A 144,179-nucleotide genomic window follows, 5' to 3' on the forward strand; every position below is an offset into this window, starting at 1 on the left:
CGTGGACCAAAGGGCCTATTCTTTCCTTTACTTTTCTATGTTCTATGTTCTACCAAGAGTCACTCATCTGCAGCAAATTGTAAAGGCTGGATGAATTCTGAAGTACATGCCTGCAGCAGGTGAAGAGGGAACCAACATGAGGGATAAACATAATCAACCTCATCTTGGATGACCTACCTGTCACAAACTGCCCATGATAGTACTGTTAGGAGTAACCTTTACACAGATTGCCTTCATACTGAGGATTCCGGTTTCATATTGTTTAATACTACAAATGTGTGGATTCAGAACAGGTCTAACAACAAAAATAGAGTATTCGCGAGGCAGTGTAGATCATCAGCAGCTGCAAAATTGTAATCAAACACAAACTGTACTCTCATGGACCAGCATCTTTTTCAATCATTAAATTAAGTTGATCATCTAACTTGATGGCAATGAAGATTCTTTATAAACATGCCAGGAGCAACATCAAGTAAACCCAAAATGAGATGCTAAATTGTGAAGCTACAATGGAGGACTGCAGACAAGCTGAAGGACAACCCTAGCAGGCTACAGACATACCTAATGATCATTCTTCTAATGATCAATTGATTAGGTGGAATTTCCAACAATCCTGCCAGATTCTGCTATGAATGGTGGCAGACAATTAAATAACTAACGAATGGAGGAAGGTACACAAACATCTCCATCCTCAATAATTGTGAAATCCACTGCAAACAAATGCAAAAACAAAATTTTGAAGTATTTACAACTTCAGACAGAAGTGCTGAATGTATGATCCATCATGTTCTTCCCTATTCCCACCATCATACATACCAATCACCAATGAATTCACTCCAGATGTTAAACAAATCACTGAGTGCATTCGACACTTGTTCAAGAAAGGATCAAGACAAAAGATGGAAAATTATAGGCCAATTATCTTAACCTCGGTTGTTGGTAAAATTCTAGAATCCATCATTAAGGATGACGTTTCTAAATTCTTGGAAGAGCAGAGTCTGATTAGAACAAGTCAACATGGATTTAGTAAGGGGAGGTCATGCCTGACAAACCTGTTGGAATTTTTTGAAGAGGTGACAAGTAGGTTAGACCAGGGAAACCCAGTGGATGTGGTCTATCTAGACTTTTAAAAGGCCTTTGATAAAGTGCCACACGGGAGGCTGCTGAGCAAGATGAGGGCCCATGGTGTTCGAGGTGAGCTGCTGGGATGGATTGAGGATTGGCTGTCTAACAGAAGGCAGGGAGTTGGGATAAAAGGTTCTTTTTCAGAATGGCAGCCGGTGACGAGCGGTGTCCCTCAGGGTTCAGTGTTGGGGCCACAGCTATTCACATTATATATTAATGATTTGGATGAGGGGACTGGGTGCATTCTAGCGAAGTTTGTTGATGATACGAAGTTAGGTGGACAGGCAGGTAGTACTGAGGAAGTGGGGAGGCTACAGAAGGATCTAGACAGGTTGGGAGAGTGGTCCAGGAAATGGCTGATGGAATTTAACGTGAGCAAGTGTGAGGTCTTGCACTTTTGCAAAAAGAAAAAAAGCATAGACTACTTTCTAAATGGTGAGAAAATTAGTAAAGCCAAAGTACAAAGGCACCTGGGAGTGCTAGTCGAGGATTCTCTAAAGGTAAACATGCAGGTTGAGTCCGTGATTAAGAAAGCGAATGCAATGTTGTCTCTTATCTCAAGAGGGTTGGAATATAAAAGCAGAGATGTGCTAATGAGACTTTATAAAGCTCTGGTTAGGCCCCATTTGGAGTACTGTGTCCAGTTTTGGTCCCCACACCTCAGGAAGGACATACTGGCACTGGAACGTGTCCAGCAGAGATTCACACGGATGATCCCTGGAATGGCAGGTCTAACATATGAGGAACGGCTGAGGATCCTGGGATTATATTCATTGGAGTTTAGAAGATTAAGGGGAGACTTAATAGAGACGTACAAGATAATACATGGCTCGGAAAGGGTGGACGCTAGGAAATTGTTTCCATTAGGCGAGGAGACTAGTACCCATGGACACAGCCTTAGAATTAGAGGGGGTCAATTCAGAACAGAAATGCGGAGACATTTCTTCAGCCAGAAGGTGGTGGGCCTGTGGAATTCATTGCCACGGAGTGCAGTGGAGGCCGGGACGCTAAATGTCTTCAAGGCCGAGATTGATAGATTCTTGTTGTCTCGAGGAATTAAGGGCTATGGGGAGAACGCTAGTAAGTGGAGTTGAAATGCCCATCAGCCATGATTGAATGGCGGAGTGGACTCGATGGGCCGAATGGCCTTACTTCTACTCCTATGTCTTGTGGTCTTATGGACACAACAAACGCTATGGACCCAGGCAAGCTGTTCTACCACAACTACAGCATTCCATCCACTTTACAGTAAAATTGCACAGCTATAATCTGTGCACAAAAAGCAGGACAAATCCAAAATGGCCAATTACTGCCTTATCAAGTCTACTCTCAAACACCTGTCAAGTTGTAAGGGAGTGTTGGCAACTATGTCAAGCCTTGTTACAGCCCTGGATCAAATACAGATAAAAGTGCCGAATTCCAGAGGTGAGAGTGTCTGCCCAAAGGACCGTTTGTCCAAATGAACCATCAAACATCCATTGTAAAAATCCAAGTCAGTAAAATTCTTCACTAGTTGGAGTTATATCTGACACATCAGAAGATGGCTGTGGTAGTTGGAGGCCATTTATCAGAGCTACTGGATATTCTGCTCGGGTTCCTCAGTGTGGTGCCTCAATCACTTCAGCTACTCTATCAATGACATTCCCTCCATCATGAGACCAGGAGTACGGATATTCACTGATAACTGCACAATGTTTAGCTTTACTTATACCTCTTCAGGTATTGAACCAGCCCATGTCCATATGATGCAAAACCTGGAAGCTTCGATTGATAAGTGGGAAGTAACATTCATGACAAGGTGCCAGGCAATGACCATCTCCAAAGGCAGAGAATTCAACCACCAATATCTGAAGGTCACCATTGGCTAAAAAGTAACAGAATCGGGTAAATATGTATTATTGATAAAAGGGCAGCTCTGCATTACAACTTATATGCAGATTTCCCAAGGTTTTGCCATCACTTCTGAGGAACAAGTCAGGATTGTGATGGAAGACTCTGGTTCTTTGAACTTCAACACTCAAGAATTGGAATGCAATCCAGGAGAAAACAACTCGCTCGAATAGAACCCCACCAATCACTTTAAGCATTCATTTCCTCTATCTCAAGTGTAACACAGCTGAAGAATGTACAAGATGCACTACAGTAACTCAGCAGTGTTCCTTGGTAGCACTGCCCAAAACCATCATGGCTGTCCTCCAGATGAACAAAAGCAGCAAGAACATGGGAACACTGACATCTCCAAGTTGGACACCATTCAGACTCAAAATTACAAATCTTGAGTCCATTCCTGTTACTGATCAAAATTCTGGGATTTCTCACCTAATGGCACAGTAAGTACCTTCACCACATAAACTATAGCTCTTCAAAGGCAAGTAGGATGGGCAATAAATGTGAGGCATTAAAATACAGACTTGGTCAGAAATTGGAATGAGTTTCGTATGAAGTTTGGGCCTAAAATGAACATACAATGATACATATTGCAGTGTGACAACCCACATCTGATCAATCCATGTGGTTGTTTTAGGATTTTTTTAAACTATGCTTTAAGGCTGCTTGGGGTGAGTGCAGGCTTCATTACAAGCTTAAAATGAAAATCCTCAAAGACTTTTGCTTCCAGCTGTGAACAGAGAGACATGGGAAAAAGGAACAAGAGATAGAGACATGAATGTAAGGTCCCAAGACGGCAGATTAGAATTCATTAATGTAGGCAGAAATTATTTCTAAGTTAGCTGTCAGTTGATGTGGGGGAAGAATAATGAACTCATTATTTTGTATGACTGCATAATGACAAATTACACTCATTGAAACTGTTTGCTAATTGAATCTGCTCACATTTGTTGTTTTGCATATTTACTCACTGTGTCATGAAGTATTTTAATGATTTACTACTGACCTTGTCCGATGAAACGTTTGCTTGGGCTTAAGAAGGATATGTGCAAATAAGAATACACTGTTCAGATCAGAAGGGAACACTCTACTAAAAGTATACTTAAGGGATATGATGTTACCAGAATTATGTACTGGACAGTATGGGGACACCACTCAGGGTGAATTTTGACTGGCAAAGAATTCTGGTTGAAGAGGACCCTGTAATGTTGAGGCTAGAGGCTGAAACATTTTTGTTTCAGCTGCCCAAAAGAAAATAATATTAATCTTTCTTTCAGGGCCTCTCATAGACATGGCTTCTCTTGCCACTCACTTGGCCCATGGGAAAAGCCACAACCTCTTTATTCACACAGGCCTGAAATAAAAATTATGGTCTGGTTTCAATTGCATCATCAGAGCCCAATGTGCATGTTTAAAAAAGAGCAACATGGCATATTAAAAGGTTCCATCACCAGAGGAAAAGGATTTGTTCAATTTGCAACCTGCAGTAAGGCGGAATGATTACTGTGGTAGATTGTGACTGCTAGATCACTTTGTTCCTCATCTATTATATGTAATTCCAAAGCTCATCTATAAAGATTGTGCATGCCTTATTAACTATCTAATATCAAGGAATTTTGATATTGCAAGGTAGAAGGAGGCTGTTCAGCTTGATGTGTCTGTGGTGTCTCTCAGGAGAAATGTCACTCCCACATTGCTCCGCATTCTTCCTGCCATCATCACACACAAGTGGTATATTTCTGATTTTAGTCATTTTAAAAAAACTCTTTCATGGAAAGTAGGTGTTGCTGGCAAAGACCAGTATTTGTTGCCCATCCATAATTGCTTTTGAGATGTGGTAGTGTGCCTTGAAACCATACAGTTCATCTTATGTCAGTGTGTCTTATGTCAGTACATCTATATGGCTGCTAGGTAGTTTCAGGAAATTGATCCAGACACAGGAAACTAACAGCAATATAGTTCAAAATCAAGAATGGTGTATGGCTCGGTGAAAAAGTTACAGGTAGTGTGATTGCTATGTGTCTGCTGCCTGTTAGGTTGAGAAGGACATGTGTTATTGTAGAAGCATTCGCGAAGAGCCATAGAGCATCTTTTATACAATACACGTGCAATGCTGGCACTGTTCATCAGTGGTACAGCATGCCAATGTTTAAATTGGGGGACTAATTAAGTGAACTGTTTTTTTTCTGGACAGTGTCAAATATCAGGTGTGTTGTTGGAAGCATACTCATTCAGACAAGTGGAAAATATTTTGCCTCACTCTTGACTTGTACTCTGTGGTGGTGGACTGGCTTTGGGAAATCAAGACTAAGTTATAATAGAATTAAAGTCTCTTACCTGGCTTTGTAGCCACAGTATTTATATGGCTGGTCAGTTCAGTTTCCCATCAATGGTAAAACCAGGATGTTGATAGTGGAGGAATTGGTTAATGGTAAGAGTAATAAAATGGTCATAGCAATAGAAAAGTAGAAATATTTTAAAGGCATGAATCTTTCAAGTTTGTTATTCAATGAGACTTGGATGCACTTGTAAAGGAAAGATTTCTGATGAAGGGTTTATGCCTGAAACATCGATTCTCCTGCTCCTCGGATGCTGCCTGACCGGCTGTGCTTTTCCAGCACCACACTCTTCAACTCTGATCTCCAGTATCTGGAGTCCTCAGTTTCTACTAAAGGAAACTTAAGTCAGCATGCAGATACACAAGCAATTGTGAAGAGGAAATAGCATTTTGGCCTTAATTGCAAAGTGATTTAAGTACAGGAATAAATAAGTCTTGCTAAAATTGTATGGGGTTTTGGTGCAACTACTTCTGGCAATTTTACCTTCCATTTATAAAAAGATATATTTGCCTTGGAGGTGATACAGTAAATGTTCATTAAATTGGTTCCTGGAATGGAAGGGCTATCCTAAATGTTTCCATATTATACTCCATTTACCATATTGTTGCGGTATTTGTCATGATAGCTGGTAAATTGGGCCTATATCCTCTGGAGTTTAGAAGAATGAAAAGCAATCTCAGAGAGACTTAAGATTTTGTAAGGGTTTGATAAGCTGAAAGATTGTTTTCTGCTGGACAGTAAATGAAAAACTCAGGCACAGTCTTAGGATAAGAGGCCAATCATAGGATAGAAAACAAAACAATTACAAGACTGACTGGCTTGCAAATCTACTGAATTTTCTATTCCAAATGGTTATGGTTGCTCCAATGTTGAATACATTTAAGAATAGACAGACTTTTGGTCTCTCAGGGATTAGGAGGAGGTAGCTGGAAGGTAGAGCTGAACCCTAAATCAACCAAACTTGTAATAAATGATGAAGCAAGCTTGATGCACTATATATCTATGTCTGCTTCTATTATGTTCTTTGGAAATATATCAACATAGAAAGTTCGCCAGAAATTCCTCTCTCATACTGAGCTTTGCACTAATGCTATTTACCACAGTTTCTAACAGGATTATTAAGATTTCCCATTATAACTACACTTTAATTGTGCAGCTGTGTCCATATAGTTTTTGCATAATAACTAGGTAGTTTTTCAATCCCAAAGTTTGTGTGGCAAATAAAAGACTAGATCTTTCTTCTTTCTAAAGGCAAAATCTAACAATGCATCAAATATGCATTTCTTTTATTACAAGTGCGTGGTTTTACTTGCTAATAGAATTACTGTGTACATTTACATGCACAAAAATATTCTGATGCAATACCAAAGTGATAGCAGAGCCAGGGATGTCACTGATGCTCAGTTTCACTGTGGCTTGATCTGAGCCTTATAGCTGGACTTCTAAATACCTTGAAATAAAAATTAGCAGGCAGTAGCACTTTTGCAGGTACATGGCAGTCTGATCTTTGGTCTTAACATAGCCATAAGCAGACATTTGAACAGACACAAAGATGTCAGCAGGAGACATGTCAGAATTATCAAGATGGATCGCTCTGATCAGTGAGAAAGCAAAAATTCAATTAAATCCTGCAGAAAGACTACGTTCAACTATTACTCCGTAGTGATCAAAGTATCCATTGTGGCCAGGTTACCTCCAACTATACAGGACCCCTTCAGTACTGGACTGTAGAAACAGCCTGGATTAGAGTCACAGAGTCATAGAGATGTACAGCATGGAAACAGACCCTTCAGTCCAACCCGTCCATGCCGACCAGATATCCCAACCCAATCAATTCCCACTTACCAGCACCCGGCCCATATCCCTCCAAACCCTTCCTATTCATATACCCATCCAAATGCCTCTTAAATATTGCAATTGTACGAGCCTCCACCACATCCTCTGGCAGCTCATTCCATACACGTACCACCCTCTGCGTGAAAAAGTTGCCACTTAGGTCTCTTTTATATCTTTCCCCTCTCACCCTAAACCTATGCCCTCTAGTTCTGGACTCCCCAACCCCAGGGAAAAGACTTTGTCTATCTATCCTACCCATGCCCCTCATAATTTTGTAAACCTCTATAAGGTCATCCCTCAGCCTCCGGCTTCTGGGAAAACAGCCCCAGCCTGTTCAGCCTCTCCCTGTAGCTCAGATCCTCCAATCCTGGCAACATCCTTGTAAATCTTTTCTGAACCCTTTCAAGTTTCACAACATCTTTCCAAAAGGAAGGAGACCAGAATTGCGTGAAATATTCCAACAGTGGCCTAACCAATGTCCTGTACAGCCGCAACATGACCTCCCAACTCCTGTACTCAATACTCTGACCAATAAAGGAAAGCATACCAAATGCCTTCTTCACTATCCCATCTACCTGCTACTCCATTTTCAAGGAGCTATGAACCTGCACTCCAAGGTCTCTTTGTTCAGCAATACTCCCTAGGACCTTACCATTAAGTGTATAAGTCCTGCTAAGATTTGCTTTCCCAAAATGCAGCACCTCACATTTATCTGAATTAAACTCTATCTGCCACTTCTCAGCACATTGGCCCATCTGGTCCAGATCCTGTTGTAATCTGAGGTAACCCTCTTTGCTGTCCACTACATCTCCAATTTTGGTGTCATCTGCAAACTTACTAACTGTACCTCTTATGCTCACATCCAAATCATTTATGTAAATGAACAAAAAGTAGAGGACCCAGCACCGATCCTTGTGGCACTCCACTGGTCACAGGCCTCCAGTCTGAAAAACAACCCTCCACCACCACCCTCTGTCTTCTACCTTTGAGCCAGTTCTGTGTCCAAATGGCTAGTTCTCCCTGTATTCCATGAGATCTAACCTTGCTAATCTGTCTCCCATGGGGAACCTTGTCGTATGCCTTACTGAAGTCCATATAGATCACCTCTACTGCTCTGTCCTCATCAATCTTCTTTGTTACTTCATCAAAAAACTCAATCAAGTTTGTGAGACATGATTTCCCATGCACAAAGACATGTTGACTATCCCGAATCAGTCCTTGCCTTTCCAAATACATGAACATCCTGTCCCTCAGGATTTCCTCCAACAACTTCCCACCACCGAGGTCAGGCTCACTGGTCTATAGTTCCCTGGCTTGTCCTTACCACCCTTCTTAAACAGTGGCACCACATTTACCAACCTCCAGTCTTCCGGCGCCTCACCTGTGACTATCGATGATACAAATATCTCAGCAATAGGCCCAGCAATCACTTCTCTAGCTTCCCACAGAGTTCTCGGGTTCACCTGATCAGGTCCTGGAGATTTATCCACCTTTAACCGTTTCAAGACATCCAGCACTTCCTTCTCTGTATTCTGGACATTTTGCAAGATGTCACCATCTATTTCCCTACAGTCTATATCTTCTATGTCCTTTTCCACAGTAAATACGGATGCAAAATATTCATTTAGTATCTCCCCCATTTTCTGTGGCTCCACACATAGGCTGCCTTGCTGATCCTTGAGGGGCCCTGTTCTCTCCCTTGTTACCCTTTTGTCCTTAATATATTTGTAAAACCCCTTTGGATTCTCCTTAATTCTATTTGCCAAAACTATCTCATGTCCTTGTTTGGCCCTCCTGATTTCCCTTTTATGTATACTCCTACTTTCTTTATACTCTTCTAAGGATTCACTCGATCTATCCTGACTGTACCTGACATATGCTTCCTTCTTTTTCTTAACCAAACCCTCAATTTCTTTAGTCATCCAGCATTCCCTATACTTACCAGCCTTCCCTTTCACCCTGACAGGAATATACTTTCTCTGGATTCTTGTTATCTCATTTCTGAAGGCTTCCCATTTTCCAGCCGTCCCTTTATCTGCAAACATTTGCCTCCAATCGGCTTTCGAACGTTCTTGCCTAATACCGTCAAAATTGGCAATTCTCCAATGTAGAACTTCAACTTTTAGATCTGGTCTATCCTTTTCCATCACTATTTTAAAACTAATAGAATTATGGTCACTGGCCCCAAAGTGCTCCCCCACTGACACCTCTGTCACCTGACCTGCCTTATTTCCCAAGAGTAGGTCAAGTTTTGCATCTTCTCTAGTAGGTACATCCACATACTGAATCAGAAAATTGTCTTGTACACACTTAACAAATTCCTCTCCATCTAAACCTTTAACACTATGGCAGTCCCAGTTGATATTTGGAAAGTTAAAATCCCCTACCATAACTACCCTATTATTCTTACAGATAGCTGAGATCTCCTTACAAGTTTGTTTCTCAATTTCCCTCTGACTATTGGGGGGTCTATAATACAATCCCAATAAGGTGATCATCCCTTTCTTATTTCTTAGTTCCACCCAAATAACTTCCCTGGATGTATCTCCGGGAATATCCTCCCTTAGCACAGCTGTAATGCTATCCCTTATCAAAAATGCCACTCCCCCTTCTCTTTTGCCTCCCTTTCGATCCTTCCTGTAGCATTTGTATCCTGGAACATTCAGCTGCCAGTCCTGCCCATCCCTGAGCCATGTTTCTGTAATTGCTATGATATCCCAGTCCCATGTTCCTAACCATGCCCTGAGTTCATCTGCCTTCCCTGTTAGGCCCCTTGCATTGAAATAAATGCAGTTTAATTTATTAGTCCTATCTTGTCCCTGCCTGCCCTGACTGTTTGACTCATTTCTGTTCTCAGCTGTACCCTTCTCAGATCGATCTCTTTCCTCACTGTCTCCCTGGGTCACCTCCCCACCCCCACCACCACCTTACTAGTTTAAATCCTCCCAAGCAGTTCTAGCAAATTTAGGTGCAATCCGTCCTTCTTGTACAGGTCACTTCTACCCCAAAAGAGATTCCAATGATCCAAAAATGTGAATCCTTCTCCCATACACCAGCTCCTCAGCTATGCATTCATCTGTTCTATCCTCCTATTCCTGCCCTCACTAGCTCGTAGCACTGGGAGTAATCCAGATATTACTACCCTTGAAGACCTCCTTTTTAAAATTCTACCTAACTCTCTGTAATCTCCCTTCAGAGTCTCAACCTTTTCCCTTCCAATGTTGTTGGTTCCAATGTGGACAATGACCTCCTGCTGGCCCCTCTCCCCCATGAGAACATTCTGCATCCTCTCTGAGACATCCTTGATCCTGGCACAAGAGAAACAACACACCATTCTGCTTTTTCTCTGCTGGCCACAGAAACGTCTGTCTGTACCTTGGCCTACAGAGTCCCCTAACACAATTGATCTCTTGGAAGCCGACGTATCCCTCGTTGCATTAGAGCCAGTCTCAATACCAGAAACTTGGCTGTTTGTGCTACGTTCCCCTGAGAATCCATCACCCCTACATTTTCCAGCATGACATACCTGTTTGAAATGGGCATATCCACACAAGACTCCTGCTCCAGCTGCCTACCTCTCTTACCCTTCCTGGAGCTAACCCATCTATGTGACTGTATCTGAGACTTTCCCCCCCTTCCTATAACTGCCATCCATCACATACTGTTGCTGTTGCAGTTGCAAATTCCTCATCGCTTCTATTTGTCCTTCCAACCGATCCGCTCGATCTGGCATTTATGGCAGATATAACCCGCGGTAACCTTTAAACTCTCTTTAAACTCCCACATCTGACAAGAAGTACATATCACTGCAAAGGCCATTTTTGCTCCTTCACAATCTACAGGCCCAGAAAATAACACAGTCTTATTCCTCTACAAACACTGCCCCAGGTTAAATTAATAGCTATAGCTTATATTTTAAGTTTAATCAAGAGGCTTATCTCCAAAAACATAATCAAGAAAGAATCCACTGTACCCACTACTGCAGCCTTTCTATTGGACAGACTTAAAACAACAATGAATTTATCTGATTCTGTGCTGTGAACTTCACCCAACAGTTCCCTCCAGGATTAGTTGTGAATTTCACTGTTTGTTAATTTTCCCAAATGCACTCCGATGTCCAGCGATACACGAATTCAAACAGCAAAGGTGGTAACTGTGCAGGTTTTCTCTCTGTCTCCTGCACTGTCCTCACCATGTGCTTCCTTTGTCTGCCCTTCTCCCTGCTGTTGTTTTGACTTTTTTTTTCCAAAGTTCCAAAACAATGCAACAGTATATAAAACAGTAATTGCTGCTCCTGGAATTCGAGGAAATCACCTCCAACACCTAAAATTCCACAAAAAAAAGGAGCAGCTCTAACAGCCAGAAATTTTTCCCGTCCTCCGTCTTGGAATACCCAGAATCCTATATCTTCAAGTTTTAACAATGAGAAATTGCACATGGTCAGATAATTGATATATTCAGTATTACCGATTGAGACATCAGCCAGAATATCTGTAGCACTGTAGAATTTGAATAGTGCCTTGGAGATCTTGTGTGCAGTCAAGAGTGCAGGTTTGTCAGCGTGGAGTATATGGAGTTTGAACTCTAAATCTATTGAATTGAGTAAGGAGAGACACAAATGAATTAAGATTGACATATGAATGCACAATTGAAATATATGTTTAACAAATCACTAAATGTTTATTTGGTATTATATACCCTTTTAGCTGCTTAAAAAACAAGTTTTCTTTACATTGTTCTACTCAGACTTGAATTTAAGTGTTTGTTTTAGTGACAAGCATTTTAAATCCAGTTTTGATTTTTGAACTGCAATATAATCCGGAAGGGAATCAAGAGTTATTGGAAAAAGCAGGGAAGTGGAGTTGAAGATTATTACATCTCATTAAATGGTGGAGCAGACTTGATGGGCTGAATGTATGCTTCTGCTTCTATGCCTTACGGTCTTCTGAATGAAAATAGTTTTCATGCTGTTTTCAGATACAAATCTGTTGATTTATTTCAGATCATATAAATCCAATTTTGATAATGTTTAACAGCATGATATGAAATTGAGCTGAAACTTTTAATTTGTAAACCAAGCAATTCCATTAAGAATGACAACAGTTTCAAATGATTTCACATGTTCATTATAGTTTTTACTAATAGCAGCATTAGCATCATAAATGAAGGGAATTATGCACCAAACTTTTGATTCTCATTCTGTAGCACATGCAACTATCTGTTTTCAATTTGGTGTGCCGTGTGCAAAAAGTAGTAGTGCTGCAGCTGATTTGTTGAACAGAGAAAAGAGTGCAAAGAAGTTGTTAGCCAATGTTTAAGTGGGCGTGTGCAGATCTCAGTATTTGTTTAACCACTAAGAACTCAACCAGACTTCTGTTTACCTGGGTTTCAGTGTCATTCAACCTTGTCAAATAGCACAGTGGTACTGAATATTTTATGTGCCAGGATATTTTTTGTTTTCCTGGACTAACATACTATGATCTGATTTGAAAGAGAAACTTCATGGAGTGAAGCTCAAGATAAAATGGAGGCAGACAAAGCAGAATCAGATCCGAATGGTGATGGTGTTTTATCTGTGGTTTCTGGAAAATCAAGTCACTCACTTGTCAATGTGTGCGCTCCATGGACTGTCAGTAACAATACAAAGCATGAGAGCAATATGAACTTCCTTCAGTGCGAAGAAAGCAAAGTTTCACAGAAATGTAACTCTAGCAAGAAGGAAACAAAGGCAGATCAGGTTAGTACAAGAGAGAATTTCAGTTGGAATATTCACTTAATTAGAATTCACCCACATCAAAAAGTTCAGAAATTATAAATATCAGAGCAGCTCATCAATGTGATCTGAACGCAATATGCCTGAAATCATCTTCTGTCCAGATTGATCTTTATCCAGAAATAAAGAACAGAACAGTTCCAATTCCAATGAATGACAAGATTCTGCAATGATAATGTGTTTCAGTTGATGGTACCCTAAAAAGCTGAAGCTTCAGTAGTAACACTGGATCCCCTAAATTTTATTGTAAAAAGAATCAGTAAGATTATTGTAGTAGTCTGTCAAATATGCTCAATACTAAATAGATTTTTAAAATTTACTTTATTTCAAATGTGTTTTTATCAACTACATTTAAAATGTTTTAAGTCATCCTTTCAGTAAAGCAAAATATTCTGTGATAAATTTGCTGTTACTTATTAATATCATTGTTTCCTTTCCAAGGGGATGAAGTGGTCAAAGGTTCACTGATACCAACGTGAGTTAATGAAGGTCAGAACAGTTGAGAATATAAATAACAATTCCCTCAGTTACTCTGTTGGGGCGAATGCTTGTGCCACTGCTCCCAAACCCAAATTAAAGTGGTTAGTGGGAATGTTAGAGAACGGTGTTATTTTGAAGGTCAGTATTCAGATATTGTTCCCTGTACTGGCCATTTTGCAGAAGGTGGATCCAAGACCAGGAAGGCCATTTTCCCCAGAGTGGCAGGCAAGCAATTAAACTAATCAAGAACCTTTCAAAAATTAGGTGATGGAGACTGATTTGGATTTTCTAGTCAGACTTCAATTCCTTAAGGAGATGGGCATTGGGGTGGGGAGGGGCATTAGGTTTTAGAGGCAGACAACCTGCAGGCTAAGGTGACACTTCCTGGCTGGACATGTTCTGGAAGCCAAAGGTGAAAACAGCATCACAGAAAGATAGTGACATGATGTCAAGGAGGGAAACTAGAAGATAGCAAAATATGTAGAAAGGTTAATCCTGACATAAGACAGAAAGGGAATAAAATCTACTCAGAGTAGTTGAGCTAAATTATTTAATATGACATTGAGAGAAGAGGATGAACAATTCCTTCCTATGCCAGCTTTGCTCAGGGACACAAGCTCATAGCATGCCAGTCCATCTGGTTCAATCTGAGACTAATTAATACATTTATTAATTACTAATCTTGGAATTCCCTTCTTATGGCACTGCGTAGGTACATCTGCACCCCAGGATCACAGCAGTCCAAAACAGCTGATCACCACCTCCTTCTCAAGGATTATTAGAAATAGGAACAATATGCTGGCCTAGCCAGCAACACCCACATTCTGTGAATTAAAGTTTTAAAAAAACATTCAGTCAGTCTCAGCCAAGTCTAAGCCTGGCCGATATCAATATCTTTTCCTCCAGCTCCTGCAGCTTGAGTGAACGCTGCCTTACCTGATTGCAGCACTACTTGTTTAACTTGTATACTTCCGCTTGTATACTTCCATCAAATTAATTCCACCAACTCAGAGCCAGGCTTTTCTTAGGTGGGAGAGTGGGTTCCTGGCATCGATAATGGTGGTCCCAAAGTGTATTAGCTACGGGCTGGTCCTGGCCATCATCATTGGGAGTTGGCGTATTCATGGAGTCCTTTATGTCACTTCTGTGAGATTGAGGTTGATTCCAGAAGATTGTGGTGCTGGAAAAGCACCACACTTTTCAACTCTGGTCTCCAGCATCTGCAGTCCTCACATTCTCCTGATTCCAGAAAATGTCCAATTATTCTAGGAAGATTGGCAACGCCCAGGCATGCCCTTGGTCCTCTCTGTATGGTTGATACACACCAAAGACCAGCCTGTAGCTGGTTTCTCCCCAGTATTTTGTATTTTATTTTTATGATACTGGCTGAAAAGGCATCTATTTGTTGAGAGCCCTCCTGGTTACCTATCTCACGGCTGGATGTTTTTCTGACCCTTCAAGCATAGGCAGCCCACCTACTGCCCTCAACTGGGCAGGGAATCCATCTCCATGCCAACTAAGCACTCACCCATGGAGGCAGATTTTTGACCCAAAAAAACTCCGCCTTCAGGGCTGAAAATTCAAGTATATGTTTTTGTGAACACTTAACGTTGTCAGAAATGTAATAAACATTCTCTTCCTTTAAGCACTAAATTATGACAGCAGCTTGTTAGGACCCATTATTTGGTAATTGGTGTTGAATACGTCAAAACCTAAATAGCATTGCTTCTTTGAAAGGATTACAGTGAAAATGTGGTCAAAAGAAGACCTTTTAAAATTAAATCATAACAAGAATCATGTTCGCTTCATAATTGTTTTCATCTTCATTTGATTTCAAAGTAATGCTTGCTGATTCACAATAAATGGTTGGCTTGCAACTGGATGCAGACTGAATTAAACTACATTATTCAATGTTTAAGCTAATGACAGCAATAAGTGAACTTGCATTTCCCAAATTTTTGTTTTTGTTTTGCACTCAATCTTTTACCTACAAACAAATTTTACTACAGATTAAAATTACTTAAATAAATACAATCAGAACACGTGAACATAAAAAAGGAGTGGAGTAGGCCATTTGACCTTTCAAGCAGACTTCCCTATTCAACAAAATTGTGGCTGATTTCCTGTTTAAATCCCATACCATCCTATACCTCGTAATTACTTTAGTATCAAAAAATCTGTCAACGTATGTCTTGAATATCCACAGTTTATTGGATTATAAAATTCCAAAGACCTTACAAGCCTCTAAGTTTCTCCCCATCTTAGTTTTAAATGGTTTTATTACAGTAATAGATTAAATTTACAAATTATCAATAAATTAAACACAACCTTACAAAAAATTAAACTTTTTATTTGCGTGAGACCCTTTTATCTGTTTTCCCTTCTTCTGTACTTTTTACTTCTACATGGAATTTGCAAAATGGATATAGAATGTTTGACCCACTTCTTCCATTCTGACTATCCTCTCAAATTAATGGTCATAATCTCTAGTATGCACTCCTCTCCCATATCCCTTTCTCTCAAACACCAACCTAACCTTTCTAACATATTTTCTTCAAATGCTGACATGCTGATTTTCGAACAATGTATTTTTAATTAATGTATTCCAAATTTCACTACTTTGTTTGTTGAGAAAAGTCTATCAAATCATTTCTGCACACAGCAAACACACAGTCTCAGAACAGAACCATGTAGTACACTGACGTCAACATCTAACCATTTTGAAAAACTGGAGCATTACCCCACTTAATAATATTTCTTTTGTTTATCTTTGATTTTTGACTACATTTACTCTAACTTTCATTTTGTGTACATAAGTTCTTTTGGCACCACGTATTTCCAATCGTAAGTCTTTTTATCAATTAATGAATTCTATTCTTTTTTCATTTTATAATGGCTCCGGACCCCAAACCAACTTTAAATGGGTAAGTAGATATAATAACTGAGCTGGATTAAATGCTCACAGGGAATCTAAACTATCCCGTTTCTATCCAAGAGTGATCATAGCCTACTGTAGCAGTCTTAATGTTGATCTGCTGAAATTTGCTGATACAATACCAGTTTAAATCGAAATATAAAATCTTTACCCAAAAAATTCACTGAATGAATTTTACTGTTTCCTAAATGATTACAGTATTATATTCTTCTGTCTTCCGGAATATAATCAAATATATCAACCATCAACAAGTCACACTGACAGCCAAACTTTCTTGAGGTCTGTCAAGGTGTTTACAAGTCAACTGAAAAGATTCAATCTGAGCTGTTTTGGTTCAAATCATCCCACAATATATTAAAAAATGATGCCAAGACAGGATGTGAATTTTGAATAAGCTAACACTATGATATGATAATTGCTAAAAGAACAACTTTAGATAAATTAAGTTGGAAAGGAAAAATACCAGCATCTAATAGGATACCTCCAAGAATCCTGAAGGCACACAAGGAGGAAATTGCTAAGGCTCCAGAATTTCAGGGCTTTATTCCGTGAGAATTGGAGAGCAGCTCATATAGTATTCAGTTTTGAAGAAAGGTGAAAGAGATCATCTGGATTATTACAGATGACAATTTGTTCGTTCATGCAGGGAAAAATTTTAGTGCCACCGCTTAAGGATAAAATGACCTTTTAGAAAACAGAAGCATCTAAACCATGTATTTCAGGAATGACAGAGGTCAACAGTTTTTGAGGATATATTTCTAGATAAAGAGAAGTACTGTGGTGTCCACATTAAAGATTATTCTGGATGGGTGGTTGAAGACAAAATGTAATTCAGTGTGATTGAGATTATTTGCTTGACGAAGGATAAATGCTGACACAAACAGCTTGGGCTAAATGACTCATTTCTGAATTGTGCTTCCATGAGTATTGAATATTTATCATACGCACATGAAAACCAATGGAAGTTCCATGCTTTATGAATACCAGCAATTTAAGGATATGTGCAAAATACCACACATGCTCACAAAGACATTATCAGCCATTACATATCTGCGGAACACTATTGATTTACACATGCAAATCAACAAAATTGTGCAGTTGCAAAATTAGCAAACATGAATCTTTTGTTGGCTCAGCAACAAACATGGTACTTGAAGATTTTAATCAAGAATTCAAAGTGAGTGGTAATTGCTTGCCTAGCATTTTTGGAACATAGTTAACAAATACACGTGTTGGCAAACCTTGTCAAAATGTCCTATAATGTAATATGTGGATAAAGATGTTGCTAAAAACATCCTGTTTTCAGAAACCTCCGCCAGTTTCATTTGAACGTTTTTCCCACTGGACCTATTAAAAATTAGTATATTTTCATGGAACAATTTACCTGATTCTGACTCAGTAGTCTTAGATAAAGAAGACTTCTCAAAGGAACAGATTTTTAAAACTCAGTTTCAGTATATTTAGTGCTGAAATGGACAAGTCAATAATCACAAGTCGAGTTAGTGTTAAAATGCCATTCAGCAGTAAAGGTATGCATGTTAAGAAACATTCTTACGAAATGCAAGGGTGAAGTGATATATGGTGAGAATGAATTAGTTTAGAAACTCCCTTTAGAAATGTTTGAAAGACATTTAAAAAACAGTAGTGTAATTCTCATGCATTAGAAAAGTTTGTGTATTCCTAAAATTCCATATTGAACATATTCCAATAACTGCTAATTTTTTTTTCTCTTACAAATAGATGTCATCCATTCAAATGCTATTAAATTTAAATGTGAATACTGCACGCTTTTCAGTATACAATCAAGTTTAAGATCTTGTAATAGCAGTAGGTCATATTGAATAACATAAAATTAAAGTATTAAGTAGCTTTGCATGTTGAGATTTCATATTAGTCTCCTCAGTAATAAGCCTCATTGTTCTTCACACGATAAAATCTCAGGAAGGTGGTCCCTCCAGTAGTCCATATTTTAAGCCGACTAGCTGTTCATGCAATCTTCACAGTCACCCTTAATCTCTGTTGTTTGGTTTTGCTTTTTCTCTTTTTGGCCCAGTGTCGATTCTATTTTTTTACTTTGCCACCATCGACCTTTTTTATGTATCACTGTCATGACTCTATAGCAGCTCTCCATATGTTTAGACTGTGGGTACTTTGCTAAGCATACAGTAATTCAGCTATCCTGAGTAGCTTTAATCAGTATATCATGGTTGTGCTACCTGGGATTCCAGTATGTCCTGGAGCTAGACAAAGCCCAAATATATTTACATGAATATTAGGGAAATGTATACCTAATCAGAAAGAGTTTGCTGCATGTGGGAAGTTGTCTGTTCCCTTTCAACATCATCCCTTATTTTTGTTGTAAGCATGCTCAGAGATGGACTTGGTGCAGGTTTTGGCATATAATTCAATAAACAGTGCTGGTTAAATTATATACAAAGCAGAACAAGTCCTTCTGCAAATTTGAGTATTGAGGTGGAGGCAATGTCTAAGTGATGTTATCACTAGACTAATACTTCAGAAAGCCCTCTAATATACTGGGGATCCTGATTTGACCCCAAGAATCTAATGATGATCATGAAGCCATTGCCGATTGTTGCTTCACTAATGTCCTGTATGGAAGGAAATCTTCTGTCCTCATCTGGTCTGGCCTATATGTGACTCCAGACCTAAGGCAATGTGGTTGACTCTCATCTGCCCTCTGAAATGGCCTAGCAAGCTACTCAGTTGCATCAATTGCTAGAAAATCTCAACAAAGGAATCAAACCAGGTGGAACACTTGCCATTGTTGTTTTGGGTGCCTAGGTCAATGGCAAAAACAGCCATTTTGACCCCATAAAGTCCTCCTTACTAACATCTGGGGACTAGTGCAAAAATTGGGAGAGCTGTCTCACAGACTAATCAAGCAACCAGATTATACATTTGTTGAATTATACATTACAGACAAGATCCCAGTCGCCACCATTACCTATCCCTGGGTATATCCTGTCCAACCCATCACAGATGATGGCACAATGGTATACAGATGGGAAGGAGTTGCCCGAAAGCCCTAAATAGTGACTCCAGACCCTATGATTTCTCATAGCATCAGGTCAAACATGGGCAAGTAAACCTCCTACTGGTTATCAGATACTGTCCTTCCTTTTCTGATGAAACAGTGCTCCTTTGGGTTGAACAATACTTGGAGGAAGCACTGAGAACAGCAAGGTTGCAAAATGTTCACCATCAAGAGTAGGTTGGCAGAGTACTAGCAATTAAGTAGATCAGGGCCTGAAGGGCACAGCTGTTAGACTAGGTCTTGGCATGTGTCAAGAGAACCAATAATAAGGAAAGACATAATTGACCTCATCTTTACCAATCTGCCTACTGCATTTGCATCCATCTATGACAGCAATGGTAAGAGTCTATGTGGAAATGAAGAACCAATTTCACATCCAGAATACCCTCCATCGCGTTGTGTGGCACTATCATTTACTTGTCCTTCCTCCTCACTGTCAGCATAAATACACCAACATTTTCCTAGCTACAATCAGTTCTGAAGAAGGGTCACTGGACCTGAAATGTTAACTGTTTTTTTGCTCCACTTATGCTGCTAGACTAGCTGAGTTTTTCCAGCAATTTTTTGTTTATTTCTGACTTCCAGTATCCACAGTTCTTTTTGGGGCGTGGGGTTCATAAATTGAGATTTTCTCTCCATAAATGTGTTCCTCTAGCAACAGTGAAGGAATGATTTTATAGTTCCAACTCAGGGTGGTGTGGGGCTTAAGGGAACTTGCAGGTGGCAGAGTTCCCATGCACCTGTTTTAATAACCTTCTAGGTGGTAGAAGTCACATATTTGAAAGGTGATCTCAAAGGAGTTTTGGTATGTTGAAGTGTATCTTGCAGATGGTATACACTGCGACCACCATACATAAGTGGTGGAGGGAGTGAATGTTTAAATTAGTAAACAGATTGCCAAACAAGTGGACTGCTTTGTTCTGGACAGTGTAGAGCTTGAGTGTTGTTGCAGCTGCCTTATCCAGACAAGTGGATGAGTGAATGGTATTCCACAATTCAACAGTCATAGAGAAGTACAGCATAGAAACAGACCCTTCAGTCCAACCTGTCCATGCCAACCTGTTATCCCAACCCAATATAGTCCCACCTGCCAACACCCGGTCCATATCCCTCCAAACCCTTCCTATTCATATACCCATCCAAATGCCTCTTAAATGTTGCAATTGTACCAACCTCCATCACTTCCTCTGGCAGCTCATTCCATACCCGTATCACCCTCTGCGTGAAAAAGTTGCCCCTTAGGTCTCTTTTATATCTTTCCCCTCTCACTCTAAACCTATGCCTTCTAGTTCTGGACTCCACGACCCCAGAGAAAAAAAAATTTGTCTATTTACCCTATCCATGTCCCTCAATTTTGTAAACCTCTATAAGGTCACCCCTCAGCCTCCGACATTTCAGGGAAAACAGCCCCAGCTGTTCAGGTGAGTTATTCAGTTCTGAAATTTCCAGCCTCTGACCTGTTCTTTTGACTTTATGTGGCTGGACCAGTTCAGTTTCTGGTCAACGGTAACTGCCAAGATGTTACCATTGACCAGCAATGGGGGACTCAGCAAAGATAATGCCGTTGGACATTTAGGCAAGATGGTTAGATTCTCTGGTTGGAGATGTTCATTGCTTGACACTTACGTGGCATGAATGAGGGAGCTTACAGATGGTGTAGATGTTACCATGCAGCTGATGCTCTTGTCCTTGTAGATAGTAATAGTCATGGTTTGGAAGATGCTGTCTCAGGACCCTGGTGAATTTCTGCAGTTCATTTTATAGATGATGTACCTTGCTACCATATATCAATAGTGGAGGGGATGAATGTTTGTAAATAAGATGCCAAAGAACCAACTCTTTTCTTTAGTTGTGCTGCATCCATCCAGGCAATGGAGAGTAATCCATCACACTCCTGGCCAGGGGTAGATAGGTGGTGGACAGACCTTATGGAATCAGGAATGTAGTCACTTGCTGCAGGATTCCTAGTCTCTGATCTGCACTTGTAGTCACAATATTTACATGGCTAGTCCATTTTAGGGGTAACCCCCAGGATCATGATAGCAATGGCAATGCTATTAAATGTCACAGGGAGATTGGTTAAATTCTCTATGGTTGAGGGTGCTCATTGCCTGGCACTTGTGTAACATGAATGTAAATTTAACATACTAACCCAAATCTGAATATTGTCCAGGTCTAAATATACAGACATGGCTATTCCTGTGAAATGATGAACAGTTTGCTATCATTAGTGATTAGGGATCAGGGCCAAGAAAGCTGAAGACAGAAGCACCAACAAACAATTAAAATTGGATGCTTAACAGGCCATACTTGAATTGGTACAAATATTTTGGAAGTTTGTGAAGCTGGTTGTGATTACTGACACTGGCAGGAATGAGGTCATGTAATGATAAGAAAACAGCATGAAAATTGTATCAAGACACCAATTAATCAGGACCCAATGTAGGTCAGTGAGCTTAGGTCAGGAATGACAGCAATGCCTGGATGGTGTCAAGTATATGGAGGGTAGAATGTCAATGCAGAGTTGAGTGATGTGCTGTAGAGTTGGACTCATGCACATGTGAAACTATTGTTCATTTCTTTTAAGACAATGTTAGTTTCACTGACCAGATGAATATTTATTGCCTGTCCCTAACCGCCCTGAAGATGGTAGTGGTGAGGTGCTTTTTGAACTATTTCAATTGTTAGGGTGTAGGAACATCCACATTGCTTTTAGCAAGGGAGACCCAGGAACAGTGATGGAACAGCAATGTCGTTCCAAGTCAGGATGGTGTGTATTTTGGAGGGTAACTTGTAGTGGTGGAAATCCTATGCATCTATGCACAATGGATTGTGTTGCGTGTTTTTGATTATGCTGCTAAGGGGCATCATGCAGATTAGAAAAAGCTGATGGCCAAGTATAAAGCTTGGAGGGAATACGAGTAATAGTAGCAGAGCAGGAAGAGAAACCTTTGAGTAATATTCTCAGTTAATTAAATAGGCGAGAATGGAACTAATTAACGTGCTGCTGCAGGAACAACCCAAACTGGACAACAAGCATCAGAGGCTCAACTGAGTCAAAGGCTGCAGACAGGTTGAGGAAGGACAGTTTCTCTTTTTGCATTCAGAGTTGAGCTTGCACAGGTTTGACATTCAGATTATCAGTCATAATAATTCTGTTAAATTGTCAAGAACCAGATCCAAAAGGTAGGAATGCAGTAGATATCAATTATGACACCCAACTTGACTCCAATTTACACTTGTGCAGTTTTAGTCAGCATTGTTTAGTCACTGCAATGTTTTATGGACATGTTTTCTTCATGATAAACAACCTTAAGTCTGTACCTCATTGCTCATAATCACCAGCCCCTACAATTTTAAACCCAACCTTCAGTTCTCCATCTGCTTCTCAGCTGTTGGTCACTGGAAGTGGAAAAACAAGACAGCATGTTGTATTATATGTTTTACATTACAACAAAGACAAGATATACCCCATTGTACATACAAAACAATGCCCTTGTTATGTGAATTAGCTCTAACCGCAGCAAAACAAATTTAGTAATATTATCAAATGAGGTTTACAACCAACAGCAATAATGCCACGATTTGTGATTTTCACCAGAAAATGAAAGTGTGGAAACTGTCTTGAAAATGCTGTTGAAAACTTTGAAATCTCAATAAAAATTGCACTTATGACAACCGAACAGAATCACTGAATGCAATACTTAAATATCCTGAAAGTCTTGTAATACTATACAATTCAAATTGAAGCTTTTCAAGTCACTATAAACCAGCTGACCAGACATTCAATAATGTCATTGCACATGAAGCTTGGAAAAAAACAGCTTAAATCCTTTATGTAAAAAAAATGTAAACCAACAGAAGAATGAGTATTGTTAGAGTAATTTTGGAAGCATTTGATAGATCTGAATGACAAATCACTTGGTACACTATAGTTTAGCTTTTGAATGTAAGTTAAAGGCACAAACTCCAGGGGATCTGCCATTATTGAGAATGAGTAGATTCTAATCATATGCACAAAATTTAATGAATTAAATACTGATTTTCTCATCCAACTAGCATAACCATTCAAGAACTATTGTATTGCTTGCTTTTAGTAATAAATTAAAAAGCAAACAACTGTGATCGTTTTCATTCTATGATTTGAATATTAGGTATTTGTTGCTTAACTTTAGGGAGAGGCTGAATAAGCTGGGACTGTTTTCCCTGAAGTGTCGGAGGTTGACGGGTGACCTTATAGAGGTTCATATAATCATGAGGGGCATGGATAGAGTAAATAGAAAAGGTCTTTTCCCTGGGGGAGTCTGAACTAGAGGGCATAGGTTTATGGTGAGAGGGGACAGACTTAAAAGGGACCTAAAGGGCAACTTTTTAATGCAGAGGGTGGTGCATGTATGGAATGAGCTGCCAGAGGAAGTGGTGAAGGCTATTACAATTACAATATTTAAAGGGCATCGGCATGGGTATATGAATAGGAAGGGTTTACAGGGATATGGGCCATGTGCTGGCAAAAGGGACTAGATTAGTTTAGTATATCTGGTCGGCCATGGATGAGTTGGACCGAAGGGTTGATTTCTGTGCTTAACATCTCGATGACTCTATAACTCAAATTTACCTGCAAAGGTGCTTAGGTGTCTCTTTTCACCACTGCACTATAGCATTTTGGTTGCTTTGTTGGCCCTTTAGACAGAAGTTAAGAGTCAACTATATTAGTGGGAAACTCGAGTCAGATAAATACCACACTGGGTGAGGACAAGTTTCTTTCTCTAAAGGATATTGCGAAACAACAATGTGACAACTTCATTTCACTTCTAGCAGAATGTTTTTAAAATTTCCAAGTTTTGTGCAGCTCCATTCAGCACTACAATGGTGAACATGTGAGCTCATGTTTTTTCGGTGTTACATTACTGGACCAACAATATAAAAAAACAATGTTGTGGTTACAGGCATTTAATCAAATCTGACTTATAATAGTCAGTTACCAAGTACTCATTTGTAGAAAATCACAGAGTGATTCATATGGATGCAGATGTAGTGAGTGACATCAGTTCTGAATGCATCAGGTCTCATAAGAAGTTAAGAGGCCAATATTTTGTGTAACTACTGTCACTTATTACACTATAACTATTATTGCACTGATATTGCTTGAATTGGACCATGTGAAGTGTGTATAGGAAAAACAAAAAAGTTATTTATGTTTTTAAACTGTCAATATTTCCAGAATAACAATACAATCACGGCTCTTCTTAAGCTCTCTCGTTGTTTTAATGTATCATGATGTGGCAGTAACAACACTGAGGAATTATTACATTGGAAGGAAAGTACAGTGGTAATTAAATAAACCAGAATATATCTATTATTCTACTACTAGTGTTAGTTTTAAGTAGAAATCTGGTAGCGGTGAATCAGTAGGCCATGGGCTTAAGTTCCTTTCTAGCACATGAGACACAAAAAAGACCCACATGTCAGTGCAATGCATAGGTATTTAACTTTTTAAAAATGTTACTTGTAGACAAGGAGGAAGAGAAGTTTTATACTGTTCCTGCCAATCACAGATTTTCCACAATTCTCCCTTCAATGTTGTGGGGGATCATATACATGCATCATTGGCCTGACTGCAGCACCTATACCAGCAGTGATGTCATTACCATCTGCTATAGGCAGGAGTTAATCTCTTGGGAGTGTCTTTCTTCAAAACAAGATGGTTCACCACCCCCTTCTTCAATTTGAAAACAAATTACTTTGAGATTATAAAAATAACCTTGAATCATTTTGTTTTCAGGTGCCTTTGGAGAAATATAATGGCACTCTGGTGTACAGTCCTGCTAACCGAAGCTCTGAATCATTGCGATATGCCTTTGATAATGTTGGATTTGAAGCCAGCCTGAGTGAACTATTCCCTCTACCAGTTGATATCAGCACCTCACATACCAGCATTACCCATATCAGTATTGCGGGCATGACTTGCCAATCATGTGTACAGTCAATAGAGAGCCAAATTTCCAAAGAGAAAGGTGTTGTTAGCATTAAAGTGTCTCTTGAACATAAGAATGCAATGGTAAAGTACATTCCGACAATAATCAGCTCTCAGCAGATATGTGAGGCAATTGATGACATGGGCTTTGAAGCATCGCTCACTAATCAAAATGGACCTTTACTTGAGAGGAAAATTCCCTTACTGGTTGAAGCTATGGTGAAGATGAAAGTGGAAGGCATGACATGTTATTCATGTGTTAGCACAATTGAAGGCAAAATGAGTAAATTGCAAGGTGTAAACCGAATTCAGGTCTCCCTAAACAAACAAGAAGCCATTATTGTGTACCAGCCACATGTGATTCAAGCAGAACAGCTCAGAAACCAAATTAATGAGTTGGGTTTTCAAGCCAGAATCAAGGCCAGACCAGCTTCTCTGAAACTTGATATGATCAAATCTACTGATTCACAGGATAAGGAAAGTAAAAACGGGATATCCAATGACAAACTGCCAAGTGTTATCCATAACTTTGCGACTGTAGTGTTTCGGGTAGAAGGAATGCATTGCAAATCTTGTGTTGCAAATATTGAAGGAAATATCAGAGAACTCCCAGGTGTACAGAGCATCAAGGTATCCTTCGAGAAAAAAAATGCTATTGTGAAGTATGATTCGATCTTGACTGATCCAGCATCATTAAAATTAGAGATTGAAGCTCTCCCACCAGGAAACTTTAAAGTTTATCTTCCAACTGACTTGGAAATAGAAAACGAGACTTTATCAATTCCAGTTACACACTTACCACATCAACCGAACTGTGATACTGAAAAGCACTTTCAAATCCCTACCGGCATTACAGTGATTAGTATTGAAGGAATGACATGCCATTCTTGTGTACAGTCTATTGAGAAGATGATCTCTGAACGGAAAGGTGTAAAATTGATCAAAGTATCCTTAGCAAAAAAGAAGGGGACAATCTACTTCGATCCAACACTAACAAATTCTGAGGACTTGAGAGCTGCCATTGAGGAGATGGGATTTTTTGCCTCTGTATCTGGTAGGAGCACAACATTTTTATTCCTTAACATTTGAACAGTCTTCTCATTGAGTAATAGAAATGTAAATTGGCCCATTGTGATTGCACTGACAAAAAAAAGCTATCTTGTCTATTACCATCTTCCAGCTCTTGTAGTTATTACCGTGTAGGTTACAGCATCTTGAGTGCATATCAAACTGCTTAATTTGAAATGTAATAAGGATTTCACCCTTTCTGACAGTAAATTACAAAGCCCACTATCTTTACTCCTTGGCTACTGATCTCTGCTAACAGAAATAGGTGATTCCTATCCATTCTGTGGTGGAAATAAGTTCTGTCCTCCAGTTTTCTGACCACTGGTGCAGGCTCACAGGCCTGTAGTTCCCTGGTTTGTCTCTACCATGCTTTTTGAATAATGGCACAGATTAACTGTCTCCCAATCCTCTGGCAGTTTTCTTGCATCATGTTGGATTGGGGATTTATCCAAATTTAAGGCAGCTAAAACCAGTCTAACCTCCTCTCTCTCTATGATAATTTATTTAAGTTTATACAGGATCCACCACCTCCCCGATTTCTATACTTACATCGTTCTTCTCTATTGTGAATACAGATACAAAACAATCGTTTAATATGTCAAGTCCATCTTTTAGCTCCACACATGTTGCTACTTTGGTCTCTAATGGGCCCTATTCTTTCCTTGGTTACCATCTTGTCTCTAATACACTTAGAAAATACCTTTCACCCACCAGTGTTTTCTCATGCCCCTCTTCACTCTCCTAATCTTCCTGAGGCTTCTACCAACAGTTTCCCTTTTCTTCCGTATTGATTACTGAAATGTTAATAGACATTTAAGGTTCCCAGGCTTATTTTCTCCTCCTTATCGCTATTACAAAACATGTTGGCCATGCACTCTCAATTAGGAGAAAGTGAGGACTGCAGATGCTGGAGACCAGAGTTGAAAAATGTGATGCTGGAAAAATGCAGCAGGCCCGGCAGCATCTGAGGAGCAGGAGAATTGATGTTTTGGGCATAAGCCCTTTCTGAAGAAGGGTTTACGCCTGAAACGTCGATTCTCCTGCTCCTCGGATGCTGCCTGGCCTGCTGTGTTTTTCCAGCATCACATTTTTCAACCCTGCACTCTCAATTTCCAATTTAAGTAACACCCATACCTCTTATGTTGCTCCAAGTCCATTTTGGCCAGATCCTGAATTTTTTAAAATTTATAGTTAGCTTTCACCCAATTCAGTCCAATGTTATCCTTTCCATGATAATTTTAAATCTTACTGAACTATTGTCACTTTCACTAAAATACTCACCACTGACATTTCTACTTATTGTTCTATTATTTTTACACTTCTGAAATTTGACAGCATATCTGTCCTTCTGTACCAGACTATAATATACAGGAGCAGAACCAGGCCATTCAAACAGAGTCTGCTTCGCCATTCGGCAATAGCTGATATGTCCCTGACTTGGGGTCTTTGGTATATTCTTCTTTGGTTCTCAATTGATATGGTTTCAATTGAAAAGTCTTTTAAAGTATCATCCTTATTGCAGTAATTAGCGTCATAGACATACAGCATGGAAACAGACCCCTTGGTACATTTTGGCCAAGTTTCCTGAAATAAACAATCCCATTTGCCTGCATTTGGCCCATATCCCTCTAAACCTTTGCTTTTCAAGTACCTGTCAAAATGTCTTAAATGTTGTAAGTGTACCTACATCTACCACTTCCACTGGCAATTCATTCCACATACCATTATGGACCAGGCCAGGCACTTTCAAGACATTTTAAGAACAAGTGGCCCAGACCCGAACTTTGCTAGTTGTTTTAAGCAGGTGTAAAGTGGGTATTCCAGGAGAGATGCTGGTGGTCAAACCATGTAGTCTTAAACTAAACAGAATTTATTCAAAAGATTACTTAATCAAACACAAACAAAAGAGAACAGAATACAGAATAATTTAACCTATCCGAAAACCCAACAGACTATACCAATTTAATGATGCTGTTCCAAATACTTGCCACAATCCCTGTAAATACCACTTGGCACAAAAGATAAAATCAAACACAGGGTTTTGCAAGAGGGAAGTCAGAGAGAGTGTACCAGCATGGACCTGTTTCTTTCGGTTCAGCAGCTTTAAAACATCGCTGCTTGCTAACCACCGATGTTCTCCACCGCATCTCCTCCACTTTCCGCTCCTCTGCTCTTGAACCCCGCTCCTCCAATCACCACCAGGACAGAACCCACTTGTCCTCGCCTACCACCCCATCAACCTCCAGATACATCGTATCATCCCTTGTCATTTCCACCACCTCCAAACAGACCCCACCACCAAGGATATATTTCCCTCCCCTCCCCATCAGCATTCCAGAAAAACCACTCCCTCCACGACTCCCTCGTCAGGTCCACACCTCCCACCAATCCAACCTCCGCTCCCGGCACCTTTCCTTGCAACTGCAAGAAATGCAAAACTTGCACTCACACCTCCCCCCTCACTTCCCTCCAATGATCCTTCCATATCCGTCACAAATTCATCTCCACCTCCACACACATCATTTACTGCATCCACTGCACCCTATGTGGCCTCCACTACATTGGGGAGACAGGTCGCCAACTGTTTCAGAGAACACCTCTGGGACACCCGCACCAACCAACCCAACCGCCCCGTGGCTGAACACTTTAACTCCCCCTCCCACTCCGCCAAGGACATGCAGGTCCTTGGCCTCCTCCATCACCAGACAATGGCAACATGACGACTGGACGAAGAGTGCCTCATCTTCCGCCTAGGAACCCTCCAACCACAAGGAATGAATGCAGATTTCTCCAGCTTCCTCATTTCCCCTCCCCTCCCCACCTTATCTCAGTCCCAACCCTCGGACTCAGCACTGCCTTCTTGACCTGCAATCTTCTTCCCGACCTCTCCGCCCCCACCCACCCTCTCCGGCCTATCACCCTCACCTTAACCTCCTTCCACCTATTGCATTCCCAACGCCCCTCCCCCAAGTCCCTCCTCCCTACCTTTTATCTTAGCCTGCTTGGCACACCTTCCTCATTCCTGAAGAAGGACTTATGCCCGAAACGTCGATTCTTCTGCTCCTTGGATGTTGCCTGACCTGCTGCGCTTTTCCAGCAACACATTTTTCAGCTCTGATCTCCAGCATCTGCAGTCCTCACTTTCTCCTGGTTGCTAACCAAACCAAACCAGAGAAAGCAAAGCTGGGAGCACTGGTACTTTCCTTTCATTGTACAAGTGTTTTTTTTAAACTTAAAAGCCTTTTGCCTGAGGCAGTATCTGTTAGCTATAGTCAAACCTGCCCTAAAGCCCTTCAAACTTAAACTTTGCAGAGTCATTGTGTTTTAAACCTCTAAAAGGTCACCCCATAACCTCCTACACTCCAAAAAAATAAATCCCAGACTATCCAGCATCTTTAGAACTCAAACCCCCCAGTCCCAGCAACATCCTTGTAAATCTCTTCTGCACCCTTTCTATATGGAGATTTTTGCTATTATGTCTAGCTCTTTTCAGGATAGCAATAATATCATATCCACATTTGGTAATCAGCACTCTCAACTCATCTTCCTTTGTTGCTTGTGCCTTAAATTGACTGGATATGCACTGGCTTCCACACAGCTTTGATTTTTCTTCTACATTCGTCTGTGCAGCAGCCCTTACTTCATTCCATTCCATGTTTCATTTCCTTGCCAAATTAATTCCCCCACTAAAAGCACCAGCAAACCCTCTGCTGGTGTCATTCCAGTTTAGGTGTAACCTGGCTTGGACAGGTTCTACCATTCCCACAAATGGAACCAGTGAATCAGGAATCTAAACCCTCCCTCCTGCTACAACTCTTCAGCCACAAATTCATTTGCGCTGTCTGTCTATTTCTATATTCACTAGCGTGAAACCAGGAATACTCCAGAGATTATAACTTTTGAGTTCTGCTTGCAATCTGCTATCTAGCTACCTAAAGTTTGCTGCAGCAATACTAACCCTTTTGTGCCAATATGAAGCACAACCTGACTATTTGCCCACCTCTTCAAAATGCCCTGTAGCCAATCAGTGACACCCTTGGCCTAGGCCCCAGGGAGTCAATTTACCATCCTGGGGTTGCATCTGCAAAAATGCCGCTCTGTACACTTCATTATTGAGTTTCCCACCCCTATTGCACTTTGACTTTCACCTCCGCTTGTGCATGCAGACTTTGGCTATAACCTCCAGAGAAGCATCACCCTCAACATTTTTCGACACAGAAAAATTGGTTGAGTGAGATGTGCTCTTATAGGTTTTCTGGCTATATGCCTACCTCCCTTCTTCTGACTGGTGGTCACCTATTCCTTCTCCAACTTCATATTCTTAAGCTACAAGGTATCTATGAGTAAATGTGTTCCTGTCCACATAGCCAAAAAGTAACAAAGAACTTGTAGATGCTGGAAGTCAGAAACAAAATCAAAAATTGCTGGAAACATTTCTGAAGAGTCACTGGACCTGAAACATTAGTTCTGCTTTCTTTCCACAAATGCTGCCTGACATGTTGAATTTTTACAGCAATTTCTAATTTCCAGCATTTGCAGTTTTTTGCACTTCAACATAGCTTTCGGTTTCCAATGCTCAAACTCCAAAGCACAACACTTAAGTCGATCATGTGAATGGCATTTTCTGCAGATATGGCCATGCTAAATTGCCCGTAGTGTTAGGTGAAGGGGTAAACGTAAGGGAATGGGTCTGGGTGGGTTGCGCTTCGGCGGGTCGGTGTGGACTTGTTTGGCTGAAGGGTGTTGTTTTCACACTGTAAGTAATCTAATCTAATAATATGGGTCATCCAGACTGCCACTAGTGTCCAAGACCTCATGCATACCACACAAAACTGAACTTCTCTGCCATATCTTAAATTTAGAAATCACAACACCAGGTTATAGTCCGACAGGTGTACTTTGAAGTCCAAGCTTTCGGAGCACTGCTTCTTCATCAGGTAGCTAGCTGACAAAGGAACAGCACTCCGAAAGCTTGTACTTCTAAATAAACTTGTTGGACTATAACCTAGTGGTGATGTGAGATTTTTAACTTTGTCCACTCCAAGCCAACACCATCATATCTTAAGTTAACTTACTAATTCAAAATTAAAAGGGATCAGTGATTACCTGTCCCAGATTTCATTAGATTAACTCATACTTGTGGCAGTTGTCTCAAACTGTTTTCTGTTAATTTGCAACTTCAGCAGTGCATCCCTGAGGTGAATCAGTTTAATTCAGTTAGCTAGATTGTTGCTTTGCAGAGCAGTGTGATGCCAACAGTGTGAGTTCAATTCCCATCACTGGTTTAAGATTACCTTGAAGGACTCTCCTTCTCAAGCTCTTCCCTAGCCTGAGGGCTGGTGGCCCACAGATTAAATCACCATCAGTCGCTTCTCTCTAACGAGAAGGCAGCCCCTATGGTCTGGCAAGACTATGGTGACACAACAAGTGCATCCTGCTCTTGTATTCTAGCCCTCTTAAAATGAATGCTAATGTTGCAATTGCCTATGTTATTCTCAATAGAATCCTGAACGAGGATGACTAGGTTCCTTTGTGCTTCAGATTTCCAACATCTTTCCCCATTGAAAAAATATACCATCTGCTGCTTCTTTGCTCACTCGAATAGCCTGTTCAAGTCCTTCTACAGCATTCTTACTTCCTCAGCACTACCTGTCTCTTCGCTATCTTTGTCATCTGCGAACTCAGCAACAATGCCCTAAATTCTTTCATCCAGATATATATATATATATATATATGTGAATAGTTGTGTTCCTAACACTGACTCCTGCAGAATTCGACTAGTCCTTGGATGTCACCCTGAAAAATGCCCCTTTATCCCTACTCTCTGCCTGTTGCCAGCCAGCCAATTCTCTATCCATGCCAGTGCCTTGCCCCTAATACCACAGGTTCTTATCTTATTTAGCAGCCTCCTGTGTGGCACCTTGTCAAATGCCTTCTGGATATCTAAATAGATCACATCCCCGGCGTTCTTTTGTCTAACTTGCTTGTTGCCTCCTCAAATAATTCTTAACAGATTTGTCAGGTATGATGTCCCCTTAACAAAGCTACGCTAATTCAGCCCTATTTAACCATGCACTCCTAAGTAATCTCATCTTTAACAAACTGTTAAATCTTACCAAAGATGAGGTCAAGCTAACCAGTCTATCATTTCTTGTCTTCTGCCTCCCTCCCTTCTTAAAAATTTGACAGTCCTCTGAGACCCTGCCTGATTGCAGTGATTCCTGAAAGATCACCACCAATGCCACTATAATCTTCTCAGCTATCTCAGTCAGATCTCTGAAGTGCAGTCCATCGAATCTGGGCAATTTATCCACCAACAGACCTTTCAGCTTCACCAGCACCATCTCCTTAGTGATGACCACTCCACTCGCCTGTGCCCCTGAATCCTCTTGAAGTTCTGGTATGTTACAGGCATCTCCTACGGTGAAGAATAATGCGAAGTACCTATTCAGTTCCTTCGCCACTACTTTGTTACATATTACAACATCTTCATCCTCGTTTTCCAGAAGTCCAGCACTTTCTTTCTGAACTTATTTCAGTTTCCGGCATCCGAGTACTTAGCTTTTGTTTATTCCGCATTTTCCCGCTTCGCTTCTGTTTCCCCCAAAATACCTTCACCTCGTACTTTCAAGTGTCTTTTTACCCAGTCCGTGGACAATACGCCTTCCGTTCTTGCAGTTTCTACCTATGATAATGCGAACAGGACAAATCCATAATAAAAAACAATGGGAATCTACGGCATCGACGATTGCTCCATCGTGCTCCCAAAAGGCGGGATTTTAATTAAATTCGGCCGGCCGCACATTCGCGCAGGCTCATTCCGTGCTTGCCACAGGGCGGTTGCGCAAGTGTCTGCTTGTCCTCCCTCGAGAGAGGGGCTAAAGGGCGGGGTGGTGTTCGGGTTGGTAAGTGCGGAGGGTGGGTTACTGCGCATGTGCAGAAACGCTCGCTCGGGAAACGTCAGTTTGTGCCCGAAACGCGATGACGCGTGCAGGTGTGGGCACGTGGCGATGTGGCACGCGCGCTGTTAACAACTGGTCTTCGAGCAGCTCGGAACGTTCCAGAGAAAGGGCCTCACCGCATGGCGCAGGGCAAAGGAGCCGAGGAAGAGGGACTGGGAATCTCAGGTTCGTACACACCTACAGTGGTGGGCCTTAATGGTGCGGAGAGACGGAGCGAGGTTAACGGGAGGGAAATGCCCTGATACTTTTTGTCTGCCCCCTCCCTTCTTCCCTCCCCTCTTCCACTCAATGACATCCCACCAACCACCTCACTCATACTCCCCAACCGCACACCCCCCATTCTTCATTGACCCCAAACGCTTACAGTCTTCCTCACCCTTTAGGGTGTAGATTTGCTCGCTGAGCTGTAGGTTTGATATCCAGACGTTTCATTACCTGGCTAGGTAACATCATCAGTGACGACCTCCAACTGAAGCGAGCAAACCTACACCCTGAACCTCATGAGCTGCAAACCTTGCTTCCTCACCCTCTAATCTCCCCATCCCCACTCACTGAAATCCTTGCCTGTATTCTAATCCCTTTCCCACTCTCACTCACTGGCTGCCACCTACTGCTCACTGACACCCCCTTCTGCTCCCACTTGCCCTCTACTTACCCCTCACTTAGTGATTTACCTCAGTCCTCACATCTGATTCCTAAGCTCATTGTGCCGTTTAACACATCCTACCCAAATCCTCACCCTGACCATTGACTTGCCCCCAGCTGCTTATTTCACCTTCCCATGCCACACTGTCCCCATCTCCCCACCCTCTGATTTCCTCCAAAATCCCCCAGCAACTGATTCCAACTTCCAACTGCTGACAGCCCTTTCATCATTCTATCCCCTCCCCCATTTCTCACTGATTCTCTCTCCTTTTATTGATTCATCCCTGAGACTCTTAGCCCTCCTTTCACATTTATGAGTTTACATGATTACTATCTATGTCCCATCCCTTCACTCTGTCTGGCGTTTGGCAATTGCCCAGCTACGTCCAGTCCAGTCCACAAAAAACGGTACATATCCATTTTATCCACATCCCTGATCAGACTATTCTTTGCAAAGTGGTAAAAAGGTGTAATTATCAAATTGACCAAGAGGCAGGCTACTGCAGGAACTGTAAAACCTGTGCCCACACCTCCTCCCTCATCTCTATCCAAGGCCCTAAAGGACCCTTCCACATCCATCAAAGTTTTACTTGCACATCCACTAATATCACTTATTGTATCCATTGCTCCCGATGCGGTCTCCTCTACATTGGGGAGACTGGGCACCTACTAGCAGAGCGCTTTAGGGAACATCTCTGGGACACCCGCACCAATCAACCACACTGCCCCGTGGCCCAACATTTCAACTCCCCCTCCCACTCTGCCGAGGACTTGGAGGTCCTGGGCCTCTTTCACTGCCGCTCCCTCACCACCAGACGCCTGGAGGAAGAACGCCTCACCTTCCGCCTTGGAACACTTCAACCCCAGGGCATCAATGTGGACTTCAATAGTTTCCTCATTTCCCCTTCCCCCACCTCACCCTAGCACCAAACTTCCAGCTCAGCACTGTCCCCATGACTTGTCCGGACCTGTCTAGCTCCTTTTCCACCTATCCACTACACCCTCTCCTCCCTGACCTATCACATTCATCCCCTCCCCCACTCACTCATTGTACTCTATGCTACTTTCTCCCCACCCCCACCCTCCTCTAGCTTATCTCTCCACGCTTCAGGCTCACTGCCTTTATTCCTGATGAAGGGCGTTTGCCCGAAACGTCGATTTCGCTGCACTTTGGATGCTGCCTGAACTGCTGTGCTCTTCCAGCACCACTGATCCAGAATCTGGTTTCCAGTATCTGCAGTCATTGTTTTTACTTCCTTTATGTTCAATTTGAGTTCTACAGGTTTCTCTTACTCCAGATTTCATTACAGCCTTGGTTCAGACATGCATAAAAGAGCTGAATTCAAAAAGTGAAATGAGAATGGCTGATCTTGACCTCAAAGCAACATTTGACTAAAAATAGCATCAAGAGACCTAGCATAATTGGAGTCAATGGGAAGTGGGAGGGAAGTTGTACAGTGGTTGGACTTACACAAATATAAAGGTAAAACAATGCAAATTTTGGAGATCTGAAAAAAATGGAAACTTTTGAGGAGAGAATCAATGTTGCAGATTGCTGATCCTTCATCAGAACTAGTTCTGATAAAATTAGATAGTTGTGTTTGTTGCAGTGAACAACCTCAGGCCTAGGACTATCACTGCACAGCTTCTTCAGGATAGCATCCTACCCCCCAGCTACAGCACAAGCGACCACCTTCCATCATAAGGGTGGAGGTGTGAACACTGGAGAGATTCGAACATGATACAGGGAGGATGAGGCAACCATGGCTAACTAAGGAAGCCAGGGATAGAATGGAAGTGTATGATGTGACAAAGGGTAATGGGAAATCAGAGGATTGAAAAGCTTTCAAGACCAACAGAGAGCAACAACAAGAAATAAGGAGTGAGAAGATTAAATCTGAGGGTAAACTAGCCAGTAATATGCAGGAAGATTTTAAGAGGTTTTTTCGATACGTAAAGGGCGAAAGAGAGCCAAAAACGGACATTTGGCCACTGGAAAATGATGTTGGAGAGATAGTAATGGGGAACAAAGAAATGGTTGAGGAACTGAACAATTGCTTCACATCAGTCTTCACATTGGAAGACGTGAGTAATATCATAAACATCTAAGAGAGTGAGGGGGCAGAGGTGAGTATGGTGGCCACCACCAAAGAGAGGATGCTAGAAAAACTGAATGGTCTGAAGGTGTATAAATGATCTGGACCAGATGGACTACACCTCCAGAGTTCTGAGGGAGATAGCTGAAGAGAAACTGAAGGCATTAGTGGTGATCTTTCAGGAATTGCTAGAATCAGGGAGGGTTCCAAAGGACTGGAAAATTGCTAACATGACACCCCTGTTTAAAAAGGAAGTAAAGGCAAAAGATGCTTCGGAGCCTGGACTTTTTGTGACCCCCTCTCAAAAAAAACCAAGGACACAGTATCCTTTGAGAAATGGAATTGCTCTTAGAAAAAAGGACCAGCTTTGTGACAGTACAAAGATAGGTAGAGGGACAGGTAGCATTGACGAGGCAGGGAGGCTGCAGAAGGATTTGACAGGTTAGGAGAGTGGGCAAAGAAGTGGCAGATGGAGTACAACGTGGGAAAGTGTGAGGTTATGCATTTTAGTAGGAAGAGTAGAGACATGGACTGTTTTAAAAACGGGGAGAAAATTCAGAAGTCTGAAGTGCAGAGAGACTTGGGAGTTCTAGTCCAGGATTCTCTCAAGGTAAACTTGCAGGTTGAGTCAGTAGTTAGGAAGGCAAATGCAATGATGCCATTTATTTTGAGAGGATTTGAATATAAAAGCAGACATGTACTTCTGAGGCTCTATAAGGCACTGATCAAATCAAATTTGGAGTATTGTGTGCCGTTTGGGGTCCCATATCTCAGGAAGGATGTGTTGGCCCTGGCGTGTGTTCAGAGGAGGTTCATGAGAATGGTCCCAGGAATGGAAAGCTGAATATACGAGGAACATTTGAGGACTCTAGGTTTATATTCGATGGAGTTTAGATGGATGATGGGGGGGATCTAATTGAAACATACAGAATGCTAAATGGCCTGGGCAGAGTGGAAGTCGGGAAGATGCGTCCATTGGTAGGAGAGTTTAGGACCTGAGGGCAGAGCCTTAGAGTAGAAGGAAGACCTTTTTATAATGAAGAAAAGGAGAAACATCTTCATCCAGAGAGTGGTGAATGTACGGAATTCATTGTCACAAAAGACTGTGGAGGCCAGGTCATTGAGTATATTTAAGACCATGTAGTTCCTTTCCTAGGTCTATGCTGTACTCATCTTCCAGAAGGGGTAACATAACTGAGTTTTCTAAGATCTCGCAGGTAGAGTAGTTGTAGGGGAGATACTGAACTTTCGAGAGTGATCCAGTTGCTGAAAGTGAAATTAATGTCAAGTATTCTAATTTCTCTGCAAAGTCTTAAATCAAGTATTGGGTCGTCTTGGCAGCTATTCCTAATAAATTTCCTAACTTTAGTTGTATTTTGCATTCCGCTTGCTTTGCAGATCCTAAGGCCACAGATTGTTGCTTTTCAAAAACCTGTCTTATCTCCTCCAAATGGGGTACAGAATGAATACTGCTGAATAAAGACGCATATTGCTGAAGCTTTACAGCTTGCATTCAGGACAATGTGCAAGAACTTGAGGGGAACCAACATTTGTGTTTCATGAGAGCAGAATTGGCAAGTGTACTGAGATTGACAGAGGCATTGCCATGGAGAATGTACCAATTCCTGATTATTGCCAATAACATCCAAACTTTGTTTAAATTCTAAACCAGGCAGGTTGACTTTGATTGGTCAAGGTATTCTTGTGAATAGTCCTGATGGGGTGCAAGACAAAAAGCTTTGACAAACTGTCTTGGCAATAAATGAATACAAACATTAGGTGGAGATAAACTTCCTCCTCTAACCAAAACCAAAAAAGGCTCTGTGTGCCAGTTGGTAAGGTGATGGTACTGGTTTCTTTTTTTTTAGTTTTTCAGTAGTGTGGTTGGGAATTTAGAATAGTGGGAATGGAGGTTAGGGCAGTTGAATGTTCCTCCTGCAGAATGTGGGAGATAATGGTCATCAGTAGTGTCCCTGCTGAATTTATCTGTAGGAAGTGCACCCAACTCCAGCTCCTCGAAAACCACGTTAGGGAGCTGGAGCTGGATGAACTTCGGATTGTTCGGGATGTGGAGGGCATTATTGAGAGGAGTTACAAGGTGGTAATCACACCTCTGGTAAAAGAAGAAGGTAAATGGGTTATTGCCAGGGAACGGAAACGGAACCGACAGGCAGTGCAGGGATCCCCTGTGGCTGTTCCGCTCAACAAATAATCTGTTTTGGATACTGTTGGGTGGGATGACTTACCAGGGGTAAGGAATGGGGCACAGGTCTCTGGCACAGAATCTGTCTGTGTTGCTCAGAAGGGAAGGGGAAAGAGTAGCAGAGCATTAGTCATTGGGGACTCCGTAATTGGGGGGATAGATAGGAGGTTCTGTGGGAATGAGAGAGACTGATATTTGGTGTGTTGCCTCCCAGGTACCAGGGTTCATGATGTCTCTGATCGTGTTTTTGTGATCTGTGAGAGGGTGGGGGAGCAGCTCCAAGTAATGGTCCACATAGGTACCAAAGACGTAGATAGGAAGAGAGATGGGGATTTAAAGCAGAGATTCAGGGAGCTAGCGTGGATGCTTAGAGCTAGAACAAACAGAGTTGTTGTCTCTGGTTTGTTGTCCATGCCATGTGCTAGCAAAGTGAGGAATAGGGAAAGAGAGGAGTTGAACACGCGGATGATGCAGGAGGGAGGGTTTTGGATTCCTGGAAAATTGGGGCTCTTTCTGGGGTAGGTTGGACCTTTACAAACAGGATGATCTTCACCTGAACCAATATCCTGAGGTGGGTATTTGCTAATGCTCTTCGGGTGGGTTTAAACTAATTCAGCAGGGGGGTGGGAACCAAAGTTGTAGTTTGTGTATATGGGAGGATGAGAGGAGTGAAGTCAGAACTAAGATTTCAAAATCGCAAGAAGGTATCGGCAGGCAAGAAGTTGGCTTGAAGTATGTCCACTTCAGTGCCAAGAGCATCAGGAATAAGGTGGGTGAACTTGCAGCATGGGTTGGTACTTAGGATTTTGATGTTGTGGCCTTTTCAGAGACATGGGTAGAGCAGAGGCAGGAATAGTTATTGCAGATTCCAGGATTAGATGTTTTAGTAAGACCAGAGAAAATGGTTAAAAAAAAGGGTGGTGTGGCACTGTTAGTCAAGGACAGTGACTTTCCAAATATTGCCTGGGAATACTAGAGTTCAAGTACTTTAGATGGGGCAGTTTTTGTCCAATGTGTGCAGGAGGGTTTCTTGACACAGTATGTAGATAGGTCAGCAAGGGGCAAGGCCACATTAGATTTGGAACTGGGTAATGAACCTGGCCAGGTATTAGATTTAGAAGTAGATGAGCACTTTGGTAGTGACCTAAATTCAGTTATGTTTACTGTAGTGATGGAAAGGGATAGGTATATTCTACAGGGTAAGAGTTATAGCTGCATGAAAGTCTATTACGATGTGATTTGACAAGATTGGGATGCATAGAATGGGGAAGGAAACTGTGGGGAATGGGCACAATTGAAATGAGGAGCTTATTCAAGGGCTACCTGCTGCATGTCCTTAATAAGTGTGTACTAGTCGGGCAGAGAAGAAGTTGTCGAGCGTGGGAGCTCTCATTTACTAAGCAAGTTGAATCGCTTGTCAAGAGGAAGAAGTCGTCTTATGTTAGGTTGAAATATGATGGCTCAGTTAGGGTGCTTGAGAGTTACAAGTTAGCCAGGAAAGACCTAAAGAGAGAGTTAAGAAACAGCAGCAGGGGACATCAGAAGTAATTGGTGAATAGGATCAAAGAAAAACCCTTAGGCTTTCTATAGCTATATCAGCAATAAAAGAATGACTAGAGTAAGATTAGGGCCAATCAAGCATAGTAGTGGAACGATGTGCGTGCAGTTGGAGGATATGGGGAAATACTAAATGAATACTTTTTATCAGCGTTCACACTAGAAAGAGACAATGTGGTCGAGGAGGATACCGAGATGCAGACAATGTTAGCAATTCTGTTAGCAATGGGGTTTATCCTAGGATTCTCTGGGAAGCCAGGGAGGAGGTTGCAGAGTGTTTGGCTTTGATCTTTGTCGTCATTGTCTACAAGAATAGTGCCAGAAGATGGCGGATAGCAAATGTTGTTCCCTAATTCAAGAAGGGTAGTAGAGACAACCCTGGAAATTATAGACCAGTGAGTCTTACTATGGTTGTGGGTAAAATGTTGGAAAGGGTTAAGAGATATGATTTATAATCATCTAGAGATAAGTCAATTAGGGATAGTCAACACAATTTTGTGAAGGGTAGGTCATGCATAACAAACCGTATTAAGTTCTTTGAGAAGGTGACCAAACCGATGGATGAGGGTAAAGCAGTTGATGTGCTGTATTTGGATTTCAGTTAGGCATTTGATAAGGTTCCCCATGGTAGGTTATTGCACAAAATATGGAGGCATGGGATTGAGGTTGATTTAGCGGTTTGCATCAGAAGTTGGTTGGCTGAAAGAAGACAGAGAGGGTGGTGGTTAATGGGAAGTATTCATCCTGGAGTTCAGTTACTAGTGGGTACTACAGTAATCTGTTTTGGGTTCACTGTTGTTTGTAAATGACCTGGATGAGGGCATAAAAGGATAGGTCAGTGAATTTGTGGATAACAAGAAGGTTGGTAGAGTTGTGGATAGTGACTAATGGATATAGTAGGTTACAGAGAGACATAGGTAAGTTGCAGGGCTGGGCTGAGACGTGGCAAATGAAGTTTAATGCAGAAAAGTGTGAGGTGATTCACTTTGGAAGGATAACAGGATTGCAGAGTACTGGGTTAATGGTGAGATGGTAGTGTAGATGAGCAGAGAAACTTCAGTGTCCAGGTACATAGTTCCTTGAAAGTTGCCCCCCAGGTTGATAGGTTTGTTAAGAAGGCATACAGTGCGTTAGTTTTTATTGGTAGAGGAATTGAGTTTCGGAATCATGCTGCAGCTGTACAAAATTCTGGGTGCGGCCACATTTGGAGTATCGCGTACAGTTCTGGTCACCGCATTATAGGAAGGATGTGGAAGCTTTGGAAATGTTTTTTTTCCAAGATTAGAATTCCTGCAGTATGGAAACAGGCCGTTTGGCCCAACAAGTCCATACCGACCCTCTGAAGAGTAACTCTCCAGGACCCATTCCCATACCCTATATTTACCCCTGGCTAATGCACCTAACACTAAGTGCAATATAGCATGACCAGTTCATCTGACCCGCATATGTGTGGACTGTGGGAGGAAACCCAGTCAGCCGCAGGGAGAATGTGCAAACTCCACACAGACCACCGCCCCAGGTGGGAATTGAACCCGGGTCCCTGGTGCTATGAGGCTGCAGTGTTAACCACTGAGCCACCTTGCTGTCCAAGAGGGAAGAGATTTGCTAGGATGTTGCCTGGTGTGGAGTGAAGGTCTTACGAGGAAAGGCTGAGGGACTTGAGGTTGTTTTCATTGGAAGAAGGTTGAGAGGCAACTTGAGACATTTTAGATAATTAGAAGGTTAGATAGGTTGGACAGTGAGAGCCTTTTTCCACAGATGGCGATGGCCAGCACGAGTGGACATATCTTTAAATTAAGGGCCGATAGATATAGGACAGATATCAGACGTAGTTTCTTTACTCAAGTAGTAGGGGTGAATGGATGAGAACAGAATAGTGTAAGTTAGATGGGCTTCAGATTAGTTTCACAGGTCGACGCAACATCGAGGGCTGAAGGGGTTGTACTGTGCTGTAATGTTCTATGTAATTCAGCCCCTCAAGCCTGTCCTATCATAAGACATAGGAGTAGAATGAGGCCGCTTGATCATGTTTGATCTGTTCTCAACGCCTTGTTCCTGCCTTGTAACCCTCGATCCTGTCGCTAATCAAGAACCTATCTATTTCTGTCTTTAATGCACTCCATGACTTGGCCTCTGTGGCAGTGAGTTGTACAGATTAACCACCTTCTGACTGAAGAAATTCCTCCTCATCTCTGTTCGAAAGGGTTGAGGCTCTATCCTGGGTCTTCATCTCTCCTACTCGTCGAAACATCTTCTCCATATGCACTGTCCAGGCCTGTCTGTATTCTGAGAGTTTCAATAAGATCCTCCCTCATGCTGAATTCCAACGAGTAGACTCAGAGTCTCCAACCCCTTATGATTAGCCCTTCATCCCCAGAATCATTCTTGTAAACCTTATCTGGAGCCCATCAAACATTAACACACCCCTTCCATAGATACAAGATCTAAAATTACTTTCTATATTCCAAACGCAGTCTGACCAGAGTCTTATGCAGCCTCAGCAGTACATCCTTGCTTTTGTATTCTAGCCCTCTTGAAACAAATGCTAACATTGAACCTGCATATTAGCCTTAAGGGAATTCTGAACTAGGATTCCCAAGTCTCTTTATGCCTTTTCCCATTTAGAAAATAATCTATGCCTATATTCTTCCTTCAACCTGTATAACCTTCTACTTTCCCAAATTATATTCCATCTCTACTAGCACGTGTTTCTGCAGCCTTCCTGCTTCCCCAACATAACCTGTTGCTTCATCTATATTTGTGACATCTGCAAATTTATTAACAATGCTGTCAGTTCTTTCATCAAGATCATTCATGTCTAACATGAATAGTTTTGGTCCCAACGCTGACCTCTGTGGAACTCTACTAATCACTGGTTGCCATTCTGAAAAATACTCCTTTATCCCCAATCCCTACCTTCTGCCAGTCAGTTAATCCCTTCTCCATGCTAGTGCCTTTCCCTAACACCATAGGCTCATCTTTAGCAGCCTCCTGTGTGGCACTTCATCAAACGCCTTCTGGAAATCCAAATAGATCACATCTGTTGGCTCTCCTTTGTGTAGTTTGCTCATTACCTCCTCAAAGAACTCAAACAGATTTGTCAGGTCTGACCTTTTGTCCCATTCAATAAGATCTTAACTGATCTGGTTGTGACCTCAACTCCATATTCCCACCTACTCCAAAACCATTGACTCTCATGTTAGTTAAGAATCTGTCTGCCTCTGCCATGAAAAAAGTTCATTGGCAGTAAAATTGTTTTTGTTAACAAGTGTTGTAGAATAATAACTCCCTCCTAGAAATGTTCAAATGCACTGTTGATCTGGTAAAGGCAAGCTATCCACTATCTTTTTGTTCAAAAATTTTTGAAAGCATCTCCTGGGAGGGAAAGGAGAAATTCAGAAGAGTGTTCAGAATTTTCTTCATGAGAAGTGTTTTTGTTGCTTGGCCCTATACAGAAACGTTATTTCGAGTTTTCTGGATGATCTCCTCATCTCTTCTACCGAGGAAAACCTAATTTAACGTCTGGAAACCATCATTGGTTTATCACTAGATATCAGTTAAAATACTCCTGGAGTCATATTGTATTTGGATCCTGATTAGTATTTATGGATGAGGCTTGAGCACGAGACATCAGTTCCTCTACCAAAGTTGTGTCCTTATGAACAGAGATTGGCAGAAATGGAATAAAAATGTGACTACACACTTATTTCTAGACCGTAGTGTCTCTGCCTCAAAGGCAAGGGTAAAATTCTATTTAAGATTATTTACTAAATTGCAATGGCATTTTCATGTTCCTGAAAGTTTGTATGAATTGTTTCTTGTAAAATGCTTTCAAGGGAGAGAAAAGAAAACAATATTTGACTTGGAGCATTTATTTTCCCCCTATTTATAGATGTTGGTAGCATGAGTGATTCCATTTCAGTCATTTCAAATGCATCCTCAAGGAATTCCACGCATACCATAGAAGATGCACATCCTGTAAGGAAGAAAAAAGTATTCCCTGCCACTGATCACGTTGTTGAGTTTCTACCTCCCAAACCCAACCCAAAAGACCGAAACAATGAAGCATCATCAGCAACAGGAAAGTGTTTCATACAAGTGACTGGTATGACATGTGCTTCTTGTGTTGCCAATATTGAAAATAACCTTCAAAGAAAAGAAGGTGAGTAATATTTTAATGATTCATACCAATCAGTTTGAAATAGCTATCATAACTTGAGCCGCTGAGGGGAAATGCTAGACTGAAAAAAAGAACTCAGTGTATGTTACATATTGTACTTTATACTCTGTATGGGGTGTGCTTGGCATCATTGGTTGCACTGTCACTTTGAATCAGTACTCAAGTTCTGTATCAGCATGCAACTCAGTAATCTTGGGTAATAACTAGGAAGGAGTGTTTCATTGTCAGGTGTGGCATCTTTTGAATGACATATTAAATAGAGGATGTTTGCAGATTTAGGTCTGCACACAATGTCTTTTGATCTTATTCTGAGAAGAGCAACAATGTTCTCCAAGCAATTTGATTTAAAAATTCTCTCTCGAGCAACATCACCAAACTGGCTATCTGGTCCTATGTTTTATTGATGTTTGCTAGATTTTGGGCAAATTAGCTGCTGCTGCATTTACATCAAAGCAATTTAGGGTATAGTGATGATATAGTGGTAGTGTCACTGGATTGGTATTGTCAAATCTTAGATTAATTTTCAAAATTCAAGTCCCAATGTGGCAGATTTTAACTCAGTTAATAAATCCAGAAGTAATAGCTGTTCAAAAGCACTATATTACCACTGTTGATTGTCTGAAACACTCACCTGGTTCACCAGTAGTCTTAAGGGAAGTAAATCTAGGGTAATGAAAATGGAGGATATTGTTCATGATCTTAAATTGTTGATTCCTGAAGGCTGTGATTTGCTGGTGCCTCGAGTTTGCTTTGGATTTTGTTGGAAAACTGCAGGCGTAGAACAGAGACATTGGTATGGCAGCAAGGTGGTGTGTTGAAATGATATATGATTGAAAGGTCAGGGTCATTCTTGTTGACAAAGTGGAGGTCCACAAAGATATCAACATAATCTGTGTTTGACCTCGCTAATGTAGAGGAGACTACATTGTGAATGGCAAAATAAATGGACTTAGTTGGAAGAAGTACATGTAGTTGGAAGAAGTACATGTAAATCAGTGTTTCACCTGGAAGTTATGTTTGGCGTCTTGGATGGTGGGGTAGGAAGAGATAAAGGTGCAAGTGTTAGATTGTTAGTGATTGCATGGTGTTGAGACGGAAACCGAATGGTCTCGTCTCTACGTGTTCGTTGGAAGGAGAGATCAAACCGGCTAGAGTTTGGAGCAAAAACACCGTTTATTACAGAATCAAAACTGGTACACTGTACAACGAATTCAAAAGCATGCAAATTCGTTGGAGAAGGCGTTCTCCCTCTCCCTTCGGATCTGGTGCAGTTATACTTCGCGCTTCCTCGAGTTCCCGGTCAGGTTCCCCTTGTTCGGCTCTTTCATTGGTCGGTTCACCTGTCTGTGAAGGGATTAGTGTCTCTATTGGCTGCCCCAAGATACCTGTCCCACTCCTGCTGTGCCGAACAATGGGTAGACATCCTGGGTTCGGCAGTTTCCGATCTTGTAAATTAAAAGTTTATTGTTGGAAGGGATTCCTCATTGCCATGCGTCTGGCTGTCTGGGCGTTCACAATAGTTCTCCATAGTTGAATATACAGATATTATCATTTAACATAGGACCCGAATGAGTTTGACGTCAGCGGAGGCATTAGCAAGTACTTTATCAATCAAGTGTAGTATCGGTGCGATTTACACTATCCGATAGTTACCGGTTTCCTTTATTAACAATGAGAGTGTAATAGGATGATCTGAAACTGACGGACATGTTCTAATCCCCCAGGAATGTGGCCCCAGGCAGGCAGTCCTGCAGTGGCTGGGTTTACTTTACATGGCTGTGTTTTAGCTGGTATCCGACAGTGTCTGCTTTAATAATGGTGCTCCCCTCCCTAGCCCCAATGTAGGTACCTCGATAGCAGATTCTCCCCAACAATGGGAAGTTGCCATGTGGCATGTTGGAAGTGATGGAGAAGTGGACGTGGGTGTAATGGAATAAAAGGTCCCTACAGAATGCTGACAGAGGGGGAAGAGAAGATATGTTTAGCTGTGGCATCCTGCTGAGGTCATATAAATATCAGAGGATCATTCATCGAATCTGGAAATTTGTGGGGTGGAAGGCATGGACAAGAGGAATTCTGTTGTTGTTCTGGGAGATGGGAGGAGTGGTGAGGGCCAAATTGCAGGAAATAGATCAGACATAATTGGGGAATTGTCAACTGTGGTGGGGAAATTCATTAGTTAAGAGAAAACGAAGGCATGTTGAAGGAACCCTTGTGGAAGAGTTGGGTCATTGGAACAGCTGACATGGAGAAACTGGGAGAATAGAATGGAGTCCTTGCAGGAAGAGGGATGTGAGAAAATGTTAGGCAAGGTAACTGTGAGAGTCATTGAGTTTGTAATGGATATTGGTGGATTGTCTATTCTGAGATTTGGAAACGGATGTCAAGGAAGGAAAGAGTCTGAGATAGATCAAGTGAAGGTGAGAAAAGGATGGAAACTGAAAGACTGATTTAATTTTTCCAGTGCTGATCAGGAAGCATTAATGGTGCTGCCGATAATGTCATTGAAATATCAGAGAAAGTGATACGTGATGGGGCCCAAGTAGAACTGGAACAGGGATTGTTCTACTCTTTGACCCACTATCCGGATTTTTCCATCAGTGGTGAAGGAACAGTGCTTGTCAATCACCATGCTGACAATTGCTAGCAAAATCTTCATGGGATTTAGAGTGAAAATTTGCTGTATTCCATTTGTTTAATCCCTGTAGGAAATTTATTATGCCCAAGAGCAAAGCAAGAAGAGCAGTAAAAAGTCAACCACGACAGAAGAAATCTTGCGGAGATAAATCAGGATTAAAGTAGAAAATGTTAGATTTAAATCATTAAATAGAATAGGGGCTTGCAAACTGGACATGAGCCTAATGGTGCCCCAGAGGTCACATTTGGGGTCCTGAGCTCCAGCTTCTCCAGAAGCCGTGTGTATTATGGAGTGGAAGCTGACATGCCTGGAAGCTCTGACAGGACATTTCCACCAAATGTCACAGGATGGAACGTGAGCCCAAGGTGCTATTTTACTTCAGAAAAGACTTTCAGCAGCATTTGTGATGTGAACTTAGGATGTTTGTACACCAACTTGATGCTGGCAGAGACTGCCTGGAATGAAAGACAAGCCAGGAGGTTGTGTAGCTGAGCTAAAAGATGAGTACTGTAGTGCTGTTAAGTCTTATGGATATCATTTGCTCCCAGATATTAGCAATAGAGTTTCTTTGTTTCTAATCCATGCCAGTTAGCAGCCTGCCTTAGGCTGCTCTGCAGTTACACATAAAAAATGTCAGTGCTTGAAATCATAAAAAAATGACTTGGAGGTGCCGGTGTTAAACTGGGGTGGACAAAGTCATAAATCACACAACAAGAGGTTATAGTCCAACAGGTTTAATTGGAAGCACTAGCTTTCGGAGCGCCACTCCTTCATCAGGTGGTTATGGAGAATAAGATCATGATCACAGAATTTATAGCCAAAGGAGTCCAATGTCATGGAGATATGATACTTTAAACAATTTTAGATTGAATCAAATTGTTGGAAAATCTCAGCAAGTCTGGCAGTGTCTGTGGAGAGAAATCAGATTTAACATTTTGGGTCCAGTGACTCCTCTTCAGAATGCATAATCTGACTCTGCTGTTATGAATTGACCCTCTTAAACAGAAATTTGGTTCCTAGTTTATTAAGTTTTAGCTCTTCACCAACGAAACAGATGCCTTCAACTTTTTCTTAAACTCTTTAAATCACTGAATCCCTCATCAACATTCTGTTGATCAGAATTTCACGTAGGAACTAGAGTAGGTTGGGATATCTGATTGGCATGGGTGAGTTGGACCGAAGGGTCTGTTTCCATGCTGTAATTATTTATGACTCTATGACTGTAGTCCAGTTGAGACAATGGCCACAAGAGCAGGTCAGATGTTATGAATACTGTGATGAGTAACTCATTTCTTGACTCCCCAAAGCCTGTCCATATCTACAAGGCACAAGTCAGGAGTATGCTGGAGTATTCCCCACTTGCCTGGATAGGTGCAGCTCCAACAACACTCGAGAAGCTTGATATCATCCATGGCAAAGCAACCTGCTTGATTGACACAACATTCACAAACGTCCATTCCCCCCTCCATCGATGCTCAGTAGTGATAGTGTATACCATTCATAAGGAGCACTGTAGAAATTCACCCAAGATCCTGAGACAGCACCTTCCAAACAGATAACCACTTCCATCTAGAAGGAAAAGGGCAGCGGATACATGGGAACAGCACCACTTGCAAATTCCCCTCCAGGCAACTCACCATCCAGGCTTGGAAATATATCGCCATTCTTTCACTGTTGCTGGGTCAAAATTCTGGAATATTCTGTGATGACATTGTAGGTCAATACATAGCAGGTGGACTGCAGCAGTTCAAGGACACAACACACAGCCACTTTCTCAAGGGCAACTAGGTTTGGGCAATAAATATTTATTGTCCATATCTCGTAAATACTGATCTTGTGAATGTGAAAAAAACTGTAGAGTAGTGACTCTCTGCTTCACAGACAGACATTAGTAAGTCAACCAAAAGACAAGAGGGGCTGGCTGGTTTGTGTGGGCTAAAGAGATTTGAAAAGAATGGTTACTGAGTGAGTTTGGGGGGTGGAGCGGGTGGAGTTTGGAAGAGGGACTGTTTTATTCTGATCATTTATCCTGAAGCTGCCAGACTGTGGAAATAATGTTAATTGTGGATCTTTCAATTCGGAAATTCCACACTTGGTACATATGTCTTGTGTAAGTTTGATAATAAATAATTTGGCAGACTTTATTTTAGCTTGTTTTATTCTTGAACTGCATTAATACAAAATTCACAGTAATGTTTCCCATGTAAATTGTATCTTTTAGGTATATATTCAGTCCTGGTAGCATTAATGGCAGGAAAAGCTGAAGTCAAGTATAATCCAAATATCATCCAGCCCACTGACATCGCAGACTTGATCAAAGATTTAGGTTTTGGAGCTACTGTTCTAGAAGACAATGTTACTTCAGCTGGCAAGTTAGAACTTCTTGTAAGTGTTTTTTGTGTTTCGTAATAATGTTGCTGAGTTCAGTAATTATTTTAAACTAGTTTGAGCAATGCTGTCAGCCTGCCATCTTTTAAGATGATAGTTTGTACTGTGGTGGTGAAGTATTTAATGTGACTCAGGAGTCTCACAATGGCATGATAGTGCCTGCCATATTTTCTAAGAAGAATAACGCGGATTGCAAACATGCAGAATTTGTAGGCCTCTGTTTTCACTGAGCCCTTCCTTTCATCCATCAGCTTTTCGTTTCTGCTTGCTTCTTTTAATCCCCTTCCTGTCAGTCTCCAGAATGTAGTGACGCAAGTGACTCCCTGCCACTTGTCAATGTCAATGTACCCCATCTTCATATTTTGCTTGCAGGTGTCCTTCTAATGGATGTACTGTCACTCAGAAACTTGTGAACCAGTAGTCCATTCACCTTGCTGAAGTACTATAAGTAAATAGTCATCATCCATGTAATGAATACAGCCAAGCAAATGCATACATCAGTGGCTTAACAGTGAGCATATGATAACTGAACTAAAATGCTATGGAACCTCTGAATTGGTTACTTTGTACATAATTTCTGAGGGAATGAAGGTGGTGTCTGCTCAGCCTTTTTTCCTGCTTAGCATATTTTGTTCAAGTTTCATTGTTATGGAGGAGAATGCTGAGGATGCAGATTTCACTCAATCACATTTTGGTCTTTTCAGTCAGGACCCTGTTGTTCCACACTTTCCTACTTAGCTTGGACTGAATAGCTCTAAATTTTGTAACATTTTTTGTTGATTTAAGCGTGAAGTGACAGATTGTGGAACCCAGATATGCATAGTTCTCAAAAAGCAAAAGCGTCAAATTGTAAGTGCTGATAGCTGGTGGTATGGCAAATCCCGAACTTGACATCGGCCTTCCGAGTGCTGATGGTCAAACTAAACTCTTTATAGGCATGTGCTAATCTGTCCGTTTGCAGCTGGAGATGTTTCTTATTACAGAATATTAATTTGGCATCTCCGGTATAGCAACTGTCTGATGACAATTTGACATATCTTTGTCTTGGACCTCAGTAAAGCAACATTGAACTGTTTTCCCTAAATTCTAGAATTTAAGTAGATACACTCAGCAGAAAGTCTGATGGCAGCAGCAAAAAGAATATACCAAAGTGCACTGGCACCTGAACATAGCCCTAGTATGGGACTCAAAAGTATTAGAATATTATCTGATTGTTGTTGGTATTGTTCATTATGTCATTGTGGAAAGAGGAGATCACATTGAGCATTTTTGGTGGACAGTCAATTTTCTGCAGCACCATCGATAGACTACCTTTGTTCACATGATTAAATGCCTTGCTGTGATCGATGAAGGCAATACATGTTGGTCAACTCTGTTCAGATCATTTATCCTGAAGCTGCCAGACTGAGGAAATAATATTAATTGTTGATCTTCCAATTCTGAAACCACACTTGGACTTGAAGGAGAAGTATTCAGCCAGGATCCACAGCCCGATAATTGCAACACGGGCAAATATTTCTGTCCTGATGTTTAGCAAAGGGATTCTGCATTGATTGTAGTCGATTGCTGCTATTCACCCTTATCCATCTACGGGATCATATTCTTAGCATCACATTTGGGGTGGCACGGTGGCTCAGTGATTAACACTGCTGCCTTACAGCACTAGGGTCCCACGTTTGATTCTAGCTTCAGGAAACTGTGCAAACTCCACACAGACAGTCTCCCGTGACTGCATGGGTTTCCTCCGGGTGCTCTGGTTTCCTCCCACAGTTCAAAGATGTGCAGGTCAGGTGAATTGGCCATGTTAAATTGCCCGTAGTGTTAGGTGCATTAGTCAGAGGGAAATGGGTTTGGGTAGGTTACTCTTCGGAGGGTCGGTGTGGACTTGTTGGGTCAAGGGCCTGTTTCCACACTAAGGAATCTAATCTAATTTAATCTAATCTATGTATTTTGGGATACTGTTCCTTTCCCCCTGCAGAGATAGGAACATTCGTGCAATTTTCCCATGCTTGATAATATCAGTACCTGAAGCTTTGTCCCGGCAGGCATGAATTCTCAGAAACTGATATGTAAATTTTATGGGATGAAACACTGGGCTAGATGCCAACTTGCTTTTTGGTTTTAAAACCAGTGTTGCAGTTGCTCGTCATTGTGATTAGTCATGGGATTTTATTGTCTTGTACTATTAAAGGGAGTCAGTTGGATTATTACTGAAATATTCATGATGTTTAACAGTTGAGAATAGTAACCATAGTATGAAACAAATGCTTAAGAAAAAACTCATGTATTTATATTGTTGCACCTTCTTTGTAATTAGTTTCAATGGATTATTTGAAGTGACTTATTGTTTGCTTCAGCAGATCTCTTGAGTGAGATGCAAGAGAGCTCACTCTGTACACGAGTAAAATTTCATCTGTAAGTAGTAATATAAATGACATTTGTTGATCTATATTAACTCTAAATAATGAAAATAAATAATGCATGTGCTGTCTGTCTTAATGAGGCCACAATAGATTTTTTTTGGTTAATAGAGTTAGTATTGTCTTTCTCATACGAAGATGTTCCTTTTTTGCAACATAATTCAATTTTTTTAGATTACAGGAATGACTTGTGCCTCTTGCGTTCACAATATTGAATCAAAATTAATGAGAATTAATGGCATTTTGTATGTGTCAGTGGCCCTTGCTACCAGCAAAGCACACCTTAAATTGGATCCAGAATTACTGGGCCCACGTGATGTCATCAGAATGATTGAGGTATGTTAAAAAACTAAACTTCCATACTGGAAATCTGAAATAAAAATGGAAAATTCTGAAAATACTCCATAATTCAGGCAGCATCTAGTTTTAAAACTGAATCAGGTCAGAAAATATAATGGCATTTAACAAAGTGTAGTTGCAGGGGAGATGAGGATGGGTAGAATGACCTAGATGCGAGATAGGACAGATTAAATGACAGAAGAATGATGCACAATACATTCATTCTTGGATGACTGAAAGTAATCGTGATTACCCTTAATAATGTTTGTTGTTTGCCTTTCTGAATCTATAAGGTTCATTATTTTTGTTTGTAAAGTATAAAGTAAAAAAATTCTTGGGAATGCACTGAGCTGCAAGTAATCAATCATTGTAACAATCATTATCTGTTCTCATTCCCTCCTTTCTTTTCACAGTAATGGCGAAGTCCCACTTAGCATTACTTTACTTTTCCCCCCCAGCTTAATTTTGGCATTTTGGGTACACACTTGCACTTTCCACAATGTACACAAGGTGAAACTGGGCTGAAACTACAGGGGAAAACTGTAAAAGATACCATGTTCAGAATTCAATCTTAGACAGGTTCCTTGTCTGCTATAACAATTGTATGATCCTGAGGTACAATAGAATTCTTCTCGCTCACCTGACTGATATCTATCCTTCAGCCAGCATCACTAAAACAGAAGTTACTATCTAGCCACTATTCCATAGCTATTTATGCATGCTCTCTGTGCAAATTGACTGTTCCATTTCCTACAGTAGTGACTACACTTCAGAAGTACAGCATTTGCTGGAAAGGATAGGTGTCCTGAGTTAGTGAAGGGCAGTGTATATTACCCAAGTCTGTGGGCCCTTTTGTGGTGCAGTGACACTGTCCCTACCTCTGGAACAAGAGAATGGGTTTCAAGTCCCTCTTGCTTCAGAGGTGTATGATAACATCTCTGAATGGATTGATTAGAAAAACAGGTTCAGTGTAATATTTTATAAATACAGGTCTTTTCACTAACTGCAGAAGATGCAACTTTTCCGCACACGATTATCCATATGCGAACTTTTTTTTATCATTTGGAATGGCAATTTAGTAGCTTGCATTCATTACTTGTACTCTTTTGTTTATCATTTGTACAAATGATTTGGATGAGAATATAGAAGGGATGGTTTGTAAGTTTGTGGATAACACCAAAATTGATGGCATAGCAGACAGGGAAGAAGGTTTTCTACGATTACAAAGGGATCTTGATCAAATGGGTCAATGGGCAGATAAATGGCAGACTGAGTTCAATCTAGATAAATGGGGGATAGTGCATTTTGGTACAACAAATGGGGCAGGATTTATACAATTAATGGTAGGGCCTTGGATAATGTTGTAGAACAGAGGGACCTTGGGGTTCAGATACATAATTCTTTAAAGTTTGTGTCACATGTAGACAGGTTGTTTAGCATGCTTGACTTCATTGTTCAGTCCTTTTGAGTTTATGAGTTGGGAAGTCATGTTGAGGTTGTATAGGATATTGTTGAGGTGTTGTCTGGAGTCCAGTTTTGGTTGCCCAGTTATAGAAAGGAGCGTGTTCAGAACAGATTGTCAGTATAGAAGGTTTGAGTTATAAAGAAAGGCTAAATAGGCTGGGACTTTGTTCACTATAGTGTAGGAGGTTGGGAAGTGACCTTTTTGTAGAGGTTTATAAAATCATGAAGGATATAGATAAGGTTAATGGTAGGTGTCTTTTCCCAAGAATGAAGGATTTCAAGACAAGGGGGCATATTTTTAAGGTGAAAGGAGAAAGACTTAAAAAAGACATAATGTCCAAATTTTTTACTTATGTTTTGTGTGTGGAATGAACTTCCTGAGGAAGTGATGGCCGTGGACACAATTCTAACGTTTATAAGTCATTTCGATGAGTACGTGAATAGAAAAGGTTTGGAGTGATATGGGCCAGGAGCAGGCAATGGGAGTAGTTTAGTTTGGAATTATGTCCATCATGGACTGATTAGACTGAACGGTGTGTTTCCATGCTGCCTGTCTTTATGACTCTGTCTCTAGCCTGGGACGAACAAAGACGTATTAACATAAATGATTACTCAGCCAGATATCACAAGATCTCCCTGTATTTTAGTTTTTAACTCGTCCTCCCATTCTTGCACCTCATAACTTTGATTCCCTTACAAAATAAAGATATGAGGGAAAAGTGTGAAAGTGACTTATAGCCATAAAGACATAGAGATGTACAGCACAGAAACAGTCCCTTCGGTCCAACTTGTCCATGCCAACCAGATATCCCAATCTAATAAAGTCCTATTTGCCAGCACTTGGCCCGTATTCCTCTAAACCCTTCCTATTCATATACCCACCCAGATGCCTTTTAAATCCTGTAATTGTACCAGCCTCCACCACACCCTCTGGCAGCTCATTCCATACATGCACCACCCTCTGTACGAAAATGTTGTCCCTTAGGTCTCTTTGATATTTCTTCCACACACCTCCCCCCCCCCCCCCCCCCCGCAACCTAAACCCCCTCTCGTTCTAGACTCCCCCCACCCCAGGGAAAAAACTTTGTCTATTTATCCTATCCATGCCCCTCATGAATTTATAAATCTCTATAAGGTCACTTCTCAACCTCTGACACTCCAGGGAAAATAGCCCAAGCCTATTCAGCCTCTCCTATAGCTGAAATCCTCCAACTCTGGCAATATCCTTGTAAATCTTTTCTGAATCCTTTCAAATTTCACAACATCCTTTCAATAGGAAAGAGATTAGAATTGCATGCAATATTCCTAAAGTTCCCTAAACCAGTGTCCTGTACAGCCCATCATGACCTCCCAACTCCTGTACCAAATGCTCTGACCAATAAAGGAAAGCATAACAAACGCCTTCTTCACTATCCTAACTACCTGCGACTCGACTTTCAAGGAACTATGAACCTGCTCTCCGAGGTAGCTTTGTTCAGCAACACTCCCTAGGACCTTACCATTAAGTGTATAAGTCCTGCTCTTTGCTTTTCCAAAATGCAGCACCTTGCATTTATCTAGACTAAACTCCATTTGTCATTTCTGACCCGTTAGCCCATCTGATCAAGATCCCATGTAGAACAAAAAACTTTACAGAGCAGTACAAGCCCTTTGGCCCTTAATGTTGTGCTGAGCTGCAAAATTAATTTGATGCTCTTCTAACCTACACCGTTCCATTATTATCCATTTGTATGTCCAATGTCCGTTTAAATGCCCTTAACATCGAGTCTATTACTGTTGCAGGCAGGCTATTCCACACCTCTACTACTCTCTGATTAAAGAAACTACCCGTAATGTTGTCCTAAATCTATCACCCCTCAATTTAAAGCTTTCAACATCTGCGGGAAAAGGCTCTAATTGTCTAACCCTCTGATTATCTTATGTCTCAATTAAGTCATCTCTCAACCCTCTCTCCAATGAAAACAGTCTCAGTTCCCTCCTTCTTTCCTCATAAGAGCTGCCTTCCATACCAGGCAACATCCTAGTAAATCTCTTCTGAGCCCATTCTAAAGCTTCCACATCCTTCGTATAATGTGGTGACCAGAACTGCACGCAATACTCCAGGTGTGGCCTCACCAGTGTCTTGTACAGCCGAAGCATGACCTTGTGACACCAAAATCAAACCCCCTACCAATAAACGCCAACACACCATATGCCTTCTTAACAATCCTATCAACCTGGGTATCAACTTCAGGGATTTACATGTCTGGACACCAGATCTCTCTGTTCATCTACACTGCCAACAATCTTATCATTAGCTCAGTGTTCTGCAATCCTATTACTTCTTCCGAAGTGAACTACCTCACACTTTTCCGCATTAAACTCTATTTGCCACTTCTCAGCCCAGCTCTGCATCTTATCTATGACCCTCCATAACCCGCAACATCCTTCGGCACTATCCACAACTTAGTGTCATTTGCTAACCCATCCTGTTATGCCCACCTCCATATTGTAAAAATGACAAACGGAAGTGGTCCCAAAACAGATCCTTGCGGCACACCACTGGTACCTGAGCTCCAGGATGAACGTTTCCCGTCAACGACCACCCTCTGTCTTCTTTCAGCTAGCCAATTTCTGATCCAAACCGCTAAATCACTTTCACTCCTGAAACTCCTTATCTTGTACAATAGCCTACTGTGTAGCACCTTATCAAATACCTTACTGAAGTCCACATACACCACATCGACTGCTTTACCTTTATCTGCCTGTTTTGTCACTTTCTCAAAGAACTCAATAAGGTTAGTGAGGCATGACCTAACCTTCTCAAAACGGTGTTCACTATTCGTAATCAAATTATTCCTTTCCAGATGTTTACAAATCCTTTCTCTTATAACCTTCTCTAGCACTTTACCCACAACTGAAATAAGGCTCACTGGCCTATAATTATCAGGGTTGCCCAACTCCCCATCTTTAACAAGGGAGCAACATCTGCCATCCTCCAGTCTTCTGACGTTGTCAACAGGAGTAATGACGATGTAAAGATCGAAGCCAAAAGTTTTTACAGTATCCTTCCTGGTTTCCCAGAGAATCCGAGGAAAAATTCGATCCAGCCCCATCTGGTCTTATTTATTTTCAGATCTTCCAAAATTGCTAAAACCTCTTCCTTTGTCAACCTCCATCTCATCTAATCTTGTAGCTTGTATCTCCATATTCTCACTAACATTGCCCTTTTCCAGTGTGAATACTGACAAAAAGTATTCATTAAACGCTTCCCCTATGTCCTCAGATTCCACACGCAACTTTGGAGTTTGCACGTTCTCCCCGTGTCTGCGTGGGTTTCCTCCGGGTGCTCCGGTTTCCTCCCACAGTCCAAAGATGTGCAGGTCAGGTGAATTGGCCATGCTAAATTTCCTGTAGTGGTAGGTAAGGGGTAAATGTAGGGGTATGGGTGGGTTGCGCTTCGGCGGGTCGGTGTGGACTTGTTGGGCCGAAGGGCCTGTTTCCACACTAAGTAATCTGTAAACCTCCCACTACTATCTTTGGCTCTAATCTTATTCTAGTTGTTCTTTTATTCTTGATATATCTATAGAAGGCCTTGGGGTTTTCCTTGTTTCTATCTGCCAACAACTTCTCATGTCCCCTCATGGCTGTTCTTAGCCAGAAACGATCAAAAGAGAGGGCTAACTTAAAACATAGAACATAGAAAAGTACAGCACAGAACAAGCCCTTCAGCCCATGATGTTGTGCCAAGGATTATTCCTAATCTAAAATGACCTAGCCTAACCTATGCACCCCTCAATTCACTGCTATCCATGTGCATGTCCAGCAGTCGCTTAAATGTCCCTAATGACTGCTTCCATCACCAACGCTGGCAATGCATTCCACGCATTCGCAACTCTCTGCTTAAAGAACCTACCTCTGATGTCTCCTCAATACCGTCCTCCTAATATTGTTAAAACTATGACCCCTCATGCTAGTCAATCCTGCCCTGGGGAAATGTCTGGCTATTGACTCTATCCATGTCTCTCATACCTTGTATACCTTGATCAGATCACCTCTCTTCCTCCTTCTCTCCAGAGAGAAACATCCAAGCTTAGTCAACCTCTCTTCATCAGATAAGCCCTTCAATCAGGCAGGTAAACCTTCTTTGCACCCTCTCCAAAGCCTCCGTATCTTTCCTATAATAGGGCAACCAGAACTGCACACAATATTCCAAGTGTAGTCTCACCAGGAACTTATAACTCTTATAACTGAGCCTACACGCCTCATCCTCACATAAGCTTTCCTCTTCCTCTTGACAAGAGCTTCAACATCTTTAGTAAACCATGGCTCCCTCTCTTGACAACTACCTCCCTGCCTGATAGGTATATACTTATCAAGGACCCACAGTAGCATTTCCTTGAATAAGCTCCATATTTCAAAAGCGTCCATGCCCTGCAGTTTCCTTCCCTATCCTATGCATCCTAAATCTTGCCCAATCACATCATAATTGCCTTTCCCCCAGTTATACCTCTTTCCCTGAAGTGTATACCTATGCCTGCCCATTGCAATTGTAAACATAACCAAGTTATGGTCACTATCGCCAAACTGCTCACTTACCTCCAAATCAAACACCTGGCTAGGTTTGTTCCCCAGTACCAAATCCAGCCCCTTGTTGGCCTATCTGTACACTGTGTCAAAACTCCCTCCTGCTCGCATTGAACAAAAACTGACCCATCTGAACTACTTGAACTATAGTGTTCCCAGTCAATATTGGGGAAGTTAAAGTTCCCCATAACAATTATCCTATTACATTTGCTCCTATCGAGAATCATCTTTGCTCTCCTTCCTCTGCAACACTGGAACAATTCGGAGGCCTATAGCAAACTCCCAGCAGGGTGCCTCTCCTCTCTTTTCCTGTTTCTAACCTCAGCCCAAACTACCTCAGTGGATGAGTCCTCAAATGTTACCTCAGCTGCTGTAAGACTACCCTTGATTAACAATGCCACACCCCACCTCTTTTACCATCTTCCCTGTTTTTGCTGAAACATCTAAATCCTGGAATCTGCAACAACCATTCCTGTCCCCCCTCTAGTCATGTCTCTGAAATGGCCACAACATCAAAGTCTCACATACCATCCCATGTGCTCTGAGGTAATGTTCTTCACTGTCCACTGCACCTGCATCTTTGGTGTCATTTGCAAATTTACTAACTATACCTCCTATGTTCACATCCAAATCATAAAGGATTATCAGATTAGCCAGGATTTAATTGAATGGCAGAGCTAATTTGATGAGCTGAATGCCTTTCTAAGCCTGTGTCTTAGGGTGTTTTATTTCTTTCCCACTAGCTTTCTTTCTCTGCAGCCCATCCTCCCTGCACTGATTTGTCATTTTTTTTGTAACTAACTGGTCTGAAATGTTCTTTTTATCCATTAATGTATTTTTTTATCTCATTATTAGCTATTTCAAGTCTGATCCCTTCTCTTTTTCTTATTTTTAAATAAATGTCTTTGTCATTTTTGCAGATACTTTTAAAAGTATCTATTTCAGATAACCAATTTTATTCTCTCCAGAATCTCACTTCACCTTTTTTGCAGTCTGATTTTGCTCATATTTAGTAATATCTTTTGTTTGGTGTGTTTTTTTATTTTTGTTTTTTTCACAAATATCCCTGTCAGACTTTCTCATTCCACTAATTCTTACTTATTTCATGTACCCTACTTAAAATTTAACTGTTTTCTCACCTCTTTACTCATTAGTGGCATGCTAAAACCATAAATAAGTCCTTTTCTAATGGAACATTCTCATTCTTTGTGAGGTACCACAAGGCCAAGCTAATATTTACCAGAGTAAGACATCATACGGTAAATTGTTCTATTCATGAATGGGAATCAGTTTAACTCTTGAGGATGTGATGTGAACCTTATCCATTCAGATTGTCTTTCACATTTTCATTTGCTGAATTTTATTTCCATGATAGGAACTTGGATTTGGTGCTTCTTTAGTCAAAAGAGATACAGCTGTACATAACCTGGATCATAAAGAGGAAATTAAACAGTAAGCTTATCAGCAATTCTCTTAATAGAAATAGAAACGTTTGATTTATTATGAAAAATAATTATTTAACATCTTATATTTCTGTTAGGTGGAAGAGGTCCTTCTTGTTTAGCCTTCTTTTTGGCGTTCCTGTCTTTGGACTAATGATATACATGATAGTGATGGATAACCAGCACAATGGCTCTATGCCTCCTGAACAAAACATTATACCAGGTTTATCAATTCTTAATCTGGCATTCTTTGTTTTGTGTACACCTGTTCAGGTGAGTGTACAACAAAAGCTTTATTTAAAATGCAAAAATAGTATCAATTAAATTTGCTGCAGCATTACTGCAAAACTAATTTGTAATTTAGATTTTATTGTTTGTGTACTAAGTACGAAAGAACAGAAGTGCAGTGAAAAGTGTATAATGTTGCCAAACAAGGTGCCATCTTACATACAAGTGCCTAGATATTGAATCATAAGAATAAGGTAGAAAGAAAGAACAAAGTTAAAAGTTAAATATTACAATAATTCTTACTATTAAGTAGAAAAATAAAGAAATAAAGCCAAAAGTCAAACATGACAGTCCTTGGAAAGTGCTTAGCCATGCTGGGATTGCACTTTCTACAGGTGCTTGATCTTCTCCTTTTTTTCCATGCTTTCCCTGCACAATCCATTCCAGGAATCTCCACACCAGGCATACCACACTGCTGCCAAAGCAACCACTGCTCCTGTTAATCCACCAAGAGTATTGACTTGGGCCTATCACATTGCTGCAGCTGATCAATGCCGACTGCAGGTGCCACCTTCTCTGCCGACCATTGAGGCCATCCTGACATTGAAAGTCAATACCGCTGCGCACCAACATCAAAGATGCTCCACTCTGGGGTGGCATCACTCACTGCTGAATCGTGAGCTCCCTAAAGGCTTGCTCTTACCAAGGAGCCGACTTCTTCCGCTGGTGAAACATGGTCAAAATGAATCCAAGTTAACGTTATGTTTAGAATGTCAGTTTTGATTCAGTAGCACTCCCACTTCTGAGTCACAGGGGTCAAGTCCCACTTTGGGGCTTGAGCACAGAAATCAAAGCTGGCGCTCTGTACAGTACAATAGGACTACTTCCGTAAGAAGTCTAATTTTTCTGATGAAGTGTTAAACTGCCTGCTTGGATGAATGTAAGCGATCCCATTATACAGTTTTGAAGAGCAGGGGAATTATTTGTGGTGACTTTATAGTTATTTATCCCTTACTTAGATTACTTGATCATTATTATTTTCCTCATTCTGGGAGAGTGCTTTGCATGAATTGGCTGCTGTGTCTCCTACACTCCTGCAGCAAATATACTACAAAAGGACTTGTTTGGCTATAAGAAGCTTTCAGATGTCTGGTGTTGTAAAAAAAAACAAAGTGAATGCATTTGTTTTTTATTATTGCAAGGAGTAGGCTGGTGACCATTGATAATTCAAAGTAATCATAATTAGTTTGTCTGAGGAGAAAGTGAAGACTGCAGATGCTGGATGACTGTATATTGAGGGCTCCTTTTGCCTGTTTCTCTGGTGATGCTAACTCACTGTCTTGGGGACCTTCTCTTGCCTGCTTCTGATGCATAGAGTTCCAGAATTTCAAATCCATTAAAAGAAAACATTTCTCCTCATCTGTCTTAAAAAGGCGTAATTTTAAAACAGTACCTCCTAGTTCTGAGCTCAGATATGTGGTGAAACATCCTTTCCATACTTTGTGAGGACCATTCAGGATCATATACATTGTAGTTGTCACCCCTCACACTTAGAACATCCAAAAGAAACAAGCCCAACCTATCCATCCTATCCTCATAAGACTCAAGTATCAATGGAGTAAACCTTCTTTGAGCAGCCTTTAGTGCATTTGCATCTTATCCTTTTTATTTTAATTCACTCGTGGAGTATTGGCATTGCTGTCTGGGCCAGCATTTATTGCCGTCCCTAATCGTCCTTGAGGAGGAGGTAGTGAACAACCTTCTGAAATCGAAACATGTTATTCGATGTAGATGCACCCATAATGTTGTTTGGAAAATAATTCCAGGATTTTGTCTTGAAGCACTGAAGGAATGCCAATATATTTCCAAGTCAAAAGGGTGATTGACTTAGAGGAGAGCTTGCCAGTGTTGTTCTCTAATATTTGGTGCCCTTGTACTTTTAGATATGGTGGTCATGGGTTTAGAATGTGCTTTCTAAGGAGCCTTAGTGCAATGTATGTTCTAGATTACCCATTGCTACTACTGAGATTTGGTGGATAGACTGCATGTTTGTGGATGTGGTGCCAATCAAATGGGCTTTTTTGTCCTGCATGGTAGCAATTGTCTTGAATGCTGTTGGAGTTGCACACATTCAGGCAAGTGGGAAATATTCATTCACAGTCCATACTTGTGCATTGTTGATGGATAGGCTTTGGGGAGTCAGGAGGTGAGTTACTCACTGTAGAATTCCTAGCCTCTGACTTTTCTTTGTGTATCTGCTATACTCCTAGAATACAGGACAAAAGTTGAACGATTTTCTGCATAGTTGCATAAATAGCAGTGTTGTAGCTCTACTGGAACAGCTTGGCCAGGGGTGTGTGGTATGTTTTGGAACACTATTGCTGGAATGTTGTCAAGACCCAAGGCCTTTGCAACATGCAGTACCTTCAACCTATTGTTGATATGAAGGAATGAATTGAAATGGCTGAAGGCTGACATCTGTGATGCTGCAGACCTCTGACTAGTCCACTTCAGATTTTGGTAAATGGTAAGTTCTGGGATATTGGTAGTGATGATACCAGTAAGGTCAAACGACAATGCTCAGGTTCTCTCTTGTTAAAAATGGTCATTGCCTGGCACTTGGATGTCATGAATTTTACTTGACACTTGTCAACCAAGGCCTTCATATTGCCCAGGTCTTTGTGCATTTGGACACAGCTTCAGTATCTGAGGAGTCACGAATGGTGCTGAACATTGGGCAGTTATGAGCAATGTCCCCTCTTTTGAACTTCTGGAAGAAAGGTCATTGATGAAGAAGCTGAAGATGATTGGGTTTAAGACGCTACCTTGAGGAACTCCTGTAGAGATAGATAATAGGTGCAGGAGTAGGCCATTCTACCCTTCGAGCCTGCACCACCATTCAATATGATCATGGCTGATCGTCCTTAATCAGTATCCTTATCACCATAACCCTTGATTCCACAATCCTTGAGAGCTCTATCCAACTCTTTCTTAAATGAATCCAAAGACTGGGCCTCCACTGCCCTCTGGGTCAGAGCATTCCACACAGCCACCACTCTCTGGGTGAAGAAGTTTCTACCCTGTATTTTTAAGCTGTGTCCTCTGATTTGACACTCACCCATCAGCGGAAACATGTTTTCTTTCTCCAGAGTGTCCAATCCTTTAATAATCTTATGTCTCAATCAGATCCCCTCTCAGTCTTCTAAACCCAAGGGTATACAAGCCCAGTTGCTCCAGTCTTTCAGTGTAAGGAGATCCCGCCATTCCAGGAATTGACCTCGTGAACCTACGCTGCACTCCCTTGATAGCCAGAATGTCTTTCCTCAAATTTGGAGACCAGAACTGCACACAGTACTCCAGGTGTGGTCTCACCAGGGCCCTTTACAGCTTCAGAAGAACTTCTTTGCTTCTATACTCAATCCCTCTTGTTACGAAGGCCAGCATGCGATTAGCCTTCTTCACTACCTGCTGTACCTGCATGCTTACCTTTATTGACTGGTGCACAAGAACACCCAGATCTCTCTGTACTGCCCCTTTACCTAAATTGACTCCATTTAGATAGCAATCTGCCTTCCTGTTCTTGCCACCAAAGTGGATAACCATACATTTATCCACAGTAATCTGCATCTGCCATGCATCTGACCACTCGCCAAACTTGTCCAGGTCACCCTGTAATCTCCTAACATCCTCATCACATTTCACCCTGCCACCCAGCTTAGTATCCTCAGCAAATTTGCCAATGTTATTACTAATGCCATCTTCTATATCATTAACATATATTGTAAAAAGCTGAGGTCCCAGTACTGATCCTTGCGGTACCCCACTGGTCACTGCCTGCCATTCCAAAATGGAGCCGTTTATCACTACTCTTTGTTTCCTGTCAGCCAACCAACTTTCAATCCAAGTTAGTACTTTGCCCCCAATACCATGCACCCTAATTTTGCTCACTAACCTCCAACGTGGGACTTGATCAAAAGCTTTCTGAAAGTCCAGGTAGACTACATCTACTGGATCTCCCTCGTCCATCTTCAGAGTTATATCCTCAAAAAATTCCAGAAGATTAGTCAAGCATGACTTCCCCTTCATTAATCCATGCTGACTCTGACCTATCCTGTTACTACTATCCAGATGTCTTGTAATTTCATCCTTTTATAATAGACTTCAGCATCTTTCCCACCACTGAGGTCAGACTAACTGGTCTATAATTTCCTGTTTTCTCTCTCCCACCTTTCTTAAAAAGTGGTACAACATTAGCCGCCCTCCAATCCGCAGCAACTGATCCCGAATCAGTCGAACTCTGGAAAATAATCACCAACGCATCCACGATTTCTCGAGCCACCTTCTTCAGTACCCTGGGATGTAGACCATCAGGCCCCGGGGACTTATCAACCTTCAGACCTAACAGTCTCTCCAACACCAATTCCTGGCAAATATAGATTCCCTTCAGTTCAGGTCCTTCAGCCACTGTTACCTCAGGGAGATTGCTTGTGTCTTCCCCAGTGAACACAGATCTGAAGTACCAATTCAATTCTTCTGACATTTCTTTGTTCCCCATAATATATTCCCCTGTTTCTGTCTTCAAGGGCCCAATTTTAGTCTTAACCATTTTTTTGCCTTTCACATACCTAAAAAAACTTTTACTATCCTCCTTTATACTATTGGCCTTCATCCCTCATTTTTTCTCTGTGTATTTCCTTCTTAGTAATCCTCTGTTGTTCTTTAAACGCTTCCCAGTCCTCACTTATCTTTCACACTTATCTTTGCTATGTTATACTTTTTCTCTTTTAACTTTATATTTTTCTTAACTTCCCTTGTCAGCCACGACCACCCACGCCTCCTCCTAGGATCTTTCTTCCTTTTTGGAATGAACTGATCCTGCAACTTCTGCATTATACACAGAAATATCCACCATTGTTCCTCCACTGTCATCCCTGCTAAGGTATTGCACCATTGAACTTTGGCCAGCTCCTCCCTCATAGCTCCATAGTTCCCTTTATTCAACAGAAATATTGTCACTTCCGATTGTACCCTCTCCCTCTCAAATTGCAGATTGAAGCTTATTGTATTATGGTCACTACTTCCCAATGGCTCCTTCACTTCGAGGTCCCTGACCAATTCTGGTTCACTGCACAATACCAGATCCAGAATTGGCTTCTCCCTGGTCAGCTCCAGCACCAGCTGTTCTAAGAATCCATCTCTGAGGCACTCCACAAAGTCTCTTTCTTGAGGTCCATTACCATCCTGATTCTCCCAGTCTACCTGCATGTTGAAATCCCCCATAGCAACTGTAGTAACATCTTTGCGACAGGCCAATTTCAGCTCCTGATTTAACTTGCATCCGAATCCAGACTACTATTTGGGGGCCTGTAGATAACTCCCAAGAGGGTCTTTTTACACTTAGTATTTCTCAACTCTATCCACACTGACTCTACATCCCCTGATTCTAGGTCCCCCCCGTGCAAGTGACTGAATTTCATCCCTTACCAACATGGCCACCCCACTTCCTCTGCCCGTCAGTCTGTCCTTACGATAGCACGTGTAACCTTGAATATTCATTTCCCAGGCCCTGTCCACTTGAAGCCACGTCCCCATTATCTCCATAATATTGTATCTGCCAATTTCCAAAAGAGCCTCAAGCTCATCCATCTTATTTCTAATGCTTCGTGCATTCATGTATAGTATTTTTAATTTGTTACTGCCCTCACCCTTCCCATCAACTCCTATTTCACTCAACCTTACAGCATGATCTCTTTCTGAGTTTTCTGCCTCATTGATACAGTTGTCTTTCTTGACTTCCCTTGTTGTAAATTTCCCTCCAATTTCCTTCTTAAACATCCAGTTTGTCCCCTCCCCCCGCTACTTAGTTTAAATGTAGCTGTGTTGCAGTGGCAAACCTGCCTGCCAGAATGCTGGTCCCTAACCTATTAAGGTGCAAACGGTCTCTCTTGTATAATTTATGCTTACCACAAAACGTACCCCAGTGATCCAAGAATTTAAATCCTTGCTTCCTGCACTAGTTCCCCAGCCACATGTTCAAGTCCATTATCTCCCTGTTTCTGGCCTCGCCAGCCCGAGGAACTGGAAGCAAACTGGACATAACCACCTTGGACGTCCTGCTTTTCAGCCTTCTTCCTAGTTCTCCGAAGTCCCGCTGTAGTATGTTCCTCCTCTTCTTCCCGACATCATTTGTGCCAACATGTACCACCACCTCTGGCTCTTCACCTTCGTCCTTGAGGATTTCCTGCACTCTGTGATGTCTTTAACCCTGGCACCAGGAAGGCAACACACCATCCTTAAGTCCCGTCTGCTGCCACAAAAACCCCGGTCAGTTCCTCTGACTATGGAGTCCCTTATTACCACGGCTTTGTGCGATATCCGACTCTTCCGCTCTGTCTCCACGCCAACTTTTGATTGACAGACCTGGCCGCCTCGCGGACTAGCAGTGTCATCTGTCTCTACTGTTTCCAAAAGATTCAGCTTGTTCCTGACAGGTACTTCCCCCGGGGTCTCTTGCACCTGTCTCCTCTCTGCCTTCCTTATCGTCTGCACTCTTCTGGTACGATTGGTGTAATAACCTCGCTGAAAGTCTTGTCCAGAAAGATCTCGTTCTCTCGGATGAGCCTAAGGTCCCCGAGTTCTTTCATCAGTGCTGCAATATGCTCTGTCGTAGCTGAATGTGCACACACTTTCCACACTTATATGAGCCAGACACACCAGAGTCGTTGACTTCCCACATCAAGCACGTAGCACACTGAACCAGCTTGGCAGTCATGTCTTCACCCTCTTCAACTGTGGTGTAATCACTTCACTCAACCTCCTTGTCAAAGACTCCTGAGCTAAAGCGTCATTCTTCAATCCACAGGAACTTCCTTGGACCCTCTTTTTGGGGCAAGTGTGTGGACTTTTAATTTAGGTTAGAGGAGGAGGGAGGGAGGCTCTACTTTGTATGACCTGGGGTCTTGAACACACCCATTCAAATAACAATCACTTACCTTCCCGACCGGCTTTGCACTCTGCCTTCACTTCCGCCCAGCTCCCGCCACTCTCTGATGCAATATCCTGAAGCTGGGTTGATGATCTCTAACTACCTTTCCTTTGTACTTTGTACTAGGTATGGCTCCAACTAGTAGAAAGTCAAACCCCCCTCCCCCCCACAATTCCCATTAACTTCAGCTTCATTAGAGCTCCTTGATACCTCATTCAATGACCTACTATCTTGACATCACTCTCATTCTCATTTTATCTCTGGAATTTTTTTCCATGTTTGAACTGAGGCTCTAATGAGATCAGGAATTGTGTGGCCCTGCAGAACCTGAACTAAATGTCATTGAGCAAGAGCTGCTTGGTAGTACTATTGATGACACCTTCCATCAGTTCATGGAATATTGAGAATAGACTGGAGCAGTAATTGGCTGAGTTTGTACTTCTGGTGTATGAGAAACCTGGGCAATTTTCCATTTGATTGTTTAAGTGCGGGGTTGCTGTACTCTTAGCCAAAGTGTTCTAGTACAGCGACAAGTTCTGGAGCACAGGACTTTGGTACAAATGACCTTTGCAGCATCCTGTACCTCTGACTGTTTCTTGATATCCCATGGAGTGAATCAAATTTGCTGAAGACTGCCATTCGTGATGTTGTGGACCTCTAGAGAATTGAGATGGATCATCCGCTCAACACTTTTGGCAGAAGTGGGCGGCACGGTGGCACAGTGGTTAGCACTGCTGCCTCACAGCGCCCGAGACCCGGGTTCAATTCCCGACTCAGGCGACTGACTGTGTGGAGTTTGCACGTTCTCCCCATGTCTGCGTGGGTTTCCTCCAGGTGCTCTGGTTTCCTCCCACAGTCCAAAGATGTGCGGGTCAGGTGAATTGGCCATGCTAAATTGCCCGTAGTGTTAGGTAAGGGGTAAATGTAGGGGTATGGGTGGGTTGCGCTTCGGCGAGTCGGTGTGGACTTGTTGGGCCGAAGGGCCTGTTTCCACACTGTAAGTAATCTAATCTAAGTTTGTTGCAAATGTTTCAGTCTTTTTTGTTTTGATATGTTCAATTTCCCCATTATTCCGGATAGGGACATTTGTAGTGCTTCCTGCTCCACTGGGTTTTTTGATTGTCCATCTCCATTCATGACTGGATGTGGCAAGACCACAGAGCTTAGAGCTCATCTGTTGGTCGTGGAATTGTGAGCTTGTTCTAACACTTGTTGTGCTATTTGGTGTAGAAGTAATCCTATTTTGTAGCTTCACCAGCTTGAAACCTCACCTTTATCTATGCCTGGTGCTTTTCCTGGCATACCCTCCTACATTTTTCATTTGAACTAATACCCATGCTGAAGTTCCCTCACAACAGCTTGGAGATAGGGGAGAAACTACTTTCAAGGAGTTTGAACTGACCATCAGCATCAGAAAGACTTATGTTATGAGCCGAGGGGTAGAGACTCCAACCTCCATCAACATTGACAACATTCTGATGTGCATTGGTATCTTCACATACCATGGATCTACAATTACCAGCAACCTTCACTGAAATCAGAACCATGACTGCCAAAATACGTCGTCTCAAAGTGGAGAAGTTAGTGTGGACCAACTGCAGAGTGACTAATAGTACATTTGTATTAGGCTTGTGTTTTCAGTACTATCTTACAATAGCAAGGTGTGGACCGCCTGAGCAAGCTAAGAAAGGTAGATAAGTAGGAGGCTAGAAGAACACAGCAAGCCAGGCAGCATCAGGAGATGGAGAAGTCAACATTTCACATGTAACCCTTTTTGTCTCAAGCTAAGGAAGTGGTTGACCCATTTCCACTTCCATTGCCTAAGAACAAAATTGGGCCTGTCTGGCAAGACAGACCCAAATATGGAAGTACATTAATGTGCAATAATGCTTACTCTGTTTGCTCTCTTGGGTCAGTAATCCCTCCTTGGTTGGGTCGTGTGAACGATATGGGTAATGGCCGGTTCCCCAATGATGTGCTTTGTGGTAAGTTTGCTATCAGCATGAGAACAATAGGTTACCCATTTCTGCTGTCCATGAATTTTCGCTATCCAGACTCCAAGGTGACTGGGACCTGAGATAATATATGAAAATGCCTCACTGCTGACTGGAATACCTGGAGTCAAGCAGTCAGGAATATTGTGAAAAAGGAGATGATAAAAGTGACCTTATGGCAGGAAAGAAATCTCCTGTCCCTACCCCCAGGAAAGAAACATTATTTCAGCTTGGACCAAAGTATTCACCTGTGTCAGCTTCAGAAGAGACTGCCATTCATGAAGTGGCCTCTACAGCCATAACACAATCCAGAATTGACACACTACCTGGACAGAGATTATCTTCTCCTAAGAAGAATGAATGCCACCATCAACAATACAGATACGTAATATTTTCTGGACTGAAGAGCTTATTTTATTTAGTTTCTCTAAAGCACATCTGGCATTTTCTTCATAAAATCTACAGCAAAATGTAGTTTAGTGGGCTTAAAAATGTGCCAATTCCCAGTGGTTGAGAAATATAAGTTTGCGAAGCACCATGGTTAGTAAAGTATTTGAGTAACGTAGTATTCGAACAATCAATGTGAGACTGGACTTTGCTTAGTCACTAGTCAAGTGGTTGATTTACAATGTTTGCCATTTTCTTCTGACTAAAATAAATTGTATGTGTATTGGACTCGCTTAGAAGTTATTCATTTCCAAATTACATAGTGCTTTAAAAATAATCTAGAAAAGGAATCTTCCTGCCTAAAGAAATATCTGTTCTTGAGAGATTTTTTTTCATTCAGAAAATGTAATTTTTGCAGCAGAAAATACTAATACATCAGTGAGAATTGAATGTCTGATGATTGGTGAATGAGAATAAAATACTATATACAACTGATTACAGATATTGTCTGTACTTTATTGCACATAATTAATTGAATGTTGCTTTGTTTAATTGACATAGGATTGCTAATTAATGTGTGTCTTTAAGTTTCTTGGAGGTTGGTACTTTTATGTTCAAGCCTACAAATCTCTTAAGCACAAAACCGCCAATATGGATGTACTCATCGTTCTGGCTACTACCATTGCTTACTTATATTCCTGTTTGATACTGATTGTGGCCATTGCTGAAAAGGCGGAACAAAGCCCAATGACTTTTTTTGATACTCCACCAATGCTGTTTGTCTTCATTGCCTTGGGGAGATGGCTGGAACATGTAGCAAAGGTAATAATGTACACACACTGTTTTATCTAGTAAAACTATTTTCTGATTGATTATCTTTCACAATTTTTTGTGAATATTTGTGGCAGATCCTCTCATTACCTGGACAGTTATAGTTCTTAATTGTGGTAAAAACAATGACTGCAGATACCGGAAACCAGATTCTGGAATAGAGTGGTGCTGGAAAAGCACAGCAGTTCAGGCAGCATCCGAGGAGCAGGAAAATCGACGTTTCGGGCAAAAGCTCTTCATCAGGAATACAAGCAGAGTTCCTGGAGGGTGGAGAGATAAATGAGAGGAGGGTGGGGGTGGGGAGAAAGTAGCATAGAGTACAATAGGTGAGTGGGGGTGGGGATGAAGGTGATAGATCTGGGAGGAGGGTGGGGGAAGGTAGCAAAGAGTACAGTGGGTGAATGGGGGTGGAATGAAGGTGATAGATCAGAGAGGAGGGTGGAGTGAATAGGTGGAAAGGAAGATTGGCAGGTAGGACAAGTCATGTGGACAGTGCTGAGCTGGAAGTTTGGAACTGGGGTGGGGGGGGGGGGGGGGGGGGGGGGGGGGGGGGGGGGGGGTGAAGTCCACATTGATGCCCTGGGGTTGAAGTGTTCCGAGGCGGAAGATGAGGCATTCTTCCTCCAGGCGTCAGGTGGTGAGGGAGTGGCGGTGAAGGAGGCCCAAGACCTCCATGTCCTCGGCTGAGTGGGAGGGGGACTCCCACTAACAATAATTTGTTTTATTGATAACATATTGGAAAAAGTACAATTAGAAATTGCATTGTTTTTGTCGTAGAGTAAGACTTCTGAAGCACTGGCTAAACTGTTATCCCTCCAGGCTACAGAGGCTGTAGTAGTAACACTAGGACCACACAACACAATACTGAGGTAACTTTTCACATTGATTTTAAACATGAACTCCTGTAAACCTTTGAATGAAATGTTAATTTAAATACCAATTTAGTACATTTGTATTCTTAGTTAAGTTTTTTGTTGATTTACACATTTGTAGATCATCTTTATTAAATACTAGTATCTTGTTTGAGAAGTAAATTCTGTCTCATTTGTAAAAAGTCACTCCGTGCGTGGACTGAAGGAATAGCAGAAAAATACTGCAGGTTGACCTCTGCTGATATTATGTGAAGGTAATGTCTCTCCCCCAACCAACAGCAACCCACTGCCCATCCTTGAGCCCAATACCAAAGAGGATTGTCTTCTTTTTGAATGCCTTCTCAGTAATATACTTGGAGAACTACGAATTTCCAATGTCGCACCATACAGCACTGTTGAATACCTTTCTCAGCTTCTTTCAACATGAAATTTGGTTTTAATTGAAATGTTCCACAGTATAGGAATCTCAAACCATTAAATTGCCACCCAGGTAAATAGTGCTGTGAAGAAGGCAAATGGCATACTGGCTTTTATTGGTAGAGGAATTGAGTTCCGGAGTCTTGAGGTCATGTTGCAGTCGTATAAGACTCTGGTGCGGCCGCATCTGGAGTATTGTGTGCAGTTTTTGGTTGCCATACTATAGGAAGGATGTGGAGGCACTGGAACAGGTGCAGAGGAGGTTTACCAGGATGTTGCCTGGTATGGTAGGAAGATCGTATGAGGAAAGGCTGAGGCGCTTGGGGCTGTTTTCATTGGAGAAAAGAACGTTTAGGGGTGACTTGATAGAGGTGTACAAGATGATTGGGGTTTAGATAGGGTTGACAATGAGAACTTTTTTCCACGTATGGACTCAGCTATTACGAGGGAGCATAGCTTTACATTAAGGGGAGGTCGGTATAGGACAGGTGTTAGGGGTAGATTCTTTACTCACGACTCTGAGTTCATGGAATGCCCTGCCAGTAGCAGTGGTGGACTCTCCCTCTTTATGGGCATTTAAACGGGCATTGGATAGGCATATAGAGGATAGTGGGCTAGTGTAGGTTAGGTGGGCTTGGGTCAGTGCAACATCGAGGGCCAAAGGGCCTGTACTGCGCTGTATTTTTCTATGTTCTAAATGTAAGTACTTTTTCTCTCCAGGCACTTATCCAACACTCTTTTGAAGGCCACAATTATATCTTATAGCACACCCTCAAAGTATTCCTAACCACAAATCAGCATAAGAAAGCTCCTTGAATAGTTTTTGGCTATTGCTAATTATCTTAAACTGGTCCTCTGGTTCTTTAAGCCAGTGGGGACAGTTGTTTTCTCTCCACTATTGCTGGAACCTTCATTAATTTGAATATCTCTTTCAAGTATCTAATTTACTCAGTTCTCTATTTATAAAGGGCAGGATCCTCCACTTTTTAATCTGTGCCTTTAGAATTGCATCCTTTGTTCTATATAGCTTGTCACTTTTTATAAAAATGTATAATTTCACACTGTTCTACGCTAAAGTTTGGCTACCATGTGTCTTATCTATTTCATCAAATTGTCTATACCCACTTGAAGTTCACAATACATTTGAAATTTGTGTCACGTCAAATTTTGGTATTTTGCCCAGCTCATTAACATGTATCAAGAAAAACAGTGATCCTTACACATTTGCTGGATAACCCCACCTCATACCTTTGCCCATTCTGGAAAACAATTGTTCATCCTCTCCTCTGTTTTCTGTCGCTCAGCCAACTTTATACCCAAGCTGCCAGTGTCCGTTTCATTCAGTCAGTTATAATTTACTAACAGACTTCATGTGTGACATTTTATCAAACAGTTTTTGCAAGTCAGTGTACACCACATCAACCATGTTTAACTTGATCGTGATGAGGAGGCGCTGGTGTTGGTCTGAGGTGGACAAAGTTAAAAATCCCACAACAATAGGTGATAGTCCAACAAGTTTATTTGGAAGTACTAGCTTTTGGAGGGTTGCTCCTTCCAAATACACCTGTTGGACTATTACCTGGTGTTGTGAGATTTTTAACTTGATCACGATAGCATTCTTAAGGCCCTTGACTTTCTAGTTTAGCAGTAATGATTTGGATGTGTTCTAGTATCAGTGGTGGCTGTACATTTATGGTTTGCAATAATGTAGTTCAGTGTGTTTGCTTTGTTTAAAAACGTGACTGCTATAATTTTTAAAAGTCACATTAATCTCTTATTTGAAAAAGCTGCATATCTGATGCTGTTGCGGTTTCTAGTGTTGATTTTGAATGGCCTTTTGTGAAACATGAAATGGCTTTCATACTAGTCTCTCCAGCTGTTCTGCTACCATGAATAGTATGTACACATGTACATAGGCCCTTTCTTGAATCTCTTTGGAGTTCTATCTCATATATTTTATGTTGTCTGTCCATGTTCTTCTAAGCAAATTACATGACTTCACACTTCTCTTTATTGAACTTTATATGCTCACTGTTCAGCTGTTCCGCCATATTATGTGGAGTGAGTTGAATTGGCTGAGGGCTAGCATTTGTGATGCTGGGACTTTTAAGGAGAAGGCAGAGGTGAATATCTGCTTGACATCTTTGGCTGAAGTTGGTTACAAATGCTTCTGTCTAGCCTTTTGAACTGATGCATTTTGGATTCCATGTTGAGAATGGGAATATGTTTGGAGTCTCTGGCTTCTATTAATTGTTTCGGTGCCCACCATCATTCATGACTGGATGTGATAGGATTGCAGAGCTTAAATCTGATCCATTGATTGTAGGCTCGCTTAACTCTGCATTTTGCATGCTGCTTGTGCTATTTGACATAAGTGGCCTTTTGTTGTTACTTCAACAGAACAACACCTCAATTTTAGATAAGTATGGTGCATCTCTTGGCATATTCTCCTTCACTTTTCTTTAAATCAGTAAGAGGAAAACTAACAAAGACCTTTCTATTAAAGATATATAGCATGTACCAATGTTCAAACTAGAGGAAAAAGACCATACCAGTCACCACTGTGACAAAGTAGCAGCAGTGAGTGCATTGTATCGATGGTACAGTAGATATTCATCAAAACTCCTTAGACTCAGAAAACCATTGTCACCTAGAAGGACAAGGGCATTTGATTTCAGGGAACAGATGTGTTGAGCTGAAGGGCCTTTCTCTGTGCTGTAAGTCTGTATGACTGGAGACTGGAGTTATAAGTAAAAGAATGTGTTGATAAAGTATTGAAAGGGTGAAAAATTATATTTTAAACTGCATTTAAGTAAATCAGTTTTAAAAATGAACATTCAATTTTTATTCCCTCATAAGTCTTCTCCAGTTTTTTAAAAAGTAAATTTGCTTATTTTCCCACGGGATGTGGATGTTACTAAAAGGCCAGCTAATGTTGTCCATCCGTAAATGCTGTTGCTTGCTTACCCAGTTCAGACTCCACCATATTAGTGCAGATTTGGAGTGAAGTATTAGATTAAATTCCCTAGATTAGATTATATTCCGTACAGTGTGGAAATAGGCCATTTGGACAACAAGTCCACACCGACCTTCTGAAGAGTAACCCACTCCTCTACATTTACCCCTGATTACTGCCCCTAACGCTATGGGCAATTTAGCATGGCCAATTCCCTTGACCTGCACAACTTTGGCTTGTGGGAGGAAACCAGAGCACCTGGACGAAACCCACACAGACATGGGGAGAATGTGCAAACTCCACACAGACAGTCATCCAAGGCTGGAATCAAACCTGAGTCCGGCACTGTGAGGCAGCGGTGCAAACCAGTGTGCCACCCCCATCCTGAATAGGTCATGACGAAAGATATCCTTCCCTAAAGGAAAGTAATGAACCATATTTTTAAAAACTGTTTCACGTTCATTGTTGGAGCAGAGACCCCATTCAGTTCTAGATTTTATTAATTTTTAATTGAATTATTTTAATTCCGTCTATTGCTTGTGGTATGATTTGAGTCTACAACCTCGAGGCATTGCACTAGTCCAGAGGCATTGCTAGTCACTTACTGTTATTCCATCATCTCCCTCTAATTTTCCTTCCTTCCTTCCTTTCCTTTCCTTTCCTTTTCTTTTCCTTTCCTTTCTTTTCCTTCCCTTTCTTTTCTTTTCCTTTCCTTCCCTTTCTTTTCTTTTCCTTTCCTTCCCTTTCTTTTCTTTTCCTTTCCTTCCCTTTCTTTTCTTTTCTTTTCCTTCCCTTTCTTTTCTTTTCCTTTCCTTTCCTTCCCTTTCTTTTCCTTTCCTTTCCTTCCCTTTCTTTTCTTTTCTTTTCCTTTCCTTCCCTTCCCTTCCCTTCCCTTTCTTTTCTTTTCCTTCCCTTTCTTTCTTTCTTTTCCTTCCCTCCCCCCCCACCCATCCTAAAGGGACCCCTTGCTGAACACATTTCAATGGAAAGCTCAAGTTATCTACTATCTTATTATTCCCATGCCTGTGCTCAGATAGTGAGCATTAAATTTAGTTGGACAAGTTATTCAACAGAAGGGTGCCATGCAATTATAACCCTCATTTGATATCCTATGTTTTTGATGTAGCTAAATTTGATTTCAGAGAATTTGGGATATTCGTAGGATCTGATTTATCAGGAATACATTAATTAAGTAGCATCCATCTCTTAATCTGAATGCTACTGAAATAGCAAAACTAGTACAACTGCACTGAATAGAGTATTAAATATAATTTTATTTGAATGCTGATAATCAGAACAAAATAGACAAATTAATGGCTCAAATACAAGTTAATGAGTATGATCTTAAAGCCATTACAGAGACGTGGTTACAACAAGATTAGAGCTGGGAACTAAATATTCGGGGCATAAGACTTTTCGAAAGGAAAGAGTGGTGGAATAACATTGTTCACATGGATGGGATAAATACAATATCAAGAAATGAACTGGAACTGAAAATGTAGAATCCATGTGGGTGGAGGTAAGAAATAATAAAGGGAGAAAAACACTGGTAGGAGTAGTCAGTCAGACCATTAACAGTATACAGTGGGACAGAGTGTAATTCAGGGGATAATGATATATGTAACAAAGGCAGTAAATTAATCAGGGATGTCTTTGGTTTTCACTTAATTACAATCATCAGATTAGCAGAGATAGCCATGACAAAAAATTTTTAGAATGAGGTGAGACAGGTTCCTTGAACAGGTTGTTATGGATCCAAGAAGGATCAGACAAGTTTAGATCTGATAGTGTGCAATGAGGCAGATTCAATAAATAATGTCAGGATAAAACAGTGACCACAATGTAGTGGAATTTAGCATTCAATTTGAGACGGTGGAACTTGGGTCAGAAACAACTCCACACAGCTTAAATAACAAGAAAATGAGGGCAGAGCTGGCAGGAGTGAGCTGGGGAAGGGGTTTTGTGACAAAGGCAGCTGAGGAACAATGGCATACATTTTAAAAATAGTTCATGGCTCGCAACAAAGATACATCCCATTGAGGAAAAATGAGAATAGGAAAGGGATAAGCCAGCTATTGGTAACCAGGGAAATTATAGATAACATCAACTTGAAAGAAAAAAAACATTAATCTTTGCCACATTGTAAGATAGAGGATTAGTAAGAATTTAAAAATCAACAAAAGACTACCAAAAAAAGGGAAAAGATGAATTGAGTTGGACTTATTGTCACGTGTACCTTGGCACAGTGAAAAGTTTTGTCTTGCGAACAATACAGGCAGATCACATAGTTATGGAGCATAGATTGTAAATAATAGGTAAACAGCGGCAAAAACAAAAACACCGGTACAGGCGAATGTTAAGAGTTTGTGAGTCCATTCAGTATTCTAACAACAGTAGGTTAGAAACTGTTGTGAAACCGGTTGGTGTGTGTGTGTGTTCGTTCAGGCTTTTGTACCCTCTCCCCGATTGTAGAGATTGTAGAAAAACATTGTCAGGGTGGGATGGATTTTTAAGAATGCTGGCAACCTTTCCTTGACAGCGGGGCCTGGTGGATGGATTCTCTAGATGGGAGGTTGGCCTTTGTGATTGTCTGGGCCGAGTTCACCACTCTCTGTAACTGTCTCTGTCCTTGAATGGTACAGTTGCCATACCAGGTAGTGATACATCCTGACAGAATGCTGTTGATGGCACACCTATAAAAGTTGGCAAGGATATTCGACGTCATGCCAAATTTCCTCAGCTGCCTGAGGGAGAAGAGATATTGTTGGACCTCTGTAACCAGTGCATCCACACGAGTCCAAGAAAGCTTTTTGTGGATGACCACTCCCAGGAGCTTGACACTCTCCACTCATTCCACCTCTGAGCCTTTGTGTAGGGGCGCATGAATAACGACCTGCTGAAAGTCAATAATGAGTTCCTTGGTTTTGCTGGCGTTGAGAGCTAGGTTGTTCTCAGTACATCATTTTTCCAGGTCTTCCATCTCCTGTCTGTAGTCTGTTTCGTTGCCATTGGAGATTCGACCGACAATGGTGGTGTCATCAGCGAACTTGTAAATGGCATTAGTCTGGTACCTGTCAACACAGTCATGGGTATACAGTGAGTACAATATTGGGCTGAGTACGTACCCCTGGAGGGCTCCAGTGTTGAGTGTCCCCAGTCTTCACTGATTGTGGCCTGTGGGTCAGGAAACTGAGGATCCAGTTGCAGAGAGTTGGGCTTAATCCAAGATCACTAAGCTTAATCATCAGTCTCGAGGGATAATAGTGTTGAAAGCTGAACTATAGTCAATGAGTAGGATTCTTATGTAGCTGTTCTTGGTGTTAAGATGTTCTAGGGAGGAGTGAAGGGCAAGTGATATGGTATCTGACGTGGATCAGTTGGTCCAATAGGCAAATTGGAGTGGGTCAAGAGTAGTGGGGTGGTCAAAGTTGATTAATTCCATGAGAAACCTTTCAAAGCACTTCATGACCACTGAGGTTAGGGCCACTGGGCGGTAGTCATTGAGACATGCTGCATGAGCCTTCTTAGACACAGGGATGATGTTGGCCCTCTTGAAACAGACAGGGATAGTGGCCTGCTGCAGGGAGAGGTTGAAGATGTCCAAGAAGATAAACTTTGAGTGTAAATTTGTAAGTCATATCAAGATGGGAGAGCAAGATCTTGTTTAGATTTATCAAAAAGAGAGAAGCCAAAGTTAACATAGGCCGCTTAGACAAACACAGGGATGAAACTCAGCAGGACTGACAGCATCGGTAGAGAGAGCGTTCTGAAGAAGACTCAATATTGGACTTGAAACACCACTCTGTTTCTCTCTCCACAAATGCTGCCAGTCCTGCTGACTTTTACCAGCATTTTCTGTTTTTCTGTCAGATTTCCAATATTTGCAGTATTTTGCTTTTGTTTTTAAGTTGTAAACAAATCTTGGAAAGTCTTATAAGTGTTGACACCAAATTTAAATCAAATTTACAACCGGAAGCCAAGCCTTTTGACCTAATTGATTTATATGCCACATGGACTTCAGTGGACAATAGAATTAGTCAGGATCTAAAGCCTAGATTAGACCTGAATCTATCTTGTTGCTGTCAAATGGATTAGGTTGAAAGTATTGCATTTATTTTATTCCCCAATTCGTGCACCAGTGTCACCATATCCATATTGAGGAGTTGTATAACCTCTGGTGATTGTCGTCCTTATTTGTATTTGCTTTGGAAGACTGTTTTGCCATTGTTTATATCATAAAAATGGAATGGTAAACATTAAGGCAGAGACTAAGTGTTTGGAATGTTTTATTTTACCTGGGATTTGGGCACCACTGTCTAAGCATGCATTTGTTGCCCATCCCTAATTGCCCTTGAGAAGATAGTGGTGAAGAGCTATCCTTGCCACACTCAAGATTCTGAGCACAGCAGTCGCAGCAATGACTTACGATTTTGAAAATCAGTGCTGCGCATGTGATTAGAGGCCCATGTAGCTGGAAAGAAAATTAGAAGGAGCGATGATGGTGAACTGTTTTCATGAGTACTGCATTTCTGTGGAGTAGGTGAATCAACAACGCTGTTAAGTGATGCTAATTGGTGTTACATTGAATAAGGATCGAGCCAAAGGTGAAGTCCACTAGAAGATCTTTAAAGCTTTTTTTTTAATTAACCTATTTCCTGATAGATTCATAGAGTTGTAGAAACAGACCATTCAGTCCAACTTGTCCATGCTGACTAGATATCCTAATTCAAATTAGTCCCATTCACCAGCATTTGGCCAGAGCCTTCTAAACCCTTCCTATTCATATAGCCATCCAGATATCTTTCAAATGTTGTAATTATACCAGCTTCCACCACTTACTCTGGTAGCTCGTTCCAAACGTGCACTACCCTCTGCATGAAAAAGTTGCTCCTTGGGTCCCTTTTAAATCTTTCTCCTCTCACCTTAAATCTATGCCCTCTAGGTTTGAACTCCTCCACCATGGGGAAAAATCCCTGTCTGTTTACCCTATCTATGTCGCTCATGATTTTATAAACCTCCTGAGGTCACCCTTCAGCCTCGGAAGCTTCAGGGAAAATAGCCCCGGCCTATTCACTCTCCCAGTAGCACAAACCCTTCAACTCTGGTAACATTCTTGTAAAGGTCTTTCCTGAACCTTTTCAAGTTTTACAGCATCCTTCCTATAGCAGGGAGCCCATAATTGCACACAGTATTCCAAAAGTGCCCTAACCAATGTCCTGAAAACCCACAACATCACCTCCCGACTCCTATACTTAACGCATTGACCAATAAAGGCAAGTATACCAAATGCCGCCTTCACTATCATGTCTACCTGGGACTCCACTCAAGGAACTATGAACGTGCACTCCAAGCTCTGTTTGTTCAGCAACACTCCCCAGGACCTTACCATTAAATACATAAGTTCTGCCCTGATTTGTCTTTCCAGCACCTCTCATTTATCTAGATTAAACTCCATCTGCCACTCCGTGGTCCATTGGCCTATCTGATCAAGATCTTTATTCTGACATGATTCAATAAATCTCGCCTGTCAGTTTTTGGAATTGAGAAAGCCTTTCTGATACTTTGTGACTTCTGAAACCAGCAGGAAGTTTTCTCTGTAATGATAGGTTACATTGGGTACCTGACCAGTCAGTGCAAAGTCTTTATATTACTAACAAGTTTAATGGGTGTGGAGGATGGGGGAGTTAATACCAGAAATTAAAAACACTTCTGAAATGCCATTTGAAATACTCGAATATAAATATTTTCTGTCATTTTCCTTCTCTTCAGTGAGGAACAGATAGCTGTAGATCTGGTCCAAAGAGGTGACATTATTAAAGTGGTTCCTGGTGGCAAGTTTCCTGTGGATGGAAAAGTAATAGAAGGATGTTCTATGGCAGATGAATCTCTCATTACAGGTATGTTTTGATTATCTATGTTTCAAGTGGAACAGGCTTATTGTGCCCATTCCAATGTTTCTTTTTTACTCTGCCAAATCATTATACATTTTCCCAAACAAGTAGACCAAAGAACAGCGGATGCTGGAAATCAGAAACAAAACATTTTCCTTAGGATTTTTGCTGCCTAAAATATCTACAAGGTAATCAGGATGAGGTCTTGATCTGCAAACCGGTTTAGCTGCCTTTAGCGCGAGACATTGAAACGGATGCTAAACTTGGCCATCTGGAAAGATCATTAAAGATTTAATTGACAAATTGCCTGCTGGCACCTATTAAAGAAGGTATGATGCTTCTCCAATAAATGTGGCATTGCAGGGTATGGAGTGCTTTATCTCCCCTGTAACTCCATTTTGATTTGCTCTCCTCCATTCTCTCCCTAACTTTCCTTTATCTTTGGTGGTATTGCATTGTCTTGTTGGGCTTTGCATGCATATTGATTAATTAGAAATGTAGTGGTGATGGATAATAGATTAAAAATACCATGTGTGATTTGATGGTGGGGAAAAATGCTATTCAGTTGTGTGTAAGATCAGTTCTTAATTAAAAAAAACCAAAATGGAACATTTTTTGATGGATAACGCTTCATTTAACAATCTTTCCTAACAACAATGAACTGAGTAAGAATAAGGAAATTATTATTGAGAATTTGAAATGTTACACAAACTTTACTCAACTTTCTTTTTGTAATTCACTTTTCAGTTATCCAGGAGTTATCCACTTTGGTAGGAAGATTGCAATGACAGAATGTTAGTTCAATGACAATAGTTTGAGGATCTGAGTCATTGAAAGAAAGCATACAGGTGTAGCAAGCAGTTAGGAAGGCAAACGATATATTGGTCTGTTTATGATACGATTTGTTGTAAAGGTTTCAGTACAGGAGCAAAGATGTCTTTCTGCACCTTCACTGGAGTATGGTGAGATCTCACCTGAAGTATTTTGTGCAGGTTTGATCTCCTTACTTGCCAGAGAGAGCAAAACTTCACCAGACTGATTCCTGTACTATGGGAGATTTTTGAGGAGCGTTTGGGTTGACTAAACCTGTATTTGTTGGAATTTAGATAGAGGACCTTGTTGAAGTGAATAATAGTCTGACACGGTCAGACAAACTGGATGCAGGGATGATGTTTCCACTTCTTGGAGGGCCTAGATCTAGGTCTCATGGTCTAAGGATGGTATAGGCCATTGGAAAGGACTGATGACTGCTTAGCTTATTCTGTATTGTCATCTTGATTTGATATTGCCCTGAAACGGGGTGTAAAATGTGATGATGGACAATGGAGTTAAGGCTACAGATTCTAACAGTACACAATTAACTTTCTTCTTTTGTTTTTACAGGAGAGCCTATGCCAGTTATTAAAAGAGTAGGAAATGCAGTGATTGCTGGTTCCATTAATGCACAGGGTTCTCTGCTTATTCAGGCTACCCATGTTGGTTCAGAAACAACATTGTCGCAAATTGTTAAGCTGGTAGAAGAAGCACAGATATCAAAGGTAGGCATGTAATTCTTGCATAGCACAATTAAGTAGGCTTTTGTATATGTCAAAAGTATCTTTAGGATTGCTATCAATTTATTATAGCATTGTGGAATTATAATGTTAGAAAAAGGCATGTTTCACAACCACTTTTCTGACTGCTGCTTTGCAAAATCATTTTTTATAAATGGAGTAAAGAATGACTAAACTGAATGAACTCATTGGAGATAAATTTTCCACACTATATGAAAGGGGTGCATGCAATCTAGAGTAAGATATCATAACATCCTGGCAAATCCCCTCCGTACTCTTTCTAATGCCTTCGCTCCTTTTCTGAAATGTAGTGCCCAAAGTTGTCCACCAAGGCCTAACTAGTGAACTATTAAGTTCTAGCATGATTTTATTGGTTTTGTAAATTAAAGTAGCTCGTATGTTTTTATTACCACCTTTTCAATTGGCTCTGTCAACTTTAAACTGTGTCTGAATATCATGCTGATTTATAACTTTGAAAAGTGAACATATGTTTCCATATTAATCTTTCCTCACTGAATTGCATCACACTTTTCACCAGCAGATCATCCTGAAGCCTAAAGCTATCATTCTCATGATCTATTATTTTTACATTATCTGCAAACTTTATAACACTACTATCTACATCTGTGTCTAGGTAATTTAGAAAAAATGCAAAAGAGCAATAGTATAACCTTCAGGGAACACCTCAGCAAGCCATTTTCCAGTAGGAAAAATGTGCATCCTGCACTATTGATCCCTCCAAATTTTGTTTGATGTATACAACCTAGAGTTGACAAGCAATTCTCGCGATTGTGCATAAGGACAGCTGAGAAGGAATACTGTCCACAGTTATCCCTCACTTCTGTCACTGAGCCTGCAGGATGGGAAATTGTAAGCTTGTTTTGCGAGTTGTGGCATATCAGATGCATAGAGAAAGGCAACCAGAGATGAGTGGGATGAGGTTTGGAGATCAGTGGTTGGAGTGGACTTTGCGTGCACAGGAGAAGGGTGTTCTCAATTACAATTAGGCCAGCATTGTTGGATCCAAGAAGTATAAAGGCATTAGTGTTGTAAAGAATAACTGCAGCTGTTCAGTTGTAGTGTATCTTGAGGCTCAGAAAATTTGGCAAGAATTTGAAGTGTGAATCAGCCTCTTTTGAGCAGGTTAGTCATCTGTCCACTTTTTCTCCTTAAAAGCCAAAGTGGTGGATTGGAGGTAGTTTGAGTTGAGATTCTGATGTTTACAGCATTATCCGTCCACCCAACCCAAGCCCACACTTTTCTGCCTAATATTCACTCTGTATTTTAAATTATAGGCCATCATTTATATTTTTAACTCTATCACAAGACATTTCTATGAAATTAAAACAATGCAAAAAAAAATGTAAAGGTCCCTTCTGACCTGCATGTGTCACAAAAGATGAAGTATTGTTTGGAAATAGCAGAAAGAAAGCTATCTTCTTCTAACTTTGGAATTATTTAAAACAATAAAAAAAAACAGAGCTTTAAAAAATTGGACCATGGCTGCAGTGAAAATGTTTTGTTCTAGTATTGCATCAATAATTTGAAACCTCATCTTTGTGCATTATAAATTGCTGAGGGTGAAGAAGAAAAGGTAAAACAAAGGGGTGAAATCTGCTTTCTGTAGAAATCTGGGTTAATATTTTAAGAGTGATCATTTAATTTTTAATTTGCTATTCACTTTTTGAATCTAAATAAAGTATATTTTAACTTTTCCAGGCCCCAATTCAACAGTTTGCAGACAAACTGAGTGGATATTTTGTTCCATTTATCGTTGGTATTTCTGTGGTTACACTGACTGTCTGGATCAGTATTGGCTTAGCAGACTTTGAAGCCATCAAAATATATTTGTCAGTAAGTAGCAATGACATTCCTGTCATCATTGCAGTCTGAATTAGCCTGAGACATTGAAGAATTTCTATTATGTTTGGGTAAGCAAATGTAACCTTGTATGTGTTGCACGCAATGTGTGTTTTTAATGGTGCTTTTTAAATCAAACATGAGAATTGAAACTAGTAAGGAAGTTAGCTGCAAGTAGATACTTGGCCAAGAAACAGTTTATTTTAAACAGTTGTTTGTACTACTGAATTATATATACTTACTATCCAACTAATTCAGGTAGATAGCTGAGTGAATGAATTTCTACTTCCATTTGAAAGAAGATTCATACTGGACTAAAATTATTAACTCTGTTTCTCTTGTCACAGATACTGCCAGATCTCTGAGTTTCTCTAGAATTCTTTGTGTGTCTTTCAGATTTCCAGTATTTGCAATATTTTGGGCTTTTATGCTTAGTCTTTTGCATTAAATAATTTATCTGAAAAGAGACCTTGAAGTTTTTGGGCCTATTGCAGTCAAACCCCTTTTATACAAAAGGGGAAGTGGGGAAGCTTTTCGAGGCCTGTCCCTAACGTTTTGCATTGCCAATGATTGTGCTGCAGTGTTCCCCCTATTAATGGTTGCACCTGTCAATGATCCACCCCTTATGCATGTCCTTCAATGCAGTGTTGTCTCTTACCTTTATATATTGAGGTGCCTTCTTTCATATTTATTGTGCCCACAGCATTATAGCATGCTGCCTTCAATCTCCATGGTCTTTCATTATTACAGTAGTGGCCCAATAAATCCTTTGCCTTTCATTGAACAGCCCCTCGGGCCTGATCGTGACCAAACATTAATAGATAACTATGACTGATGATTGACCAGGTGTCTGACTGATCTCCATTTAGTCCCATGAGTTACTTATCATGAATCCCCGGACTGATTATATTCGACCTGCAGCACTAACTATGGCCCAGACCTGTACTGCAATGATATAGAATCCTGCTCCTGACCACCTCAAGCATTTCCACGCACCTGGTCTGTGATCAGATGCTGCTATTCACCAACTGGTGATGGAGCCCCTGAGTGATGAGAGGCCCTTGAAACTTGACTGAGACCCCTTAGACATTGAGACATGGCCATTTGGCTGGAGTACTTATGTAGCGCATTTGCTGCCTGCATACATACACTGTTGGAACATGGTATAGGTTTGGCACAGTGCCATATAGCAATATATCTATTTTATTTTAGGATTACTGCTGACAACCATGGTCACCTGCTAGGTTTTCTCTACACTAAACAGCATGGTAACATGGAAATGGTGTGAGCCTTAAAGTTCTGAGTGAAGCAACCAAGCACAAATGGCAAGATGTCAGAGCTGCTGTGACGAGCACTGATTAGGGATAGCCAGCATGGCTTTCTATATGGGATCCAGGGGAGCTAACCAATTGGATACAAAATTGGCTTGAAGGTAGGAGACGGTGGGTGGTGGTAGGGATGTTCTTTGGACTGGAGGCCTGTGACTAGTGATATGCCACAAGGATCGTTGTTGGGTCGTTTGCTTTTTGTCATTTAAGATAAATGATTTGAATGTGAATATAGCAAATGTAGTTAGTAAGTTTGCAGATGAGACCAAAATAGGTGGTGCAGTGGACAATGACGAAAACTGTCTCCGGTTACAACAGGACCTTGATCAGATGGGCAAGTGGGCCAAGGAGTGGCAAGTGAAGTTTGAATGTAGGATGCTGTATTTTGGTAAGACAAATCAGGGCATAAGAGTAAATGGTAAGGCCCTTCAAAGAGTTGCCGAACAAGAGACCTGAGGGTGCTTAGATTAGCTTACTTACAGTGTGGAAACAGGCCCTTCGGCCCAACAAGTCCACGCCGACCCGCCGAAGCGCAACCCACCCATACCCTTACATTTACCCCTTACCTAACACTACGGGCAATTTAGCATGGCCAATTCATCTGACCCACACATCTTTGGACTGCGGGAGGAAACCAGAGCACCCGGAGGAAACCCACGCAGACACGGGGAGAACGTGCAAACTCCACACAGTCAGTCGCCTGAGTCGGGAATTGAACCCGGGTCTCAGGCGCTGTGAGACAGCAGTGCTAACCACTGTGCCACCGTGCCGCTCACAATGCCCACAGTGCCGCTGGTGCATATTTCCTTAAAAGTGGAGTTACAGGTAAACAATTATGACAAAGGCATTTGGCATCCTTGAGTATAGGAGTTGTGATCGAGTGTGAGATCTGGAAAAGCACAGCAGGTCAGGCGGCATCCGATGAGCAGGCGAATTGAGGTTTCAGGTATAAGCCCTTCATCAGAATTTTCTGTCTCTGTATAGGAGTTGGGATGCCATGTTGCAGCTGTACAAGACATTTTTGGAATACTGTGTACAATTCTGGTCCCCTTTTATGGGATGGATATTGTTAAACTTGAGAGGGTGCGAATATGATTTACAAGGAAGTTGCTGGGACTGGGTGCTTTGAGTTATAGGGAGAGACTGAATAGGCTGGAGCTTTTTTAACCTGGAGTGTTGGAGGCTAAGGGGTTACCTTAGAGGATTATAAAATCATAAGGGACATGGATAGAATGAATAACCAAGGTTTTTTTTCCCTAGAGTTGGGGAGCCCAAAATTAGATTACATAGGTTTAAGGTGAGAAGAGAAAGGTTTAAAAAAGACTTTTTCACGCAGAGGATGGTCTGTGTCTGAACCAAGCTGTCAGAGAAATTAATGGAGGCGAGTACAATTATAACATTTTGAAAGGTGTCATGACAGCTATATTGATGAAACATTTAGAGGAAAATGGGCTAAATATTGGCAAATGGAAGTAGGTCAGGTTAGGATGATTGGTCAGCACGGATGAGTTGGACCAAAGAGTCTCTTTCTTTCTGTATGACTCTCTGACTCCAGGTACAAAGTGAGTGAGTGCTAAGACAGTTAAGCAGAGGTTCCTGAGATGGACCCTTCTCCAATCCGAGATTGGTGGTTGTCCCTGTGCACAAATGACGTGGCAACAACATTATTATGAAAGGTGTCAGTGTGCTGTGAAGTTCAGTATTGAAGTGAAAAACTTTAAAAGTTCTTGCCTAATACCATCAAAAGTTGATTTGGGGGCAGATGTTCGCAGATAAAGGGATGGCTAGAAAATGCAAAGCCTTCAAAAGTGAGATAGCGAGAGTCCAGAGACAGTATATTCCTGTTAGGATGAATGGAAAGGCTATTTGGTGTAGAGAATGCTGGATGAGTCGCGAAATTGAGGTTTTGTTTAAGAAAAAGAAATAAGCACATGCCAGAAATAGATAGGAGAGATCGAGTGAATCCTTAGACAAGTATAATGGCAGTTGGAGTATACTTAAGAGGGAAATCAGGAGGGCAAAAAGAGGACATGAGATAGCTTTGGCAAATAGGCTTAAGGAGAATCCAAAGGGTTTTCATAAATACACTAAGGACAAAAGGGTAACTAGGGAGAGAATGGAGCCCCTCAAAGACAACAAGTAGCCTGTCTGTGGAGCCACAGGAGATGGGGGAGATTCTAAATGAGTATTTTGTATTAGTGTTTACTGTGGAGAAGGACTTGGAAGATATAGAACGTAGGGGAGTAGATGGTGATGTCTTGAAAGATGTCCATATCACAGAGGAGGAGGTGCTGGATGTTTTGAAATGCTTAAGTAGATGAACGACCAGGTATACCCTAGAACTCTGTGGGAAGCTAGTGAAGTAATTGCTAGGTCCCTTGCTGAGATATTTGTATCATCAATAGTCACAGATGAGATGCCGGAAAACTGGAGGTTGGCTAACGTAGTGCCACTATTTTAAGAACGGTAATAAGGAAAAGTCAGGGAACTATAGACTTGTGAGCCTGACATCGGTGGTGGGCAAATTGTTGGAGGGAGTACTGAGGGACAGGATTTACATACATTTGGAAAGACAAGGACTGATCAGGGATAGTCAGCATGGCATTGTATCTGGGAAACTATGTCTCATGACCTTGATTGAGTTTTTTGAAGAAGTAACAAAGAGGATTGATGAGCGTAGAGCAGTAGGCATGATCTATATAGACTTCAGTAAGGCGTTCGACAAGTTTCCTCTTGGGAGACTGGTTAGCAAGGTTAGATTACATGGAAGGAAAACTAGCCATTTGGATATAGAACTGGCTTGAAGGTAGAAGGCAGAGGGTGGTGGGAGAGGGTTGTTTTTCAGACTGGAGACCTGTGACCAGCGGTGTGCCACAAGGGTTGGTGTGGGTACTCTACTTTTTGTCATTTATATAAGTGATTTGGATGTGAACATAGGAGGTATAGTTAATAAGTTTGGAGATACCTCTAATTTTGGTGTTGTAGTGAACAGCGAAGAAGGTTCCCTCGGAATACAACGGGATCTTGGATCAATTGGGCCAATGGGCTGAGGAGTGGCTGATAAATACAAGGTGCTGCATTTTGGAAAAGCAAATCAGAGCAGGACTTATACACTTAATGGTAAAGTCTTAGGAAGTGTTGCTAAACAAGGAGACCTTGGAGACCAGGTTCATAGTTCCTTGAAAGTGGAGTCGCAGGTAGATAAGATAGTGAAGAGGGCATTTGATATGCTTTCCTTTATTAATTAGAGCATTTGAGTGTAGGAGTTGGGAGGTCATGTTGCGGCTGTACATTTTGGAATATTGCGTGCAGTTCTGGTTTCCTTCCTATCGGAAGGGTATTATGAAACTTGAAAAGGTTCAGAAAAGATTTATGAGGATGTTGCCAGAGTTGGAGGATTTGAGCTATCAGGAAATGCTGAATAGGCTGGGGCTGTATTTCCTGGAGAGTTGGAGGCTGAGGGGTGACCTTCTAGAGGTTTACAAAATCATAAGGGGCATAGATAAATAAATAGTCAAGGTCTTTACCTTGTACAGCCGCAACATGACCTCCCAATTCCTACACTCAAATGCTCTAATTAATAAAGGAAAGCATATCAAATGCCCTCTTCACTATCTTATCTACCTGCGACTCCACTTTCAAGGAACTATGAACGTGGTCTCCAAGGTCTCCTTGTTTAGCAACACTCCCTAGGACTTTACCATTAAGTGTATAAGTTCTGCTCTGATTTGCCTTTCCAAAATGCAGCATCTCACATGTCGCTAAATTAAGCTCCATCTGCCACTCCTCAGCACATTGTCACATCTGATCAAGGTCTCATCATACTCTGAGGTGACCTTCTTTGCTGTTCACTACACCTCCAACTTTGCTGTCATCTGCAAACTTACCAACCATATCTCCTACGTTCACATCTAAATCATTTATATAAATGACAAGCAGTGGACCCAGCATTGATCCTTGTGGCATACCATTGGTCACAGGCCTGCAATCTGACAAGCAACCCTCCACCACCACCATCTACCTTTGAGCCAGTTCTGTATCCAAATGGCTAGTTTTCCTGTATTCCATGAGATCTAACTTTACTACACAGTCTTCCATGAGGAACCTTGTCGAATGTCTCACTGAAGTCCACATAGATCATGTCCATCGCTCTGCCTGCTTCAAAAAACTCAATCAGGTTCATGTCTGTTTCTGTTCACACATTGTGCCTTAATCCTAGGCTGCTAACAGAGCCGAAGAACTTGCAAGATTCTTGGCTTCTGATTTTATAAATTATTAGTTCAAACCTTGCAAAACTAAAATAAATTCTGACCTAATAAAACTGTTCAGATCCTGGCGGTCAGTTAGTTCAGTTGGCTGGATAACAGATTTGTAATGCAGAGTAACGCCAATACTGCAGGTTCAACATCCTTAGCAGCTGAGATTACCATGCAGGTCCCACCTCTCAACCTTGCCTCTCATCTGGGTTGTGCTAACCTTCAGGTTAAACCACCACCAACCATTTCTTTCCAATGACCCTGTGGTCCTCTGGCACTGTGGCAACTTTACCTTTCTTTCTTTATTCAGATACTACAAGGTAAAATCAGTACTGTAAAATGAAAAAATAAATTAAGCATTTGCACAAAATCACTTTTTCAAGATATGTGATACCTCTCTTTTCTCATTGCCCTTGTTCGTGCTATGACTCTTGGTGAAAAGGGAAGTGATATACATAAATAACAAATAACTGAGACAAAAATCAGTCTTTGAAGGTGGAGTGGTGGAACATGTTGAATCTACCATATGGAATTTAATTGATCCTATTATCTTTTAGGGACTACCATGAAGTTTGTTAGCAGTAATGGAAGATTAATTCATCTCTAATTCCTATGGTTTAGCTGTCTTGATTTCAAGCTGGTAACATAATGTGGTGTAACTGCTATTGTTAAAAGAACTGAATAGATGTAAACTAGCAAGATGGGACTGCAAATCAGATTAAACATTGCATTGATAAGATTAAAGCATTTGTAAATTTGTTGTAAGTGGGCTGGTTGCTCAGAAAACCAGAAGTTAGCAAAGATGAGATTATTGACTCATTAGTTGTGAGGATTGGAAACAGAATACTAGCTATGTGTGATGATCAAAGAAATTCTTGAGGTTTGGCTTATTTAGTAAATGATCAATTGCTAAGCCTCCATCTTTGGCCAAACGAGAGCCAGTTATGAGGCTAGAACTGATTAGAACGTAAATGACTATACCTCCAATATGATAGCTAGCTAGCTCAAAATGGCCAGTTAGTTCTTTCAAAACCAGAGGGAGAGAACTGATCACTGCTACTGTTCCGACTCTCACACAAGCCCAGGTAACATTGCACAATAAATAATGTTTTTTGAATACTAAATAAACATGTTATGAGCAAATAATAGTGAGCCTTGACCAAAAAGGGGACAGCTACTTAGAAAATGCTTTATTTTAGTAGATTACAAATATTTGATTTTACTTTTTAAAAATTAATATACCCAATTTTTTTTCAATGCCTTCTGTCATTCTCCCAAAAAATATTATTTTTAATTGCCAACTCCAGATGCTGGCAGTTAAGTGCAGTAGCTGAAAAATGTGTTGCTGGAAAAGCGTAGCAGGTCAGGCCGCATCCAAGGAGCAGGAGAATCGACGTTTTGGGCATAAGCCCTTCTTCAGGAATGAGGAGGGTGTGCCAAGCAGGCTAAGGTAAAAGGTAGGGAGGAGGGACTTGGGGGAGGGGTGTTGGGAATGCGATAAGTGGAAGGAGGTTAAGGTGAGGATGATAGGCCGGAGAGGCAGTGGGGGCGGAGAGGTCGGGAAGAAGATTGCTGGTCAAGAAGGCGGTGCTGAGTCCGAGGGTTGGGACTGAGATAAGGTGGGGGGAGGGGAAATGAGGAAGCTGGAGAAATTTGTATTCATCCCTTTTGGTTGGAGGGTTCCTAGGCAGAAGATGAGGCGCTCTTCCTCCAGGGGTCGTGTTGCCATGGTCTGGCGATGGAGGAGGCCAAGGGCCTGCATGTCCTTGGCGGAGTGGGAGGGGGAGTTAAAATGTTCAGCCACGGCGATTGGGTTGGTTGGTGCGGGTGTCCCAGAGGTGTTCTCTGAAATGTTCCGCAAGTAGGCGGCCTGTCTCCCCAATGTAGAGGAGGCCACATCGGGTGCAGTGGATGCAGTAAATGATGTGTGTGGAGGTGCAGGTGAATTTATGACGGATATGGAAGGATCCCTTGGGGCCTTGGAGGGAAGTGAGGGGGGAGGTGTGGGCCCAAGTTTTGCATTTCTTGCGGTTGCAGGGGAAGGTGCCGGGAGTGGAGTTGGGGTGGTGGGGGGGGTGTGGACCTGACAAGGGAGTCACGGAGGGAGTGGCCTTTCCAAAACACTGATAGGGGAGGGGAGGGGAAGGAAATATATCCTTGGTGGTGGGGTCTGTTTGGAGGTGGCGGAAATGACTAAGGATGATATGATATATCTGGAGGTTGGTGGGGTGGTAGGTGAGAACCAGTGGGGTTCTGTCTTGGTGGCGATTGGAGGGGCGGGGTTCAAAGGCGGAGGAGCAGGAAGTGGAGGGGATGTGGTGGAGAGCATCGTCAACCACGTCTGAGGGGAAATTGCTGTCTTTGAAGAAGGAGGCCATTTGGGTTGTTCGGTATTGGAATTGGTCCTCCTGGGAGCAGATGCGGCGGAGGTGAAGGATTTTGGAATACAGGATGGTGTTTTTACAGGGGGCAGGATGGGAGGAGGTGTAATCTAGGTAGTTGTGCGAGTCGGTTTATAGTGAATATCCGTGTTGAGTCGGTCACCTGAGATAGAAATGGAGAGGTCTAGGAAGTGGAGGGAGGAGTCTGAGATGGCCCAGGTAAATTTGAGGTCGGGGTGGAAGGTGTTAGTAAAGTGAATGAACTGTTCAACCTCCTTGTGGGACCACGAGGTAGCGCCAATACAGTCATCGCCATAGCGGAGGAAAAGATGGGGGGTGGTGCCAATGTAGCTGCAGAAGATGGACTGTTCCACATTTCCGACGAAGAGGCAGGCGTAGCTGGGGCCCATGCAGGTGCCTATGTCTACTCCTTTGGTTTGGAGGAAGTGGGAGGATTGGGAAGAGAAGTTGTTCAGAGTGAGGACCAGATCAGTCGGTCGAAGGAGGGTGGCAGTGGAAGGGTACTAGTTGGGTCGGCGGGAAAGGAAGAAGCGGAGGGCTTTGAGGCCTTCATGATGGGGGATGGAGGTGTATAGGGACTGGATGTCCATGGTGAAGATAAAGCGTTGGGGGCCAGGGAAGCGAAAATCATGGAGGAGGTGGAGGGCATGCGTGGTGTCCTGAACGTACGTGGGGAGTTCTTGGACTAAGGGGGACAGGACTGTGTGGAGGTATGCAGAGGTGAGTTTGGTGGGGCAGGAGCAGGCTAAGACAATGGGTCGGCTGGGGCAGTCAGGTTTGTGGATTTTGGGCAGGAGGTAGAAACGGGCGGTGCGGGGTTGTGGGACGATGAGGTTAGAGCCGGTGGATGGGAGATCCTTTGAGGTGATGAGCTTATGGATGGTCTGGGAGATGATGGTTTGGTGGTGGGAGGTGGGGTCATGGTCAAGGGGGCAGTAGGAGGAGGTGTCCGCGAACTGGCATTTAGCCTCAGCAATGTAAAGACCGGTGCGCCAAACTACCACCACACCTTCCTTGTCTGCCGGTTTGATAGTGAGGTTGGGGTTGGAGTGGAGGGCTGTACGTTGCGAGGGTAAGAGGGGTGGACAAGTTGAGGCAGTTAATGTCACGGTGGCAGTTGGCTATGAAGAGATCGAGGGCGGGTTGCAAGAGGCCACTACGGGGTGTCCAGGTGGATGAGGTGTGTTGGAGGCAGGAGAAGGGGTCGTCAGAGGATGAGCAAGAATCCTGGTTGAAGAAGTAGGCGCGGAAACGAAAGCGGCAGAAGAATTGTTCGATGTCTCGCCACATGTTGAACTCGTTAATCCGGGAGCGTAGGGGGATGAAGGCTTCTGCTGAGGACTGATCTTTCCCCCTCAGAGAGGGGGAGGTCTGGAAGGATGGTGAAAATATGGCAGGCTGGGAGCTAGGACCTGCCGTGGGGGCGGAGATCCACGCAGGGGCAGAGAAGCATGCGGCGTGGTCATTGTGCAGGTGAGTGACATCACTGGGGGTGGAAGTGGATGTGGCGACAGCAACTCCAGGGGCGGAAGTGGCTGCAGCGATGGCAGAAACGGTGTTGTTCCTGGTGGCTGTGGACCCTGTGGAGGCTGCGAATATGTCGGCGATGGTCTTCCTGGCGATCGTGGAGGCGGTTGTCTGGGCAGCGATCGCGGAGGCTGCGTGGTCGGTGGGGATGGAAGTGACGTCATGGTTCGCAGCAGTTGCTGCAGTGGCCGCGTGGTAAATGGCTTCCTCATTTCCCCTCCCCCCACCTTATCTCAGTCCCAACCCTCGGACTCAGCACCGCCTTCTTGACCTGCAATCATCTTCCCGACCTCTCTGCTCCCACTGTCTCTCCGGCCTATCACCCTCACCTTAACCTCTTTCCACCTATTGCATTCCCACCCTTCCACTCCTCCCTACCTTTTATCTTAGCCTGCTTGGCACACCTTCCTCATTCCTGAAGAATGGCTTATGCCCGAAACATTGATTCTCCTGCTCCTTGGATGTTGCCTGACCTGCTGCGCTTTTCCAGCAACACATTTTTCAGCTCTGATCTCCAGCATCTGCAGTCCTCACTTTCTCCTAGTTAAGTGCAGTACTGAGGAAGAGCTCCACTATTAAAGCTGTAATCTTGCAGTTGAGACATTAAATCGAGGTCCTTATCTGTCTTTTCAGGTGGATGTAAAAGACACTGGCATTATTCAAAGAGCAGTTTTCTCCGGTTTACAGATCAATTTTTGCATTGCAACCAACACCTTAAACAAACAGCTTGGTTGTTTATCTGATTGTCTGTTATGTTTGAATTGTTCGAATTGGCTTTTTCTACGTTACAACAATGTCTGTACTTCTGAAGGACCTCACTATCTATTAACTCTTTGGAATATCCTGAGGTTATTAAAATTGCAATGTAACTGCAAGTCTTTTTTCTGATGGTGTAGCAAGTGGTGAAGAGAGCAGATGATATGTTGGTCATCATAGAGAGAGAATTCAAATACAGGAACAGGGATGTCTTGGTGTACATTTACAAGGCATTGGTGAGACCATACTTGGAATATTGTGTGCGGTTTTGGTTGTCTTGTTGGAGGAAGGGTATTCTAGTTACAGAGGGAATGTAACAAAGATTTACCAGACTGATTCTTGGGGTGGAATGACTGTGTATGGAAAGAGACTGGTTTGGTTAGGGCTATATTGAAATTTATAAGAATGAAAGGGAATCTTCTAGAAACCTTAAACACTTTATAAGGGTAGACAAGTTAAACTCAGGAAGCATGTCCCTGATGCCTGGGAAGTCTAGAACTAGGGTCACAGTCTAGGGATATGGGATCAGCCATTTAGGGCTCAGATGAGAAATTTCTTCACTCAGTGGGGAGCCTATGGAATTCTGAGCTACAGAAAGCAGTTGAGACCAAAACATTGGAAGTTTTCAAGAAGATGTTAGATATAGTTCGTAAGACTAAAGAGATCAAAGGGTATGGGGTAAAGTAGGAATGAGGTACTGAGTCGGATGACTGGCTTTGATCATGTTGAATGGTAGGGCAAACTTGAACGGCTGAATGGCCTATTCCTGTTCCTATTTTCCCATTGCCAATTTTTGCGGTAGGACTCATTTTCAAAACTGTAGGGCTGTGTTTTATCCCCTTCTACCAGTATGTTTGAAAGTAAAAGACTTGTGAGAAAAATAACACGTCTTCTCACCACAACCGAACTAACCACCCAACTTGCTGAATTTATTTGGTAAACATTGGAGGCATTTGGCAGTCGGCTCATCTTTGGACTTGCAAGGCCTTTTAAATAGCCAATGAATGGCCACTTCGGGGCTTCATCTGACTGGCACTACTGTTTTACTCATAGGCAAAGCTGGTGATGAGTCTTGTGCCCATCAGAGGTTCCCCAAGATAAAACTATCCATCCCCGCACCCATCTGTTTCCATTCCAGCTCCCAACAGCCTCACAAATGTGGTGACCCTGGTGAAATCTTTCTGACTTACCTTTCTGTGTGGTTCAAATAATAATCTCCAATTTGGGACAGTCTGTAGTCTCAGCAGTGGTAGTAACTACCTGATGTTGCTAGAACTACAGAACTGTTGGCCGTCCTGGCTGTGAAAGGTGGAAATCCCACCTCTAGCCTATTATCAGAAAATTGGCCATTAAGTGACAGCAGAGCAGCCATTCGTCCTCTGGGCATGCATCCCGCTGTCATTTTAGTCAGTGGGCAGGACCACATGGCACCCTGTAAAACTTGATCCTTTAATTAGCAGGAAATTGGCTTTAAAGGACCATTTTCTTAAACTTATTAAATGACTGCTATGCAAAGAGTGATGTGATCTCTTTAGTGTTAGTTTTTGTCATCCACAGAAGGCCAATAGAGCATCTTTCTGAGTGACTGCTAGCAACAATGTAGAAACAAGGAGCAATAGTAGGTAATTTGGCTGTTTGAGCCTCCTCAGCCATCGAATCACATCATGGCCAATCCTTTGTCTCAGTGCCGAATTCCCACCTTCCCCACATGCTCCTTGATATTTGTAAAATGTTGAAATTTATCTCTCTTTCATGAATATATTCAGTGGTTTGGGCTCCACAGCCATCTGTAATCGAGAATTTCACAGGTTCACCACCTTTGATTGAAGAAATGTTTCCTCATCTCAGTCCTAAATGGTCCACCATGTATCCTGAGTCTGTACCCCTGGTTCTAGACCCTCTAACTAGGGACAATATCCTCCCTGCATCTCGTCTCCCAGCCCTGTTCGAAATTTAAAAATTTCAATTAGATCCTCTGTTGTCCTTCTAAACTTCAGTGAATACAGACCCACTGGAACCAATCTCTCCCCATAGGACAATTCTGCCATCCCTGATATCAGCCTAGTGAACATTTGCTGTACTCCCTCTCTAGTAAGCATATCCTTTTTAAGTAAGGAGACCAGAACTGCACACAGTACACTAGTTGTAGTCTCACCGATGCCCTATATAATTTCAATAAGACATCTCTACTTCTGAACTCAAATCCCCTTACCATGAAGGTCATTATACCATATGCCTTCATAATTGCTTGCTGCACCTGACTGTCTACTTTCATTGACTGGTGTATAAGGACATCAGATTCCTTTGTACATCCAGACTTCCCAATATATATATCATTTAATAATACATTTCCTTTCTGTTTTTCACATCAAAGTATATAACTTTACATTTTGCCACATCGTACTGCATCACACACGTGTTTGCCCACTTAATTTATCTAGAACATCTTGAAATGTCATTGCTTCCTCCGCAATTCTCATTCCTGCCCACTTTAGTCTTATCAACAAACTTGGAAATGCTGCATTTGGTTCCCTCATCAAGGTAACTTAGGCATATTGTGAATAGCTGGGGCTCAAGCACAGATTCTTGTGGTACCCTACTATTCATTCCTACCACTTGGAAAAAAGACTCATTTATTCCCACTCCCTGTTCCCTGTCTGTCAACCAATTATTGATCCATTCTAACATACTAACCTCTATCCCATGTGCTTAATGTTGCCCACAAAACTCTTACTTGGGACCTTATCAAAACCCTTCATTAAATGCAAATACACCACATCCACTAGTTCTCCCTTATCATGTCTACTTATGGTATTCAGTTGCAATACCATAATATTTTATATTTAATATTACAATTGCATAAGTGGTGTTATATTTGAAATATGTTCCAAGCAAGTTTACTTTTTAGAATAATTGTACTTGTTACCATGAGGTCCAGAATTGGCTAGCATTTCATATTAACTTATAATTTATTTTCGTTTTTAGGGTTACAGCAAGCATATTCCTAAAGTTGAGGTGGTTGTCAGATTTGCATTTCAGACTTCGATCACCGTGTTGTCTATTGCATGTCCCTGTTCCCTGGGATTGGCTACTCCTACAGCTGTGATGGTGGGTACAGGGATTGGTGCCCAAAATGGCATTCTGATCAAGGGAGGTGAACCACTTGAGTTGGCACACAAGGTTAGTGGCGATGAAGAGATTTAGTAAGGAAAGCTGCATCATAACAAGTAACATGTTTATCAATACGATCTGATCGCAATGGTTACAGTGGATTAGAATATTGCCAACAGCCAATCCAAAGATCATTCATTGTATTGAAGGGTTTGGGGGTGGGGAGGGTGGTAATGTTCTGGGCAATAGACAAAGAGAAACAGAGTAAGATTAATTGGACAGCTTTTTTACAGAGTTAGCACCGCCTTTTCTGTATCACTGTAGGTTTCTACATTATTTTTAATTACATTTTCTTTCTCTAGCAAAGTAAAAGCAATTATATGTTTTCTAAAAGTAAATAGATGAGGGTAGCCCTTTTCTAATAATCTCTTAAATTTGCCTTGACCCATATAAATTATCAGTTATTGGAGGCAGTAAGCTCTGGAAGCTCTGTGTACTTGCAGCAAATTACACCAGAATGTTATCAGTAAAACTGACTTATTTTTCTTTTTGGTAGCACTGAGGTTTTTACTTAACACCAACCTCTTAACCATCTTAGCTTGCGAACCCAACACGAGTAATTAACCAAAAGTTTAATTCATAGAATAGTTTCACCAAAATAAAAATATGTGTAAATTTGTTACCTTTTTTTAGCAGCTCTCATATTTTTGGTGTTTTCAGTAGCCATAAGAGCAATTGATTCAGCATTTATGGTTGTTTGGGCTATTTATGTTTACAAAGTAAAATAGATATTTCCATATCTAATCTGCTCAAGTTAAAACCAAAAGAACTGGGGATGCTATAAATCAGAAAGAAAAACAGAAATTGCAGGAAAAGCTCAGCAGCTCTGACAGCATCTATGAGAAATCAGAGTTAATGTTTCGGGTCCAGCAACCCTTCCTTAGATCTGCTGAACTTTACTGGCCACTTCTGTTTTTGTTTCTACTCAAGTTAAACTTTGCTACACTTTGACAATTGATGTTTTTTTACTTAAAAGAATGGTAACCTTTATTTGATTACTTTGATTATTTCATTGTAGTAATAAATGTTTTTGTGTATGTAAGTTAGCTCGCTGAGCTTGAAGATTTATTTTTCAGATGTTTTGTCACCATACTAGGTAACATCATCAGTGAGAGTCTCTGGTGAAGCGCAGGTGGTATGTCCTGGCTTTCTATTTATAGGTCTTGGTTTCTTCAGGTGGGTGATGTCATTTCTGGTTCTTGTTTTCAAGGGAAGATAGGGTCTTAAATCAATCTATGTGTTTATTGATGGAGTTCTGCTTAGAGTGCTATGCCTCTAAGAATTCTCGTGTCTGTCTTTGTTTCACCTGTCCTAGGATATGTGTGTTGTCCTAGTCAAAGTGGTGTCCTCCTTTGTCTGTATGTATGAGTTGAGTCTTTTGGTGGCCAGTTGGCCTTCATGTATCCTGGTGGCAAGTTCTCTGCTAGTTTGTCCATTGTAGTTTTTTTTATATAGTTCTTGCATGGTATCTTGTAAATGATGTTAGTTTTGCTCGTAGTATCTAATGGATCCTTTAGGTTCATTAGTCGCTGTTTAAGTGTGTTAGTAGTTTTGTGGGTAACCATGATGCCAAGGGATCTGAATAGTCTGGCAGTCATTTCTGTTATGTCTTTGTAAGGTAATATGGCTAACATTTTGGTTGCAGTGTGTCTGCATGTTTGCGTTTGTTTCTGAGGAATTGGTGGTTTGTTTATTGGGTACCCGTTTTTCTTAAATGTTGTATAGATTTTTTTTCTTCTGCTTTTGTAGTTCTTGGGTGCTGAAGTATGATGTAGCTCGTTGGAATAATGTCTTGATGCAGCTCTGTTTGTGGGTGTTGGGATGATTACTTCTGAAGTTAAGTATTTGGTCCATGTGTGTTTTTTTTGGGGGGTTTGAAGCTCTCCATTAATTGTATGTCAAATTGTCACATTTAGGAATGGGACTCTGTCATTCTCCTCCTCCTTTTTGTAAATTTTATGCTGTTGACACAACACAACTAAAAATATTAGCCACATTACCTTATAGCAAAGACATAACAGAAATGACTTCCAGAATACTTCGACCCCTTGGCATCATGGTTGACCACAAACCTACCAACACACTTAAACAGTGACTAATGAACCTAAAGGATCCATTAGATATCACCAGCAAAATTAACATCATTTACAAGATATCGTGCAAGAACTGTAAAAAATACTACATCAGACTAACTAGCAGGAAACTTGCCACCAGAATACGTGAACACCAACTAACTGGCCACCAAAAGACTCAACCCACTATCACTAGTTTCCATACATACAGACAAAGAAGACACACACATCCTAAGACAGGTGAAACAAAGACAGACACGAGAATTCTTAGAGGCGTGGCATTCTAAGCAGAACTCCATCAATAAACACACTGATTTAGGTCCTATCTTTCTTTCCGTGAAAAAAGAAGCAGAAATGACATCACCCACCTTAAGCAACCAAGACCTATAAATAGAGAGGTCCACCAGCACTTCAACAGAGACTCTCACTGATGTTGCCAGGGTTGGAGGATCTGAGCTACAGGGAGAGGCTGAACAGGCTGAGGCTGTTTTCCCTGGAGCGTCGGAGGCTGAGAGGTGACCTTTATAGAGGTTTACAAAATTGAGGGGCATGGATAGGATAAATAGGCAAAGTCTTTTCCCTCGGGTCAGGGACTCCAGAACTAGAGGGCATAGGTTTAGGGTGAGAGGGGAAAGATATAAAAGAGACCTCAGGGGCAACTTTTTCACGCAGAGGGTCAGCATGGACGGTTGGACCGAAGGGTCTGTTTCCATGCTGTATGACTCTGTGACTCTGTTACCTCGTATGGTGACGAAACATTCGAAAAACAAACCTTCAAGCTCAGCAAGCTAACTTAGGTACTTATCATCAACCTGAGCTACACATCTTCTCAAAAATCAAATGCTTTTGTGTCTCTAGATCAAAGTTGTTATGTTTGACAAGACTGGAACGATTACACATGGTGTTCCAAAGGTAATGAGAGTTCTAATCCTGGTAGATGTAGCTGTATTGCCGTTGAAGAAATTGCTTGCAATTGTTGGCACTGCAGAAGCTAGCAGTGAGCATCCCCTTGGAAATGCGGTGGCCAAATACTGCAAAGAAGTAAGTCATTGATGTTTTTCCATTATTACTTCTCTTGATTTATGTGTCCAGTCTTTATTCATGCTCAGCTCCTATGTATTATGTAATAGTACACCAAAGTTCTGGATTTTTCATTAGCAGTAATGACGAAGCTGGTGTGACTATTATTATGGAGTAAAGCAGGCCACCTTCTAGGTAAAAACAATGACTGCAGACTGCAAACCAGTTTCTGGATTAGTGGTGCTGGAAAAGCACAGCAGTTCAGGCAGCATCCGAGGAGCAGTAAAATCGACGTTTGGGCAAAAGCCCTTTATCAACTTTTGCCTGCAACGTCAATTTTACTGCTCCTTGGATGCTGCCTGAACTACTGTGTTTTTCCAGCACCTTCCAGTCTCGTCATGTGCACAGCTAAATGCCTTTAAAAAATTACAACTGGTACATTCAAGAATGACTTTAAGGATTTAATAAAAGATAAATAACTGGATGTAAGTTTGCTCGCTGAGCTGGAAGGTTTGTTTTCAGATGTTTCGTCACTTTAGTAAGTAACATCGATGAGCCTCCAGTGAAGCACTGGTGGTATGTCCCAATTTCTATTTGTGTTTAAGTTTCTTTGGGTAGGCAATATCATTTCTGGTTCTTTTTCTCAGAGGATAGTAGATGGGGTCTAAATTGATAGAGTTCTGGTTGGAATGCAATGCTTCAAGGAATTCTTGTACAGGTCTCTGTTTGGATTGTCCTAGGATGGATGTGTTGTCCTTTGTCATCTGTATGTAAGGATACTAGTGATGGTGGGTCATGTATTTTTGTGACTAGTTGATGTTCATGTTGCTTTATTGTTGGAGACACATCTGGATGATAGGGAGCATTCAAAACTGCAGCAGAGTGGGTTTGGGTTTATTTCTCATCTTTTTAATACTAAGAGTAGAGGAGAGGCTCTACTTGTTAGGAGGAATCTCCCATTTAAGTTACTAGTGAGTGTTAAAGACATATATGGGAGGTTGGTAATCCTTAAAGCCTTGATAAATGGAGAAGAGTACAGTATTTAAAATGTTTACTGTTTCCTGGCCCACCCCCTTAAATTCTTGGTTGATGCATTCTCTAAACTGATTAGTCTTGTATCTCGGCATATTATCATAGGGGGAGATTTTAGTTGTCTTATAGACCCCAGGGTAGGCAGATTGCCCAAAGGGCCCCCGATACCTCCTTTACAATCTAAGCAATTAGTGGATTTCTGTGATGAATTAGGGTTGGTGAATCTCCACCCTACAAGCAGGAATTTTATGTTCTCCAATCCACACAGGTGTCATACCAGGATAGATCTCTTTTTGACTCCCGCAGCACACTTGGACTCTGTCGTGCCCTGTACAATTAGTAATATTCTGTTCACGCTCCAGTGTACTTAATGGTTAAGAGTAAGGACATTTTAGCAGTCTGGGACACTGGCGAATGGATCTCTTCATCCTTAAGGATAGTAAGTTTGAATATTTCTCCAGTGATTTCAGGGCTTTCCTAGACACTAATTCAGGCTTGGCCAGGAACCCATCATTCAATTGGAAACTGCTAAAGATTATGGCGGGGGTGAGTTATTTCCTACTCTGCCAGTTAGAAGCGTCAGATGGGTGAGCAGCAATGTCTGCTCAAAACATGGTTGAAGGCAGTCAAGAAGGCATACTTTGATAGGCCCTCATTAGCTAAGCCACAGAGGATCACAGCGCTTCAGTCCGCGCTGAACTCCGTGCTCGTACAAACAGCTAAGAAGGAGTTCATTTTTGCAAAACAAAGATTGTTTGAGCATGGTGATAAACTGGGCAAGTAGTTATGATATATCACCAGGACAAAAATTGTCCCTCAAGCCATCACCTTGATCAGGAAGGTGCTGGAAACCTAACCTGTGATTCTAAAAGGATTCATGCGGCATTTCGGAGATTTTACTCCGAATTATATCAGTCTGAAAGTTGAAGGATGGGTGGGTTGGGATGGAGTCTTTCTTCCAAGAATCTGGATCTTCCATGTGTAATCCCCAAACAAGAGTCTTTCCTTCATGCCCCATTATCAGTGCAAGAAGTGCAGGAGGCTGTGAAGCAGCTTCAGAACGGAACGGCGCCTAGTCCTGACAGACTTCCCGGTATATTTTATAAAGAATTTATAAACATACTATTAGGACTGATGCTCAGCATGTTCTGTGATTCATACAGTCATGACCAGCTCCCACCATCCTTAAGTGAAGCCAATATCCCTCTTATTCCAAAGGAAGGGATGCCCTGTAGGTCTGAGTTTCCTGTAGGCCCATCTCACTTTTGAATGTTAATTTCCAAATCCTGGAAATCCTAATTTCCAAATCCTGCCGTTTACCTGACAAAACCAAACAAGACCGTCGAAGATAGGAGGTGCTTCTGATTTCCTGGTTAGGTTGGATAGCCATCATTAAAATGGATATTCTCCCCTGACTATTGTACCCTATGCAAATGCCCCCTTTGATTGCCATTAGACAAACATTCAGGAGACTGAACGGTTGGTTCATGCTTTCATCTGGCATTGTAAGCGGCCCCTTATTAAATTAAGTAAATGACAACTGCCCCACAGACTGTGGACCTCCCAGATAATAAGAACTATCAATTAAGCTCCTTTTTATTTTGTGAGTGACTGGGCCTTTGGGGACTCTCTTTCAATATGGTTAATATCAAACTTCCCCTTTACTAGTTTGCTGTTTCTGGACAAAATTAGGACAGTTAAGGAATATTGCCATAACCCAATAGTTATCAATACTGTTAAAGCAACCAGAGTGAAGACAATCATTTCTTACACTTATAATTGGCAAGCCAAGTTTTCAACTGAGAGTGATGGACTCTGGGTTTAAATTCTGGGCAGCTAGTCTTGCCTGAGTGACTTATTTGAGGGGGACACCATGACGTCTTATGACCAGTTAGCTCAGAAGTATGCGTTACCTTGCAGAGACCTCTTCCATTTTTTCCAAATCAGGGATGTCATTCAAAAAACAACTACACTTATAACCGACTCCTACAGATTTGACATAGAGAAGAGGGTACTTAGTGCTAACAACACACTTTCTGTCAGCAGTCTTTATCACCTGTTGGGGCGGCTCCTCGGATAAGACTAAGCTATTTTGTAAAATGTGAGAGAGACAGCTGGGCGTTGACATCTCCTCTGAGATATGGGAGGATATTTGGGAAAAGAGAACGAACATCTTGATTTGCAAAAGGACCCATGCCTTGCAGTTGAAGATTCTCCACAGGGTCCACTTGGCTCCAGATCATGTCTCCAAATTTAAAGTGGAGATCTCCCAAGTGCAAAATGATTTACGGGTACTATCACTCATTGTCTCTGGTTCTGCCACAGGCTCTGGACATATTGGAGTGCTGTAGTATGTGCAACAGAGAGTATCTTGGGGACAGCAGTAGAGATGGAACCGGTCTGTCCTTTTCTTGGCCTGGCTAGTGAACTTGCTTTAGATGTGCATAAAAAAATTTACAATATCCTTACTTGTTGCGCAAGAGACAGCATTCTGCTAGGTTGGGTGTCTGAAAATCCCCCGGGATTGTCAGGCTGGTGTAAGCTAATCATGGCGCATATCGCTTTGGATTTCCTTACAAGTATGGTGCACCTTAAAACTGAGAATTTCTATAAAATGTGGTGACCTTTTTTTGGATTACTTGGACACAGATTTGTCTGCTACGTTAATAAGGGCTCTTATATAGCCATAATGATAGTGTTTAATGAACCTTAACACTCAGAGGAAGAATTATGAACAAATGTATAACACATTCAATGGTCGAGAGCTATTGTTTTGTCTCGCTGAGCTGTGGAATTATTGTTAGTTGTTAGTTATTATTTACATAGTTAGTTAGTTGATCATTTTGTTTCTTATTTTCGTAATATATGTGTACATAATTGTACATGAATGTAGTTTTGTTCTTTGTATTCATATATATATAAAATTACTGCAGATGCGGTAAATCAAAAACAATAACCAGTTGCTGGAAAAGCTCAGCAGGTCTGGCAACATCTGTGAAGAGAATTAAAAGTTAAGGTTTCAAGTCTAGCAATTCTTTCTCAGAACTGCTGTTCCTTAATATTTGTTTCTCCTAATGTAAACCCTTGAGATTTTTCCACCTAAAATGTATATCCTAAATGTTACTTCTCGTGGTTGAAAAAAGCTCCAGTGTTTGAAATGTTGAGAATTATCTGAAGAAGTTTTTCTGTTTGTTCCAGGAACTTGGCACAGATGTTTTGGGATACTGTACTGATTTTCAATCTGTGCCAGGTTGCGGCATCAGCTGCAAAGTTACTAATGTTGAAGCAATTATGTTGAAAAGTAAACAGAGTCTGAACAAACAAGAACAAAGCACACACTTACTGAAGATTAGTGATTCTCATGATGTTAATACAGTACAATCACAAACCACTTCAGAAGGTAAATAGCTTGTTTCAGAATTTTATTGTTTATTTGAATAAAATTAATTTGCAATCAATTGATTATATGACTAATAAATCTATCTCGTAGTGAGATTTTTTCTAAATATATTGAATTTTAATAATGTTTATAGATATTTAGAAAACAATATTGATATTCTTTATCAAACACAAAGCCATTAAACAACATAATGCATGAAATAACTGACAGTTAAGTATTAAAATGCATGCATTTGCTGATATTTCTCTCAAATTGTACAAGACCGTTATAGAGAGAAATAAACACTACAAGCCTTCCAGGCATTGATGACTTTATTAGACTTTGTAATATTAATATTACCTTTCTGTCACATTTTGAAATAGTTGATTTTGGGACAATATTTTATTTTTGTTCATTCATGAGATATGGGCATACCTGGTTGGGACAGCATTTATTGCCTATCCCTAGTTTCCCTAGATGTCCAGCTTTCTCAAAATGCCGCAATCTACTTGCTGTAGGCAGACTAATGGTGATGTTAGGGAGCATGTTCCAGGATTTTAATAGAACAGCACTAAAGGAACAAAATGTATTTCTGAGCCAGAATGGTGAGTGACTTGGAGGGGATCATGCAGGTGATGATGTTTCCATGCATCTGCTGCCATTCTCCTTGTCTCCCCGATAAGTACATAGGAACAGGAGTAGGCCATTCAATCCCTTGAGAAAGTGAGGACTGCAGATTCTGGAGATCAGAGTCGAGAGTATGGTGCTGGAAAAGCACAGCAGGTGCACAAGCAAAGCAAGGAAGATGGGCAGGTCCTTCCTTCCCATCTATCCGCTCCACCCTCCTCTCTGACCTATCACCATTACCCCCACCTTCATCCATTTATTGCACTCTCAGCTACCTTCCCCCAGCCCCACCCCTCTCCCTTTTATCTCTTTATCCCCTTGGCTCACAAGCCTCATCCCTGATGAAGGGCTTTTGCCCAAAATGTCGATTCTTGTGCTCCTCTGCGGCCTGACCTGTTACGTTTTTCCAGACCACGCTCTCGGCATTCAATCCCTTGAGCCTGTTCCTGTTGATAGTAGTAGTCATGAGTTTGGAAGATGTTGTTTCAGGATTGTTGTTGAATTTCAGCAGTAGATGGTACGTAATTGCTACTGAGCATCAGTGGTGCAGGTATCGAATGGGGAAAGATTTCAGAAATCTGAAGCACTAAGCAACTTAGGAGGTCTAGTTCAGGATTCTCTTAAAGTTACATGCAGATTCATTTGGAAATGAGGAAGGTCAATGCAACGTTAGCATTCATTTCAAGAGGGCCAGAGTACAAGAGCAGAGATGTAAGTGCTGAGACTGTATAACGCCCTGGTCAGACCAAATTTGGAATAGTATGAGCAGTTTTGGGCTTCATATCTAAGGAAGGATGTGCTGACTTGGAGAGATCCAGAGGAGGTTCACAAGAATAATCCCAGGAATGAAGGGCTTGACTTATGAGGTGAGGTTGAGAACACTGGGTCTGTACTCATGGAATTTAGAGAGATGAGGAGGGATCTCATTTAAACTTACAGAATAATGAGATGCCTGAATAGAGTAGACATGGAGGAGATGTCCTTGTAGGAGACACTAGGACTAGAGGGAACAGCCTCAGAGTGAAGGGGTAACCCTTCAAAACAGAGATTAGGAGGAATTTCCTCAGCCAGAAAGTGGTGAATCTGTGGAACTCATTGCCACAGAAGGCTCTGGTGGCCAAGGTTCTTAATTCGTAATGGGATCAAGGGTTATGGGGAGAAGGCAGGAGATTGGGGTTGAGAAACAAAGCTGCTGCAATCGAATGGTAAAGCAGCCTTGATGGGTTGAATAGCTTAATTCTGCTCCTGTATCTTATGGTCTTATGATATAGTGCCAATTAATTGGGCAGCTTTGTCCTGGATAGTGACAAGCTTCATGAGTGTTGTTTGGACCTGCACTCATCCAGCCAGGTGAGAATATTCCATTGCACTACTGAGCAGTGCCTTGTTCATGTGAACACGCTTTGGGAAGTCAGGAAGTAAATTACTTGCTGCAGGATTCTAGCCTCTAATCTATTTATTTATGTAGCCACAATATTTATACACAGCTATTCCAGATCAATTTCTGTTTAGTAGTAACTCTAGGACCATTGGTTGGCAGTGAGGGAATTAGTGATAGCTAAATACCAATGAATATTGAGGGGAGATGGTTGGATTCTGTCTTGATGGGGATTGCCTGGCATTTGTTAGGAGCATATACTACTTGCACTAGTCAGTCCAACCTAGATTTTGTCCAGATCTTGCTGCATTTTAGCATCTTCCTTTCTTCCAGGTATGACTCCAACCAGCAGACAGTTTTTTTCCCACAATTCCCATTGAATCAGATTTTGCTAAAGCTCCTTTGTGCCACATTGGGTCAGATGTGATCTTGATGTCACAAGTAATAACTATCATCTCAATGAGATTATTTATAGACTTGTACATCAAGTAACAGCATTTTTAAAACTACTTTTAGGTATAGTAACTTCTCGGGTCTACTCAGTGTTAATTGGAAACAGAGAGTGGATCACACGCAATGGTTTACGTGTTGGCAATGATGTCGATGAGGCCATGACCAATCATGAAATGAAAGGTCAAACAGCAGTGTTGGTGGCTATTGATGGTAAGATAAATGTAATGAAAGTTTCTTAATTGAATTTTCATTATGCATTTAGATGTTACTCATTAGCAACGCTCCATTATAAATACTGGTCTTAATCTCTTAGAATAAATGACAACTGCAAAAGTAGAGAAATAGGAAAAAATGGCAAAGCAAAAGTATAGGAGGTATGCACATGCTAACCAGCGGATACAGCTGCTACAGGCTCAGCCAAATGATTCTAAAACACAGATCGGACTAAAACTGCAATTTTGCCGTGTACAGCCATGAATGCTGGTGGACATTTAAACCACTCGCTTGTGGAAGGAGGAGATTCCATTAATAGTCCTATCCTTAATGATGGAATCGAGCCTATTGGTGTAAATGATAATGCTAAAGTGTTTGTAATCATCTTCAGCCAGAAGTCCCACGTGGATTATCCATCTCAGTCTCCTTCGAAGGCCACCAGCATCTGAGGAGTCGCAAATGATGCATCAGAAATGCCAGTATTCAATCAATTTCAAGTCACGTCAAGTGATATCAAGAGTATCCAGCCTGAAAGTACTGGTTACTCCAAGGCTATGAGTACTGATGATTTGGAGATGCCGGTGTTGGACTGGGCTGTACAAAGTTAAAAGTCGTTTAATTGAAAGCACTAACGTTTGGACCACTGCTCCTTCATCAGGTGGTGGGCCACAACCACCTGATTAAGGAGCAGCGCTCCGAAAGCCAATGCTTCCAATTAAACCTGCTGGACTCTCACCTCGTGTCATGTGATTTTTAACTTTAAATGAGTACTGACAGCTTTCTGGCCATAGTACTGAAGGCCTGTCCTCCAGAATATGCCATCCACAGGCCAAGCTGTACCAGTATAGCTACAAATCTGGCATCTATCCAGCATTCCGTGGGTGGCATGGTGACTCCATGGTTAACACTGCTGCCTCACAGCACCGGGGGCCCGGGTTCGATTCCAGGTGATGGCGACTGTGTGGAGTTTATACATTCTCCCTGCATCTGTGTGGGTTTCCTCCGGGTGCTCCAGTTTTGTCCCACAATCTAAGATATGCAGGTTAGGTGAATTGACCATGCTAAATTGCCCATAGTGTAGATTATTAGTCGGGGGTAAATATGGGGTAGAGGAATGGGTCTGGTTGGGATACTCTCCAGAGGGTCAGTGTGGATTTGTTGGGCCGACAGGCCTGTTTCCACACTGTAGGGTTTCTGATTCTAATTCAATGTGGAAAATTGTCCACATTGTAAAAGCCATACAAGATGTGTTTTGTACACAAAAAGCAGAACAATCCAACCTAATCGACTATCACCCCATCATTCCCTATCAATCAGCAAAGTGACTGAATGGATCATCAACAGTGCTACCTGTTCAGTGCCATTCAGTTTGGGCTTAGCCACTCAGCTCCTGACTTCATTACAGCCTTGGTTCGTATCAACACAGAGGTCTGAATCCTACACGGTGAGGTGAGACCAGCTGCGTTTGGCAACATTTGAACAATTGTGCAACATCAAGGAACACTAGCAAAACTAAACCTACTGGAAATCAGGGAGAAAACAGCTCATTTGGTTGGAATCATAATTCGCACAAAAGAATTGTGGTTAGTGGACATCAGCATCTCCGTTTCAGGATATCAGTGCAGGAGTTCCTCAGAATAATGTTCCAGGTCCAACAATCTTCAGTGCTTCAACTCTGCCACCTAAAGAGAACAGTTTTCCAGGAATGAAAACTGATGCTGCCTAGCCTACTATGTTCTCCACCTCCTGATGCTGCCTAGCCTACTATGTTCTCCAGCCCCTGCTTGTCTATTTTGGCATCCAAAGATTCCAGCATCTGCAGATTTTTTTGTCTCTAAAACAAAACACAGTAAACAGCAGGTAACAATAGAGTCCTAACATTAACTCACTCTCTTGCATGAAATAGTTATTGAATAGTTGCTTAAAATAAGAATAGTTTAATAGCACTCCAAATTGCTGAAAGCAATGCAACACTCAACTCATTAAAATGATATGGAAATTGCTAAAAGCATGAAAATCCATGGGAATCAAACTGAACAAATTTAGGAAATAGAAGAAAGAAGATAAAATGAAAATTTTAAACAGAAGATGCTAGAACTTTGATATGACTTTGGACTAGAAGGGATGAAGGACTTAAATGGTAATACTGCAATAAATTTGCATAAAACAAATATTTACAGTGTGCCCTGAAATTGAAATGGGAAACATAAGAAATTATTATTGTTGTGCAATATACTGATCAGTACTAAATGTCTGAGCACAAATGCAAGTGATGTAAATATCATTTGCAGATTTCAGTAAAAATGATTGCTATGGTATTTCCTAAGATTGAGTAAGTGATATATTTTATTCTTCGAAGGTACATTATGTGGAATGTTAGCAATTGCAGATACAGTCAAACCTGAAGCTGCACTCGCCGTGTACACCTTGACTAATATGGGAGTGGATGTGGTGCTATTAACAGGTGACAACCGTAAAACAGCAAGAGCCATTGCTAGCCAGGTATATATAAGTAAAGTTTTAATTGATCCTTGTGAAGATACTCACTGCGTTTGATGAAATAATTTTTAAAATAGATTTTGCAAATGTCTGAGACAGTGGACAGACATCTGAAAATTAGACTTCAGTGACAGACTGGAATTTCAACCTAAATATTTATGTTCCACTTTGTAGAATGGAAACTGAGCCCATAATGCACTAACTCACAGGCAAGAATGCTATCAACTGAACCCACAGGATGAAGGGTATCCAGTCTTCTGAGATAAGATACCATGATTGGTCCTTTTGTAAATAGGCTTTTTTTTAACAAATAATCATAATCCCAGTCCCTGGGTTGACTTTCATTGAAATTACTCCATAATTGTTGATTTCTTACAATCCAGTCTCCTCACTACCTTAATACAGTCCAGTTGTGAAAACCATAAAGTATGTATGTTCATTAGAACATCTTATGCATTGCCGTCTCCTCAGAGGTGAAAAGTCAGCATTCATATTTTAAGTTCTTCAGCTTTCAAGAGTAATACTTTTAAAAAACTGTTTACACATCCTGAAACAGTGTATATGTAATTAAATATTTGATCTATTTGCTATGCCTAATTACAGTCAACAGAAATTAAAAATACTTAGGCATTTTACTTTAGTGCAAATATATGCAATAAACTGTCTAATTGTTTATGTTTGTGTTTCCACTTTTTAAGGTTGGTATTAAGAAGGTGTTTGCAGAAGTTCTTCCCTCACATAAAGTAGCTAAAGTGCAGGAACTTCAGGATCAAGGGAAAACTGTAGCAATGGTAGGAGATGGTGTAAATGATTCTCCAGCCCTGGCGAAAGCTGATGTGGGAATTGCTATTGGAACTGGCACTGATGTGGCTATTGAAGCAGCAGATGTCGTGCTTATTAGAGTGAGCCAATGTTTATGTTCATATATTTATTCAGCTCTTAACTTATGTTCTTAGGTTATGTAAAAATAGATCAGGATAAAATTTGCTAGTTGTTGATATTTTGTGCTATCATGCATTCTTTGTTTTACCCCCAGAATGATCTTCTAGACGTTGTAGCTAGTATTGATTTGTCCAAGCAGACTGTTCGTCGAATTCGGATCAATTTTATTTTTGCTTTAATTTATAACCTGATAGGAATCCCTATTGCTGCTGGTGAGTTTCTCTGCTGTATTTGCTGCAATATCATGTTATGTAGTGCTATTTAATTTTATGCTGGTGTTGCATGCTTATTGCCATTCTACAACCAAACTAATTTTAAATTCTGTAAAAACTGTGCCAATACTATTGAAATTTCCAAATTTGAGATTATGCAGCTGCCTTCAAATTAAAACTTCCAGCAGTCACAAAGGACCTGTGTTTAGGAAGACATTACTCATGTGTCTTCTGGGGAACAGAACTTATTGAACCCAAACAATATTATTTTCCTTGAAGCTGGTTGCTAGAAAACCTTTTGGTTGGGAACTGAAGGGTACTCACCCATTTGAAAACACCTAGAAATTGCTTTACAGTTCCACTGTAGTTTCGGCAGGAATGGAAATATCTATTGAGTGTTATAACATTATGGCAAAAACATTAGTCACTTTGTGCACAAACTGTGCTGATCAAAATGGTGTCATAGCACATTACTTATTGTAAACTATCTTTATCGCTATACGAATTACATAACAAACAAGGGAGACATTGTATTGCATTTGCAATGTGAATGTTAAATTTAGACCTCTCAGTAACTCTGAAGGATAATTACATGAGAAGGATATATAAAGAACAGATTGATATCTTGCATCTAGTGAAATAATTCTGCATTCACTGTAATTGTAACAAAATAGTGCTTCTCATTTTATTGTGAGAACAACAAAGGCTTGAGGCCAAACAAGCAGTACAGAGTTTTTAGCACTGCTGCTTCACAGTACCAGCAGTCTTGGGTAACTGTCTGTGTGGAGTTATGATGTGGAGGTGCTGGTGTTGGACTATGGTGACCAAATTAAAAATCTCTCAATACCAGGTTATGGTCCAACAGGTTTATTTGGAAATACAAGCTTTCAGAGCGCTGCTCCTTTGTCAGGTAGCTAGTGGGGCAGAACCATACAACACAGAATCAATAGCAGAAGTTCAAAGTGTCATACAGCTGATGCAATGTATTGAACAAACCTAGGTTGCTATTAAGTCTTTAATCACTTTGAACAGGTTGCAGGTTTGGAGTCATTGATATGTAAGTTCAAGATTTTCTTTCAAGTCACATTCCTGCTAAAACTTAAGTTTTATAAAAGAAAAGAGTCATCTCAGCTCAGATAATGCATTAAAGGTGTGAAGTTAGAGTCTGTCTGTATTCCAACCCTGCGTTGGACCAGTTCTATTCCAAGTAGGAATTTATAAAATATCACATGGACTGACTGCCTACCGATTTGTGTGCTTTTTGAATAAAATCAAATGTATCTGCAAATGCAAATTCGCCCCATAGACTTGTGTATGTGCTTGCATGTGAGGGAGTGAGAGAGAATGTGTGTGCGTGCGTGAGTGTGACAGAGTCTTAATCTCACTCCCTCATTTTCTCTCTCTCACACTCTCTCAGTCATTCACACACATGCCTGAGGTGAATCTGTATTTGCAGATGCTATTTAGTTCAAAAAACACATGATCTGTAGGCAAAGTTAACAATCACGTAACAGCAGTTTATAGTCCACAGGTTTATTTGGGAGGACTAGCTTTCTGAGCACTGCCCCTTCATCAGGTAATCGTGGAGCAGTACCATGAAACACGGACTTTATAGCAAGAGATCACAGTGTTGCACAACTGGAATAATATATTGAACAAACTTTAGATTAGATTAGATTACTTACAGTGTGGAAACAGGCCCTTCGGCCCAACAAGACCACACCGACCCGCCGAAGTGAAACCCACCCATACCCCTACATTTACCCCTTACCTAACACTACGGGCAATTTAGCATGGCCAATTCACCTGGCCCGCACATCTTTGGACTGTGGGAGGAAACCGGAGCACGCGGAGGAAACCCACGCAGACACGGGGAGAACGTGCAAACTCCACACAGTCAGTCGCCTAAGTCGGGAATTGAACCCGGGTCTCAGGCACTGTGAGGCAGCAGTGCTAACCACTGTGCCACCGTGCCGCCCATAACATAGTGTTCTTAAGTCTTTCTTCTTTTAGAATGGGTTGCAGGTTTCAGTTCATTAACATGTAGATCCTAGAACTACTTTTAAGTCACATTCTCAAGATAACTTAAGGTTTATATTTTTTAAAAAGTGACATGTCAGCTTAGACAATGCATTAAAGGTGTGAGGTTAGAGTATGCCTGAATCCCAATCTTGAGTCAGACTGGTTCTATTTCCAAAGTGGAATACGACAAACCCGTGGATAACCTCACAATGCTGCACTTCTCTAGCTTCTACCTTAAACATATTAAAACAGCATCCCCTAGGACAATCCCCTACGCATACATAGGATCTGTTCAGGTGAGGAGGAACATGACGCACACCTGAAGGTGCTCAAGGATGCCCTCATAATAATGGGGCATGATGCTTAACTCACGGGTCACCAGTTCCGACATGCCTCAGCAAGAAACTCTAATGACCTTAGGAGACAGACAGGGGTTGCACCAGATAGGGTATCCTTCATGGCCCAGTACTTCCTAGGAGCCGAAACACTTTGCCATGTTCTTTATAACCTGCAACACGTTATTGATGAGGATGAGCACCTCGCCAAGACCTTCCCTTTGCCTCCATTTCTTGCCTTTTAAACAACCACCAAACCTTTTAGACCATTGTTTGCAGCAAACTGCCCAGCCTTCAGGGCAGCATCAATCACAACACCATATGGTGGCACGGTGGCAAAGTGGTTAGCACTGCTGCCTCAGCGCCAGAGACCCGGGTTCAATTCCTGCCTCAGGCAACTGTCTGTGTGGAGTTTGCACATTCTCCCCGTGTCTGCGTGGGTTTCCTCTGGATGCTCCAGTTTCCTCCCACAGCCCATGCTAAATTGGTCATGCTAAATTGCCCGTAGTGTTAGGTGAAGGGATAGATGTAGGGGAATTGGCCTGGGTGGGTTGCTCTTCGAAGGGTCTGTTTCCACACTATAAGTTAATCTAATCTAATCTAATCTAATAACCCAGTCATGGCAACCACTGCAAGACGTGTCAGAGTGTTGGCATGGATGCAAGTATTACACATGGGGACACCGCACACCATTTGCACAGCAGGTACTCGTGTGACTTGGCCAATGTTGTCTATCTCGTACGCTGCATGCAAGGATGCCCTGAGGCAAGGTACATTGCTGCGTGACGTCCATTCATCTATTGTTGTAGTGTCTGGTTGGTCTCGCCAATCACCAGACAGGGGTGTACCTCCCACCCCACCAACTCTCCACTCCAGTCAGGGAACACTTCAGCTGTCAGGGATATTTGGCCACGGATCTTCGGGTGACCACCTTCCAAGGGGGACTTCTGGATAGGCAACAATGCAAAGTGGCCGAGCAGAGGCTGATAGCAAAGTTCGGTTCCATGAGGATGGCTTCAGCCAGGACCTTGGGTTCGTGTCACACTATAGGTGACCCCACTGCACTATTTTTTTCTCTCGCTCTCTCTCTCTCTCGCTCTCTCATTCACTCACTCACTCACTCACTCACTCACCTTTTACATACACACTCTCTCATACACACACTTCCCACACTCACATCCACGCCCATGCCCTCTCACAAACTTACACTCCATTACATTCTCAGGCACATACTTTACCAAGCTTGCACGCACCCTCTCCCCACCTCGTGCACGTGCATATATACAAGTCTAGGGGTTAATTTGTATTTAATTCTATTTTGCTCAAAAATGCATAATCTGGAGGCAGTCAATCCATGTAATATTTGTTAAATTCCACTTTGGGATTAGAACCAGTCTGACTCAAGATTGGATACAGACAGACTCTAACCTCACACCTTTAATGCATTGTCTGAGCTGAGACCTCATCTTTTTTGAGATAACCTTAAGTTATCTCAAGAACATGACTTAAAAGAAGATCTGGGATTTGCACATTAATGAATTGAAACCTGCAACACATTCTAAACGTTGAAAGACTTGACAACAGTCTAAGTTCATTCAATATATCATTTCGGTTGCATGACACTGTAATCTTTTTGCTATAAATTCTGTGTTTTATGGTCCTGCTCCACAATTACCTAATGAAGGGACAGTGTTTTGAAAGCTACTGCTTCCAAATAAACCTGCTGGATGATAAAATGGTGTTGTGATTTTTAACTTTTGTCCACCCCAGTCCAACACCAGCTCCTCCACATTCTCACATTTTTTTTCATTGTCTGAGCTGGGATGTAACCATTTTTTGAAAATAAAACCTTGTTATCTTGAGCCTGTGACTTAAACGAAGTTTTGGAATTTACATATTAATGAATCAAAGTCTGCAACCCATTCTAAGTGATTAAAGACTGAACAGCTACATTGCATCAGTTGTATGACACTTTGATCTTTTCACTATACATTCTGTGTCCTAAGATCCTGCCCCACTAACTACCTGATGATGCTTGTGCTTCCAAATAAACCTGTTGGATTATAATGTGATGTTGTATGATTTTTAACTCTGTGGTGTTAGTACGTTCTCTCTGACTGTGTGGGTTTCTGCCCGGTGCTCCAGTTTCCCCTCTCAGTGCAAAGATGGAAAGGTTGGCTATACTAAATTGACCTGTAAAGTCCAGGGATGTGCAGGTTAGGTGGATTAGCCGTGGTATTTTGGAGTTATGGGAATAGGGTGGGATGTTTTTGAAAGGGGTGGTGCAGACTTGATGGGTCAAATGACCTCTTTCCGCACTGTAGGGATTTTATGATTTTATCTTAAAGGATTCACCTACCTCTGCAAGTATGCTCCCAGTGGTATGTGGCAGTTGGTTGGGGTGCACAGCATTTAACTGTCTGGCATTAAATCATTAAATCCAGCTCGTGTTTCTCTCAATTTTCTGTAGTTCGTTTGTTTTCTATCATAGTCTTACTTCAGGATTCAATAAATTACTATGTGGCCTGTAAACTACTTAGTTCAACTTCATCATTTTTGTTTTAAGACTGACCTGGCATTTATCAACCGGTTTTCCGTCTATTTTCCATTTCTAAGAATTTGGAAATCGTCTGCATATTTCATTCAAGATTCTTGGATGCAAGCTTCAGCTGATTGGTTTCAACTAAGTTAGAGTAACTTTTTATGTTTTAACTGTGCTATGTGCTTCCAAATTTCTAGGAGTTTTTTTGCCAATCGGCCTAGTTTTACAGCCGTGGATGGGATCTGCAGCAATGGCTGCTTCCTCCGTTTCTGTAGTGGTTTCATCACTAATGCTGAAACTGTAAGTGACTGAATTTAACATTTTCTCCATGTCACATTTCTGAACAGTAGGGACTAATGTTTGATGTTTTAGAAACAAGTTGACTATTTAAATTATGAAACATCAATTTGTATTTTTTATTATTTGAATGAGGGGGGTAGTGGAAAATAATCTCCACAGAATAGGTGAAGCTACTTTAGTTAATCCTTTAATAAGAAATAGCTACAAAATAAGATTGGCACCTAAGCACAAAAATGATCCTCATCAAGGTTACAAGTGAAATTGAATGCTTACATCAAAGAGCTATCCAGGTGCACTTTGATATCTCCAATTATGTTTAACTCCACCACATGCTCTATTAATGCATGCCAGATTCTAACACTTAAAAGACATCTCCTATCACAGTTAGCCCTTTCACCAAACACTCTTAAGTTGGTGTTCTTTGGTCCTGGACCTTTTGCCACAATGGGAAAGGTTTCTCCCCATCTACCTAGACCCCTCAAAGCTTTGAACACCTCCATCAAATCTCTTCTTAAGCTTATCCTGTCCAAGGAGATCCCAGCTTCTTCAATCTATTCACAACTGATATTCCTTATCCCCGAAACATTCTCAAAAGCTTTCATATCCTTCTTAAATTATGGTAATCAGAGTTAGACATGTTCAGTTCAGTTCAGACCAAATCCAGAATTTCACACAGCTTCAAGACAACTTCCTTGTTTCTGTACTCTTTCGCTATTTATAAAGCTTAGTACCCAAATGGCTTTTTAACCAGGTTTTCAAATTGTTCCACCATCACATATATTGCATATACTCTTGACCTCCGTTCCTCTCCCCCTTTTACAATATATCTTTCATTTTCTATTGCCTCACTTCATTATTTCTGCCAAAATGTACCATTTCAAAATTTTCTATATTAAATTTCATCTGACAATTGTCTGCCTGTTCGAATCAGCCTATGTATATGCTCTTGAAATCTATCACTATTCCCTACATAGTTTGTAGTACTTCCAAGTTATCCATCCTTTTGTGACTGTGATGCACTACCTCAGCACCTGTTGACATTACTATTCTCCAGCCATAGATTTGACTCCTTTTTAGATAATCATGCAGCTTCTGTTGTGTTTCTCTCTGCATCCTCCAAAAGCTTACCAGCATATTTGTTGCTGTCTCCTGATGAGCAACAACTCTTCACGCATCTTCGTCTCAATCTGAAACTTTTCAGTCTCTACCAAAAACTGTGTTCCTTATTTAGCTACAAATGTGTTGCTGGTCAAAGCACAGCAGGTTAGGCAGCATCTCAGGAATAGAGAATTCGACGTTTCGAGCATAAGCCCTTCATCAGGAATAAGAGAGAGAGAGCCAAGCAGGCTGAGATAAAAGGTAGGGAGGAGGGACTAGGGGGAGGGGCGATGGAGGTGGGATAGGTGGAAGGAGGTCAAGGTGAGGGTGATAGGCCGGAGTGGGGTGGGGGCGGAGAGGTCAGGAAGAGGATTGCAGGTTAGGAGGGCGGTGCTGAGTTGAGGGAACCGACTGAGACAAGGTGGGGGGAGGGGGAATGAGGAAGCTGGAGTTATTTAGCTACTTTATCTTTCTTGTTGGTTACTGGCTGAGGCTGAATTGAACTGCTTACCATCTTGGAAATCTTATTGACCTGATATGTGCTTCCAACAATATAATGCGCCATTTCTAAGTCACTTTATTTCTACTCTGTCAATATTATTTGATAATCCGTGTCTCTGCAACCCCAACCCTGTTCTCAAATGACTACCATTTGCTTTTGTTCTCCTAATCCTACAAATTTAAAATTCTTACGTTTTTGTGAGACTCGCTTTGTGTCTCCCAGACTTTACTCATTCCTCTGTCTATAAACTTCTAGAATCTTACAACCCTGCAAGGACTTGCTCTGCTGCAATGGTGATTGGGATAAATAATCAAATAAATAATATAAAAATACATGATATGTAATAGTTTAAATAATTGTACAAATAACAATATGATCAAAAACTAAAGCAAGTTTTTTGCTCTGCCAGTAAATTTGAATCAGACAATTTATGATCATTACTTATATTCTTTTAGAATCGAAAAGCAAATTCAGTGTTTTACTGATGTACAGAAATAATGGTACCTGCTTAATGTTTAAAATGGTTTGTATGCATCTCTAGAACTGAGTATAATTAATCATCTATCTTGACGATCTCCATTTCAGCTACAAGAAACCAGATATAGAAAAGCTTGAATCTCGAGCAGAGGGCCACATGAAACAATATACACCATCACAAATTAGTATCCGTATTGGAATAGATGACAGACGAGATTTTCCAAGGTCCAGGATCTGGGATCGAACAAGACGCCCTAGTCAATTATCTCTTAATTCCTTGACTTATGACAAATGATCAAATCAATCTATGCATGAGGAACAGAAAAAGATTTTCTCTGCTGGTTGGAGAGCAAAGTGAAGATTATGGTATCTAAAGTACTTACTTTGAATTCAGAGAGTACAGATTTACTTTTTAAAAATGTGACCAAATCGTATCCATCTAACTGAAAGCTTATTAAATGCCTAGCAGAAACAAAATGGGACTCTTACTTAGTGTGCCCAACATATTAGTGAAGGCCAAACAGCTTCATTCATATTTACTTTTTTTGAATGAAAGGTCCATTGTCTTTTTATTCATTTAAAGTGCATATTTGAATGTCCTCACAAATCTCAACAGTACTTACGAATTTTCAAGCATACCATCCTTTTTGAAGTTGCCAAAGCTAAGCCAGATAACTCTCAGTTGTTAACACATGAACTGCTGTGCCATGTTTAGATCTGAGTCAAGCTGTAAATAAAAATTTAAAAAAAAGATTTTGAATCTGTTTTACACCATTTGGGTACATCTTTTATTGGCTAAATTCAAGGTTCATGATCAGCAAAGTATGTGATTGTTTTTCTCCTATTGTCAGCTTTCATGATATAAATAAAAGTACAAAATTAATTACTTTTGGGTAATTTAGAATGAAGAAATAATGTGTTTCCGAATATGACATTGAAGACTTTTTTTGATTTCATTATAAACATTTAATATCAGCTGGGTATACATGTTACATTACAATCCTTACCCAGGCGAAGGAATATTGTTAGAAGTGTTAACTGTGCAGTTAAAGTATTTGTATTGCCACAAATACAGACATCTTCCAAATTATTTGAATTTGAGCTTTAGAATAGATAGCATTTAGGAGAAAGTGAGGACTGTAGATGCTGGAGATTAGAGCTGAAAAATGTGTTGCTGGAAAATCGCAGCAGGTCAGGCAGCATCCAAGGAGCAGGAGATTTGATGTTTCTGGCATAAGCCCTTCTTCAGGCCTGAAGAAGGGCTTATGCCCAAAATGTCGATTCTCCTGCTCCTTGGATGCTGCCTGACCTGCTGTGCTTCTCCAGCAACACATTTTTCAGCAATAGGTAGCATTTCAAAGTCATAATGAACAAAAGGCAACAGAATTAGGAGTCTTACAACATGATGTTTTAAATACATATTTTAAGTGGTATGTTGTCTTGTCTTATGTTCATTAAATATTTTTCTTTCCAGCAGTATTATAGGTGCAGTATTATAATCACATTTGTCATTCAAGGTCATTGTATAGAATGCAATGTATAAAATGACGTTCAGATCCAATGAATGAAGTAATAATTTACTGTAAAATTTATCAGTCGCAAATATTGATTTTCTATGTAAGTTAATTAAAGGCATTTATTGATAGAGGTTGAATTCGTTTGATTAAAAAAGTCCAGTTTTGTACATGCTGCACTTTTCTGGTGTGGTTGGCATTTTGTTCCATTTTTGTTATTAGGGAGGTTCATTTAAAGAAGCAATTTTATCTTGAGTTTTACAGATGCATCAAGAACAATGTAGGTGGTGTTTAAGACCAAGCATTTAGTTTAGGATTGATTTGATATATTACTATTGTAAAAAGTTTAAGTTAGAGTAATCCATTCTTTCTCTAGGAGGAAATTATTGTGAAAATGTTTTTGTTATTCTATAGTAGTGTTTAGGTTGATTTTAATTTTTAAAAAATCTTTTAATGGGAAGAGAGGAATAAAATTTCTGAAATAATGTTAAGAAAATTAAGGATCATGTAAAGTCTGACAAAATTTCAACTCTGTATGAAATACACACCGTTTTACCAGTTACAATTTTAGTTTAGAATCAATCATGGCAGTGTCAGAGTCATAGCCATATATATATTATATGGAAAAGATAAAACGTGTAACTGCAAACCACGATAGTACGTTTATATTGAATAGAAACAACAACTTATATTGTGCGTGTAACATAGTAAAATGTCCCAAACATTTCAAACATGTGAGAAGATACCAGGGTTAGTGAGCAAAAGCTTGATCAAAGAGATCTGTTTTAAAGAGGAAGTGGAGAGATTTAGGAATGGAAATAAGTTGATTAGGACCAAGGCAGTTGAAGTCATAGCCACCAAAGTCAGAGTGATTAAAATCAGGGATGCTGAAGAGGCCAAAACTATAAGAATGCAAATATTTTTGAGGGTTGTGTTGGCAAAACATAGAGTTAGGCTGCAGTAAAACCAAGGTAGGATTTGAAAACCAGAATAAACTTTTTTTTTTAAAAGTCGAATTGTTGCTTAATCTCAAACCAGCATAAATTAGAATATACAGGTATGGTTTGTGAGGCAGTGGAGTCTTATATAACCTCAAGATGAAATTAGAAGGTTGGACCACTCTATGTAAGAAGCTCACGTTCAGGTGTAAAAAGGCAAGGAAATGGTATTTGAAAACTGTTTGCTGTCTTTATCCCTAATACAAAGGAAATGCTTTCTTAAAGTCAGAATTTTAGACCCTTTAGTATTAAGCATGGATTGACATTTTGCTGATCAATGCCATTGTATGCACCTATAATGTGTAAGTATAGTCAGTTAATTATAACAGCAACAAATAAACTATTGATTTGTTTTATTCTGGGTGGCTTTATTTCAATAGTAGGTAACAAATCTATTCCCAGCTTTGTGTTTCCATTACATTTTTATAGATGTTACAGAATCCCTACATCAGTAACTTGAACCCATGACTTTCAGTGTACTGAAGTGAATTATTTTAGTATTATAGGTGGAATTTATAAGGATCTGCGTAGGCTATGGTGAGATAGAAACAAGGAGCAGGATGAAGATGGCTAATCGTCTATCTCACAACCATCTTTTGATGTTGTGGTTCTGTTCGCCGAGCTGGAGGTTTTTTTTGCAAACGTTTCGTCCCCTTTCTAGGTGACATCTTCAGTGCTTGGGAGCCTCCTGTGAAGCGCTTCTGTGCTGATTCCTCCGGCATTTATAGTGGTTTGAATCTGCCACTTCCGGTTGTCAGTTGCTGTCCGCTGCAGTGGCCGGTATATAGGGTCTAGGTCGATGTGTCGGTTGATAGAATTTGTGGATGAGTGCATCGACCTATCAACCGACACATCGACCTAGACCCTATATACCGGCCACTGCAGCGGACAGCAACTGACAACCGGAAGTGGCAGATTCAAACCACTATAAATGCCGGAGGAATCAGCACAGAAGTGCTTCACAGGAGGCTCCCAAGCACTGAAGATGTCACCTAGAAAGGGGACGAAACGTTTGCAAAAAAAACTCCCAGCTCAGCGAACAGGACCACAACAGCGAGCACCCGAGCTACAAATCTTCTCACAAACTTTGACCATCTTTTGACTTTGTTCCCATACTCCTTGATGCCTTCAAAATCACAAAACTATCTCTTTCTTAAATATATTTATTGCCTGCAGCAGCATAGTGTGCCCAGCATTGCATTGTTATTCAGGACTGATTTTTGCTCCCCCACCCCAGTTCTGGCACTGACTTGGAAAAGCAGCCTATACAGCTGAATGACCACACCCCTGACTAATGTCTGTGTGGCTCCCATCTGACATTCCACTAATCCCCTGTCTGGTTGCATGTTCATTGTTCTATTACCGTTGATATTTTCAACTTCCAATGCCGGTACCCTTGAGTGACAACAATCCCTCTGGAATTGACTGAGGACTGTGCCTCTTAAGCCATTTGGCGTGGGCATATTCACTGTTTCCCATGTAAGTTGCTGGCACATACTGCAGATGTGACATTGACAATAGCATGGTGTCATACAGCATACAGTCATAGAACTATAGATTAGGAAGAGGACTTTTGGCCTGTTATGCCTGTGCTCTCCCACCCAGTATGTGCGCACTGAGGTCCCTCTGATCCTTCATATATTGTAGGATCCTACCATTCAACATGTACTGCCTCATTGGTCTTCCCAAAATGCGTTATCCCACACTTTTTATGATTTAAGACCATTTGCTACGGTTAATTCATCTGACCAATTCATTTATATTGTCTTGTAGTTTAAGTGGAGCGTTAGCTTTTTATCCAGTCTATAATGCAAAAATTTGTCAAAAGCCATCCTGAAGTCAATGTAGATTACATCAAATGTGCTACCTTCATCTGTACACCTGGTCACATCTGAAAATTTATTGGACATGATTCCCCCCACCCCCTGCCAACTTTACACAACTATGTTGACAAACCTTGATTAACCCTCGCCTCTCCATGTGGAGATAAATGGGCAGGGAGTGGGGGGAATCATGTCAGTGTATGGGCACTGAGTGCCTATACTAATCTTACATTTGGGACATCCTGATGACTCTCCTCTCTTGAACATAGCTAGTCTCTCTGGCATCATATGAGCCCTGTGTAAGATCATTAATTGCATGACTTGTGCTCTGTTCCATACTGAGATTTTCCTCATATTCCCCCATTTGTCTTCCCATATCTCTGATGAAATCTATCCTGTCCTAACTCTCGATTCCATGTCCTACAGAGACCTTCCATGTGCCCCAGGATGCAACCTTTCTGTAAATGATATAAAGTACTGAGTAAAAGAGCATCTGTACATCGGAGTACTCCTTTCTTCACGTCTAATTTGTAACACTGGACCAGAAGCGTGGTCTCCCTCTATATACAGTCCCTTCTCTAAAAGTATTGGAAAATCCATATTTCTGACAACTGACTAAAAGACATCAGGACCTCCCCCTTGAATAAATCTCCCAGACAGAAGATTCCCTTATTTTACCATGCCTTAAAGCTAGAGTCCATTGTCCCAGGTTTAAATCTTTGGGCTCCCACCAATGGGGTAAATGGCAAAGTCTTAGACCAATTGTCCTTGTCTTGACTCATTATCCTCCAGGCTTTCACCATATTCAAAATAATTGGACTTTTACACTGCTGGGTCACCGGATTTCATCTTATTCATGGATATTAAATTAATTAAAGGATACTTTGTCACTCTGGAGATGCCTTATTGCTTCCTGCACTTCCTGTACCGTTATAGGCAAGTTCAAAAGGATTTATATTGGGGAGGTCCAGATTTTCAAAAAGAGACTGCGTTCCTATTGTACTGTGGTGGTCCCCCCCTTCAACCGATGTAGCTCTGCAAAGTATTCCCTAAACCTAACATTCATCTCCTTCAATTCCTAGTAATCGTACCAGCCTTCTCCCTAACAGATGTAATAGATTGGGAAGCTTTTTTTTTCCACCAAGTCAAACAAGCCAGATAGCTACCAGGCTTATCTTCAAATTCAAACCATCTTTGTTTAGCAAAGGAGACCTTTTTTTTAGCTACTAGTGTGTGCAGTGAGTCGAGAGCAGCCTGGAGAGCTGTGACCCACTGCAACTTAACTAATGACAGTTTATTATAATGTTTTCTCAGCTACCCTCAGCTAGATTTCCAGCATCTGTTGCTGCTCCTCCCTCTGCCTCCTCCTAGTCATTGAGTACAACATAATCCGGCCTCGTAAATATGCCTTAGTAGCCTCCCAAAGTATCGCCGGATTACTGGCCATACCTGAGTTGAAAACCCAAAATGCCCTGAACCCTCTTGTATTATACTCAACAAATTTGCTATCACCTAACCAGAATGGATCCATGCGCCAGTGATGTGCATCCATTCCACCACCCTTGATTTTAACATCTAAATACACTGCATGATCCGAAACAGCTATATTCCCAATTTTGCACACCATTGTTCTGTCCAAACAGTCAGTTGGCATAAAAAGCATGTCAATTCGCATATGGCACTTGTGTGGGTTATAGAAACTCTGATATCTAAAAACTACTATAAAAGCAACTACAATTTAGAAAAGAACACTACACACAATTCACAAATGAGGAAAACCTGTTATTCGCATTTTGTAATCTAACAATGGATGCCCATTCCCCCCCCCCCACCCCAAACTCATCTTAACCACAGATATAGCCACCCCCAATACAAAATCAAAAGGACAGCAGTTTAAAAAGGTAGCTGTAGATAATATCCAACTGGCCGATATCCAAAATAATTCAAATTTTACAAAACTGTACATATAAAACCAATAACCACAAAAAGAAAGCGGGAGAGGGAAATAAAAATAGGAGTAATAAAAAAAAACCCATACCATTGTCCGCGATGTTGCCGCCCTCCTCCCACCCTGACTCAGGTCCTTCAATTCAAAGACTTCACAAAGTCCTTCGCTTTTTCTGTGGAGTCAAAGTTATATATCGCTCCCCCTCCATGGGTGAAACGCAACACAGCCGTGTATCTCAAGGAGTGTGAAATGTTCAGGTCCCTTAATTCTTTCTTGATATCATCAAATGTCCTTCTCTTCTTAATTAGGACTCCTGAAAAGTCCTGAAAAAAATTATCTTTGAGCCTTTGTACAGTAAAGCTTATGAAATCCTTCCCAGTCTTCATGCTGTTTTTCTTAAAAAGAGCTGAACTAGGACCGCGCAGGGGCGTGGGTCTGGCCCAGGCTTGCGCATTGTGATCCATTGGGCCCGTTCCACGCTTACCAGGTCCGACTCCAACTTTGGCCCCAGGAACTTTGAGAGTCATCCCTGCAAAAAGCCAACAAGGTCCTCGCATTCTGGGAGACCCGCGATCTGTGTGTTTTTCCTTTTAATTTTATTTTCCAGGTCATCGACATGATCCTGAAGGACCTGAACGTGATCTTCCAGCATTCGGATTCTTCCTCCCGAGACCTCTGCTACGGTCTCCGATGCCGCAGTCCTCTGCTCCACTGCCTCCATTCTTCAATCCAGCAGCTGGATTTCCTGCTCATGCTTTTTCAGCTTGGCAGATAGTGGCTCAACTGTTGCTTGAGTCCACTGTCAGAGTTTGGAAAACTCTGAGAGTAAATGCTGCTGTCCTGCTCGATCCAAAGGGGCCACCCTGAGAGTTTGATCAGTGGCTGCAAGCACCCCTGATATAGGGGAGTGACCTGTCTGCTATACTCCTTTAGGCCCCTTTCAAAAATTCAACTTCATCCTGGCCTTAAAGCTGTCTCACACGATTTCAGCAGCTCCAAATAGCAAGTTTAAATTAATACTTTTTTTTCCTTGAGGGTGGTTGATAAGGACGGGGCATAGGTCCATCTTGCCCAGGGATATAGCACAGAGCCCAGCACAGCAGACCACTCAGACCGCTGCCATCTTGGATCTCACCCTCAGAATTATATTGGATAATATTCTTACCACAAACATTAGACTCACTGGCTTGTAGTTTCTTGACTTTCTCCTAGGTCTTCTTGAATAATTGTGTTAAGTTAGCTATCCTCCAACTCTTTGGCGCGCCTATGACCAGAGAGGATTTGAAAATTATTTTCAAAATCCTTGAAATCTCATCCTTTGCTTTTCATAGCTGAAATATATTTCATCTGGGTGTGGTGATTTATCCAGTTTAAACCTACTGAAACAATTCATCTATGCACTCAATGCTAATTTTTTCAAGTTTATCACAGTTCCACTCTCTGATTTTTAGACCTATATTGTCATTCTTTACTGTGAATACAGATGAAAATTACACATTTAAAGCATCAGCTATTCTGGCTCCATACACACGTTGGTCACACCACATTCCCAAGTTATTCTCTTGCTCTTAACATAGTTTTTTTCTTAATCACTCATGGGTCATTGGTATTGCTGGCTGGCCAGTATTTATTGTCTGTCCCGAACTGCTCTTTATAAAGTGATGGTGAGCTAACTTCTTGAATTGCTAAAGTTCATGTCCACAATGACCTTAGGGAGGGAATTCCAGGATTTTGACCCAGTAACAGTGAAGGAAAAGTGGTTTGGAGGGGAACTTGCAGGTAGTAAAGTTTCCATGTTTCTGGTATCCTGCACCTTCTGGATAGAAGTGGTTGGAATATGCTGTCTAAGTCTTTGTCAAATATCTGCAGTGCATCTTGTAGATTGTACGCACTGCTGCCAATGAGTGTTGGTAGTGGAGGGAGTGGATGCTTAGTCATGGATGGTGTCAAGCTTCTTGAGTTGCTGGAGCTGCACTCATCCAGGCAAATGGAGAGTATTCCATTAGACTCCTGACTTGTGCCTTGTAGATGATGGACAGGCTTTGGGGTATCAGCAGGTTATTTACCACAATATTCCTAACTTAAGACCTGTTCTTGTAGGCACTGTGTTTATATGGTGAGTCCAGTTGAGTTTCTCGTCAATGGTACCTTCAACGGGGGTAGTGGGACATTCAATGATGGTTACACCATTGAATGTCAAGGAGCAGTAGTTAGATGGTCTCTTATTAGAGATGGTCATTGCCTGGCATTTGTGTGGAGCACATGCTTCTTGCTACTTACCAGTCCAAGCCTGGATATTGTCCAGTTGTTGCATTTAAACATTCATATCTAAACAGTGAGAGTCATACAGTACAGAAACATACCTTTCAGTCCACACATCTGCACTGACCAGACATCCCAATCTGAGCTAGTCCTATTTACCAGCATTTCACCCATGTCCCGCTAAACCCTTTCTATTCATATATCATCCAAATGCCTTTTAAATCTGCTTCCACCACTACTTCTGGTAGCTCATTCCTCTGCATTTAAAAGTTTCCCTCAAGTCCTTTTTAAATCTTTCACCTTTCACCTTCAAACTATGCACTCTCGTCTTGGACTCACCCATCCTAGGGGGAAAAAAATCTGTCAAATGTTGTCTTGATGTCAAAGATTTTCATTCTCACCTCACCTCTGGAATTCAGCTCTTTGGTCCATGTTTAAACCAAGGCTATAATAAGGTGTGGAGCTGATGGCCCTGGAGGAAGCCAAACTGTATCTTGTAGATTGTACACACTGCTGCTACTGAGTGTTGGTAGTGGAAGGAGTGGATGCTTAGTCATGGATGGTGTCAAGCTTCTTGAGTTGCTGGAGCTGCACTCATCCAGGCAAATGGAGAGTATTCCATTAGACTCCTGACTTGTGCCTTGTAGATGATGGACAGGCTTTGGGGTATCAGCAGGTTATTTACCACAATATTCCTGGAGGAAGCATCAATGAGGTGGTTATTGCTGAGTAGGTGGTGCTTGATAGCACTGTTAATAACACCATTATTTTATTGATGGATTGAGAGCAAACTGATAGGACAGTAATTGGCCGGATTGGATTTGTACTGCTGTTTGCAGTACATACCTGGCCAATTTTCCAACTTGCATGGATGCCATTGTTATAGGAGTACTGGAAGAGCTTGGCTAGGGCAGCAGGAAGCTCTGGAGTGTAAGTCATCAGTACTACTGCTAAAATGTTGGCTAGCCCCAAACAGTATCAAGTGCCTCCAGCACATGGAGTGAATCAAATTGGTTGAAGGCTAGCATCTGTAGAATAAAACTTAGTTGGATTTTCCTCATTGTTACCCGCCAGCATTTTTGTTTCATGTCTCCTCTTCATTCTACTAATTACACTTGTAAGCAACCCCCTTCAGTATCTCAATAAATATTCTTTTTTTTTCTGTAGTGTGTTCAATCCTGTAATGTACACCTATTGATATCCATGTTCTTTGGACTTGTTGGTCCCATCCTTCACTTTTATAGGATCGTAGGGATCGGCAATACTTAAGAATTTTGAGAATTCCAACTCCTCTAAGCCTTTCATACTTTGTGCACCCCATTTTTATAGGTATTTTTATTAAAGAAAGAAAATTTTAAAGATTTTTTTTGCAAAATTACAAAAATAATACAAACAACTGTATTCCACTTTACAATGTAATAACAGCACCAATATAAAATTAAATAAATGAAAAAACCCAACTACTAATCGATTCTACAAACAACCAAAACATAAAATAGGAGATATCAAACATTACTAACAATAAACAACAATGTCATTAAATAGCTCGATACATGCTCAAAATAGGTTTACATCGTCATAATAGAACGCGTATTTATACAGGATTCCTCCTCCCAGGGGCCCCCGAACCAGCCAGAACCATTACCACAGCTAAACAAAAGCCCTGGACAGTATTGCTGAAATATCTGTGTCGAGATAGTTCAAAAAGGGCTGCCATGTTTTATAAAATAATTCCGTTTTTTGGTGCACCATATTCGTGACCAAGTCAAGGAGGATATATTCCATGATTATCCTGTGCCAGTTTGAAAGTCCTGGGGGGGCCTTCAGATATCCAATTGACTAAAATATGTTTCCTCGCACAAAAGGAGAGGATAGTAAATAGTGTCCTCCTGTATATATCCAGGGAGGGAAAATTTGGAGAGCCCAAAAGTAGGGACAATCTAATCTCCATTCCCAAAATCTCTGTCAAGGCATTCACTACTCTATCCCAAACTTATGGATCTTATGGCATATCCATAGACAATGCGTGAGAGTACCAGCTTCTATTTTACATTTTGGACACATTGGGGATGCTCCTGACTTGAATTTTGCGAGTCTTTCAGGTGCCATGTGAGCCCTGTGAAGTATCTTTAATTGAGGAGCCTGGGTTCTGTTACAGATAGAGATCTTCCTGGCATTTTCCCAGACGTCCTCCCATATTTCTAAAGAGATTTCCAAACCTAATTCTTGATTCCAGGTTTTATATAGTCGTTCCATGTCTTATTGTACAGTGAATGATAAAGAGGGCAACCCCATCAGCCGTAGCACCCTTCTTTCCCTATCTGATTTGTAAGGATTGACTATCAGTGTGATCTTCTTTTGTGTAAAATCTCATATTTGAAAGTACCAAAAGAGGTCCTTGTTAGGCAGTCCAAACTTCTGGTGCAGCTGGCCAAAAGACATCACAACCTCCCCATCGAACAGATCTCCCAAGCAGGAGATACCTCTGGACTCCCAAGTTTTAAATGTAACATCTGTCAATCCTGGCTGAAATCCTGATGCTCCCACTATAGGAATATATGGGGAGGTTTTTTGCAGGTTACCCTCATCTTGTCGCATTGTCCTCCAGGCTTTAATTGTATTTAGTACAATAGGGTTTTTACAATAGTCCGTAATAACTCTCATCTTGTCCATTAATAATAGATTGATGAGGGGACGTTGTGCTTGGGGTCTCAATATCTAACCAGATTGACTATGGGTCACAAGATAATAAGGAACTCAACTGGTACCTCCTGAAATCTAGAAAGTCCTGTCGTCCCCTTGCTTGTGGGAGCTGCAGCTTTTCAAATTTGATAAGGGGCTGTCTATGATTCCAAATAAAGGAGCCGAGCTTACGTAACACCTGTCTCAGCAGCATCAAGGGGAGCATTCTCATAGGGTATAGAAGACGTGGTAGGATATTCATCTTAACTAAGGCCACTCTGCCTAGCCAGGATATTGGGAAATCTCTCCAGCATTGAAGGTCCTGCCTTATTAGAGAAAATAAGTGTACATACTTGGCTTTATACAGCTGACCAAATATTGGAGTGATAAAAATACCTAAGTACCAAAAGGGAAAGCAAGATCTGTCCGGTAAATTGGATATACTGGCATGGCCTCCGATTTCATAAAATTGATTTTGTAACCTGAGAACATAACGAATGAATTGACCACTTGAATTAAGTGGGGCACGGATATCATAGGATCTCTTAAGAAAAGGAGGACATCATCTGCATAGAGAGTACTTTTATGCTTGCCCAATCCAACCCTCGAAACCATTATATTAGTGTGAGTTCATATAGCTTCTGCTAGTGGTTCAATCACTAGCGTAAATAATAATGGTGAGAGAGGACATCCCTGGCAACAGCCCCTGCCAATGCTAAAGCTACCTGAACTTAAACATTGGTGATCACCACTGCTTTGGGCTCATTATATAATACTGAGACCCATTTAGCAAAGACCTCTCCAACACTGAACATTTCCAATGTATCAAAACGATATGTCCATTCTACCTGATCAAATGCCTTCTCTGCACCTAGGGAGACAACTAAACCTGGTATTGTTCCCTGTTGACAGGCTTGTATCATATTTAAGACCCTTCTAATGTTATTAGTTGATCTGCGACCTTTTATAAACCCTGTCTGGTCCTCTTTTATAATGAATTGTAAAACCCTCTCCAGTCTTAATGCTAACATTTTTGAAAGAATTTAAAAATCCACATTTAACAAGAATATGGGTCTATATGAAGAGCAATCTTCTGGGGCTCTTCCCTTAAGAATGAGAGAAACATTTGCTTCTCTCAACAAAGGCAGGAGGCAGCCCTGACTGTGTGAGTAATTGTACATATTTATGAGTGGCCCGGCCAGTTCCCCTAATAATTCTTTATAGAACTCAACCTGGAATCTGTCTGGCCAAGGTGCTTTGCTACTCTGAAGCTGCTTAACTATGTCCTGTACTTCCTGGGTTGTCAAGGAGGCATTCAAGATCGACACCAGCTCCGAGGTTAGGCCTGGAAGGGCCACATTTTTAAAGAAGGAGTCCATTTTCCCAGTTCTATCCTCACAGTCCTGTGACTTATACAATTCAGAATAGAACTTTCTAAAGGCTGTATTGATCTTTTTACGATCACAAGTTAGGGAACCAAAACTTTCTCTAATGGATGTAATGGCTCGGGGAGCCTTTTTCTTTATGACAAGGTACATTGGATATCTGCCAGGCTTGTCGAAATATTCAAATAATCTCTGCTTTGCGAATAATATTTCCCTCTTTGCTGTTTGGGTAATGCAGTATTCAAAGCTGCCCTAGGGGCTGTGATTCTTTGTAGCTTAGTAATGGAAGGCCTATCAACATACACTGTCTCAGCTGCCTTCAAGCAAGTCTCGAGCAGGTGCTGTTGCTCTCCCTTTTGTCTTTTCCAGGTCGCAGAATATGAGATAACCAAGCCTCACACATATGCCTTAGTGGTCTCCCACATCATCGATGGGCTACTGGCCGTACCTGAATTAATAGCCCAGAAGGTTTTGAATTCCTGCGAAAAATACTTTATAAATTTGCTATCCTTCAAGAAGAAAGGATCCATATGCCAATGTCGGGGGTCTAAACTATCATCCCTAGTCTTAACTTTCATTTTTCTGCGGCATGATCAGAAATAGTTATATTATCTATTTTACAAGACAGTATTGAATTCAAAAGGGTTGAGGGGGCAAAAAACATATCAATTCTGGTATGGCACTTGTGTGGGTTAGAGTGGAAAGTAAAGTCTCTACCCTGGGGATGAAGATACCTCCACACATCTACTAGTCCTAGATCCTTGTTCAGATCCACCAGTTTTCTAGATCTCAAAGATATACCCGTAGTGCTCCTCGATATCCTATCTGTCTCTGGGTCAATAATACAGTTAAAATCTCTCCTTATAATTGTATGGTGGACCCCGAAAGTCATTAACTTAGAGAACGCTTCAGTTACAAATTTAAAAGCACGTGCTGGAGGACAATAAAGATTCAAAATCCTGTATTCCTCTCCATGTATTAGGGCTTTGATCAATATATACTGTCCAGACTCATCTTTTATCTGGCTTAACATTTGGAAAGAAGATTCTTCTGAATAAGAATGGCTACTCCCCTACTTTTTGAGCTGAAAGATAAAAAGAACGCCTGACCCAAACCCATCCTGTTGTAGCTTTGAGTGTTCTTTATCAAGTAGATGTGTCTCCTGTAAGAGAGCTACATCAACCCTTTCTTTTTTAAGGCTTGATAATATCTTTTTCCTTTTGATTGGTGAATGATTCCCCTTGACATTCCAGGTGCACCACCTAAATGAATGGCTAGCCATGATCGTCCAGGCAAGCCTGAGACCCCTCAGGAGGAAGGACCCCACCCAAAAGACATTGAGTAAAGACCATAGAAAATTCACAAATAAAACAATCTCTTTAAAACATTTAAATCAACACAATTAAAACTACTCCTAAATAAAGATAACGCAAAACGTATTTGAAAGGAGACTTTCCCCCTTGCTCCCAGGGGGCATAACTACCTATTGATAAACCCAGCAGAACCTCTCCCAACTAGGGCCCTGCCCTTGGCCCAGTCATTACAAAATGGAGTGAATAAATTCAAGTGTCTTATAAAACAGGAGTTAAAAATGAGTGACCCACCCCTCACCCCACGCCAACACTTGAGTTTGATTAATAAAACAATACAAAATAGAAATATATAAAATTACAAAATTACAATCCCAGCAAGTATTATGCCACTAAATAATAAGAAGAAAAGAAAACCATGCTCTAGAAATACCCTCCCCCACAAATCAAATAAGCCACACCAGCTATGAAGGAGGAGACCAAAGAAAGAGTAAAGAACAAGCCCCCCACCCCATTCCCACCCCCAGGGAAATATGAGTAAAAGAAAGATAGAGAAAGAAAGAAGGGTAAACAAAGTGGGGGGGGGGGGGCAAAATAAATTCATTATCCATACAGTTCAAGTCCCACAGTCTATTTGAGAGAGTCCAAGAATTATTTTACTTTCTCCGGTTATCCAAAGTTATATACAGATCCTCCATGGCTGAAGCGCAGCGTTGTCGGATATCGCATGGAGTATTGAATATTTAAGTCTCTCAGTTGCTTCTTCGCCTCATCGAATGGCCCTCCTCTTGCGGACCACACCTGGAGAGAAGTCCTGAAATAGCATTATCTTGGAGCCCTTGTACATCATGGCCGGGGGATCCTTCTCCAGGACTCTGGAGGCCTCTAGGAGCATTTGTTCTTTTCTTTATAACATTGAAGTCAGACTAGAACTGGGCAAGGGCGCTGGTCTGACCCAGGCCTGTGCACAGCTACCCGGTGGGCCCGCTCCACCCGCACTCGGCCCAGCTCCAACTCTAACTTAAATAATTGTGGGAGCCATCGCTCCAAGAAATCTACAAATTGGCCTTCTTCTCCAGGCCCAAGAACCGAATATTTTTCTGATGACTCAGCAGCAGTCTCCAAGGCCACGGCTCGTAGCTCCACTCCTCCGATGTGCTGCTCGAGTTTTTCGATCTCTTGGTCATGCTTCTACTGCTGTGGAAGGGGATGGGGAGGGGTCTCTGCCTGCTGCGAGCTGCGGAAGTTTTGCCCTTTGTCATTTTTTAAAAAGCATCAAACTGTTAAAGTTTGATGTGAAATGACTAAGTATACTGGGCAAAAACACCCCATTTAATATAGGATAGTCGAAATTCCCAACTATTGTTACCCTAACATTTTTACACTTCTCTGAAATTTTGCTACATATCTACTATTCTATCTCTTTCCGACTGTTTGGGGGTTGCTGGTGAAAGGCTTATGCCCGAAATGTTGACTTTCCAGCTGCTCGGACGCTGCCTGACCTGCTGTGCTTTTCCAGCGCACACACCTTTTGACACTGACTCTCCAGCATCTGCTGTCCTCACTTTCTGTCTGTTTATAGAAGCTCCCAGCAAATTGGCCCCTATTTATTTTTAGATTCTCCCTCCACAGCTTCATTTGAAGATCCTTCACATATGATATCATTTCTTTTTGCAGTAATAGACTCACCTTGATCAAAGTTGCAGTACCACCTCCTCTTTTAATACAGAGATTAAGACAAGGTCCTGTATTTTTATTGCTACTGAACTCCCTAAATTCTCTTTGCAGGACCTCACCTCTCTTACTACTTATGTCACTGGCCCCAATGAGAACCATGATCTGACTGTTCCCCTTCTCCTTTCAGAACGTCCTACATCTGTTCAGTGACACCCTTGATCTTGGCCCAAGGGAGGCAACATACCACTTTGGAGTTACATCTGCACAATTCAGATTACTATCACCATTAAATCTTCCAACACTGTTTTTCTCTATGCTTCCCCGCTTTGTGTAGTTTGACTCTCACTGCACTCCTCACAAGAACTGTCTTCTCACCATTTTCCAACACAGAACGCTGCTTTTGAGTATGATGTATTCTGAGCTTTCCAAATAACTGCTCTACTTTGGGCTGATGACCCCCATCTCTTCTCTAACTTCATTTTCTTAAGATGTGAGTGATGACATAGAAAGATGTGATATCCTGAAACCCCCTCTCTTAACGGTATTGTGGGCACACATGTATGACTTGGACTCCATGGGTTCGAGAAGGCAGCTACCAATTCAAAGGTGATTAGAAATGAACAATAAATGCTGACTTTGCCACTGATGTCCACAAGTAATAAAAAAACAAAGTGCTTTCCCAGAAAGAACTCCTCACCGCCCCCCAACCCCCACCCTCTACCGTCACCTTAGTTAACCCAAGTATGAGAACGGAGATATTGTTCTTACAGACAATGTTGTGGTAATTCCTTTCGACCGACTTTAAGCATCATTATTTATTTATTATTAATAATTGGATCAGGTGCTGCCACCTGACCCACTTCACAGGTAGCTCACCCCAATTTAAAACTTCTCAAAGGTTTTATTGAAGATCCACAATTTTAAAATGTTCTGAAAGATTGTGACTCAGCCTTTGTAAAATAATATTTCTGGAGTTCAGAAGGTTGTTCAATGATAACAATGGCTTAAGATGCTATTAAAAGCTCAGAAACCCCTAATTCAAGTTAAACATTGTTCATTCTTGCAATTACTGTTGAAATGATACAGGGGAAATAATAGAAGTGCATGTTAAATCAGTCAGTGGTTTCTATATAATTCCAGCTTCAAAACTTCAATGCTGCATATTGTATTAGAGCCATATATCATGGATAATACTCTGAAGTTTGGCTGAGTATGTGCAGACATCATAAGTTGCTATCAGATTTGTATATTTCTAACTGTAAGCACTGACAGCTTAACCATTAGGATTCCTGCAAATTTCTTCATGACAGAAAAGGTACATAGAACATAGAAAAATACAGCGCAGTACAGGCCCTTTGGCCCTCGATGTTGCACCGACCCAAGCCCACCTAACCTACACTAGTCCACTATCCTCCATATGTCTATCCAATGCCCGTTTAAATGCCCATAAAGAGGGAGAGTCCACCACTGCTACTGGCAGGGCATTCCATGAACTCATGACTCGTTGAGTAAAGAATCTACCCCTAACATCTGTCCTATACCTTCCACCCCTTAATTTAAAGCTATGCCCCCTTGTAATAGCTGACTCCATATGTGGAAAAAGGTTCTCATGGTCAACCCTATCTAAACCCCTAATCATCTTGTACACCTCTATCAAGTCACCCCTAAACCTTCTTTGCTCCAATGAAAACAGCCCCAAGTGCCTCAGCCTTTCCTCATACGATCTTCCTACCATACCAGGCAACATCCTGGTAAACCTCCTCTGCACCCATTCCAGTGCCTCCACATCCTTCCTAAAGTATGGTGACCAAAACTGCACACAATACTCCAGATGTGGCCGCACCAGAGTCTTATACAACTGCAACATGACTTCAGGACTCTGGAACTCAATTCCTCTACCAATAAAAGCCAGTACACCATATGCCTTCTTCACAGCACTATTTACCTGGGTGGCAACTTTCAGAGATCTGTGTACATGGACACCAAGATCCCTCTGCTCATCCACACTACCAAGTATCCGACCATTAGCCCAGTACTCCATCTTCTTGTTACTCTTACCAAAGTGAATCACTTCACAATTACCTACATTGAACTCCATTTGCCACCTTTCTGCCCAGTTCTGCAGCTTATCTACCCAACCTTCTAGCCCCTCCTCCAGGTCATTTATAAAAATAACAAACAGCAATGGTCCCAAAACAGATCCTTGCGGAACACCGCTCGTAACTGCACTCCAAGATGAACCTTTACCATCAACTACTACCCTCTGTCTTCTTCCAGCCGGCCAATTCCTAATCCAAACCTCCAACTCACCCTCAATGCCATACCTCTATATTTTCTGCAGTAGCCTACCATGGGGAACCTTATCAAACGCCTTACTAAAATCCATATACATCACATCTACCATTTTACCTTCGTCCACCTCCTTAGTCACCTTCTCAAAGAATTCAATGAGGTTTGTGAGGCACGACCTGCCTTTCACAAAACCATGCTGACTATCCTTGATCACATTATTCCTATCCAGGTGTTCATAAATCCTATCCCTTACAATTCTCTCTAAGACTTTGCCCACAACTGAAGTGAGACTCACCGGCCTATAGTTACTAGGGTTATCCCTACTCCCCTTCTTGAACAAGGGAACCACATTTGCTATCCTCCAGTCTTCTGGCACTATTCCTGTAGAAACGAGGACATAAAAATCAAGGCCAATGGCTCTGCAATTTCCTCCCTTGCTTCCCAGAGAATCCTAGGATAAATGCCACCAGGCCCAGGGGACTTATCTATTTTCACCCTTTCCAGAATTTCCAACACCTCTTCCCTACATACTTCAAAGCCATCCATTCTAATTAATTTTGACTCAATATTCACATCAGCAACAATGTCCTGTTCCTGAGTGAATACTGACGCAAAGTATTCATTCAGTGTCTCCCCAATTTCTTCAGCCTCCACACGCAACTTCCCACTACTATCCTTGACTGGATCTATTCCTACCCTCGTCATTCTTTTATTCCTGATATACCTATAGAAAGCCTTTGGGTTTTCCCTAATCCTACCAACCAGGGACTTTTCATGTCCCCTCCTTGCTGCTCTTAGCTCTCTCTTTAGATCCTTCCTGGCTACCTTATAACTCTCAATCGCCCCAATTGAACCTTCACGCCTCATCTTTACATAGGCCGCCCTCTTCCCTTTTACAAGGCATTCCAATTCCTTATGAAACCACGGCTCCCTCACACGGCTCTTTCATCCCTGCCTGACAGGTACATACTTATCAAGGACACTCAATAGTTGCTCCTTGAACAAGCTCCACATGGCGATTGCACCCTTCCCTTGAAGCCTACTTTTCCAAGCCACGCATTCTAAGTCATGCCTCACCGCATCATAATTTCCCTGCCCCCAGCCATAACTCTTGTCCTGCAGAGCACACTTATCCCTCTCCATCACTAGAGTAAAAGTCACCGAATTGTGGTCACTGTCCCCAAAGTGCTCACCTACCTCCAATTCTAACACCTGGTCTGGTTCATTACCCAGAACCAAATCCAGTATGGCCTCACCTCTTGTTGACTTGTCTACATGTTGTGTCAGGAAACCCTACTGCACACATTGGACAAATACCGACCCATCTAACGTACTCGAGCTATAGCTTTCCCAGTCAATATCTGGAAAGTTAAAGTCCCCCATAACAACCACCCTATTACTTTCACTCTTCTCCTGAATCATCCTCGCAATCCTTCCTTCTACGTCTCTAGGACTATTAGGAAGCCTGTAGAAAACTCCTAACAGGGTGACCTCACCTTTCCTATTTCTAAGCTCAGCCCAAACTACCTCAGATGGCGAGTCTTCATCCATTGTCCTTTCCACCGCTGTAATACTATCCTTGACAAGCAATGCCACACCTCCCCCTCTTTTACCCCCACCTCTGACCCTACTAAAACATTTAAACCCTGGAACCTGCAACAGCCAGTCCTGTCCCTGTTCTACCCATGTCTCCGTAATAGCCACAACATCGAAATCCCAGGTACCAACCCACGCTGCAAGTTCACCTACCTTATTTCGTATACTTCTCGCATTGAAGTATACACACTTAAAGCCACCTTCCGGTGTGCGGGCACCCTCCTTCGAGATTGATGCCATGTTTGTAACCTCCCTACACTCCAGGTCCTGCACCCTAAAGCTACAGTCTAGGTTCCCATGCCCCTGCAGAGTTAGTTTAAACCCCCCAAAGAGCACTAGCAAACCTTCCTCCAGGAGGTAATATGACTGAAATGTTCAAATAATTTTCCTTGAATATTCTAATGGCTTACTGCCTGATCAGTGGTTATGACTGAAATTCCAAATTAAAATAAAATTACCAGTTATTTCAATGCTACCTTCAATACTCTGTAATGGCCTGTGCCTCTCAGTTACAAAGCTGTAATTCGGATGATGTTTTAAACTATGAGGTTTAAGATTCTATGATGTCTATGATTAAATTAGAACCACTGTCACTACCTAACTGTTAATAATTGTACTAGAAATAAAGATCACCACCCAAATAATCATCAAATTAAACATGAAAATTTGAAAAATTGCTTTTACACAAATGGGATGTTGGGTTCTCAACACCCAGGTGAACCTGACTAAATGCCTCCAGTACTTTAAATGTCATGATTTTCTTATGAAAAGCTAGAATTGGATACAATATTTCAGTTAAGGGCAAGCCACTGTTTTAGAAACGTTCACCATAATTTCCATGCTTCTTGTACTTCTCCATACATTATGCCTCTGCATAAATCCCAGGATTGTACAATTTTCTTTTAACTATTTTCACGATCTGCCTGCTACTTTCCAATAAATAATGCGCACATGACACCAGCTTTTTATTTCTCTGTCCCTCTTAGTATTGTGCCTCACTTCTTTGCCAATGTATCAACCTAATTTACCAGCCAAGAGTGCGGTGCTGAAAAACGCACAGTAGGTCAGGCAGCATCAGAGAAGCAGGAAAATCGATATTTCGGGCAAAAGCCCTTCACCAGGAATGAGACTGGGAGCCTCGTGGGTGGAGAGATAAATGGGAGGGGGGAGGTGCGGCTGGGGGCAAGATAGTTGAGAGTGCAATAGGTGCTGGGGGGGGGGGGGGGAGGGTAAAGGGTAAAGGACTTGGCCCCCAATGCCTCATCTTCATCATGGATATCCAGCCCCTATACACCTCCATCTGCCATGACCAGGGCTCCAAGTCCACTGTTTCTTCCTCTGGTGACGTCCCCACCAGCACCTTTCCACTAACACTCTTATTCGTTTAGCTGAACGGGTCCTCACCCTTCTCCTTCGAATTCTCCCACTTCCTCCAGACAAAAGGAGTAGCCATGGGCACCTGCATGGGCCCCAGCTAGGCCTGTCTCTTTGTCGGCTATGTGGAACAGTCTATCTTCCACGGTTGCACACTGGCACCACTCCCCACCTCTTCCTCCACTACATTGATGGCTGCATCAGCGCCACCTCGTGCTCCCAGGAGGACGTTGAACAGTTCATCAACTTCACCAACACATTCCACCCCGACCTTAAATTCACCTGGACCATCTCTGACACCTCTCTCCCCTTCCTGGACCACTCCATCTCCATCAATGGTGACTGACTCAACACTAACATTTTCTACAATCCGACCAACTCCCCCACGCCTTCTGCAAAAATGCTATCCCTTATTCACAATTCCTCTGCCTCCGCCACATCTGCTCCCAGGAGGACCAGTTCCACCACAGAACAAACCAGATGGCCTCCTTTAAAGACCACACTTTTCCCTCCCACGTGGTCGATGATGCCCTCCAGCATCTCTCATCCAAGTCCTGCATCTCTGCCCTCAAACCCCACTTCTTCAACCAGAGACAACCCCCACCCCCACCGTTCCTTACCTTCCATCCCCCACTAACCTCTGTCTACATCGCATCATTCTCCGCCATTTTCACCACCTATAAATGGACCCCACCACCACAGATATATTTCCCTCCCCACCCCTATCCACTTCCCGTAAAGACTGTTGCCTCTGTGACTACCTCGCCAGGTCCACGCCAGCCCCCCACCCAACAACCCACCCTTCTCTCCCGTCACCTTACCCTATCACCACAGGAATTGCAAAACCTGCGCCCACAGCTCCCGCCCCCGCCCCCCCTCACCTCCGTCCAAGGCCCCAAAGGAGCCTTCCACATCCAGCAGAGTTTCACCTGCACTTCCATTTATTGTATCCGTTGCTCCCCGATGCAGTCTCCTCTACATTGGGGAGACAGAACGCCTACTCGCACAGTGCTTTAGGGAACATCTCTGGGACACCTCCACCAACCAATCCCACCGCCGTGTGGCCGAACACTTCAACTCCCCCTCCCACTCTGCCAAGGATGTGCAGGTACTGGGCCTCCTCCATCGCCACTCCCTCACCACCTGATGCCTGGAGGAAAAATGCCTCATCTTCCACCTTGGAATGCCTCCAACCCCAGAGCATCAATGTTAATTTCACCAATTTCCTCATTTCCCTTCCCCCAATCTTACCTGAGTTCTAACCTCCCAGCTCAGCACCGTCCTCATTAACTGTCCCATCTGTCCATCTTCATTCCCACCTATTCGCTCCACCTCCTCTCTGACCTATCACCTTTACTCTCACCTCCATCCACCTATTGCACACTCAACCACCTTCCCCCCAGGCCCCCCCCCCCCCCATTTATCTCTCCACCCCCGAGGCTCCCAGCCTCATTCCTGATGAAGGGCTTTGCCTGAAACTTCGATTTTCCTGCTTCTCTGACACTGATCTCCAGCATCCGCAGTACTCACTTTCGCCTAATTTACCAGCCTGTCTGTGTCCCTGTATCCTCTTGAAGTTTACTATTCTTACTTACAGTAAGCAATGCTTCCAAGTTTTGTGCCTTGTGTAAACTGTGCCCAAACCAAGTCCATTAATGTAGATCATGAAAAGTGTGGTTGCAGTACTGACCCCTGGGGAGTTCCTCCTTCCTGTCTGAGAAACAGCCACCTACACTTCTCTCCGATTCTTGCCAACTTGACATTTGTGGCATTAGCTGTGCCTGTAATTGCATTGCCCTCAAAGTTCCTGCTGAGCTTTTTATTATAGCACTTTATAATTCTGATTCATCCAGCAACATAGCACAATGGTGGTGTAGTGGTTATGTCATTGGGCTCATAATCCAGGACTCTCATTACTTCCACATCCAAGGATATCAGTTCAAATCCCATCATTGTTGATGAATTTGAAGCCAGTAAAAAGTTATCTAATGGTAACCATTGTTGATTTATGTAAAACCCCATCTTGCTCAATAATGCCTTGAGGCAAGGGCATTTTCTGCCTTTACACAGTCTGGTTAAAATGTGACTCCAGTCCCACAGCAACATGGTTGAACGTTAACTCTCCCTATGGATAATAAGTGCTGGTCCAGCCAATAATATTGCGACAGAGTTGTTTTTTTAAAGTTCTGTGATAATGTTCTCTAATGAAAAGTCATCAACTAGAGAAGTTAACTTTATTGTTACCAGATCTGTTGGGCATTTCTCACATGTTTCTATTATTATTTCAGATATCTAGTATCCTAAGTGGTTTACCTTTGTCTGTGTAAATTATTGTTGCAAAGCATCATCATATCAAGAGTGGTATTCAGTGTGCTGAAATGGTACAGAGCTGATCGCACTCATTCTCTACCTTTCTCATCAAGATGTGTCCTTTTAGTTACAAACTACAGCATCTGTATTTAAAGTATATAGTGATGCTGTCAGTGAGTTCCTGCCCTGTCATTGTCAATTGTAAAGGTTCATGGACTGTAGCACTTTCATGAAAGAAATTAGTGCTGGTGATAGACTGACTTTTCTCTAGATCACGTTTAATTAACTTTCTGCTGTCATTTTTTAAAAAAAGGTACTTGAATATATCTGAATTACTGTAATCACACATCATGCTTATCAAGCAGTTTCATTGTCAGAGATGATCCTTCTTTCTATGTGCTAATGAAATAAACATAGATATGACTGGTCTTGAAAGCAGGATCATTGCTATCACAGTTGACATTTTAATACATTATAAAGTGCCACTCAATTTATGTCCTTACTCATATTATTTGTCCAAAATAGGAATAAACATATTAGAATATCTTTGCAGTAAATAAATTTGATATGTCTTATGATTGCCATTAGTTCAAAACAATTACACTTCTCTCAGAAAATTGAGAAATATGCAGAGCAGGTAGGATTGTACAATTACAGTTCAAGGATAGCCATGATCATATTGAATAGCGGACCAGGCTCGATTGGCTGTATGGCCCACTCCTGTTTCTGTTTCTTGTATTCTTAGGGTGATCCTGAATCCTGAGTCAAAACACTAAGAGCACACGCTTTAAATAGAACTTAAAAAAATAAAGAATGACAGCGCTGAGTTCAGGCAGCAGTTACTGAAATGCAGATGTAGCTTCACTAACATTGACCCAGCAGCATGTCTTCTGCAGTTCCTTGTGCCAATTCTGCAGTAAACACTTCTGTGCCACATTGTTCTCCGTGCCCGTGTGTTATTTGTGGGTAAATTAAATCTTCCACCATTCCTATTTCCTTAACTGTATCTAAAGGCCAATTACATTTACAATGATAGAGGAGCAACTGGGTGGCAAATCTTAACGAGAAGACTCTCTTAACAAGGTGTCATTCGCAATATGACAGATATTGAGTAATAGTTACTTTAGCTAGTTGGACATTATTATTGAGACAATTAAGAGAGGTTGATGACATATCCGTCCTCTCGGAGATACACAGCTTTTCTTTCAATTTTGTCACCCAATACTGACATCATCAAGTTTCATGGAGCTTAATCCAGTCGCTAGCATCAACCTTTTCAGAACCATTATCTTATACAATATTTGTATTCCACCAAATTATCAGCTTCTTTTAGTGACCACTCTGCTTGACATTCTTGATTTTCTATGCCCTCTTTTCAACACTCATGCAGTTTGTCAGTAGTCACCAGTAAATTATTCTCTGATTGTGATATAATGTTAAACTGATACCGTGGTTCATAAATTTGCTGTCTGAACTCAGCACTGTATTCTTTCCTTTCTCAAGAGTGCTAGAATTGTGTCCTGCTGTTCCCTTCAACAATGCAGCACCGCAGTGAGGATTATAACTGGTGCATCTTAGAAGGTGCAATATATAGCAGCCATAGAAGGGACTGAAGTGCCATTTGTGCCTGTAGCATTATATCTGGGTGGCAGAAAAATACCCACATTCAGACACACTTCACTTAAAATCTGTGTGTACTTTCCTTTCACTGCCACCTATGCTCATTAGACTTGTGCTACCTCTGCTGCTAGCTTTTTGAAAAATGCCATTCCAGTCTTCCTCTGTTGTAGTTCTGAGGGCAAACACCTAAGACTGTATCACTAGAAGATGTACGAGCAGAAGTAGCTCATTCAACCCATTGAGTCTCTTTCACCATTCAATGAGACCATTCCTGATCCATAGTCTAACTCCATCTACTTGCCTTTGGCCCACATCTCTTAATACCTTTGCTTAATAAAGACAATCTATCTCTGATGTAAACTTAACATCTAATCCTGCATCCACTGCTGTTTGTGGAAGATTTGCCATTGTTCGTGTTGTAGAAATGCTTCCTGATGTATCCTCTGAACAATCCAGCTCTAATTCTCTGATTATGCCCCCTAGTTCTAGAATTTCTAACCAGTGGAAATATCTTTATCCACCCCTTCTTTTCCTTTAAATGAATCTGTAAACACAAATCCTTCTTGTTCTTTCTAATGACTTAAGAAGCACTGAAAATAGGAGCAGGATTAGGCCATATGGCCCTTTGAGCCTGATCAATATGGTAGATGGCTGAACATCCAACTCAATATGCTGGTCCCACTTTTTCTGAATACTCTTTGATGCCTTTAGCCTCAAGAATCAATAATTACTCATTTCTTGAAAACATTTAATGTTTTAGTCTCAACTTTTCTATGGCAGGGAATTCAATAGGCTCACAACTTTCCAGGTGAAGAACTTTCTTCTCCTCTCAATTCTAAATGGCCTATCCCATATCTTTAGACTATGATCCCTGGTTCTTGTCTCCCTTGTAACTTAGAGCATCAACCCTACATTTACTGAGTCTGGTCCTGTCAGAATTTTCTAAGTTTCTTAATAAGCCTGAGTGAATATAGTCTTAACTGATCCTGCCTAGTTTCATATATCAGTTCTGCCATCCCAGAAATTAGTCTGGTAAACATTTGTTGCATTCCCTCCATAGCTGGAAAATCCTTCCTCAGATAAGGGAGTGAAACTGTTCATAATACTCCAGGTTTTACCATGACCCTGCATGATGCAGAAAGACATCCCTACTCCTGTACTTGAATCTTCTCACTGCACCTCTGCCTTCCCCAATCGATTGCCATCCAGATAACAATCAGCCTTCCTTTTTTTGCTATCCTACTGTGTAACTTCACATTTATCCACATTATACTGCATTTGCTCACTCACTCAACTTCTCCAAATCACATTGAAACATAAACCTCACAGCTTATTTTCCTAGCCAGCTTTAAGCCATCTGCATATTTGAAAATATTACATCTAGTTTCTGCATCTAAATCATTAATATACAGAGGACACGGGTGGGGAGTACTTTGTTCGGTTAATCAAATGCCGAATAACAGTTTAGCCAAGCATTGGGACCTGTGCTCTTGCCAGGT

General features: G+C 41.5%; 1 protein-coding gene across 1 annotated transcript; it reads left to right on the top strand.

Moving 5' to 3' along the window:
- Window positions 1-12,692: 12,692 nt before the first annotated feature.
- LOC132816504 (copper-transporting ATPase 2-like) lies at window positions 12,693-118,606 on the top strand. Its single transcript, XM_060826178.1, has 21 exons — window positions 12,693-12,924; window positions 25,213-26,458; window positions 43,828-44,097; window positions 48,975-49,138; window positions 51,736-51,897; window positions 59,306-59,382; window positions 59,471-59,645; window positions 69,555-69,788; window positions 70,575-70,666; window positions 79,812-79,939; window positions 81,317-81,471; window positions 83,206-83,340; window positions 96,601-96,795; window positions 99,717-99,899; window positions 104,109-104,310; window positions 106,811-106,957; window positions 109,320-109,462; window positions 110,158-110,361; window positions 110,496-110,613; window positions 115,710-115,812; window positions 117,998-118,606. Exons 1-21 carry the CDS (start codon window positions 12,712-12,714, stop codon window positions 118,182-118,184), a joined length of 4,533 nt encoding a protein of 1,510 aa, XP_060682161.1. The 5' UTR covers window positions 12,693-12,711; the 3' UTR covers window positions 118,185-118,606.
- The last annotated feature ends 25,573 nt before the right edge of the window (window positions 118,607-144,179 follow it).

The sequence above is a fragment of the Hemiscyllium ocellatum genome, chromosome 6 (assembly GCF_020745735.1).
Source record: "Hemiscyllium ocellatum isolate sHemOce1 chromosome 6, sHemOce1.pat.X.cur, whole genome shotgun sequence".
In the NCBI taxonomy this organism is placed as follows: Eukaryota; Metazoa; Chordata; class Chondrichthyes; order Orectolobiformes; family Hemiscylliidae; genus Hemiscyllium; species Hemiscyllium ocellatum.

Excerpts from the sequence above, each read along its gene's own strand:
- LOC132816504 (XM_060826178.1), top strand. The coding sequence starts at position 12,712 with ATGGAGGCAGACAAAGCAGAATCAGATCCGAATGGTGATGGTGTTTTA. Across the intron at positions 79,940-81,316 it reads AGATGAATCTCTCATTACAG|GAGAGCCTATGCCAGTTATT; the intron begins GTATGTTTTGAT and ends TTGTTTTTACAG. Across the intron at positions 81,472-83,205 it reads AAGAAGCACAGATATCAAAG|GCCCCAATTCAACAGTTTGC; the intron begins GTAGGCATGTAA and ends TAACTTTTCCAG.